This window comes from Engystomops pustulosus, chromosome 4 (assembly GCF_040894005.1).
Source record: "Engystomops pustulosus chromosome 4, aEngPut4.maternal, whole genome shotgun sequence".
Classification (NCBI taxonomy): domain Eukaryota; kingdom Metazoa; phylum Chordata; class Amphibia; order Anura; family Leptodactylidae; genus Engystomops; species Engystomops pustulosus.
In genome coordinates, this window is record NC_092414.1 from 190,553,625 (window position 1) to 190,659,104 (window position 105,480).

Genomic DNA, 105,480 nt, shown 5'->3' on the forward strand with positions numbered 1-105,480 from the left:
GAAAATTCTTGCGCAGTGCAGGAATTTGCAATTATTTCACTGCTTCTACACCAGAAAACTGGGGTAGAAGCAGTGATGAATCTCCCCCTATGGGTCTGTTCACTTTTGGGTCCCGATGGGTCTGTTCTGTTTCGCAGACAATGGGGCACATTTACTTACCCGGTCCAGTCGCGATCCCGTGGTGCGTTGTCCGGCGAGGTTTCGGGTCTGCCGGGATTCACTAAGGTCGTGCGCCCGATATCCTGCATGTGTCGCTGCTGCGCCGAGGTCCGCCAGAGTTCACCTTCTTCTTCCTGGTGGCGTGTAAGTGCTGATGTTGCAACACAAATTGTTTTTTAAACTCCACAGTTTTTCCGAATCAGTCGGGGTGTCTGACAGCCACGCCCCTGATTTCTGTTGCGTGAAAACCGGCGAAGATGCGCCACAATCCGATCGCGTGCGCCAAAATCCATAGGGAAATTTGGCGCAAAACGGAAATATTCGGGCAACCCGACAAAAGTGTGACGTTCGGACCCTTAGTAAATGAGCCCCAATGAGAGTTTAATTAAAGTATACACTAATTTTTTTCTCACATTCATAAATCCATAGAAGGTCCGTTTTTTTTCTCAAATGTGGCTTGGCAACCAACTGGGCAGGGCACAAAATAGAATAGAAACCCATTGCGGACGTGAGAAAAAAACAGATGACATAAAGATATTAAAAGGAAAAAACAATGTGGATACCATATAGACTGCACATGGATATCACACATTCACATTTTTTGCGGACTCGCCGCGGACGCACCTGTCTGTGTGGCGAGTACCAAGTGATAGATTGTAATGTAATTGCAATTACAAACAGCTTTATATTAACCAAAAAAAACACATTTTTTTTTTATTTTTCTTTATCTTCTGACACTATTACAATGTAACTCGTACATGCATTTTGAAATCATCATAGTTGCAAAATTATACAAAAAAAAAAAAAAAAATCAATAATATGTTTATCCAGTAATATCACTTTTTGGGAAAAACAAAAAAAATAATACAATAATGGTATGTAGAAAATGAACCTGTCTCGGCAATATGTATGTGCACACTTATGACTGGCGGCCGTGGTCGCTGCACTTGGTGCCAGGGTGAGGCGGAAGCGGCTTTATAGAATGATACCAGGGCGGGAGCTGTATCTATATTGGAATTGTATATTAGTGCTGGGATATTTGGTGCTCAAAGGAGTTTTTGGGGATTATCTCATTGGAATTTATTATCATCCATCATACACATTATAGGTGGTAGATGGCTGATTCATGGAGGGGGGTGATTCCTAAAATAGGGGTCTTGAGCCCCATTAATCCTTCCTCATAAAAAAGAACCATGTGCTCACCCTGCACTGTTCTGCTCCATTTAACTCTATGTAGCTGACGGAGATCAGTGAGCGCTGCGCTTAGTAATTTTCGTCAGCTGCATAGAGATTAATGGAGCAGAACGGACATGCACCGCTGTCTGCTCCATTAGTCTGACGGAGCAACGAGGGGTCCGACAGAAGTACATTTTCGTAATCTGTGGGGTCTCAGCATCCTCACTGATCAGCAAGTTAGGTCCTATCTCGTGGATAGGGCCTAAATTTTCTTAGAAGAAAACCCCTTTAAATTTGCGTAGTCAACAGTGCAGGCCCATTAGTGGTCGTAATAAAAGAAAATATGTATAAATACCTTTAATTACGGCTCAGTCCCAAGGACTTATTGGGAATATTTTTGTATTTTTTGGGGAGGGGGGCTTATTTATCTGCAAATGGTTTCAGTGCAACAAACAAATCTGCCCGTGTATCCTGCGCTCCTGTAAACGAGACTATTACGGCGTAGAACTGCTTTCTGTAAACTGAATATCCTTCCTGTAACAATTACTACTCCATCTCTTTTATCTAAACACAAAACGTGAGAATTGCCCCGACAGCCACCATGTACCGTGCAGCAAACGCTAAGGCTGCGTTCACACAGTCAGTTTTTCTGATGCAGTTTTTGATGTCCAAACCAGGAGTGGAATGAAAAAAAAGAGGACTAGCAGCTTCTCTCAGTGATATGTTCTCACCCATTATCATCCACACCTGCTTTTGGCTTCAAAAACTGCATCTGAAAAACTGAACGTGTGAACACAACCTAAGTATCTACCTATACATTATACTGATCTAATATAACATGATACTTGGGGGTTTTCTATCCGGTTCAGGCTTTATCGCCGGTGAATCCTGAAGGCTTAGCCTGGCGGTGTTTACCAGCTGCAGCCAGTCGTCCTCAATCTGTGATCAGAAAAGGAAAAGGTGCCACAATTACTTTTAGGACCAGTTCAGACAGACATATTCCGGCCAGGAAACACAGAGAGATAATTGCAGACCGATTGTGACTGAATTTATAGCATCGTAGTGAAGTAAAATCCAGTCATTGCTGCTGAGTACTGTTGCCTGGACACATACGTTAGCGAAACTTTTCATCTGACCCAGGGTTGGCTCCAGGATACAGTAGGCCCCTGGGCGACATAGCCTCAGTAGGCCCCTTTGCAATAAACTCATGTGGCACCATAAAAATTCAGAAACTAAAACTCCTGTTCCCTAAAATATTCCCTAGGTTATCACCCTAAACAGCCCCCCTCACGTTTATTTTATATAATCCCCCTTAACCTCTATGGATTCCTTATGTACAGCCTTGTGTGCCCCTCCTCCAGCAGCTCTAGACCCAGGCACTTGCCCAAGGATGCCCAGCGCTGGCGCCAGCCCTGATCTGACCTTGTGAATACAGCAGGCCCCTAACGTTGAGTCAATTTAACCACAGAGATCAAAGACATCCCATACTCACGTGTTCCCTTTTGAGGTATTTTAGATGCTGTCCAAGAACCTTGCTGGCGTCAGCTCCGTCTACGTTTACATGGTCCAATATGGATTCATGCGGCATCTGAAGGGATTTATACATGAAGAGGTGTCACAGATCATCCTAATATGTGTAATATCTGCATGAGATCTGTAAGATACGTACCAGTACGGGAAGAGCTCGAAACACGTAGCTTAGGGGATAGTACAGAAGGTTCAGGAAGGAGGCGGCGTACAGATCGGCGTAACGCATCAGCTGGCTGGAGAAGAGGGTCTGCCGGGAACCACTGCGGAAGAGGCTGCCCATCTTCCCGTAACACATGTCCATCTCATGGGTAATTTTCTGTTTGCGGAGAAGAAAATAAAGATAACATTGTTTTATGAAACTGAGAATTTCACCACCGAGATATGTGTTCAACACTGTAAAGAGAGGATTATTACAATGCCGATAGATGAAATGACCAAAAACTGGCTTCGCGTAGGGACAACAATGGCACCTGGCTCTGGTGCCTGAGGAGACCCAATAAGGAGACTCCAGAAAGTAATGGCTAAAAAGGGTCCAAAGAAGATTATATCTGAGAAACAGAATTGGGGATAAAGCAAAAGAAGACTGGGGCAATAATGGACATGCTAATAATAATGACATTTTAGGTCCTGTGAGGCCAGTCTTGAATGTCTTCCACCGTGACCCGTTTGAGACTCGCAAAAGTGGATATGAGAATAAAGACGCTACTCCTTGAGAGGAACCAGAACGTCTACCCCAAAGACCATATGGTCTTGAGCTATGACTACTTTAATTGTCAAATAGGTCCATCTCCACACTAATTCTAACAGGACTTGAAAATGGACAACCCTGTGGGTTCATGGTCTTCTGGCCAAGAAAGTTTGTGACCAAGATGTCTGCATCTAATATGTGAGATACCAGGAGAGTCAGGACACAGGAGAGTCTGGAAAGCTGCCAGCTCCCGCTACCCGCTTTGTGATACAGATAGGTGACCACCAATTTGACTGAGTGACCTGAGTTTGTTCTAAAGTAAAATCTGGTTGTTGAAGTATATATCCCCAAGAAGGAGAGATGACTTTTGACTGGTTGATGCTCCTATTGTTAGTATAAATGGTGTCCACCATGATGTGGACCTATAGAGAGGTGGAACCTCCTGAAGAGAAGCAAATGCCGCAAGTAAGAGTGTCACATAGACAACCAAAATGTGTTGGTATTTTACCTGTTCCTTTTCATTGCACTATTTTAGTGTGTGGATATGCTACTGCTATCAATTTCTGCAATAAACTACTGAAAAGAGAAACTAATCAACTTTTGCTGGATCCCGGGCTCATGCACATGGTCTGCGCGTTGGATCTGAGACACTGCTGCAGAATTCCTAAAATATGGAGTGGTGAGCGACAAAAAAACTTCTCTTATACAATGGGGTGGCTATGGTGAGAAAATGTAAGGAGTTCTCAGAGGAAGTTTCTGGGGCTTAGAGACCAGAATGTCTACCCCTAAGACCATAAGTTCTTGAGCTATGACTACGTTGCTATGACTGCTTGAGCTATACAATGGGGTGGGTATGGTGAGAAAATGTAAGGAGTTCTCAGAGGAAGTTTCTGAGGCTTGGAGATCTGCAACAGATGGGTGAACCTTCCAAACAACTTGGAGAGGAAACACAATCCTCCTCATCTATCCACCATCTTTCAGTACTGATGGGGTCATATCATTGGTAAGCTGAGGCAATGAGGTGGTTACCAGAACTTTAAGCGTGACAGTAGTACTTGGAAGACTGGGTGACCAGCAGGGGGGGAAGCAGAAAGGACCCCTAGTAGCTCCATTGGGTACAACCAATGTGACTGACATCTTCACGGGAAGTAAGAAGGTGAGAAATGTTCATCACAAGCTGTCAAAGTACCGAAAACAAGAACGAAAATAAAAAATGGGCAGGACCTGCTAAGTTGTGTCTGCTTCCTATGCACCCGGGGCTAAAACTGGCCTAGCGGTAGAATCTATACAAATGTTGTCAATATGTTGTCAAAAGGACAATATATGACCATCAAGAAGAAGACTTTGGATGGATATTATCAGAGAAACCATCTACAGATCAGTCATTCTGAAGAGTGTTTATCACATAGGTAGGTAGACAAGACATTGGACCATCAATGTTATACAGACAGAAGAGGAATGACTGTACCTGGATCTGCTTCTGAATGGAGCTGATATTTGGTTGCTCGCTTTCACTGTCCATGTGTCTGGATAAAAAGTAATAGTAGTAGGTTAATTACACAATCAATTGTCCATTTGATTGGTTTAGATATATTTTCTCACGTTTTACTAAATGGGGCAAAAAATTTTTTTACTAATTTCTGGAGTGCAGTCTCATTTTTTGATACCATGTTTTAGATATATTTTCTCACAAGACTTCACTTCAAAAATTAGTAAAAAAACCAAAATACGTGTGGGTGTTTTATTTACCCAAGTGCAACGTTTCAGATCCTATTCAGGATCCTTTCTTGAGAATCTGCAAGGTTGAACTTGGGTGAATAAAGCACCCACCAGAGGTTTTTTTTTACTAATTACTAATTTTTGAAGTGAAGTCTCGTATTTTGGAATATATTGCCTGGTGTGTCAAGACCGGTTTGGGATATGCATCCAAAAGAAGTGTGCTATTGCTACGGTGCTGCTGGACTGTGTTTTTTTTTTTTAAATATGGTATTCTTGTTATTTTACTGACCCATAAAATAAAGGTAACGGGGCATATTTATCATACGCATACATAAAGAGGCTTCCGTCTCTTGATGAATGGGGCCAAAATTTATGTTTTTACTACCCACCCCCCCAAAATAGTTACAGGTTTACATCATAGGACAGTGGTGGCGAACCTATGGCACGGGTGCCAGAGGTGGCACTCAGAGCCCTTTCTGTGGGCACCCAGGCCTTCACCCCAACACAGAGTTTGCCAGACAGGACTCAAGGCTTCCTCCTGCTGTCCAGGACTTGCCATGTTAAAGTGACATCCTTGGCTGCCACGGTTACAGGAGGAGCGAGAAGGTGTGGATAGAGACAGATTATTATTCGACCTCCTGCTCTGGGTCCCCTGATTCTTCCTCTTCAGGGGACCCTGGAGGGAAGCTACAATCCAAATTTCTCCATCATCTTTCAATTGTATTGGTGAAATCATGACGCCAATACGATTGAAACCTGATACAGATCAATAAGTTACTGCTTAAATTGTCCTGTTGGCACTTTGCGACATATAAGTGGGTTTAGGTTGTATTTTGGGCACTCTGTCTCCAAAAGGTTCGCCATCACTGTCATAGGACATAGCTACCCCAAAATAGTCACTGAAAAATGCATCTTATCCCACAGAAATTAAGCCCTTACGTGGCCACATTAACAGAAAAACAAATATCTTACAGCTCACAAAAGTGCGCCCATGAACCTACAGGGCAAAACTGTCAGCTGTACAACCCTCCTACTCTTCTGTGTCTCGCCGTGCGTCCATACAACAAGGTAACATCCGCATTTGGGGTGTATCCATACTCAGGAGCAATTACCCAACACATTTTACAATGGGTTTTCTTCTTCTTTTCAAATCTCTTTTTATTGTTTTTTTTTTTTTTTAAACATTTTCTTATCCAGAAACAAATACTATAACAACAGGGAACAAACAAATTTACATCCATTGTATATCTGAAAAGTGACATTGTGCTTCCTGACTAGGTTACAGAGCTGAAATTAAGACGGGTTTTCTCTTTAAATTCTGAAATCTCTTTAAAAATTCAGAAAGACGCAGTTCGATTTGTTATTAAAAAATGACGAAAATATAAAGCTGACACATGGGAAATGTTAGTTAGTAACTAATTGGGTGGTAAAACTATCTGTCTCACAGGAGATAGTTTAGAATTTTGAAATGGTGTTTTTTTCGCCAAATTTTATTTGTTTTTTTTTACAAATAGACGCAAAACTGTCGGATAAAGGCTCATACAGTCTCTACACTGACTTTTCTCAGTAGTTCTTTGAAGGCTCCATCTCATCTTGGACATTCATGTCTACAGGAGTGGTGGCCATACATGTGCTATCTTCTATCATGTCTATGGCAGCTCCAGAAATCGGCGCGGAGGACACTAACTACTTGCAGAACCCCCACAATTATCTCCACCAAAGGAAACTTTTCCTATGACAAAAACGATTCGTCTCACAGGCGGCCACCAGCCAGTGGTCTCCGCATTGGGGGGTTTTCCTCCCTGAGTGCTGAGAGGTGACTCTTTGTGAGTCGGGGCTGTGATACTTTTGGTTCTTTTTGGATTTAATTATATAATTTTCTGTATTAAATATGAATTACCAATAAATCAAATTCTTCCCCCAATGTCTGTGTCTGTTCCTTGTGTTGTATGTCTTCTCTGCCATCACCAACATACTAACGTATACATGTACATCCAGTAGGGACATTCGGGGATCGGGAGGAGACTGACATCATAGAACTATGTACAGTGATGTTACATTGTATAGCCGGAACTCTCCTTTATGGAGCAGTGAATGGGGAAGAGGCTCAAATTGTCCCATTTCCATGACAATGCAACCAACCCTCAAGCAGCAATGTATTATATGCTTCTAACACATCTCACCCCCATCATCTGCATCCCTGCCAGTGCTTGCCTGGCACACCTGCTTCCTGGCACTAGAGCCCCGCTAGATGTCATCAGGCCAACGCTAACTGGGCCTCTCACACTTAATGTCAGCTCCAGCCATTCACTCTGCAGTTACACATAGACTGAAGACTTACTCATGCAGCTGACCCAGAAAGATGTCCAGACCCTTCAACTCATTGAAAAGATCTAAAAAAAATAAAAATTAAATTAAAATTATAAACAATATGACGTGTGGATGGGCTTTGATGGATTGATCGCTCCAGGACCTGATTGAGCAGAGCTGCAGTGTCAACATTAGGGATGTGCACAATATACACAATGGGGGACATGTATTATCGTATTTGCGCCAAAAAAAATGGTGGGATTTTACGGGGTCTTTTTGGCGCAGAATTGTGGCGTAGCTTAACTTTTCCACATTATCCGTCACATTTATGTGTATTTTGTTGACATTTTTAGGCGCAAATTTTGGCGCATAATAGACCAGGAAAAAAATGATCAGAGGGCAAAATTAAGGCGCAGTGCATGTAAGATTTTGGCGCACATCTCATTGTTGTCGGCATTTTTATGGTGCACGACCGATTATTACCGTCTACCCATTATTTACTTACAGCTGTGCGCCACTTTAAAACATCGGGCTGTGCTTTCCGGAGACTGATCTCTGATGCCGACAATCGCGCTTGGGCCAGAATTAGTAAATCCCCCCCAATGTGTTCAGGAAACACTGGACCCTGTTCTTGAGACTGATGGGGTGACAGGTGATAAGACAACCCCTTTCGGCCTGATATAGTAAATAGATTTTGGGTAGAAAGGTACATACCACTCTTCTCAGTCCAGGTGTTGAGCTCTTTGGCCAGCTCAGGCACAACTAGAAATGTTCTCCATCCTTGTCTTTTCTTAGATTTCAAGATGTCTCCAAAGATGTGGTCCCCCACATACAGAATGTCTTTTCCTTTTACTCCAAGTAAGTCACATACAATGTCGGAGGAGCCTGAAAAGAAGAACATTCAACAATTACAATGGGAAGAAGGTCACCAAGATGTGTAACTTCTGAGGGTGACCCCAATGTTACCATAAATCACAAATAATCTCAGATCATATTGGGGTTTAGGTGCCCAGGGGGTGGTCCTACTAAGTGAGTAAGACCACCTACTAAGCTCCTCCTGCTGGTAGGTTGGACTGTATTTACAACATGATTGGTTAAGGCATCACCTACCTCCTGAGTACACCGCACAGTGCTGGTGGCGGCCCGTGTAAGTGCCGATCCGAAGTTTGCCATTATCCTAAAACAACACATAGCCTCAATATAATCAGATATTTTTGTAATATATAACAGGTCTGATCTGAACAATGGAGGAGGATCCCAAACAGAACCCTGCAGTCTTACCCGGTGCTCCCTAAACTCTATACATACATCTATATGTCCTTACCAGTTATACTTTTAACCAAACAAAAATGTGTTTTTATAAAATTTTGGAAATAGAATATTGGAGAAAATGTTTTGGGCTACATAAAGTAGGCCCGTCTTGTGCCAGGGCAAGGGGGTATTTAGACCAATGTGCAAAATTCCCATCATGATATAAAGGAATTGTAGCCAGTTATCAACTACCCACAGAATAGGGGATAACAAGAAGATCAGTGAGGGAACGACTGATGGGAACCCCACTGATCATGTGAAAAGGACCCCTAGCAATGCAGAGAATGGGGCCCATTCTCACTAAAGGTTGAGCATGTGTTCTGCGCTCCATTAGTGTCATAAGTGACTGAGCACAGCGCTTGGGTATCTGCACCACTCACAGTGGATGGGAGTGTCAGTGATACCTGTGCATTGTGCTCGGCAATTTCCAAATCTCCCATAGTACTGAATTAGAGCGGCAGGACACATGTCCTGTTTATCATCCTACTACTCCACCCATTAGTGAGAACATAAACCCACTTCTGGATTTCTGGGGGTCCTGTTAGCATAATCAAGGGGGTCCCAGCTATCAGACTCTCACTGATCAGCTTGTTATCCCCTGTCCTGTAAATGGGGGATAACTTGCTCCCTTGGTACAACCCCTATAAGTATAACATATAGTTCTCCTTATACATGAGATACATTGTACATTTATTACATTCCGCCATCATCTGTATCCCCAGTATGGAAGTGACTGTAGACAGATAAGAATGGCGCTCGTACCGTGTTGACCTGACGAAGAACAGTTCCTTCTGCAAAGAAGAGCGGTTTCCTTGTGTCCACAACTATAAGGTCAAAATAAGACCGCCATGTTTTCTTCTTGGGGTCATACTGAAAAAATGAAGCAGAGATGTTTTATTTTTCCATGCAATGAGGTAATGATAAAGATATATAATAAAGAGTATATGCTCTTCCAATATTCTTATCAATAACTTTACAACAAAGCCTATTTTTCCTGTAGGACTGATACTTATTTTCTGTTTACTTTTACATTGCAATCATTATTTTCTTTTATTAGGACTTGTTTTTTGCAAGATGAGTTGTATTTTTTAATGGCACTATTTTGCTGTGCATATACCAGATTGATTATGGTAACTTTTATTGCCTATTTCTAAAAGGAATCGGCAAAAACTGAAATGAGTGAATCTTTTACATTTATTTTATAGGCCAGTATGATAACTTGGCTACTAAAAATCTATAGTTCGCATTGGTTTCCCATTTTGGTATTGAAAAAATAAAAAATTAGTATCGGTGGTGGTTAACCTGTTGCAATGTTAAAGGACATCTACCATCAAAGTCAAGCATTGATAAATCAGGGACACTTACTTATAGATCTAGGCACCGTTATCAACTTTTACAATTATGCTAATGAGCCTAAAAAGCTACTGGAGCGTTTCCACAAGCCCCTCCGTGTCACAGGCTGGTACAGTGTGCAAGGAGCATTTCCCCCTCCCGCTCTGTGAGGACACACAGCTGGTGTTTTTCTATTATGTGACCTAAATTAAAAATCATCCAAAAACGTTCCAGGGTTTGTCCAAGATAAGTCAGACTTACAGCCTGTAGTTAAAGAGTCCAACAAATCAATTAACTGGAACCTTAGTGGATGTGACCTTCAGCTCTGAAAACCCCAATGAGAAGAGGAATCCTAATACAAACACTATAGTAATTGTTGTGGTATTATATGGGATTGTGGGGGCATCATGATAACCCCCGACAGCTGCCAAATCATCAAACACTTCATCACAGGGCAGACAATAGTAGATTCCTGCTCTTGTTAATCTAATAAACAGAAGCTAAGTTCAGCGCCCAGAACTGGATGTGGCCCAAATCTTCAATGTCCCAACACAAGTGATTAAGTCATTATAGAGTCAAATAGCCAGATGGGATTTACCCACTATAGCAAACTACCTTAAAGGGAACCTTTCTTGTTTATCAAGCAGTGTAGTCTGCCGGCAGCATATTACAGAGCAGGAAGAACTGAGCAGTTTATACATAGGGGCACATTTACTTACCCGGTCCGACGAGGATTCAGGTCTGCTGGACACTATGTACAATCTGCTCAGTTCCTTCTACTCTATAACATGCTGCCTGCAGATAGGACACTATGTACAATCTGCTCAGCACCCTTCTGATCTATAACATGCTGCCTGCAGATAGGACACTAAGTACAATCTGCAGGCAGCATGTTATAGAGCAGGAGGAGCTGAGCAGATTGCACATAGTGTCCTATCTGCAGGCAGCATGTTATAGAGCAGGGGGAGCTGAGCAGATTGTACATAGTGTCCTATCTGCAGGCAGCATATTATAGAGCAGGAGGAGCTGAGCAGATTGTACATAGTGCCCTATCTGCAGGCAGCATGTTATAGAGCAGGAGGAGCTGAGCAGATTGTACACAGTGTCCTATTTGCAGGCAGCATGTTATAGAGCAGGTGAAGTAGAACAAGTTCCCTTAAAAAAATAATTCTTATATTCAACAGTGACAACTATACTATACAGTGTTAGTCAGTATCTTCTGTAAAGGTTTGGTTATTCCAGCTTTCAGCAATCCCTAGATAACACCTAAATCTAAGTTGTTCTGGACTGTGACTATGGCTGATAGAAGACTGATATAGATGGCCATGCAGGGTGTGAGGAAAGCAGGGGCAGATGATACCCTTTTAACATTCAATGACCCCTTTGTATGACAATAAATTCCATCGGCTACAGTGAAGCTTTTCTAGGGAAAGATTAGGGGATTTCCTGCTCTTCTCTGAAGTAAGAATATGGCTGGGGAGTCTCCTAAAAATAACCAGATCTCCTGAATACTTGCACCTGTCGTTTTTTTTGTAGGTCACAAGGAACGATCTATACTTGTCATGTAGATACGATGGAGCTTAGACTTTATCTCATCTTGTATAAACACATTTTCCTGCAGTGAAGCAACAATAGGCCTTATGTATCTGACGAATGGTGCTCTTGGTGTAGTACCCCTTAAAGCCTCTAGGGTAAGCACCCCCATCACATTGCACCAGACATTGAACTGGCCTTAGGAGAAGACCTCTACTGCTACCCCTGACATTCATCCCCCAAATAATGTCCATCGATTATTCATTATATGAGCTTGTATGTATCAAACCAACCTTATCTTCAATCCCGTCATCAAATAGGAAGGACATGATGGCCTGGAGGATGGAGACAGAGTGTTAGGCACTATGAAAATTACATAGGATTGTCCACTGCTTAGAAGGTTGGACTCGAGTATAAACCGACCCAAGTATAAGCCGAGGCCTATAATTTTACCACAAAAACCTGGTAAAACCTATATTTTTTTTACTCGAGTATAAGCCGAGTTTGGGGTGTCAGCACATTTTTTGTGCTGAAAAACTAGGCTTATACTCGAGTATATATGGTACTTACATTGGTGTATTTGTAGTCACTGTTTGTGGCCAGAAAAACCTTCCCAACCTCTCGTAAACGATTCAGCAACAAAGGAATACCCTCCTGGAAAAAAATCACAACAACACAATGAAGCAAACATTTAGATAGAAAGACTTGTATGGAGAGTTAATAGCTGGGGGTCTCTTATTCAGGACCCTCATATGTCAAGATGGTCTTTCACTATGGAGAACTTACAATTACGGTAGGTCTTATATAAACTGATTTACATTGATTTCACCACACACCATGTAATACTTAATTTCCCCTGTGGGGGCACTGTAGGGGAGTTGAACACTTGCTACTAAGTTTAATCACAGATCATCACTGATCACATCTCCAGTGAAATTAATTAAATCAGATAAATTCGGTATTATGACTGATTATATAAACTTACATCTCTGAGAACATATTTATTCAGATCTTGCAGAGTCTTCTCCTTCAGAACACCCTATGGAAATATATAATTAGATAACACTGTCATGGCCATCTATTTATGGACAATACTGGTCATTAGAACACAGCAATAAAAAAGTAATTGTCTCAAGATATCCGGAATTCTGGAAAACTCCATAGAGCCGGAGCTGGAGTAAGAAAAAATAAAGTGTACCTACCTTCCAGTTCCAGCTGGGTCAAAAGAGTTGATTTCACTGGACCTACTGTAGCCAATCAGTGTCCTCACTGTCACGTGATGTTATCCACTGAGGCCACAGAAGTTCCCATGACTATCGACACTTCCCACCCAACTGGGAGAAGAGGAGTCAGGAGCGGTACCGGACCTGGGAGCTGGGCCAGAAGTGTCATGGGAACCACTTGTTCTATATCATCGAGGCCCAATGAGGCCGCTGATTGACCAAAGCAGGTCTGGTGACGCTGACACTTTTGGCCCAGTTGGAACCAGGAGCCCTCTTAGGTTTTTCCAGAATTCCTAGAAAATAGTTGTATTATAGAAGGTGATGGATCCCCTGTTCCTTTAAAAGTGAATGGACTGGTAGATGCTCACTCCTGCTCCATTCCCAAATCAGACTTGGGGGCTCCCTTTTGGTAATTATTGAGTAAGTCAGTGATTGGACCCCCAGCTATGTATATGCAATGAATGCTTCTTGTTAGGAAAACCCCTTTAACGTTCACACTTTCAATACGATATCTAATTATATACAGATCTTATAGCAACCAAAATATCAGAACATCACCTTCATATCCAAAACTCTACAAACAATGAAAATAGAGATAACTTATAGCATCTGGAGAGTACCTAGTCTCTTAATGGGGGACAGGGGCATAACTTGAGGGGGTGCAGAGGTTGCGGTTGCACCTGGGCCCAAGAGGTTTAGGGGGGCCCTTATGGTGTCACTTTCCCATATGAGAAGACTATTACTATGAACCATACATTATAGTCAGGGGCCTGGCATAGACTTTACACTGGGACCCATCAGCTTCTAGTTACACCACTGAGGGGGGATGTACGGGATTGAACTTGTGTTATTACATGAGCACTGATCATATTATTATTGTATAGAACATGTGGTAGGTGGGATGAACTGGCATTCTCCATGACAAACAAAACAATGTTTGTTATCCTGTACCGTCTGGTTAACAGAGACCCTTTATCGAGAACATCTTACAACTTGTGTCTATTTCTGAATAACTATGGTGGGGGGTTGGTTGTTCTCTATCTGCTGATGTCCTCACTTTACACATGGTGAAGATCTGATGACTCTACTACTATACTACATGGGGCTCGGCCAGGAACTTGACTTGTTGAATATTTCACTATTGTACAGATAGGCGTGGAGTGGTGGAAGCTCTTATCTAATCCATGTTGGGTTCCTCTGTCAATGAGATAATACATAAGTCCTCCACACCCCTTCCATGATCTTACCGAGTCATGCGTGTAGTCCATCGCGTCCCTTACATCCTGAAACATGCTTTTAAAGGACATAAACAGATTGCCATGGCGGTATCCCGTGTCGTAGCTACAAGTGAATTTAGATATAGAGGGAGATACATTTTATAAGACATCATGATAACTTGATTAAGGTATTGAAAATTTCCTGACAAGTTCCAAGGGAACCTCCCACATCCCCCACCGCTTGTAAAAGATTCCCTCATACTGAACCCAAACAAAATTGATTTACAAACTTTATGTAAATAAGTTTGTTGAGACACCAGGAACGTGGTCTTCATTCGGCACGGCCTCCCACTAATCCCTATCCAAAGGGGAGCCAACATCCATGTTTCCCTTTCGCCCCTTATCTGTCTTTTTTCCCTAATATCTGTTGTAGGGGTAGGCTGGACATCCCCATAGACATTGGAAAGATAGCCGGTCTTGCTACGTTAGTGAATGAAGAAGGAGCCCCAATATACAGTGTCCTATGGATCACACTTACTTAACATATCTTGGACAGTCAGTGAAAAAATCCACCAGACAGGCGTAGAGGTAGGTCTCTAAGGAGAGAGGCAGCACAGATCATGAGTAAACATCCTCTGCTTAGGGGTGAATTCAGACAGCAGACTTGTTGTGGAAATTTCTAAAAGTGAAATTTCAGTTTGGAATCAACCACCATTGATTTTAGACTGATATCTTATGGACCGATCGCCTATATGAATAAATTGTCCCACAATGGCATTTCCTCCTAAATTTTCCGTAATATGCTTTAAATCTTGATAGGAAGGTTTAAAAGTAACTATAACTTTTTTTTCACCTATACTGGGATGTTTTTCCCCCTCATTGTTCAAATCCTAAGACAAGAGAAAGTGGTAAGCTCCAAAAGATTCACAATCCATGGCAGTTTCCTACAAGCCCTATAATTCCTTGCATGTACTACCTTTCAGAAATTTGCATAACTTCCTATTAGAAGTTAGAAATGATAGTCATGGCCTAGAACTTAATATTACTTTGATGGTTTATACTACAGAGGAAACTTTCTCCTCTTTGTCTAGAACAGGCCATACTGTTAGGACTAAAATTTTAAGGGGTCTCCAGCTAATTCATATTGATCATCAGACAGATCAATGACTAAAGTGACTAAATCAACACAGCTCTGTGCTCTATGTAGTGGTCAAATTGATATGAAACGCAACAGCAGTTACAAGGCCCGTCCACTATGAGAAGAAAGGAGCTGTTCTAGATGTTGATCAGAATCAGCTGATCAGTGGAGGTTCAGATTATGCGAAATTGATGGCTTATCCTGTAACTATGGACAAAATATTAGCTAGTAGTTGTACATTTATCTAGCTAAGAGCGAAGAGGTTGTGGTGAAGTTCAATGCACAACAGTGTGAAGACAATGCTCCAGTACTGCAAGTCCTGTGGCAATCCTGGAATATAAATCTAATTTTCACAGTCCTGCTGCTACTAACAATACACACAAAGTTATGATAATAGAGATCTTGTTTTTTTTTTCTTGAATAGCAGATGTTTCTACACTTGACTCACCTGACAGGTTGAAGAGTGTGTTCAAGACATGATACCTCTTGGTGTCATCTCTCTGGATGAATTTGTTGGGGTATTTACACCAGACCTCTACCCTGAATGATAAAAACAGATGAAAGGTCAGAACAGCAGATAGACAGCTAGATACATGACGTAATGTTATGATCCCGGGACACCATCAGGGACTGCGTCCCCTCTTTCCAAGTGCCCTGTGGCAACTGCCTCTATGATATTTACACTATTGTAAGAATTGTTGTCAGGTTGTCAGGACTATGGATGACATAGGATTTATTCTGGTTTAGGGAGACCCTCATTATTCTCCCTACTAATTAGGAAGTTATTTGGAATGTAATTAAGAAAAATTTGAGATGGCAATGGCCGCCCCCAGGACTACCCCAAGCAAGGCAGCGAGAAGGAGAGACTCAGAGGACAAAGAGGAGACTGGCAGGAATTCTGGCCACTGGACAATGGATTTATCTATAGAAATATTAAACCCACAGGGATCTTGTGTAAGAATTTAGCATCATGACAGAACCGCACAGACATGTCATTCTGGATCCAGACCCTATTTCCGTCCAAGGCAAGCAGCGGGCTCAGCCATGCCAGCCAATCCCCTGATCACTCACCCCTTTAAGACGCGGAAGCCATGGGTGCAGACCAGCACATTCCCATTAGAGTCAACTTTCAGCAAGTTTCCATACAGGGTATCAAATACCAGCCCCCTGCCAAAGACATAAGGCATGTACAGTCCAGTGAGATGTAGCAGAGCCCAGTTTGCCGTATGACAAAACAATTTCTATATTAATATATACATTAAGTCTGCTACATCTAATACCAGGAAATACAAAATGCAAAATAGCGCTTTATCATCACTATGAACGGCAGAATAGTACAGTGTAACGTATACACGAGTGACAATATGACTTTGTTATGTGTACGCAGCACAATCACCTTATCAGTCTGAAGCAGATGACACATAGAAGACGAGGAGGCGCGGGGTTCCTCTTATTGGATTTAGGCTATTTGTAATACTAGTGTTACTCCCTATTACAAAGATTTTTGTTAATGAAACATTTACTACATATAGTAAGTTGTACTGCCCCACCTGCAGGAGTGATCAGGTACTACACCTACAATGGGTAAGATTAGTGGCACACGGGCATAACTTCAGGGGGTGCAGGGAGCCTAGTATTGTATGATGAGGAGACTAGTACTATAAATAATACATTTTAGTTGTGCGCCTGGCACAGACTTTGCCATGGAGACAGTGGTGTAACTACAGGGGTAGCAGCCATAGCAGCACCTATGGGGTCCCCAGGGTCAGGGGGCCCCGGCATCCGAACTAATGCACTACATAATGAAGGATGTACACTATCAGATACATATTATGATGTACATTGTACAGCATAATATGTGTATAACACTCCACATCATCCACAGTACACACCTGATCCAGCAGCTCGGATAAGAAATGTTGGGGCAGGGGACAGCAGGACGGCAGGGATAGGAGTGTGTGTGTAACACATGTGTGTGTAAATGGTGCATGGTGTGTATATAATGTATGTATATGTGTATATATATGCTGTATATGGTACTGCTGTATATATGTATGCATATGTTATATGTGATGTATATATGGTGTGCATATATTGTATGTATATGTGTGTATATATGCTGTATATCTGTATATGGTACTGTATATATGTGTGTATATGTAATATATGTGACGTGTATATGGTGTGCATATGCTGTATAATCTGCATGTGTGTGTATATGGTGCAAGGTGTGTGTATATACTGTACGTATGTGTGTTTATGCTGTATGTGTATATGGTGTGTTAATACTGTATATATGTGTATAAATGATGTATATATACTGTATGTATGTATAAGATGTGTATACAGGCAGTCCCCGGGTTACATACAGGATAGGGTCTGTAGGTTTGTTCTTAAGTTGAATTTGTATGTAAGTCGGAACTGTATATTTTATCATTGTAATCCCAGCCAGAACTTTTTTGGTCTCTGTGACAATTGGATTTTAAAAATGTTGGGTTGTCATAAGAATCATGATTAACACTAAAGCTTCATTACAGACACATGTGAACTCGCATCACACTCGCAACGCATGCTGCCGGGAACTCTGCACCGCGGGAGTGAACTGACATGCTGAGTTCACTCCCGCGGTGCAGCGTTCGGACCGTGCGTTCCCGGGAGCACGCGTTGCGAGTGTGATCCGAGTTCATCGCATCATACTCGCAAGTGTGGAACGGGCCTTAGTTATGCCAACTTTTTTGTTTGCCACTTGACACTTTGCATTTGCACTTTATTTGCCGTGTGGCAAATATGAATTATAGTCTGATTAGTGCCTACGTTACTTTACAATGAATTGTCTCACTCTATTCCTTTTTCATTCATGATCTATAATATACAGGAAGTCTCTGGGTTACACACAAGATGGGGTCTGTAGGTTTGTTCTTAAGTTGAATTTGTATGCAAGTCGGAACTGTATATTTTATCATTGTAATCCCAGCCAGAACTTTTTTGGTCTCTGGGACAATTGGATTTTAAAAATGTTGGGTTGTCATAAGAATCAATATTAAAGGGGTATTCCGGGAATATGAACGTCTGACACAAAAACCCATGATGATATAAATAAATGAATACAACAATACTCAATGTCATTAGTCACAAAACGGAGCTTAAATAATTTGATTTTATGATTTACAAAATTTATGGCCTCTCTAAAGTAGGTGGAGTTATCACTAAGATGGCCGCCACTGGAAACTACAAGTTCCATGATCCTTTAGTTCTCAGTAACTCCTCCTCCCTCTTATGCTCTGCTCCCAGTGATGATGTAACATGTGACTGTCTTGCTCTGTTACCATAGTAATGATGTGTAACTGCTATTATCACAACACTGACCATACTGGATGCACTGCAACCAACCGACAACAGCCAAACATAGTGGTGATCACATGACCTGCCCAGGCAGGTACAGGACATGTGATGTGGACATGTGACCAGCAGCCACCTTCTGTCCTGCAACGGACCTCGCGGAGGAAATTAACAGACTGATTAAAGGGCCAGTAGCATTTTAATTCTTCATTACAGTGTATGTCATCAGCATTTTCTGCTAAGGGGAGCAAAATCTTAAATAACAACTAATTACACATTAGCTTATATTTTGAGTGCACACTTGTATATGAATTATGCTGATTCCTGGAATACCCCTTTAACGCTAAAGCTTCATTACAGACTCCTGTGATAACTGTTACAGCTGATTATTGTAGCCTAGGGCTAAAGTACAATAAATTACCAATATCCACAGGTCCGTTTGTAACTAGGGGTCGTATGCAAGTCAGGTGTTCTTAAGTAGGGGACTGCCTGTATAGTGTTATGCATTTCCCTTACTCTGTCATCTAACACTTGTCAGTGGCATCATTTCTGATCTTTTCCTGAATACTGTTTATGTAAGTTTATAAAATTCAAGTTATTTGTTCTTGACACATTTTTTAATGAATCAATGAAATATTATATTTGATCATAATTGACTTGTTTCCTTGCCCGTTGAGATACTTCAAGAAGCTTAGGCTGCGCCACGTTTTATTCCTACACCAGGTCCTTCCTGGTGTCCAAGTACAGGAACGCCACGTGACGGGCCACTCCCCCATGCTGGCCACGCCCCCTTCACGTTCCTGGTGTGGAGATGGCGGGAAGGGGAAAATAATTGCAACTGCTAGTGATACGCTAGCATTTGCGATTATTTCAGGGTTTCTACTAAAGCTCTGTTGTGTCATATGTCCTATGTTGGTGCACTCTGTCGGGGCACCAGAAATTCAGAATCTGGCGCACCCTGTACACAATGCGGTTTGCCCTGTTCTTAGTAAATGTGCCCCTATGGTACGTTACATGTGATAAAATGCAGTGATTTTTCTGTGATTTCAGTGGTTCTAAAATACTAGGAAAGTGTTATTTTGCATAGTTTCATGGTTACAGTATAAATCCTAAAAGTGTGTCTTGATCGCAACATGTACAGTGCAAAAAATGATCTGGTCATAACTAATAATACATTAGTAAGACTCAAAACAATAGTCACCAACCTCGTAGGGAAGCTCGGGTCATACTTATACTCTAGAATTTCATGAGGGTATCCAATAGAAACCAGTCTGTCCACCAGAAGCTCAAAGCCAAGTTCCTCATAGTCTGGAGATCGATACACTATGGGAAAAATCAATGTATAATAAATGGAAGAATATCATATAGAATATAACACCTACTGATATCAGCTGCAGCATGCGAACCAGGGATTGAACTCTCTCTATAGTTCTGCTTGTATATTCTTAGCTTAGAATAGAGATTACATTACACGCAGTCCCCGGGTTACTTACGAGATCTATAGGTTTGTTCTTAATTTGAATTTGTATGTAAGTCGGATCTGTATATTTTATACTTGTAACCCCAGCCAGAATTGTGACAATTGGATTTTAAAAATGTTGGGTTGTCATAAGAACCAGGATTACCAAAAAAACTTCATTACAGACACCTGTGATAACTATTACAGCTGATTATTGTATCCTGGGGCTAAAGCACAGTAAATTACCAACATCCAGAGGTCCGTTTGTAACTAGGGGTCGTATGTAAGTCGGGTGTTCTTAAAGAGGACGTGTCACCCAAAATTTGGGCACTAGGAGCTGCTTACTAAAGTAACTTTAGTAAGCAGCTCCTAGTGCCGAACTTTTGGGTGACAGGTCCTCTTTAAGTAGGGGACCAGCTGTATATTCATAGTTTCAATTTAAGGAAGAAATAAAATTCCTAAAAAGTATTATCTGCAAATTGTAGAACCCAACAGAACATTTTATATAGCCATGTTATCATTTTACATTAATAACTCACTTACTTGCCAATGTATAATCCATATCAAATCCATAACATTTTATTTTCTCCATGCAGAGACTTCGATTGACAAAAATCCTATAGAAGAAGTTAAAATTTTTGAATCAGTCCGTTGTGTGTACATGAGGAGTAACACTGTTTCTGATTATAATGTCACTTGTAGTCTTCATATTCTAGAAGTTTTCCTCTGAGGGATTTGTAGACCTCTGCTGATGGGAAAAGACCTAACTGCTCTGAGTCACTGCTGCAATCTGTACAAAGCTTCGCGTGTGTCCCTTCATCTTGCTATAATGATGGAATTCAGCAGAGATCAGTAGGACAAATAGATTATGGGGGAAAGAAGGATGAAGAGGATAATGAGAGCTATAGTGTAGCGAGAAGCACTTTCCTTTGAGAAACATTACAAAGCTTCTTATATTTACTTGTACTAGTGGTTTCATTTTGTTATAAAGTTACGGGTGTTTAAAGGAAATCCTTCATGATAAACCAGGGACACTTACTCATAGATCCAGGCGCCGTGACTGTGGTAATCTTATATTTGTTATCCATGGCCTGCTTTCTTCTATCCGTTACCAGAGCCCCTCTGTGCTGCAGCTTCACAGGCTGTTACAATGACCAGAACATATCTCACCCAACCCCCTGCTCTCTCCCTCCTCCCTCTGCCTGTGTAATCTAGCAGCAGCGGGAGATGCAAGGGAATGGAGACCTGCTTTGCTCATTGTAACAGTCTGTGAAGCTACATGCTGAGGGGCTCTGGAGCTCCCCCTCCAGCCCAGAGCCATTCAGACTCATTAGCATCACTTCAAAAGTAGATTTTAGAAGGAAAGAGGCCATGGAAAACATATATAAGAAGATTACCACAAGCTATGAGTAAGTGCCCCTGGTTTATCATAATGGATTTTAATGGTAGATTTCCCTTGAAGGGGTACTCCCGAGGTCACACACATGGCTGCTTTCTTCTAAAAACAGCGCCACACCTGACCATGGTTTGTGCAGCTCAGCTGTATAGAAATGAATGGAGCTTAGTTGCAATACCACACACTACCCATGTGCAGGTGTGGCGCTATTTTTTAAAGAAAACAGCCCTGTTTTTCAACCTTGGAAGAACCCCTTTAAGTTACATGAAATCAATGCCTGGAAAATAGCTGAGTTTAGTAGGACTGGCCAACCATTCACTGTCTATGGATGGATGAATGGTTCATTAACTTGGCCTAATCTGCAAGTGGATGAAAGGAGAAGGATGTATTAGCTGTCAGAGCATTGGTCAGACACCTAATGTGTACAGTCACCCTAAGAAAGGCCCTTTGTATGATACATATCTGGCCAGCATCTACAGGCGGCTATACAGGCCAGACTTAGTCAGCAATATCAGCTGTAGATGAGCCAACTATCTAATGTGTATTGAATGTTTGGCCAATAATGCTTCACCTGTATATTAAAAACACTCGCACACTCAGCAGAACTGAGCGTGCATGTACATGAATGAAACTTGTATTCTGTACAGTATTTTGTCAATGGGGAAGTTGTACCCGCTGCTACTCTCCTCTATAATAATTCCTTTATTTATATAGTGCACACATATTCCGCAGAGTTTGCCAAATCAGTCCCTGTCCCCAATGGGGCTCACAATCTAATCACTCTACCAGTATGTTTTGGAGTGTGGGAGGAAACCGGAAGACCCAGAGGAAACCCACCCAAACACAGAGAGAACATACAAACTCTCTGCAGTTGCTCTCCTCTGACTAAAATAAAAATCACCAAGCAGATCAAACAAAATCTTGACTTCAGGAGCTCCATACACAACCCTATAGGAATTATAGGTCATAAATGTCAATGTTTTTTCTAGGTTCCTCTCAATCAGACTCTTATGATAGGGTATAATTGTATATAGTAGGAAAGCCATTAGACATCTGCTAGAGAACATTGGACCTGTTTAGAACTTACTAATATGATGGACAACTACTTTGTATAACTTTTCATGAGAATAATAGATCTTTGGAAAAAAGTAATGAATGAGACAATGAAATAAATGCAAAAAAAATAGTCAGCTCACCTGGACATAAAGGACTTGATGCGTCCACAGAGAAGTATACTGGTATGCTCCAAAATCAAAATTTCTTATTTCAGTGAGAATGACCATCTTTGTCGTGGAGTTGTCCTGACTTTATCCTGACTACAGAGTTTGGGGTAACACGATTGAGTGGGAATCGATTTTTTTCTACCCTTTATGCTGTTACCACAACTTAGTGATTGGCAGATATTTGCTATTCTATTCCCTTTGTACATACACGCATGCTTTGCCTAGCCAAGTGTGCACCTGTATGGCAGAGTCACAGGTAATCACTTTCAGCCAAACTATCTGGCTGACAGATATTGTAAAGTTTTATGGGCACTTTAACTTAACATGTGTCACCCATAGTGCCACTTACCTGTGGTGATAGTCTTTCCTTGGCAGATCCATGGCACTAGTGTCAGTGGAGTTGGGACAACGGTCATGCAGCTGGCGCCCATCGGTACCCACGTTGTACTCCTTACTGATGCTGCCCATGGCCACACTGCTCTCTGTGCCAGCTGTGTGCTCAGTGCTGCTCTCACTGTGCTCTCTGTGCCATGTCACAAAAGCTTAACAGCCAGGTCCAAGGGTCTATCTTATGCTGCAGATTATGTTATCAGAAGGGGACAGCCGCTGCCTCATCCCTCCCTCCTACTCCTGTTCCAGCAGCCCCCCCGCTCTTCATTCCCTCCTCTTCCCAATTCTCTGTCTCATTCAGTCTTCCTCTGCACAGTCTGTCACATACACAACCTGTTCTCCATTACACATCACTCTCTGGCCGGTTATCTGTAAACTTCATATGGCTGCAAGTCCTATGATGCCCAATAGTGGAAAACTTAAAGTCTACTTTCTTAAAGGGATATTCCATCTTGCATATTGTTAGAATATGGCATCTCTCTATAACTGATGTATGTCCAGCCTCTGGGTTTTTACATCACACCAGGGATTTAATGAAAGAGGCTGCTCCATTCTCAGGAGGATTGTGTCAAAGCCTTTAAAGTCATTTATCCTACAAAATAAGCCAATAGAAAAAAGTTACAAATAACTTTCTGTATAGCTCCCAAAATGTTGCTTGAGTAGTTCATGTGTTTCTGATATTACCTCAAGGTTCTAGGACAGAGGAAGAATTAATGTCTGTACCACTAGTGGTCTAGGACAGTGAAGGACATCATTACTAGTGACTTATGGCAGTGTTAATATTAATATCCCTGGGGCAGGTAAATGGTTAATCTTAGCATCAATTGTTAATGTCATACACCTGATGTTACTTACTGCTTTGTCACCCAGACTGCTTCCCTATCTCACAGACTTCTCCCCAGCCCCACTGTCACACACACACTTTGAGCCTCCTTCTCTCGCAGACTGCTCCCCATACCCCCATTATAACAAAAGGCCCATCTAGTTTCTTCCTCCTACATCCCCAGAGGGGAGGCTTTCAATTTCCTAACTTTTCATGTTGCACCCGTTTATTTCCCAACTCAATTCTATACTATAAGACATCAGAGACATCATTTCACCTGAAGAGGTGATTTGGGAATATGTTAATAAGTTTATACTCAAAACCTATAAACCTTTACCTTGCTAAACAGTTCTATTTTCTACTATCCTCTCTCTATAGTAACCCCAAAAGGCTCTTCACTCCTTACTAACCCCAAAGGTGCAACTTACTGTCACAGACCTTGGGGCTGAAGATCTGGGCACCTACTTTCAAGATAAAATTTATTGCATTCGCCATGAAATAATTTCTCGGTCCACTCACCACACTAATCCCCTTCCCTCTGGTACCTACCCTGTTCACTCTCTTCCTTTGAGCCGGTCACAGAGGAAGAAGTGTCCAGGCTCCTTTCCTCTGCTCACCCCACTACCTGCATCAGTGACCCCATCCCCTCACATCTCGTACAGTCTCTCTCCCCAGCAGTCACTTCTCACCTCACTAAAATCTTCAACCACTCTCTCTTTTCTGGCGTCGTCCCCTCTTCTTTCAAGCATGCTGTTGTTACCCTTTAATAAAGAAACCTTCACTGGACCCATCCAATGCTACTAACTACCGACCAGTCTCTAACCTCCCTTTCATCTCCAAACTCCTGGAACACCTGGTCTATTCCCGACTAGAAAAATATAAGGAAATAAAGGAAATCTTTTTAACAGCGGCTAGTGCAGATTTCCTTTATTTCCTTATATTTTTCTAATATCTTACCTTGGATCCGGACCAAGTGTCATTCCTTATCCAGCACAGCCTACTATCAAGACGTACCTTGGAGGGGTGAGCACACACCATTTTGTTTTTTCTCTTTTTTTCTTTGCTATTCCCGGCTAACCCGCTATCTCTCAGCTAACTCCCTCCTCGACCCTTTAGGACAGCTCCTCCTGAGGAGGCTTCGCTCCATTGGCCTGAAGGACTCTCTTGTTTTTTTCCTATCTCTCTGACCGAACTTTGTGTCTCTTTTTCTGGATCTTTCTCTTCCCATCTTCCTCTCAGTGTCGGGGTTCCTCAGAGCTCAGTCCTAGGTCCTCTTCTCTTCTCCCTCTGCCCCCATTGGACAAACCATCAGTATCATCAGTATCATCTCTATACTGATGACACCCAGCTATATACTTCTGCATGTAACATCACCCCTGCCTTACTCCAGAACACTCGCGACTGTCTCTCTGCTGTCTCTACCATCATGTCCTCTCTCTTCTTGAAACTTAATCTAAGACTGATCTTCATCTTCTCCATCTTGGACTGTTTAGGATCACTATAGCACTGAGGCAGCAGGCCCGCTTTCTTGGGGTTCTGCTGGACTCAGACTTCTCCTGTTCACTGTATATTGAATCTCTTGCTCATTTCTGACAATTGAAACCTCTAAAATGCTAATTGTTGCGCTTATTCACTCTCGTCTAGACTTCTGTAAATCCCTAGTAATCGGTCTTCCACTCACTAGACTCTCTCCTCTACAATCTATTCTTAATGCAGCAGCCAGGCTTGTCTTTCAGACCAAACGCTACACAAATACCTCCAGTTAGTGCCAGTAACTGCACTGTTTACCCGTCTCCTTCAGAATAATAACCCTCATCCACAAAGCTCTGCATAATGCTGGACCTCCCTATCTCTCTTCTCTCATCTCAGTCTATCACCCTTCCCGTGCTCTTCAATCTGCCAATTATATTATATTAATCTGTACCTTAATTCAAACCTCTCATGGATGTCTCCAGGACTTCTCCCGAGCTACACCAATTCTCTGTAATGCCCTTCCCTGGACTACTACCGAACCTCCAAAGTTTTAAACGTGCTCTTGAAACCCATAGACAACCTATCACACTCACTAATTGCATGAAATGTCATTTTACTCTTTACTAATCCATCCTATGCCATCCTCCCGTTGGGCTTCACTGCAGTTACTTTCACCTTGGACTTTGCATATAAGATGGCGGCTGATGTCTGGGTCAAGCAGCAGAATTTTTATTTATTAAATTATTTTATACTGTTCCCTTATAAAGAATGGCTGGACCATTATACAAGTTCTTATACCTATTGTGTCACCCCTTCATCCTCATAGACTGTAAGCTCTTGTGTCACCCCCTCATCCTCATAGACTGTAAGCTCTTGTGTCACCCCCTCATCCTCATAGACTGTAAGCTCTTGTGTCACCCCTTCATCCTCATAGACTGTAAGCTCTTGTGTCACCCCTTCATCCTCATAGACTGTAAGCTCTTGTGTCACCCCCTCATCCTCATAGACTGTAAGCTCTTGTGTCACCCCTCATCCTCATAGACTGTAAGCTCTTGTGTCACCCCCCATCCTCATAGACTGTAAGCTCTTGTGTCACCCCCTCATCCTCATAGACTGTAAGCTCTTGTGTCACCTCCTCATCCTCATAGACTGTAAGCTCTTGTGTCACCTCCTCATCCTCATAGACTGTAAGCTCTTGTGTCACCCCCTCATCCTCGTAGACTATAAGCTCTTGTGTCACCCCCTCATCCTCATAGACTGTAAGCTCTTGTGTCACCCCCTCATCCTCATAGACTATAAGCTCTTGTGTCACCCCATCTTCATAGACTGTAAGCTCTTGTGTCACCCCCTCATCCTCATAGACTATAAGCTCTTGTGTCACCCCCTCATCCTCATAGACTGTAAGCTCTTGTGTCACCCCCTCATCCATATAGACTGTAAGCTCTTGTGTCACTTCCTCCTCCTCATAGACTGTCAGCTCTTGTGTCACCCCCTCATCCTCATAGACTGTAAGCTCTTGTGTCACCCCCTCATCCTCATAGACTGTAAGCTCTTGTGTCACCCCTCATCCATATAGACTGTAAGCTCTTGTGTCACCTCCTCCTCCTCATAGACTGTAAGCTCTTGTGTCACCTCCTCCTCCTCATAGACTGTAAGCTCTTGTGTCACCTCCTCCTCCTCATAGACTGTAAGCTCTTGTGTCACCCCCCTCATCCATATAGACTGTAACTCTTGTGTCACCTCCTCCTCCTCCTCATAGACTGTAAGCTCCTGTGTCACCCCTCATCCTCATAGACTGTAAGCTCTTGTGTCACCTCCTCATCCTCATAGACTGTAAGCTCTTGTGTCACCTCCTCCTCCTCATAGACTGTAAGCTCTTGTGATCAGGGCCCTCACTCCTATTGTTCCATATGACTGTTTGTAATGTAGGATTACGGTAGATTTGTATATGTCCCCTATGATATGTAAAGCACTACAGAATATGATGGTGCTATATAAATAAAGATTATTATTTTATCTCACTATTAGAGATAGCTGAATATATTGGCTTGTTCATAGATTTGGTAGGAATCTGGCACTTTTCAGTTCCGAAAAGGAAAACAAATATTTTCTAAATCACTTTAGATGAATCTTTCCTGGGTGCGGGAAAATGAAAACATTCATAAAAAATTAACTAAACTATATTTTCATGAAAAATCTGTATGAGGAGGACTAGAGGTGATTGTAGAGGTGGTGATTTTCAGGATTATCAGCGCAACATTGTATCAGATCTAATAGATTCAAACCTGAACTGACTTTCTTTAAAAATGACTTAAAGCTTCTAGAAATCTTTGATGATTTGCTCATCTCTACTTATCATCATGAATGTGTTATGATCGATTTTTTTCCGATTTGCCCTGAATTGCACCGGGTTTTTGGCGCACGCATTCGGATTGTGGCGCATAAGCACCGGCTTGCACGCGACACAAATTGGGGGGCGTGGACGTCGGACGACCCGACTGATTCAGACAAACCGAGGAATTTCAAAAACAAATTGGGGGTCATTTACTAAGGGCCCGATTCACGTTTTCCCCACGTGTTACCCGAATATTTCCGATTTGCGCCGATTTCCCCTGAATTGCCCCAGGTTTTTGGCGCACGCGATCCGATTGTGGCGCATCGGCGCTGGCATGCATGCGCCGGAAATTGGGGGGCGTGGCCAAACGAAAACCCGACGGTTTCGAAAAAACCGCCCCATTTAAAACAAAAAATCTGTCGCGGAGCTTGCACTTACCTTCACTCAGCCCGAGCCGGTGAACTCCAGCGCATTCCGATGCTTTTCAGCGCAGCAGCGCCACCTGGTGGACGGCGGAGGAACTACCTTAATAAATCCCGGCCGGACCCGAATCCAGCGCAGAGAACGCGCCGCTGGATCGCAAATGGTTCGGGTAAGTAAATCTGCCCCATTGTGTCGCAAGATCAGCACTTACATGCAACGGTAAGAAGAAGGTGAACTCCGGCGGACCTCAGCGGGGAAGCGACAGGAAATTGGATGCACGATCTTAGTGAATCGCGGGGCAGCTGCGAATCCTCATCTGACATTCCGGATCGGCGGCGTCAACGGGACGGGTAAGTAAATGTGCCCCAATGTATTGATCTATAGGAGCAAAGTCCAAACTAATTCCTAAACCTAAATATGTGGAGATTTGGGGAAAACTTACTAATGTGAGAATGGAAAACTGAAAGAAAAATGTCACATTCATCTTTATATGCTCTTTGGAGTAGAGTGCTCTTACTTCTTGGTATGGTTGCATGTCTAGGTTGGGTGAAGGGTTATATGAGGGATCAGGTCAAGTTCATTCATCACGCTGGTGCTGCATGAAAACATAACACACCGCTAGAGGGCACTACTGATCTACCGAGACACAAGCTGCATAGGTACCGCAAAGAAAAGACCGAAAAAAGTTATTCTTTATACAGAGATTATATTTGGGTCCTCAAGACAAACCCCTCATGATATAACGTCTGAACAGGAGACCTCATTTATGGGAAAACAGAGTCAAATTATTTTTTTTCAATATTGATTTTTATTGAAATTTTTTTTTTTTTTTTAAAGTATGAAAATACAAACATACATCACATCAGGGTTGCGTATACATCAAAGGTGTATAGATTTTACATATGACAATAAAATATCTCCAATATCAATTGCGTTCTGTTATAACAGCTGGAATATGCATATTTTCTTACTGTCCTTTATTCTTCCAATTATTATGCCATTTATTTAAGAGGTATTATTTCCATTTAAAGTGGTAATGTCTCCTGTGTGATGAAACAAAACAAGGAAGAGCAATCTTTTGTTTTTCCTCCGGACCTAAAGCTGGTCGAGTAGCTCTGCTCAACCTTAATTACCATTAACCGCAACAAATTTTAACTAAAACAGTTAACCAGAACTGTGACCCGGTTTGTCTATAAATCTGATTTTATTCAGAATAGTATTTGCTTGATATCCACTTCCCCCAATTTTTTATGAATTTAGGGTGTGTGTGATTCTGGAAGGAGATGATTTTTTCAAATCTGCAGGTTGTGTTAACCAGACTCAGTACTTCTTCTATTTTTGGGCACTGCACCTCTTTCCAATGTCTCGTAATAATAAGTTTGGTTGCCATTGCTAAGTGAATGGCTATATTTCTATTATCTACTGGAAGTTGATCTATATCTATCATTAACAACGCAGTAGCTGGGAGTAGGGAAACTCTGGTATGGGTGACGTTCTTATATATCCTGGACGTCTCTTCCCAGAGTTCGCTTATGACTGGACAGGACCACAGAGTGTGTAAAAGAGAACCAGGTTGGTTGCAGTTCCTCCAGCATAGATGCGTGGAAGAAGGGAAGATTTTGCTGAGCCTAGTTGGGGTAAAATACCAGCGTAGGTGTGTTTTGGTGATAGCTTCCAGGTGAGATGTGCATCTAAGATATGTATTCGTCATACGCAGAGCTCCCTGCCATTGTTTGTCAGAAAATATAGCGTTTAAAGACTGTTCCCAACGTATCATATGTGGTAGTTTAGAGAAAAGTTTTTTCCCTCCGATCATATTGTAGAATAGGGAGATTCCTTTTTTGAAGGTGGTAGGGCTATGTAGTAATTCAAAAAGATATGAGTCTAGTGTAGGTCCAGTGTTTGAGAGGCCCTGCAAGAAATGTCTAGCCCGCAGATAAGAATAAAATTCTTTTTCTGTGATAGAATATTTTTTCATGAGTAGGTTAAAGGGTGCTATTGTGTTGCCCGATCTGATGTCTTCTAAGGAGTGGATGCCCAGATAATGCCAGGAGGAAACGTTTATATTAGATATGTTTAGTTCCAGCAGTTCCAATGGAATTTGCTGGTATGGAATTGATTTCCCTACTTTTTGGTTGGAATTTAATTTGCTCCAAGCATTATCCGTGGCACGCACGGTGAGAAAGTTTGATATCGGGGGAGATATGTTCCATGCTAGAGATAATATTCTACATCTTAGGGGTAAGCCTTTTTGATAGTGTTTCTCAATTGAACACCATAGCTTGTCTGTGGAGTTGTGCCACCAATGTTGTGATTGCTCTAAAATCGCTGCATAATAATAGTCTCGAATATCTGGAATGTTCAGGCCTCCTGACAGCTTGTGTTTAGTTAATGTTTTAAAGGGGACCCTCGGTTTCTTATTTTGCCATATGAATCTCTTTAGCTGAGTTTGAGTTTCTATAAAAAAGGAGTTGGGGACTGGAATTGGAATTGTACGAAATATATAAAGATATTTGGGAAGCACCATCATTTTATATGTGGCAATTCTCCCAAACCAGGAGAGTGTATATTTAGAGTATGAGTCTAATTCTGTATTTATTTTGCTTATTAGAGGGGTATAATTATGCTTAATTAGATTGCGGGCCGGGTATGTAAGCTGAATACCTAGGTAGTCAATCGATTGCTCTTTCCAATCTAGGGTGTATTTCTGTTTGAGTTCTATTAGTTGCTTCTTGTTGAGGTTGATGGGTAAAACCTGTGATTTTGTGTGGTTAATTTTGTAGTAGGAGACCTCACTATAAGATGACATTGTTTCGAAGATATGGAATAGTGATTTGCTTACGTTTGTTGAAATTAGTAGGATGTCATCTGCAAATAGTGCTATTTTGTGGTCATATTCTCCTACTTTTATCCCTGTAATATCTGGGTGATTACGAATGGCTGTAGCTAGCGGTTCTATTGATAGAACGAATATTATGGGTGATAGGGGACATCCCTGCCTGGTACCATTGGACAAATAAAATTCCCTCGAGCGTACCCCATTAATAAAAACTGTTGCAGAGGGGAAGGAGTATAAGGCTTTAATTGCCATAAATATATGGCCTTCTATTCCAAATCTTTTAAGCGTGGCAAATGCGTATTCCCAGTTTACCCTATCGAACGCCTTTTCGGCATCTATTGTAACTAAGGATGCTGGTATTTTGGCGTTCTCACATTGTTGTAGTAAATTTATGACCCGCCTGGTATTGTCCGACGCCTGTCTTGTTGGTGTAAAGCCCGTTTGGTCTTCTGCAATTAATTGTGGGAGGACTGTTTTTAGCCTATTGGCCAATATCTTGGCGTATATTTTTATATCCTCATTGAGGAGGGAGATTGGACGGAAGTTAGCTGCTTTGTCAGGAGTTTTCCCGGGTTTTGGAAGGGCAACTATGATAGCTTCTAGCATAGTCTTAGGGAATCTCCCTTCGGTAGCCGCTAAATTGAATACCTCTAGTAGGTAAGGTGATAGAGTAGTTACAAATTTTTTGTAATACAAGCTGGGAAGTCCATCAGGGCCAGGGGACTTGTTTGATGGGAGGGATTTTATTGTTTTCTGGATCTCAGTGATAGTTAGGGGAGCATTTAGTTGATCCAACTGTTCTTTTGTTACTTTAGGGAGAGGAATTTTGTTCAGGAATCTCTGTATGAGTGCGGGGGAGGGTGGGGATACAGATTTGTTTTCAGCTAAATTATACAATCCGGAGTAATAGTCCATAAAGGCATTGGCTATGTCCCTGGGGGATAATAATTTATTTCCATTGTTGTGGTGATATAAATAAGGGATTCTGGCTTTCTGGTTACGCTGTTTGATTCGCCTAGCTAGCAGAGCTCCTGCTTTATGATCAAAGGAGTAAAACTTGACTTTCATTTTCTGTAATGCGTTGGTATATTTATAGAGCAAAAGGTTTCGTAGGTGACAGCGTAATTCTGCCAGCTCTTTAAAATGAGTGGGGGTTGTTAATTTTTTGTCCTTTCTCTCTAGGAATTGTATATGCATTAAGGTGGATGTAATTTCCCTCTCTCTTTCTCTCCGTAATCTGCTGTTAAGTATAGTAAGCTCCTCTTTAATAAACATTTAAAAATTATTTTTAACCTTGACTGTGCACAGGGCATTCCCCTATACAGGCAGTCCCCTGTTCCATACAAGATGGGGCACATTTACTTACCCGGTCCCTGCGCAATCCCCAATCCGGAATGTCCGATGAGGATGAACTCTGCCACGATTCATGAAGATCGTGCGCCCGAGATCCTGCATCTGTCGCTGTTGTAATGGGACCAATAATTATCAATAAAGCTTCATTACAGACTCCTTACAGCTGATCATTACAGTCTGGGACCAAAGTAACATCCAGAGAGCTTCACCAGAGGTCACAGTGGGAAGAGGGGTCCGTCGTTAACTAGGGGTCGTCTGTAAGTCGGGTGTCCTTAAGTAGGGGACTGCCTGTACTGTAGATCCAACTGTTTCTTGAACTCTAATTTTAAGGACCTGTTCTGTGGAAGGCAAACAATGAACCATAGGATTTACTGCTCTGCTTTCTTCTTAAAGGAAATCTACCACCAGGATGAAGGTTTATAAACCAAGCACACTGACATACTGATGTGTGCCCCCTCTGGCAGGATCCATTCCTTAAGCTTCTTATGCCCTTGTTTTTAAGAATAAAATGCTTTAAAAATCATGCAAGGGGCCCATCAGGCTCATTCGCATAATTTAAAAATCCTTTTTTTTTTAAAAACACAGGGAAAAAAAAGGTGCTCCTTTATGATCCAGTGTGTGACACAATTCTGTGGAGTCACTGTATCAAATGTGTCGCAAACTTCAACTAAGCACTCAGGGCCGGCTCCAGGTTTCAGTGGGCCCTTGGGCGACAGAGCCTCAGTGGGCCCCTTTGCAGTCAACTCGCGTAACGGCATGGATTCATTATATACAGCCCAGCCCCCTCCTCGCCCCCAATACATTATATGCAGCCCCCTCCTCGCCCCCAATACATTATATGCAGCCCCATCCTGACCCCCAATACATTATATGCAGCCCCATCTCACCCCCAATACATTATATGCAGCCCCTTCTCACCCCCAATACATTATATGCAGCCCCCTCCTCGCCCCCAATACATTATATGCAGCCCCCCTCCTCGCCCCCAATACATTATATGCAGCCCCCTCCTGACCCCCAATACATTATATGCAGCCCCATCCTAACCCCCAATATATTATATGCAGCCCCCTCCTAACCCCCAATATATTATATGCATCCCCCAATTCATTTTATGCAGCCCCCTCCTGACCCCCAATACATTATATGCAGCCCCATCCTAACCCCCAATATATTATATGCAGCCCCCTCCTAACCCCCAATATATTATATGCATCCCCCAATTCATTTTATGCAGCCCCCTCCTGACCCCCAATACATTATATGCAGCCCCATCCTAACCCCCAATATATTATATGCAGCCCCCCTCCTCGCCCCCAATACATTATATGCAGCCCCCTCCTGACCCCCAATACATTATATGCAGCCCCCAATTCATTTTATGCAGCCCCCTCCTGACCCCCAATACATTATATGCAGCCCCATCCTAACCCCCAATATATTATATGCAGCCCCCTCCTGACCCCCAATATATTATATGCAGCCCCCTCCTGACCCCCAATACATTATATGCAGCCCCCAATACATTATATGCAGCCCCCTCATCAGATTTCACATTATAATCGAGCCCCCTTCCCCACAAGGATTACATACAGCCCCCTCCTCATGTCCATTCATTACTAACAGCCCCTATTCTAGTAAATATGACCATTCAAAATAAAAGAATAATACTTACCTCAGCCTTCTGCTCAGGTCCAAAGCTTCACCCTCTCTGTCTTCCTTCTCCTTCCGGCAGCCTCACAGCGCTTCAGCCCACGGTCACAGGTTCCGCTAGCGTCGCGTTCATAACGTGACGCTAACGCACAGGGGGCGGCCGAGGGCTAGCGGAGCCTGTGACCGCGGCCATGCAGAGACGCAGCGTCCTGCAGCACACAGAGCGCCGCTTTACGGCGCCAGCACCCGGCACGGCCAGGCTGCTTGGGACCGGGGTTTGGCCACGAGTGGGCCCTCCCAGCAGCTGGGGGCCCCGGCACTTGCCCAGGTTTGCCGGGTGCTGGCGCCGGCCCTGTAAGCACTAACTCGCCCCTTTCGGTGCCCAATTTTTCTGTCTTGTCGACACAAAACTGGTGCAGCCGTGACACAAAACTGGTGCAGACACTTCATGAATAAATGTGCAAGCTCCAAAGACCATCTTTCAATGCAAAGTCCAACAGAAAACTGGCACGGCCCGAATAATAGATCTGGTCCAGTTTACACTAATTTAGCCAGTTAACTATATATGGAACAAAAAACAACAGTAAAAGTTACAATTTTACAATAGAAATATATAATATGTCCAGAGTATATGTCCAGAATTATATTCAGTCCATCCATAATATTCAGTCCATCCATAATATTCAGTCCATCCAATAGCAAACACTTCAGAAGCTGCTTAAGCCCCTTCCACACTGGCGTTTTTCACGCGCGAGTTCTGCGCGTGCATTTGACGCGCAGAACTTGCATTGCACTCTGTCCCATTGTATTCAATGGGTCTTTCTTCATTAGCGTTGGTTTTCACGCGCGTGCTTGCGTTCGTTTGCACGCGCGTCAAAATCGCAGCATGCTCTATTTTTGCGAGTCACGCGCGTTTTTCACGCCCATTCAAGTCTATGGAGATGCATCAAGAACGCATTGCACTCGCAATCATTGCAAGTGCAATGCGAGTGCAATGCGTTTTAAACGTAAGGGTTGCTAGGTGACCAAAATAACAGTATTTCCCCTGCTCGCGAACGATCATTTAATTAAAAAAACACAATGAAGAACAGTGAAGAATAGAATAAAACCAGTGAACACAGTGAAAACAGTGACCACAGGATCATTTAAGAGAAAAACACAGTGCAGAACACAGTGCAGAATAGATTACAGATGTTCGGCACATCTGCTTACTTGTCGGGAGATACGCGCGGAACGGTGCGAACAAAATAGCATGTGAAGAACAATACATATGTGTGAAGAACACATTGCAGATGTATTTAAACATCTGCAATTTGTTCTTCACACACATATATATTGTTCTTCACATACTATTTTGTTCGCACCGTTCCGCGCGTATCTCCCGACAAGTAAGCAGATGTGCCGAACATCTGTAATCTATTCTGCACTGTGTTTTTCACTTAAATGATCCTGTGTTCACTGTGTTCACTGTGTTCACTGGTTTTATTCTATTCTTCACTGTTCTTCACATCTGCTAACTTGTCGGGAGATAATATACACGGGGAACAGTGAAGAATAGATCGCAGATGTTTGCAACTTATCAGAAGACATTATTTTTCAATTAAATAACACATTTTAATCCCAAACCATGGTCCCTTTGAAAAATGCTCGATTCTCCCATTGACTCGCGCGTGAAAAAATGCGCCGAAAAAGCAAAAAAACGCTAACAACACGCGCGTGAAAAACGCAAAAACGCTAATTACTCCAAGGAAAAATGGAACAAAAACGCAGCCAAAAACGTCAGTTTTTCACGCATTGCACCCTGACGTGAAACGCAACGCTAGTGTGGAAGAGGCCTTAATGTATATTTATTAACTGTGTATTTATATGACACCTCAAAAATCTATAACTCAACTTGCAAAAAACAAGACCTAATATGGTCATGGTGAAATAAGAATGTAAGCTTTACTAAAGGATTAAGCCTTGATTTGGCCCCAACAGGGGAAATAGCATATTACTCTAAACTCAATGGGGCACTTTACTTACCCGTCTGGAGGAGTTCACCTAAAGTGCGTTGTCCGCTGATCGTGCGCCCGATATCCTGCATGTGTCGTTTCCCCACTCAGGTCCGCCGGAGTTCACCTTCTTCATCCTGGTGCATGTAAGTGCATTGTCTTGTGACACAATTTGAAAGTTAAATCCAGCGCTCAGTCCGAATCCGTTTGATCGTCCAACAGCACGGCCCCCGATTTCTGTCGCATGAAAGCGGCACAGCTGCACCAAAATCCAATCACGTGCGACACAATCCGCTGTTAAATATATGTCACAGCCGTGCAAAACCTGAAAACGTTGGAGAGTCCGACGAAAGTGCGTCCACGGACCCTTAGTAAATAAGCCCCAATAAATCAATGGCTAGATTGTGTAATGGGTTCTCTCCATTCTGATAAACATATCAGCAATATAAGGAGGCATCGAAATATTAGTTGGCACATGAAAATAGGTTTTCTCAAACACCCTCTTTAATTTCACCTTCTAATATGTCAGAAATTCTTCCCCTTTAAGGACGCATTTTCCATGGCAATCGAAAAAACACTGATGATTTTATATTTGTTTTAGTCTAAACACTACAAATAAAAAACATATAAAAAGGTTAAGTGTTTCATCACATGATTGATAATTTTCCTGTTTGCATAGATCTGGGATAAGGAGACTTATTCGGACTCGGCGTGCACGTATTTCCTTAGTAGTGTTGTACATTGAAACACATGTGACTGTATGTCAATATTTGCACTTACTACACTGAGATAGAGGGGGGGATTACCCGGGACACTAATTCTAAGAAAGAATTAAAGGGCTTGTTCACAATGGACATTTATCACCTATCCACAAGACAGGGGATGAATGAAGTATGCCTAGGCTGGCCTATGGGGTGCAGGGATGGATTAAGACGCCATGGGCCCTAAATCAGAGTACATCCAGCAAGACTTACAATCCATATTATTTAATAAACTACCCAATTTATGACTATAAATACATAATCTGTTACTCAGATAACATTTTATGTGCAGAGGTGGGTTAATCAGTGATGTATTCTGCAGCATCTTCCTCTTGGAATCCCATGTATCCAGAAGAGCTCTAGCCCTAGGTAAGATCTATCCTGCTGGCTACTGACAGGACCCAGGGCCGGCGCTATGGGTAGGCAAAGGTGGCAATTGCCCAGGGCCCCCTGAAAGGGGAGAATCTCTTCTTTCAAATGAATCTTGAATTTTGTTTCTAGGTGCTATGGATCCAGAGATATTCAGGTTTAAAGTGAGAATATCAGGTGCCATTTTTATATATAAAAATCACTCCCAACGGCAGTTTAACAGTTAATATCTCCGTTTTCCTAAAACTTAGAAACACAGATTCATATAAAAGAGGAGACTCTCTTCTTTCATATGAAAAAAGAAGTGAGGTTCTATGTTTCACAGACCCAGAGATACAGCCCCCTGAATGTACCCCCGCCATCCAGATTCTTAGCCATCAGGCTGCAGGGAGCATTTGCTGCACACAGGAGCTGCTGCACCTCACAGATAATGGAAATATTCACTTTATTTTGAGAAGGAATAATATCAACTAATATTCATGTTTTTAACCCTTCTCTATGCAGAACTATCTAAGAACACACTTTGGGCCAAATGTCTCAATCGTTTTTTTCTGTTGTTTTTGTGCCTTTTCATTCAGGCGCACCGTTTTTGCGCCATTTTTGTGACTAAACGTCAAACTAGCTGTGCAGCAAAAATAACCAGCTTTCCCTCATTTATCCTAGCAATCCAGTGCCTAATGATATTCATCACTTGCGACTTTTCATTTAGGTGCAAAAACCGGCGCAAAAACACTCCAACCCGAAGGTGGCGTTAACTGAGAAGTAAGCACTGAGCCCCTTTGCAAAACAGCTAATTTCTAGCAGCAAAGCTCAGCCAGACACTGCAGACACTAGAACAGATCATACAGACATGAGATACTCTGCAGACAGGAGCTGCAGACTCTATTTACAGTTCATCACCTTCTATTTACAAAACATTCTGCAGACTCCTGAGCTCACAGCAAGAGCAAGAGAAGTTTGCAGAATGTTGCAGATATCACAGACAAGTGTCCCCCGTGTAATTCTGCACAGTATCACCAGTGTGTCTGAGGGGGTTAATGTGCAGAAGTACAGGGGTGCAGCAGAAGATCAGCACTGGGTGATCCCCTCCAGGAGAAGCCCCTGCTGAGGAGGTCACTGGGTGCTGGGTGTCACACACCTGGGTGCTGCTGTGAGTGTTATCTTCATTCTGGGCTGTGGGAGAAGCAGAGAGGAGCTTGTAGCAGGATCACATGTAAGTGCCCGAATCTAACATTGCGCCTAAACTGCGCCAAAATTGCGCCTAAACTGTGTTAAAGTAAAGTGATTAATAAGAGGCAGGAAATTAACTTATCACAGATGGTTGTAGCTTGTGTGCCAGAATTTAGGCGCAACTACTACACCTAGGCGCACAAAAGTGATAAATGTGGCCCTTTCTCTCTTATTCCCTTTTATTTTGTGATAGTCTTTTAGTGTTGGGAAAATTGACTGATACGATGAACATTCGATCCTCTTCGCCTAATGTGACTACACCGCGACCAGAACATGTCCATAAAGTTATATGTAACACCAAAAACACACACATGTTCTGGAATAAAGTTTTTATTTCCCATCATCCTCCATTATTTACACCTATGTTATGACGTTCTCACTCAGATTCTTATGAAGCGCGGAGGGTTCTGTTATTGTGCAGATAATACAATGGCGACATCTAAAAGTGACTTTTATTATCTCATTAGAGGGGTTTATGGATATATAGTTATTTATTTGGGTTACCATTGTGTAAGGAACAGACAATGATACATCTGTGTGAATTTTCTGCAGTTCCATTTGCTGCATATTTTGGTGAATACAGTATATTGGTGTGAGGTATGTATGCTCTCCTCATATCTTACTCTTTTAGGAAAGTATATTTTCTTTATATAAGTATCTGGATTTGTACATATTTTAGAGGAAATTTTAAATGTTAATTGCTAAATGCATCGCCTGGTTGTCTGCTTTCAAAATTCTATAGGTTTTATGGCGCCTTTACTTTTTATTCTGTTTTATTGATATATTTTGCAGGTTGTGACTGTCTAGCTGAAAAGCAGATATCTAGTTATTACAGTTTTAGTGATATTATGTGAACATATCAATAGGGCACATTTGTGAACTCTACACATGTATTACATTCAGGAGATGTGAAGGTAAACATTTTCTGTTTGGAGCACATTTTTTGCCATCAAAGTAAAATTTTAAGTATTTTTTATAAAATGTTTCAGTTTGAATCAAAATTGCATGCAGGCGCCTATGTCTATAAACTCTTTGATGCAATTTTGAAAATCGGGCAAGTGTCTGCTTTCAGAAAATATTGGTCCCTCTCCCCAATAGGCCTCACAGTGTAATCAACCTACCAGTAATTTTTTGGAGTGTGGGAGGAAACCAGAGGACCCGGAGGAAACCCACGCAGACACAGAGAGAACATACAAAATCTTTGCAGATGTTGACCAGCGCTGTAAGGCTGTAGTGCTAATCACGGAGCCACCATGCTGCCCATAAATCTCCCTATCATCTATCTCCTATAAAATTCTCCTATATTACAGTTTGTTTTACCATACTAAAGGGAGCCTCTTACTGACTGTGACTGGTCATAAAATAGTTTTATTTTGGGGCCCCACTTTTTGTTTTGCCCAGGGCCCCACTTTGTCTAGAACCGGCCCTGACAGGACCCCCATAACAGAAACAGAGGTATGGACAGTGGGGTACCTGCTAAGAGGCGAGTTGAACCACTTGCCAAAGTCGGTGTCACCTCCAGCACCAGAATAATCTTGTGAGTCACTACTACAGACAGCAGGAGGGGGGCAGTGGTGAAAGCTGAGATGGATAGATGTATGAAAGCTGAAGAAGATGGGTAGAAGCATGTAATAGAGCAAAGTGGACAGATGTAGACGGGGGACAGTCCTTCTAGGCCCTGCTACATCTCTCCACGTCAGCTCTGCTACATCTATCTACTGTGGACAGTTGTAGCAAAGTTTAGACGGGCAGAAGTAGCAGAGCTGAGGTGGAGAGATGTAGGAGAGCTGAGGCTACATTGGTCTACCTCAGCTCTGCTACATCTCCCTATTCAGCACTATCACATCTTTCTACCATAGCTCTGCTACATCTGTCCCCCTGTTACATCTGTCTACCTCAGCTCTGCTACATCTCCCTATTCAGCACTATCACATCTTTCTACCATAGCTCTACTACATCTGTCCACCTGTTACATCTGTCTACCTCAGCTCTGCTACATTTATCCACCATGAACAGTTGTAGCAGAGTTGAGACTTTACACCGCTGATATAAAGCAATAGGTCCCATGTACATGACCGTTGGGGGGACATATGTATAACCGCAATACATCCCCCATAGACGGCTATGTCGAACTGGCTCGGTACGATGAGCGCAACAAGCGCTCACCGTTCCGAGCAGTAGAGACAAAAAGATGGAGCCTGCTCTATCTTTGGCTGTATTTATGGCTGTGCGGCTCCTATTTTCTATGGAGAGTGGAGGGGGTGAGCAACGCTTCTCCTCTCCCGTGCACCGACTTGTGCCGGCCGTCTAACACAGAGAACACCTTTATTCAGAAATTTTTGGATGATACGGCAGTAGTGGGTTGCATTAGAGGTGGCAATGAGAGTGAATACAGAGAGAGGCTACGGCCAGATATCCAATGGTCTTTTTCACACTTGCATATTTTTTCACGCACACACGCACATTTTTCTTTATCGCACGTTTAAATCTCGACATGCTCTACTTTTGCAAGTCACGCGTGTGAAAAACGCACCATACAAGTCTATGGAGAAGCATCAAAACCGCATCGCACTCTGAGACACTTGCGTTAATGCGTTTTTCACGCATCAATTGCCATAGAAAAGATAGAGCTCAGCCCTGAGTCCATTTCATGCGCATTATCTGCATGTGAAAAACGCATTGAAATTGCATTGGAAATGCAAGTGAAAAACTGAGACATTGGGACAGATTTACTTTCCCGGACAATTCGTGATCCAGCGGTGCGTTCTCTGCGGAGGATTCGGGTCTTCTGGCGATTCACTAAGGCAGTTCCTCCGATGTCCACCAGGTGTCGATGCTGCGCTTAAGTTCATCAGAATGAATGAAGTACACCAAGCCGGGCTGAGTGCAGGTAAGCGCGTGTCCAGCGCCACTTTTTTTTTTTAAATGCGGTGGTTTCTGCGAATCTGTCAGGTTTTCGTTCGGCCACGCCCCGATCGCGCGTACCAAAATCTCGGGGCAATTCAGGGAAAATCGGGGGTAACCCGCCGTAAAAACGCGATTCGGGCCCTTAGTAAATGACCCCCACTGAACAAACTGTGACTGAAAACTGATTGAAAAAAATGTCAGTTTTTCACTGACCAAACCCTAACCGCTCCCTGATCCGACTCTGACGTGATCTGCAAGGCAAGTGTGGAAGGGGCCTAAGACAAATGGTTTGTTGTTAAACATCTCCAAAACTAAGTTGCTAATAATAGGCCAGTGATGGCCAACCTATGACACGCGTGTCAGTGCTGACACGCATAGCCATTTGCAGTGACACGCGGCCGCCGGAGAGTTAAGTTTCATCCTCGGCTCCTACACGGCCGGGTGCAGTAGCCGGGAGGCTGAGAGATTGTCCAGCACATTGTAATAAATAGATGTAGTATGGCAGTACATGGTAGGATCAATCACACAACCTAGGATTAAAGTACCCTAGAAGTTAAATAATTATACATATTTGTTATTTAAACTATAAATATCACAAAATTATGGTTTTTTTGTCAAGGTGACACACCACCCGAGTTATGCTTGTTTTTTGGCGAATTTTGACACACCAAGCTCATAATGTTGCCCATCACTGTAATAGGCTTTAGAAGATCACGGGTTAGATCTTGTGACCCCTTGTATATAAATTCAGAGGAGGTCGAGAAAGTCAAAAACTACAAGTATTTAGGGCTATATGTGGACAACAAACTGGACCAGCGACTACATGTAGAACATCAGATTAAGGCTACATTCACACTACAGTATGGGGGACCTATATACGGCCGATATACGTTCCCCATAGACGGAAATGGGCGCACGGCGCCCTACGGGAGCGGTACGGTGCAGCACACATGCAGCACCGTACCGCTCCGTACCCGGGAAAAAGATAGGACCTGTCCTATCTGTACCCGTAATACGGGGCCGTGCGCCATGTATCCCTATGGAGAGGGGCGGGGGTGAGCGGCGCTCACCTCCTCCTCCTCTCCCCGTGCACTGCCGTTGCCCGCTACAGTACGGTACGGGCGGGCAACAGCAGTGTGAATGTAGCCTAAGAAAGCTAATAGTAGACTATATTTTTACGATCGGTATGATCATTGAGTATTTGCAATCGCTGAAATGTTTTTATCAAACTGTAGTCGCCAATGTTTTTTTTTTTTTTTTTGCAGTAACGTCTTGTGGATCTTACATTAATGTAGCGGAGTACAATAAAATGGTAGAAGTGATTAAAAATTATGAAAGAAAAGAATTTGTTAAGCAGCAGGTATATAGAGTTACAATGCTAGCCGGATAGATTCAGGCGATCTTTTTCCCTGCCCCGACTAGATGTATGAATGTGTAACAATTTTAGTTTTTTTAGATAAACAGACTCTGAATATTTTTTGTATTTTAGGTAATATACGGATGCTGTCTGTTGTATGTGTATTTGTTGTGTTATTAGACTGCTCAAATAATAAACACGTACTAACCCGGAGCCGGACTGGCCCCTTTAATACCACATACCCCAAATATAAATAACCACAAGAAACCATTGCTTAACCATTCTCAATAGTGGGTTGACTCGGGGTCGGCCACAGCTTTATTGAAACCATTGATAATTTAACCATTTCTTTGTTTGAATATATAGACACTTTTAACCATTCCACTTTACATAACACCAGATAACACCCTGTATGCCTGCCATATGTAAGGGCATGTAGGGCAGTGTTACCCCTAAAAAACCGCCCGCTGTGACAAAAAATACACAAAAACGATATAAAAAGGGAGGGTGGGAGGGAAAACCAATGAAAAAGAGGCTGAGTCTCTGCTACTCAGAGTATTTGAGCATGTGCTCACCTCCTGTACCGCCCACATTACTAGCCACGCCCCCAGCGCATCCCTCTGATGAATAAAGATGAGAGAGGGTAGAGCAACCTCCAATTAAAGGGGCCACACACTTTTTATTGTATTCGGACTGCTAGCCACCTTTGAGCAGTCATTAGCCCAACGGCTATGCGCCTAGGGGCTATCAAATTGGACTGTGTCTTGACAGACACCTTACAAGGTAGCTAAAAGAGGCGTGATTTTCCTTATCCCATGCCGGAAAACGTATTTGCATATTTTCTTGACAGACACATCAGAGTACTGTGTTTGGCTATTTTTGAGGACACATACACTCACCAGCCACTTTATTAGGTACACCATGCTAGTAATGGGTTGGACCCCCTTTTGCCTTCAGAACTGCCTCAATTCTTCGTGGCATAGATTCAACAAGGTGCTGGAAGCTCCTCAGAGATTTTGGTCCATATTGACATGATGGCATCACACAGTTGCCGCAGATTTGTCGGCTGCACATCCATGATGCGAATCTCCCGTTCCACCACATCCCAAAGATGCTCTATTGGATTGAGATCTGGTGACTGTGGAGGCCATTTGAGTCCAGTGACCTCATTGTCATGTTCAAGAAACCAGTCTGAGATGATTCCAGCTTTATGACATGGCGCATTATCCTGCTGAAAGTAGCCATCAGATGTTACAGGGTACATTGTGCTCATAAAGGGATGGACATGGTCAGCAACAATACTCAGGTAGGCTGTGGCGTTGCAACGATGCTCAATTGGTACCAAGGGGCCCAAAGAGTGCCAAGAAAATATTCCCCACACCATGACACCACCACCACCAGCCTGAATCGTTGATACAAGGCAGGATGGATCCATGCTTTCATGTTGTTGACGCCAAATTCTGACCCTACCATCCGAATGTCGCTGCAGAAATCGAGACTCATCAGACCAGGCAACGTTTTTCCAATCTTCTACTGTCCAATTTCGATGAGCTTGTGCAAATTGTAGCCTCAGTTTCCTGTTCTTAGCTGAAAGGAGTGGCACCCGGTGTGGTCTTCTGCTGCTGTAGCCCATCTGCCTCAAAGTTCGACGTACTGTGCGTTCAGAGATGCTCTTCTGCCTACCTTGGTTGTAACGGGTGGTGATTTGAGTCACTGTTGCCTTTCTATCAGCTCGAACCAGTCTGCCCATTCTCCTCTGACCTCTGGCATTAACAAGGCATTTCCGCCCACAGAACTGCCGCTCACTGGATGTTTTTTCTTTTTCGGACCATTCTCTGTAAACCCTAGAGATGGTTGTGCGTGAAAATCCCAGTAGATCAGCAGTTTCTGAAATACTCAGACCAGCCCTTCTGGCACCAACAACCATGCCACGTTCAAAGGCATCAAATCACCTTTCTTCCCCATACTGATGCTCGGTTTGAACTGCAGGAGATTGTCTTGACCATGTCTACATGCCTAAATGCACTGAGTTGCCGCCATATGATTGGCTGATTAGAAATTAAGTGTTAACGAGCAGTTGGACAGGTGTACCTAATAAAGTGGCCGGTGAGGGTGCTGTCACATGTCGCGTTTACCGCATGCGTTTAAAAACGCATTGCAATAGCTGGAGAGTGATTTGCCTAATTAAACAGCTGCTAACACCTGTGTTTACAAAACGCAACCGTTAACGCATTGTTAACGCATGCGTTAACATCGCGGTTAACGCATGCGGTTGTTAACGCATTGTTAACGCATGCGTTAACATCGCGGTTAACGCATGCGTTTTGTAAACACAAGTGTTAAGAGGTGTTTAATTAGGCAAATCAATCTCCAGCTATTCCAATGCGTTTTTTAACGCATGCGGTAAACGCGACGTGTGACCGCACCCTGAGAGTATACATTGCATGGAGATGCCCCACACATGTTTGACCAGGGCCGCCATCAGGGGGGGTTTAGTGTGATTGAGTTCAGGGGGCCCAAGCAGGAGAAAGGGCCCTAAGACACAGAAAAGGATCCCCTCTTCCCAGCTGCAGGGAATTCACTGTGCACACAGGGCTGGATTATCACTCTGTGGGGGGCACAAAATTTGGGGTTCCAACTATCCGAGTGGTGGGCCTGTGTTTGACCACCATTCCCTTCAAACTCAACAACCTCCTGTCCTAGTGATTGTGGATCAAGCTTTTCTCCCCTTTCTTCGGCAGGTTAGAAATGTCCATTGTGTTATAATAAATGTGTATTCTCAGGTGTCACGTGATCACTGAATGTCAGTGAATAGACTCACCTGATCAGCGTTCATGTGTACAGCGTTTCTGGCTCCAGGGGAGTACAGGTAATTGTATCCACTCACTCCCAAGGTCACAGAAGAATGAAATCTGTGAATACAAAGAAATTCTGCTGTTTAATGACCTGGGAGTAAACACTGCAGAGGACATAGGTCACTTAATACTAGAATTTGGCACATAAGGTGATATTTACTATATGAAAAGATTAACCACGTGCACAGGGCATCACAGGCAACCTGAGTCACATGACACGATTTCTTGTAAGGGCTCTGTTCATAGAGATAATGGGGGAGATTTATCAAGCTGTCTAAGAGTAAGAATGTGCTTAGTAGCCCATTACAGCTCCCCTTTAAAATATTCATGAACACTGGTAAAATGAAAGCTGAGCTGTGATCAGTGTCGGACTGGGTTTCCTTAGGTCCACCAGAGAAAATCAATCTGGGGGCCCACTCTTCATTATCCCCCAGGATATATACTCTAGCAGCCTTCAAATTGTTTTTTTTTCTGATGGAACGCTGGGGTTCAGTTTTGGTTTGAACCATTGCCCACGGGAGGATCCTCTGGTACTCTGGTGGGCCAGTCCGACACTGGCTGTGATTGGTTGCCATGGGCAACTAAGCATATTCTTACTCTAAGCAGCTTGATAAATCTCCCCCAATACCTTAATATTTCTGCCCTTTATGCTATTTCTGTGCTATTCTCATTTGTATCCATATGTTAATGAGGAAGTTGGGGCATCTGTGACGCGTCCTCTACATCCAAAGCAAAGTTATTCCAATTCAGACCACCTCCCTGTCTGATGAGCAGCAGATTTGGCTTTTGCAATACATGTAGGATTAGTTGGGAATCCCAGTGCATTGCTGTATAACATGCTGCTAGAATATTATAACATTTAGACAAGACGGTAGACTCCCTTTAAATTGCAATGTTGAACTATAAGGCCTCATGCATATGACCATATATGGTGGTCCGTGAGCCAGCCGCAAAAAACGCATCTAGATCATGGCCACCATAGAGGTCTAATGTGCATGGTCACCTGCGGTGCTGCTCAGCTTCCTACAGAGATGAGAGGACCATCTGGCCCAAAACAGGCTGCAAACCCGGCCTGATTTTGCACACATTCTTCTACATGAGCAGCACGGTGGCTGAGTGAGTAGCACTTCTGCCTTGCAGCACTGGGGTCCTGGGTTCGAATCCCACCCAGGTCTATATCTGCAAAGAGTTTGTATGTTCTCTCCGTGTTTGTGGGCTTTCCTCCAGGTCCGCCGGTTTCCTCCCACACTCTGAAACATACTGTTAGATTGTGAGCCCCATGGGGACAAGGACCACTTTGCCATGCTCTGTGTGCGCTATATAAATAAAGAATTATTATTATTACATGAGGCCTTAGGCTCCATTCATATATCTCAGCTGTCATCAGTTTTTTTTAACTCAATTAACCATCTTTGCATCAATGTTTATCATCATTTGTTAAGATATGAGGTTAAAAACTGATCCTAACAGATCTTTGAGGGTTAGAAATAACAAGATAATGTAAACTGAAAACCCCAATTGTTTTTAAGCATATTTTTGTGTGTTTTTTAGCATATTTTGTGTCTGCAATCATCACATTTTATACATAGATTCCACTGGAAAGTTATGAAAAAATATAAACCTCTTTTGACCATGTCTTAAAGGGGTTTCCCCACGAATCCACAGGATAGGGCCTAACTTGCTGATCGGTGGGGGTGTCAGTGATGAGACCCCTACAGATTATGAGAACAGGGGGTCCGACGTATCTCTCGTATCCCGCTCCCCGAGATGAGAGAAGCAGCCGGCTGCGCATGTGACCTACCATTTGGATAAACAAACAAATTCAGACCGTAAGCACGACTCTTTCATCTTGGATCTTTTATTCTTTGTGCTCAATCACAATTATTTTGTATTCAATAAAGTCTTCTTTAGACAAACATCAGGCACGGCTATGGGTGCACGATGTGCCCCCTCCTACGCGAATCTCTTTTTAGGGTGGTGGGAGGAGACACACGTGCACCCCACCACAGCATACCACTCTAACATCATTAAGTGGTATAGATATATCGACGATATCGTTTTTCTGTGGCATGGGTCGAAGGAAGATTGTACAGCTTTCATTGATGAACTCAATACAAACTCGATCAATGTAAAACTTTCCCCTTGCATTTCAGACACGTCGGTAGAATTTTTGGACCTCAAATTGTTTATCCATCAAAGAAAAATCAGGACCTCATTATTTAGAAAAAAGACAGCGACAAATAATATCCTGCATTTTGAAAGCTTTCATCCCCACCATCAGAAAAAAGCAATTCCATACAGTCAATTTCTTAGACTGAAAAGAAATTGCAGTAGCCATGAAGACTTCAGGACACATGCCAACGAACTCACTTCCAGATTAAGAGCAAGAGGCTATCCCAAGAAAATCATTTCACAAGCTTACATGCGAGCAAAAGGCAGAGAAAGAAGCACGCTACTAATACCAAGTAAAAAATCGAAAGTGGAAGATACGGTCAGACTTATCACAACGTATAACAATCAATGGCAAGACATCCATAAAATTCTGGGTACCAATTGGAACATTTTACGAAGTGAACCCAAACTCAGTCCGTATATAGGCACAAGACCCACTATGACAGCCAGGAGAGCAAAAAATCTTAAAGACCACCTTACCAGGAGTCACTTTGTACAACCAGCCACCCACACAACTGGTGGACATAAAATTAGGGGAACATTCTCCTGTGGCGAATGCAACATCTGTCAATACATGGCCAATACAGAGTCTTTCATCAATCCCACCAATGAACGTGCATATAGATCAAAACAATACATCAACTGTAAAACGAGAAACGTGATATATCTAATCAAATGCACATGCCCAAAACTCTACGTGGGACAGACGACACAACCATTAAAAAAGAGGATACAGCAACATCTATCCACCGTTAATATGGCCAAAAAGCATTTCAAACAAGACAAGAGCCTTACCTCTGTGGCCATGCATTTCCTAAACTTTCATAATAGTTCCTGCAAAGGCATCAAAATATATGGTCTCGAGAAAGTCGACACTAACATCAGAGGAGGCAACCCCATACCATTACTTTTACAAAAAGAATCAAGGTGGATCTATGAATTAGACACAATGACACCAACAGGACTCAATGAAGAATGGCTATTCACGGGATTCTATAAACAGGTATAAGATAGCTCGACAACATCTCAAGGCACAATTTTAACTTTTAATTTATTGTAGAGACTCTTTTTTGATATGAGGGTAGCAATGCTAAACACATATATATATATAAAAATAATTTCTTTTTCTTTCACACCTATATGGTTCAATTTCACTTTTGTATCTGAACGATGTCCCAAGTTTTATACACTGAGCACTCATATTTTGTTGTCATTTACTTTTTCACTAGTCTCAATCTCACTGACGTGTGCATACTGGAGAAAACAGCGGCTAAGATGGAGAAATAAAGATACCGATATTTGATCGTGGGAGAACACAAGAAGAGGAGCCACATAAAAGTGATCCGTATGACACAAGACCAAGCACTTAAGGAAGAACACATCTAAGGACGCTACTCTCACCACTGGACATTTATAGTATATAGGTTTTCTATTCACTATACACGTTAGGTGTATATTCCACATATTTATATCACTTTTCAAAACTATGTCTCAACTACTTCACACTAAACTATAGTCACGCTTGCATATTCACATCCCCTCGCCCATCATAGGAACCCACTCTACATATCCCACTCATCCTGCCACCACAGGCCACTATCCCATCTGCCTATATAGTAGTGGGAAGTATTTATCTATAACGATATCACATATCCCTTGCCTTCTTCCACATCCGCTAATACATATGCATAGACCTCCATTACACTTACTTACTACATGGGCACATCTGTTTATTTATCGTTCATTTAGCCCATGCTCTATACCACCCACTGACATCTTTATACCATCATACTACATACTTACCTACAGCCCAAGACACTGTACAATTGGCGGGGCGGCGCTGGGGGCGTGCTGTGGGTGTGCCCGCCCGGTGACGCGCGGCCGGCACAAGCAGGAGGCGGAGGATTGTGCCGGTCTCGCGAGCGCTGGGCGGGCGCATGCGCGGTGCGCTCCGGCGCGGCCGCGCCATACACGCGACCACATACAGATCCAACACTCAGGTGAGTCCTCTCACATCATTTACTTTTGCTATTTATACCATGCCCAGCACCCCACACAGATTATACCCCTGAGGAAGCCTGTGGAGGCGGAACGCGTGGGGCACAACTCTTCATCCCCCAACAAACTACACGGTGATATCCATTTTATTTACTGTTTTGGACTGCATATAATTGAATACCTATGGCATAGGTTGCATTTTCATTACCTTATCTGCACACGCCACTTTATTGGCCAGATTTGGTTGCATCGCATACAAAACCAGTCCTCACAGTCTAGGATTCACATATTGACACCGTAGTAGATCCACACCGGACCCAATCGGGGGCGTGCAAGCATATTGCATGAACTGCATGCACTTATGCACTGTATTTTTGGCATTTGTGGCCTTATGTTTTTAAATGTTTTTATGTAGTGCTATGGCATCAGAATAAAGAATTTTTGTATATTGGATTTCTATGGTTTGAGGCCAATTTATATGCACATCCCCGCTACCTTTTCATGTATAATACTCTGTATACAGGGATGTGTGGCTAAATAGTCCACACGTCAGCTATTATCATGTCCGTGCTGCCCCATTCATCTCTATGGAGCTGACGGAAAAATAATAATAGTAATAATAATTCATTTATTTATATAGCGCAGACAGATTACACAGCGCTGCACAGAACTTGTCACATCAGTCCATGTCCCCAATGGGGCTCACAATCTAATCAACCTACCAGTATGTTTTGGAGGAAACCCACACAAACACGGAGAGAACATACAAACTCTTTGCTGATGTTGACCTGGATGGGACTTGAACCCGGGTCCCCAGCCCTGCATGGCTGTAGTGCTAAACTAATGAGCCACCGTGTAGTGATCAGAGGGGTCTCACCACTGAGACCCCCACTGATCAGCAAGTTAGGCCCTATCCTGTGTAGAGAGCGTAACTCGTATAGTGGGAAAACCCCTTTAAAGGGGTATTTTACATTTTTCTCAGGACTGTGTATGAGGTTATGATGAGGATGCAACAGTTTTTGATCTAAATAATTTAGTTTTTGCTAAAAAAAAAAACAAAACTGCAGCAAAGTAATATATACACTAAAAGTTGGAGCAACATCATCCAGTATGTGTTTGTCATAATGGGAACTTGTTACCAGATTTTCCCTCATTAAACTACTAGCTCCTCAGGTAGGGTGTGAAATGTCCTTTGTAAAATTCCCTCTTTTATGTGGAATCTCACCAGTTTACCTATAAAAAAAATCTCCCCAAAGTCATATGAAAATGAGCAGAAAAGTGTCAAGTTTAGAGTCTGTCACTTCAGAAAGCTTTATCATTGGTTCTACAGTACATACAAACATGCTTTGGTGTTATATTACATGTATGGATCTCATTATTCATATAACATCAGGTTTGCGGCTGTGAGCTGTAGAAATAGAGATAAAGGCTGTTAACTGTGTCTTCTTTTCTGTAGACCACAGAACCACAAGCATGATGCCATCTGAAAGATGAGATTCTTATCTTTAAAACAAGAGCCTGTTACTAGATTGTATAGAACTGAAGATAGGGGCTTCTGAAGGGACACTGCCATTGCAGCCTCTAGACTTGATTCATCTCAGGAAAAATATGACTCTTCTTTGCTCATTTTCACATCACTTTGTGCAAGAAACGGGTGAGAATTCACATAAACGAGGAAATTCTAAAAAGGACATTTTATACCAGGGATATCTTATATATAGCAATGAGCGGCATAAAAACAAGAAAAAAGGGTGCACTGCTTGCCATGCCTCCACCCTGGTGCACTGCTTGCCCTGACTCTGCCCCTAGTGCCCACATGCAGTGATTCCACCCCGGGTGCACTGCTTGCCATGACTCCGCCCCTAGTGCACTGCTTGCCATGACTCCACCACTGGTGCACTAAAGAACTTGTTTGCATAATGGAAAAAGATCACGTGACGGGAGGCAATGTAAGTGCCTGGTGAGGAATAGATTTTTTTTTTTGGATGTTGATGTTGCCAGGACAGGGGTGCAATAATTTGGAGCAGTGACCTCACGGAGATATGTGTCAACATTATGAGCTTAGTGATGAAATAATAAGGGAGATGGGGGCTGTAAAGGGGACAGCAGGTAATATTTACAGAGTAATAAAGGCTAATCCCTAGAGGTCAGGCGGTCACCTTTGACTGACTTTTGCAATTCTTGATTTTGTTGAGCAGCTAGAGAGCGGCAGAGGGGAGTAAGGATAAAGAATATTGCATTTGTAGGAAAATAAATCTGATTTATAATGCAGAACAACCTAATATAAAGCAAATAGGTGTCATTGAGGTGAGCTCCCTGTACGAAGAAGCTCTAGTGACTATATGAATCATAGGGTAAGAGCTAGAAATGAGCGGACCCAAAGTTTTGGTTCGCATTTGGATGCGCCCTGCACGACCCGGACATATTGCCAGATCGGCTGCCGAAAACACAACCCAACAAATTGATGCCTCTATCTCCTAGCCATGGCTGTGATTGGTCAAAGGGACACCCCATGCCAGTCATAACCATGGCTAATAGTCAGGGGCGTTAATTAATAATAATAATTCCTTTATTTGCCAAATCGGTCCCTGTCCCCATGAGGCTCACAATCTAATCAACCTACCAGTATGTTTTAGAGTGTGGGAGGAAACCGGAGGACCTGGAGGAAACCCCACAAACACGGAGAGAACATACAAACTCTTTGCAGATGTTGACCCTGGGATTAGAACCCAGGACTGCAGCGCTGTAAGGCTGAAATGCTAACCACTGAGCCACCATGGCTGTTCAGCAGCTGATATGGCAATTTGTCTGGGTCACACTCTAACTAAACAAAAACTACAGGTCCACTCATCTCTAAATTAGGAGCTTTAATCCCCTTCATCCAAGAGAGGTGGGTTCTTATCTCCAGAACACATTGGGTTTCCCAAAAATTACCGGTTTACGCCGTTTTGCCCCGGGTTTTTGGCGCACACAATCGGATTGTGTAGCATCGGCGCAGAGTTTCACGTGACGGAAATCGGGGGCCATGGCCGTCGGAAAACCCATCACTTGACACACACTTACATGCACCAGGAAGAGGATGGTGAACTCCGGCGGACCTCGGTGCAGCAGCGACACCTAGTGGATATCAGGTGCACGACCTTAGTGAATCCCGGCAAGCTCCGAATCAACGTCAGACAAGTGGCTAATGGACCGGGTAAGTAAATGAGCCCCATTGAACTGATATAACATGCATATCCTGCTCTGCAAGCCTTAATAAATACTTGTATTCTCCATGAAATATGAATTCCGGAGCATATTCTGTGATTCTAAATTGAATTGTCCCTCTGTTATTCCTCCTAGAAAGGTAGGAATTCCTTAACCGCCAAGTATATGCATACACAGTCTAACATCAGCACTGATTGGACAGCGTATTCCATGTCTAGAGACTTCCCTCAGCTTGTAACACCCAATTGTTATTTTATATACCGTACTTCCTGGAGTAATAAGAGACTAATTGAACTATCCAGAGCCAATATTTCACAAGGAATACAATAATTTCCTGACAGTATGTGACAGGTCGTCTGTAATAAACGCCATGTAATGACATGATCGCTCATACATCTGTCATACTCCTATATCTTTATGGTATGTATATAGTCAACATCCAATATCATACAACAGAATAGTCAACTTTTAATTCTATTTATACATACAGGGTCACATATTATCCTTGGCGATAAAGTTTAAGAGGGAGAACTTCCAGTTCGATAAATAATGACATTTCAGGTAAATGTATGTTGTACGTGGAAGTTCTCATGCATCACACACTGCGTTCCTAGAAATCTATCATCCTGCACAAGGTCTGTACTACATGTGAGAGCTGCTGGATAATGCTGGTAATCTGCCGCCCCCTAGTGTTAACTAGTGATATTTTAGTCAAAAATACCTTCCTGATAGATAATAAACCCGCGATTACTTTGATGCCTCAGTTCAAGAACGGAAAGCATGTATTTATGAATATAAAGTTTTTTTTGTATTTATTTACATTATATTATTTATGTTTATATTCAATGGTTGTGATTGACTTCAATAATAAACATAAATCTTGATTTATTTATCACCATCATAATCAGTAGCTCTTTACAAATACATATACAGAATAAACAAGACAAAGTAATAACATAGTCAGGTGAAAGCATAGGAATGAGGGTCTTGCTCGCAAGAGCTTACCATCTATGAGGAGGAAGTGGGGGGGGGGGGCTTGTACAATGCTCCAGCCCCATTCTTATCACCAATCAGGCTCTTTTTTCGTACTCCCAACTTTCAAAAAAATCTATACCTTTTTGTTTTTTCATGTAAACATGTAAAGAGCTGTGTGAGGGCTTGTTTTTTGCGTAACAAACTGCATTTCACAGTGACAGTATTTAATGTTCCATGCCATGTACTGAGAAGTGAGAAAAAAATTCCAAATGCAGTAAAATATGTTGAAAAAATGCATTTGCTCCATTTTCCTGTGGGCTTGGTTTTTACAGCTTTCACTGTGCACCCCAAATGGCATGTCTACTTTATTCTTTGGGTCAGTAAGATTGCAGGGATACTAAATTTCTACAGGTCTTATTTTGTTTTAATACATTTCAGAAAATTAAAAAATTCTGTGTTTCTTCTAATAACTTTTTCATACTTCGGTGTACAGAGAGTGTGAGGTGTAAATTTTAGCGGGATGAGTTGACATTTTCTTTGCTACCATTTAGGGGCTGTACAACCTTTTTATTACTTTATATGTTGCTCATACTGTTATATGTTACTCAATATGTTGCAAAATTACATTTTGGACATTAGGGCGCTATTTTCTGCTAGGGAGTTTAACGCTGGGAATGATTGTTCATTTATTTTGATAGATCGGACATTTTGGGGCATGGGCATACCTTACATATTTATGATTTTTGCTGTTCATTTATTTTTATATCAGTTCAAGTGAATTAGAATTTTTAGGGTTTTTTTATTTATTTATTTTACCATTTTTCAGACCCCCTAGTGTACTTTAACCATAGGTAGTCTGATTGATCCTACTCTATATTGCCATTCTACAATATGGCAGTACATGGGGATCTTACAGATGATCTGTTGTAATGTGCCACTGGCACATTGTAACAGAATTTCAGAAACCATACAGCCTTAGGCAGTTATGGCGACGGATTGTTGCTCTCCAATGACATCATGGTGAGAGATGATCTTAGCCAAAATGGCGGTGCCTTTTGCTGTAGCCAGCAGCTTTGGCAAATATAATTAAAGTGGGGGGGGGGGGTGGGGGGGTGCAGAGGCCCAGATAAATATCCCCCATTGTCTAAATCCCTGGGGTTTATTTACCACGCAGCTTATATTTGATAAGCAGACCCGAGTATAAGCCGGGGTACTTAATTTTACCACAAAAAAATGGAAAAATGTATTGACTTGAGTGTAAGCCTAGGGTGAAAAATGCAGCCGCTATTCTCTAATAAAATGCCCTTTAGTCTCCCCTCAAATGGTAGTAAAAGTATAAAACATACAGAGGAGCAAATCTGAGGTAAATTTTCCTCAAAAATTAATTAATTTTAATAAAAATTACTTAATTAGGCCTAGGGTGAAAAATGCAGCAGCTTCACTCTAATAAAATGTCCAGTAGTTCCCCTTGTTAGTGAAATGTTCACAGCAGCCCCTCCAATTTAATATACGGTAATTTCCAGCAGAGTTCCCCCATTAATACAAGGTCTAGCAGAGTGTCCTTTTAATAAAATGTCCAGCAAAGTGCCCCCATAAATGTAATGTCCAGCAGAGAGCCCCTATGAATGTAATATCCAGGAGAGTGCCCCCATTAACGTAGTGTCCAGCAGAGTGCCCCCATTTATATAATGTCCAGCAGGGAGCCTCCATTAATATAATCACAGCAAAGTGCCCCCATAAATGTAATGTCCAGCAGAGAGCCCCTATGAATGTAATATCCAGGAGAGTGCCCCCATTAACGTAGTGTCCAGCAGAGTGCCCCATTTATATAATGTCCAGCAGGGAGCCTCCATTAATATAATCACAGCAAAGTGCCACCATAAATGTAATGTCCAGCAGAGTGCCCTCATTAATAAAATGTCCAGCAGAGTTCCCTCATTAATAAAATGTCCAGCAAAGTGTCCCCATAAATGTAATGTCTAGCAGAGAGTCCCCATGAATGTAATATACAAGAGAGTGCCACCATTAACGTAGTGTCCAGCAGAGTGCCCCATTTATATCATGTCCAGCAGTGTGCTTCCATTAATATAATCACAGCAAAGTGCCACCATAAATGTAATGTCCAGCAGAGTGCCCTCATTAATAAAATGTCCAGCAAAGTGCCCTCATTAATAAAATGTCCAGCAGAGTGCCCCCATTAATACAAGGTCTAGCAGAGTGTCCTTTTAATAAAATGTCCAGCAAAGTGTCCCCATAAATGTAATGTCCAGCAGAGAGTCCCCATGAATGTAATATCCAAGAGAGTGCCACCATTAACGTAGTGTCCAGCAGAGTGCCCCATTTATATCATGTCCAGAAGCGTGCTTCCATTAATATAATCACAGCAAAGTGCCACCATAAATGTAATGTCCAGCAGAGTGCCCTCATTAATAAAATGTCCAGCAGAGTGCCCTCATTAATAAAATGTCCAGCAGAGTGCCCTCATTAATAAAATGTCCAGCAGAGTGCCCTCATTAGGAAAATGCTCAGCAGATAGCCCCCTTAAAAAAAATGAACTCAGTACTCAACACTGCCACCTCATAGTTTCGATGCCGGGATAGGCGTGCATCTGCTGGAACGAAGAAATGCTGTGGGGACAAAAGGACTCTTGAGGTCAGTCACCTGGAGGGTAAGTACTAACTTTATCTTTTTTCAAATACCCAAGTATAAGCCACGTGGGGCTTTTTCAACATTGTGCTGATAATCTCAGCTTACACTCAAGTATATACGGTAATTTCCTCGCAGATCCCATGTGGCCATGTTACTGACATGGCCTGGTCCCCTATGGCTTCCTGGTATAGTAATGACGTCCTGACACTGGGAATTTCCAGCTTTCTGAGGGGACATTCTGTCTATCTGAACACACAGATGACAGAAAACAGACCGCCCTGTTCTACAAGACACAGTCCTCAATCCTCGTTACATACACAGAGCCCTGGAGACAGACACAAGTCCTACATCCTACAACTCAGGGGTCAGGTCAAAGGGCAGTCGGGCCTAAAATTATCTCTGTGAGGTCGGGGTCACCACGTTAGAAGGTGTAAGAAATTGGAGGGAACAGATACTATGTTACACACAGCTCCCAAAATGGTTTGGGCACGTCAGTGATATGTTCCCATAGCGAGCAGCGCTAGATAAAGCCAGACAAGACCAGAATTGTGTCATGGATATGTTACTTTATTATCCTCAGACGGTAAAAATAGAGTGAGAAAATAGTAATATATTCTCACAATTTCCTGAGTCAGTAAATACACAAAAAATAATATGTACGTCTATTATGTACAGTCAGTATCATCAGTTTTTTCCATGCTTGAAATCTAATGCCAACACCTCCCTGCCATACAATGGGGCCAATCCTCTGTGTTTCCATTCGGAATAAGTCACATTCATGGGGCGGATTAATATGGGTACAGATATTTTCCATTTCATAGGTACAGATTTTTGCATGGAATATACATGGAGTATTCACCTTAACCTTTTGAGTACCAGGCCCTTTTCCAATTTTGGGTTTCCATTTTTACTCCCTTCTTCCAAAACCCTTAACTTTTTTTTTTTCCTTTTGCAGAGCCGAATGAGGACTTGTTTTCTACTAAACAATTTGATGTTGGGAAATTGACAAAACGTAGTAACACCAGAGGAGAGGAAAGAGGACTTTTGCTGGGGGGAGGTGAGTATATGCTGTTTATTATTTTAAATATACAGCAACAAGGCAAGGATGCGGCAAGGGGTCACAATATTAGGGATGAGATGAGGGGGCCACAATATGAGGGGGCAACAATATGAGGGAGATGGGGCTACAATATGAGCGGGCGATAAAGGGGCCACAATGAGATAGGGCCCATAAAATGAGAGGGCAAATGAGGGTGGGCTCATAATGTAAGGGGAAGATGAGAGGGGGCCTACAATATAAGGGGTCATGAGAGGAGGCCGATCTATAAATGATCGGCCTCCAGAATCAATTTCACTGGTGCCCCCTAGGCATTCCATTCCAAAACTGCTAATGGACAAAAAGGGGGGGATATAAAATTTAGTTTTTTAGTAATCTTTTTGTCTTTGTTTACTTTTATAAGGCCTATTAGGATATTTGAAACCTAGGGGGTCAGATTGCTCATACAATATACTGCAATAAAATAATGGCAGACTAGACTAGTTATGGCATTGGCATATGACAAACATGGGAGCCTCTTAGGTGCTCACTATCTGTCAAAGCAATCCAATCAGTACCCTTGGTGACATCACGGGGCGATAATTGGGGCAAAGATGGTGGTGCAAATGTTCAGCAGACTTTAAAGTACTGAGGATGGGCTAGTCTGCAGCAGAAAAAGATTAACTCCTGGTACTGACCACAGGTATTAATGGTGAGTATCTGCTGCCTAAAGCAGCACACGCCTGCCCTGTATGAACAAGGCTCAGAATGTCTGGCTTGCTTCATTAAGAGGTTATCCCAGAAAAGACACCTACAACTTATCTACATGCAGATGTTGTCACTACACAGAATCTCATATGTCAGTATATAACATACCTGTAGGTCTGTAGTACAGTGATGCTGTGTGTATGAGCAGTAGTGGATTACAATATAGGCAGCTTGGGAGGCAGCCCAGGGCCCAAGCCTTCCATGGGGCCCAGGGCCACCCAAACCACCCACCAAATTTTATACTGAGAAGGACCTTCATCAATGAAATGCTCATACATCTGTTTCTCCTCTAAATGCACATGCACACAAGCACTGGCGTAACTAGAGTCCACTGGGCCCCGGGACAAAATTCCTAATGCCCCCCCCCCAATTATACCTAAAAAAAACCCTCAAAACCCTGTCTGCTAACCGACATTTCAGTGATTACATATTCTGCCCCCCACAATTAATTATTTAATATTCTCCCCCCCCCCCCACAATGAATTATTTCCTATTCTGTCCACCCCCACAATGAATAATTACTAGAGATGAGCGAACACTAAAATGCTCGGGTACTCGTTATTCGAGACGAACTTTTCCCGATGCTCGAGTGCTCGTCTCGAATAACGAACCCCATTGAAGTCAATGGGAGACTCGAGCATTTTTCAAGGGGACCAAGGCTCTGCACAGGGAAGCTTGGCCAAACACCTGGGAACCTCAGAAAAGGATGGAAACACCACGGAAATGGACAGGAAACAGCAGGGGCAGCATGCATGGATGCCTCTGAGGCTGCATAATCGCAACATTATGCCAAAATTATGGGCAACAGCATGGCCATGACAGAGTGACAGAATGAAGCTAGATAGCATGTAAAACATCCAATAATTGACCCTGACACTATAGGGGACGGCATGCAGAGGCAGCGGCAGCAGGCTAGAGAGTGTCATGGCGACATACCCTAAATGGACTCAGGCTTCAAACCAATGGGTGGCAGAGAGGAACCAAAGGAGGTGAGCAAGAAGCGCTCAAATAATATCGGTACATGATAAAAGTTTGCCAGTATATTTTGTGGATTACACAGCAGGGTGGCGACAAAGTTAACATGGAAGCCATGAAAACAACCCAAAATTCTGCCTGACACAGCTCGTTTGATAAGGGGACGATGTATGGAGGCAGTGAACTAGTAGTAGATTAAAGGTGCTGCAGTTAAAACTATGTTAGTTGGATCTTGGCATGGAGCTGGCGCTCCGCTGCCAGGCGAGCTTTTGCCAATCCAAGCCCCTGTCTCTAGGCTACTCCCCAAACAGCACTTCTAAGAACCTTTTGTATAAGATCAAGTGTAGTAGCGTTCTTATAAGTTTAGGATATGCCGGGTGAGGGGAATGTAAACAGATGCGCAAGAAGCGCTGAAATAATATCCCTAAATGGTAAAAGTTTGCAAGTATATTTTGGGGATTACACAGCAGGGTGGCGACAAAGTTAACAACTTTGATGTGGAATGCCCTGTAATAGCTCTTGGGCGGTGTGCCTTTTATCGCCTAGGCTCAGCAGTTTCAGCACCGCCTGCTGTCGCTTAGCGACGGCACTGCTGCTGTGCCTAGAGCTACCGACTGATGGCGCCATGCCCACGGATGGTAATTCGGAGGAGGAGGAGGTGGAGGAGGGGTGGGAGGAGGTATAGTAGGCCTTTGAGACCTGGACCGAGGTAGGCCCCGCAATTCTCTGCGTCGGCAGTATATGACCAGCCCCAGGGTCAGACTCGGTCCCAGCCTGCACCAAGTTAAGTGTAGTAGCGTTCTTATAAGTTTGGGATATGGCGGGTGAGGGGAATGTAAACAGATGCGCAAGAAGCGCATGATGCGCATGGAGCTGGCGTTCCGCTGCCAGGCGAGCTTTCGCCAATCCAAGCCCCTGTCTCTAGGCTACTCCCCAAACAGCACTTCTAAGAACCTTTTGTATAAGATCAAGTGTAGTAGCGTTCTTATAAGTTTAGGATATGCCGGGTGAGGGGAATGTAAACAGATGCGCAAGAAGCGCTGAAATAATATCCCTAAATGGTAAAAGTTTGCCAGTATATTTTGGGGATTACACAGCAGGGTGGCGACAAAGTTAACAACTTTGATGTGGAATCCATGAAAACAACCCAAATTTCTGCCTGACACACCTCGTTTGATAAAGGGACGATGTATGGAGGCAGCTATATGGACGACTTTTGGAGGTAGCAATGGAGACAACGTGTGGAGGCTGCTATGGAGACAATTTAATTTGGATAGTGCCTGTATGTGGCAGTCCCAAACATTTTTCAAACCAGAGGAGCAGGTAGGTGGCCCTCCAGTAAAATGGGATAGATTGAGTGCCTGTATGTGGCAATCCCAAAAATGTTTCAAACCAGAGGAGCAGGTAGGTGGCCCTCCAGTAAAATGGAATAGATTGAGTGCCTGTATGTGGCAGTCCCAAAAATTGTTCAAACCAGAGGAGCAGGTAGGTGGCCCTGCAGTAAAATGGAATAGATTGAGTGCCTGTATGTGGCAGTCCCAAAAATTGTTCAAACCAGAGGAGCAGGTAGGTGGCCCTGCAGTAAAATGGAATAGATTGAGTGCCTGTATGTGGCAGTCCCAAAAATTGTTCAAACCAGAGGAGCAGGTAGGTGGCCCTCCAGTAAAATGGAATAGATTGAGTGCCTGTATGTGGCAGTCCCAAAAATTGTTCAAACCAGAGGAGCAGGTAGGTGGCCCTGCAGTAAAATGGAATAGATTGAGTGCCTGTATGTGGCAGTCCCAAAAATTGTTCAAACCAGAGGAGCAGGTAGGTGGCCCTGCAGTAAAATGGAATAGATTGAGTGCCTGTATGTGGCAGTCCCAAAAATTGTTCAAACCAGAGGAGCAGGTAGGTGGCCCTGCAGTAAAATGGAATAGATTGAGTGCCTGTATGTGGCAGTCCCAAAAATTGTTCAAACCAGAGGAGCAGGTAGGTGGCCCTGCAGTAAAATGGAATAGATTGAGTGCCTGTATGTGGCAGTCCCAAAAATTGTTCAAACCAGAGGAGCAGGTAGGTGGCCCTGCAGTAAAATGGAATAGATTGAGTGCCTGTATGTGGCAGTCCCAAAAATTGTTCAAACCAGAGGAGCAGGTAGGTGGCCCTGCAGTAAAATGGAATAGATTGAGTGCCTGTATGTGGCAGTCCCAAAAATGTTTCAAACCAGAGGAGCAGGTAGGTGGCCCTCCAGTAAAATGGAATAGATTGAGTGCCTGTATGTGGCAGTCCCAAAAATTGTTCAAACCAGAGGAGCAGGTAGGTGGCCCTGCAGTAAAATGGAATAGATTGAGTGCCTGTATGTGGCAGTCCCAAAAATTTTTTAAAACAGAGGACCGGGTAGGTGGCCCTCCAGAAAAATGGAATAGATTGAGTGCCTGTATGTGGCACTCACAAAAATTGTTTCAAACAGAGGACCGGGTAGGTGGCCCTCCAGAAAAATTAAATGCATAAAGTACTATAGGTAGAGCCAGTGGGCCCTGTCAAAAAATAGCCAGTTTCCTCTGCTTTACTGTACAAAGAGCAGGAGAAGGAGGAAAATGAGGAGGAGGAGGAGGAGTGGATAAATTATTCAGGTTGAGCTTCCTTCACCTGCTGGAGATTGGAAATTAGGAGAAATCCATGCTTTATTCATCTTGATAAGCGTCAGCCTGTCAGCGCTGTCAGTCGACAGGCGTGTACGCTTATCGGTGATGATGCCACCAGCTGCACTGAAAACCCGCTCGGACAAGACGCTAGCGGCAGGGCAGGCAAGAACCTCCAAGGCGTAGAGCGCCAGTTCGTGCCACATGTCCAGCTTTGAAACCCAGTAGTTGTAGGGAGCTGTGTGATCATTTAGGACGATGGTATGGTCAGCTACGTACTCCCTCACCATCTTTCTGTAAAGATCAGCCCTACTCTGCCGAGACTGGGGACAGGTGACAGTGTCTTGCTGGGGTGACATAAAGCTGGCAAAAGCCTTGTAAAGCGTACCCTTGCCAGTGCTGGACAAGCTGCCTGCTCGCCTACTCTCCCTCGCTACTTGTCCCGCAGAACTACGCACTCTGCCGCTAGCGCTGTCAGAAGGGAAATACTGTTTCAGCTTGTGCACCAGGGCCTGCTGGTATTCATGCATTCTCACACTCCTTTCCTCTCCAGGGATGAGAGTGGGAAGATTTTGCTTGTACCGTGGGTCCAGGAGAGTGAACACCCAGTAATCGGTGCTGGAATAAATTCTTTGAACGCGAGGGTCACGGGATAGGCAGCCTAGCATGAAATCTGCCATATGCGCCAGAGTACCAACGCGCAAGAATTCACTCCCCTCACTGGCCTGACTGTCCATTTCCTCCTCCTCCAACTCCTCCAACTCCTCTTCTTCTGCCCATACACGCTGAACAGTGAAGGACTCAACAATGGTCCCCTCTTGTGTCTCGCCAACATTCTCCTCCTCTTCCTCCTCCACCTCCACCTCCTCCGATATGCGCTGAGAAACAGACCTCAGGGTGCTTTGGCTATCAACAAGGGAATATTCTTCCCCCGTCTCTTGTGACGAGCGCAAAGCTTCCGACTTCATGCTGACCAGAGAGTTTTTCAACAGGCCAAGCAGCGGAATGGTGAGGCTGATGATGGCGGCATCGCCACTGACCATCTGTGTTGACTCCTCAAAGTTACTCAGCACCTGACAGATATCAGACATCCACGTCCACTCCTCATTGTAGACTTGAGGAAGCTGACTGACCTGACTACCAGTTCTGGTGGAAGTTGACATCTGGCAGTCTACAATCGCTCTGCGCTGCTGGTAAACTCTGGATAACATGGTCAGTGTTGAATTCCACCTCGTGGGCACGTCGCACAACAGTCGGTGAGCGGGCAGTTGGAGGCGGCGCTGCGCTGCCCTGAGAGTGGCAGCATCTGGGCTGGACTTCCTGAAATGCGCACAGATGCGGCGCACCTTCGTGAGCAAATCAGACAGATTGGGGTATGTCTTGAGGAAACGCTGCACTATCAGATTTAACACATGGGCCAGGCATGGCACATGTGTCAGTCTGCCGAGTTGCAGAGCCGCCACCAGGTTACGGCCGTTGTCACACACAACCATTCCCGGCTTGAGGTTCAGCGGTGCCAGCCACAGATCAGTCTGCGCCGTGATGCCCTGTAATAGCTCTTGGGCGGTGTGCCTTTTGTCGCCTAGGCTCAGCAGTTTGAGCACCGCCTGCTGTCGCTTAGCGACGGCACTGCTGCTGTGCCTAGAGCTACCGACTGATGGCGCCGTGCCCACGGATGGTAGTTCGGAGGAGGAGGTGGAGGAGGGGTGGGAGGAGGAGGAGGCATAGTAGGCCTGAAACACCTGGACCGAGGTAGGCCCCGCAATCCTCGGCGTCGGCAGTATATGAGCAGCCCCAGGGTCAGACTCGGTCCCAGCCTCCACCAAGTTAACCCAATGTGCCGTCAGCGATATATAGTGGCCCTGCCCGGCAGCACTCGTCCACGTGTCCGTGGTCAGGTGGACCTTGTCAGAAACGGCGTTGGTCAGGGCACGGATGATGTTGTCTGACACGTGCTGGTGCAGGGCTGGGACGGCACATCGGGAAAAGTAGTGGCGGCTGGGGACCGAATACCGAGGGGCGGCCGCCGCCATGAGGTTGCGAAAGGCCTCGGTCTCTACTAGCCTATAGGGCAGCATCTCCAGGCTAAGCAATCTGGAGATGTGCACATTAAGGGCTTGGGCGTGCGGGTGGGTTGCACTATATTTGCGTTTCCGCTCCAGCGTCTGGGGTATGGAGAGCTGAACGCTGGTGGATGCTGTGGAGGATCGTGGAGGCGACGATGGGGTTTTTGTGGCAGGGTCCTGGGCAGGGGGCTGACTAGCAGCTGACACAGGGGAAGGAGCAGTGGTGTGCACGGCCGGAGGTGAACGGGCTTGTTGCCACTGAGTGGGGTGCTTAGCATTCATATGCCTGCGCATACTGGTGGTAGTTAAGCTAGTAGTGGTGGAACCCCTGCTGAGCCTGGTTTGGCAAATGTTGCACACCACAGTCCGTCGGTCATCCGGTGTTTCCTTAAAGAACCTCCACACTTCTGAAGATCTAGCCCTCGCCGCAAGAGCCCTCACCACGGGAGCTTCACTAGTTGACAGTGGCGCTGATGCACCAGCTCTGGCCCTGCCTCTCCGTCTGGCCCCACCACTGCCTCTTCCAACCTGTTCAGGTCGAGGACTCTCCTCCGTCTCAGAAGCACTGTGTTCACCCGGCCTCTCAACCCAGCTTGGGTCTGTCACCTCATCATCCTCCGATCCCTCAGTCTGCTCCCCCCTCGGACTTCCTGCCCTGACAACAACTTCCCCACTGTCTGACAACCGTGTCTCCTCATCGTCGGACACCTCTTTACACACTTCCACTACGTCAAGAAGGTCATCATCACCCACAGACTGTGACTGGTGGAAAACCTGGGCATCGGAAAATTGCTCAGCAGCAACCGGACAAGTGGTTTGTGACTGTGGGAAGGGTCCAGAAAACAGTTCCTCAGAGTATGCCGGTTCAAATGCCAAATTTTCCTGGGAGGGGGCAGACTGGGGGGGAGGAGGCTGAGGTGCAGGAGCTGGAGGAGTGGCGATTTCGGTGACATGGGTGGACTGCGTGGAAGACTGACTGGTGGTGGACAAATTGCTCGAAGCATTGTCAGCAATCCACGACATCACCTGTTCGCACTGTTCTGGCCTCAACAGTGCTCTACCACGATTCCCAGTAACTTCAGACATGAACCTAGGGAGTGTAGCTCTGCGGCGTTCCCCTGCTCCCTCATCAGCAGGTGGTGTCTCACCCCGCCCAGGACCACGGCCTCTGACCCCTGCAGTAGTTGGACGCCCACGTCCCCGCCCTCGTCCTCTACCCCTAGCCCTCGGGTTAAACATTTTTAAAATGAGAGTTATAACTTTATTTTTTTTTTTACTTTTTTTTTTTTTTTTTTTTTTTTTTGTGTTTTTTGTTTTTTTTTGAGTTTTTAAAACCAAACAATGCTATCCTATTGCTATGGCTATTTTCTAGCCAAGTATCAAAGGAAGCACAGTACTATGCCGGATGAGATGACACTGAGTTATTGCCTAATAGAAATCCAACCCCTACTGAATTTTGCCACTTCGGCCTTTGCTATGGATATGTGCGCCACTAAGCGCAGAACACAGCGGTCGCAAGTCCCACTACAAATTGCTCAGAATTGGCAAGTACATGCACTGCAGAAACTACAGCCACCAGCAGATCAACCAGAAATCAAATATATAGAACGCTACTGTAGGCTTCAAGAAGCTGTTTGTATTCTCCTATGGCTATTTTCTAGCCAAGTATCAAAGGAAGCACAGTACTATGCCAGATGAGATGACACTGAGTTATTGCCTAATAGAAATCCAACCCCTACTGAATTTTGCCACTTCGGCCTTTGCTATGGATATGTGCGCCACTAAGCGCAGAACACAGCGGTCGCAAGTCTCACTACAAATTGCTCAGAATTGGCAAGTACATGCACTGCAGAAACTACAGCCACCAGCAGATCAACCAGAAATCAAATATATAGAACGCTACTGTAGGCTTCAAGAAGCTGTTTGTATTCTCCTATGGCTATTTTCTAGCCAAGTATCAAAGGAAGCACAGTACTATGCCAGATGAGATGACACTGAGTTATTGCCTAATAGAAATCCAACCCCTACTTATTTTGGCACTTCAGCCTTTGCTATGGATATGTGCGCCACTAAGCGCAGAACACAGCGGTCGCAAGTCTCACTACAAATTGCTCAGAATTGGCAAGTACATGCACTGCAGAAACTACAGCCACCAGCAGATCAACCAGAAATCAAATATATAGAACGCTACTGTAGGCTTCAAGAAGCTGTTTGTATTCTCCTATGGCTATTTTCTAGCCAAGTATCAAAGGAAGCACACTACTATGCCAGATGAGATGACACTGAGTTATTGCCTAATAGAAATCCAACCCCTACTGAATTTTCCCACTTCGGTCTTTGCTATGGATATGTGTGCCACTAAGAGCTAAACACAACGGTAGCAAGTCCCCCTGCTAATTCCTCACAAAATGGTAAAAGATGCAAATTAAAATAAAAAAAGTAGAACGTTATTGTAGCCCTAAGAAGGGCTGTTGGGTTCTTTGAGAATCACTCCTGCCTAACAGTAAGCTAATAGAACACCCTAACGCTTTCCCTGAGCAGCAGCAGCTCTCTCCCTAGCGGCATCCAGAGACAGAATGATCCGAGCAGCGCGGCCAGCGGCTAGTCTATCCCAGGGTCACCTGATCTGGCCAGCCAACCACTGCTATCGACGTGTAAGGGTACCACGTCATGCTGGGTGGAGTGCAGAGTCTCCTGGCTTGTGATTGGCTCTGTTTCTGGCCGCCAAAAAGCAAAACGGCGGGAGCTGCCATTTTCTCGAGCGGGCGAAGTATTCGTCCGAGTAACGAGCAGTTTCGAGTACCCTAATGCTCGACCGAGCATCAAGCTCGGACGAGCATGTTCGCTCATCTCTAATAATTACATATTCTGCCCCCCCACAATGAATTATTACATATTCTGTTCCCGCCCACAATGAATTATTACATATTCTCTCCCCCCACAATGAATTATTTAATATTCTCTCCCCCCACAATGAATTATTTAATATCCCCCCCACAATGAATTATTTAATATCCCCCCCCACAATGAATTATTTCCTATTTTGCCCCCCCCCCACAATGAATTATTAAATATTCCGCCCCCCCCACGATGAATTATTACATATTCTACCCCCACAATGACACAATGAATTATTACATATTCTACTCCCCCCACAATAAATTTTTACATATCCCCCCCCCCCGCACAATTAATTTTTACATCAAATTAATTATTATATACAATAAGCCCCTTTTACAACTGATTGATTTAAAAAAAAACCCTGCACACTCACCTCTGGCAGCAGGACTGCTCAAATAATAAACACGTACTAACCCGGAGCCGGATTGGCCCCTTTAATACCGCATACCCCAAATATAAATAACCACACAGAAACCATTGCTTAACCATTCTCAATTGTGGGTTGACTCGGGGTCGGCCACAGCTTTATTGAAACCATTGATAATTAACCATTTCTTTGTTTGAATATATAGACACTTTTAACCATTCCACTTTACATAACACCAGATAACACCCTGTATGCCTGCCATATGTAAGGGCATGTAGGGCAGTGTTACCCCTAAAAAACCGCCCGCTGTGACAAAAAATACACGAAAACGATATAAAAAGGGAGGGAGGGAGGGAAAACCGATGAAAAAGAGGCTGAGTCACTGCTACTCAGAGTATTTGAGCATGTGCTCACCTCCTGTACCGCCCACATTACTAGCCACGCCCCCAGCACATCCCTCTGATGAATAAAGATGAGAGAGGGTAGAGCAACCTCCAATTAAAGGGGCCACACACTTTTTATTGTATTCGGACTGCTAGCCACCTTTGAGCAGTCATTAGCCCAACGGCTATGCGCCTAGGGGCTATCAAGTCCCGCGTCTTCATTCTTCAGCCCGCGGCCAGACAGTAAGGGGTGCGCGGCAGCGTGATGACGTCATCACGCGGCCGCGCATCCTAGTTCATGGAGCGATGTGCGCCGGGGTGGTTTTCCGGCCACATCGCTCCAGTAATAGTGCTCGACCGGCCGGAAACGGCCACATCGAGCACTATACAGTGACGGGCAGGAGCTTCCTGTCCGGACGGACGGAGGCCCCTGCCCGACTGCCAGTGGCGTACCGACCGCTGTCGCCATTGATACGGTCTCAATGGCGACTGCGGTCGGTACGCCACTGCACACAAGCCATTTCAGGTCCTCCAAAGGTCCTGAAACCACAGAAGTGAATCCTCCATTACCCAAGAAGGTGATTCTAGTACCACATGTAGGAAGTGATTCCAAACTTGTAGGGGCTATAATAGTCATACAGCCCAGGGCCCATGGCAGTCTTAATCCTCCCCTGTGTACGAGCAACAACAAGGAGTTCAAGTCCCCAAAGTGAATGAGGAAGAATTCTAGATATTATCTAACTTCTGGGTTTCTGAAATGTTAGCAGTGTGGTAACATGTCAGCAGTGTTAGGTGAGGACTCAGTAGTCAGGTAATGGTTAATATAACAATTACGGGACACAGTGACTGCCACTAGGAGAGAAAATCACATGCCACTGAGACATTTGCCCTTACAGTACTGCATACCATGCGGCATTCCTGTGCCTGTCACATGACATTTTCTTCTGTAGGAAAATTTTAAGGTTGTATAATCAAAAGCCACTGAGCAACCTATTTCAGGCTTAAAGAAGCATTTCTATAAAATTTTCTGAGTACAGGGGTTTGTTTTTTGTGGATTTGTGCTGTATTTTATAATGCCGTTATTCTTAGAAATATAATTTTGAACACTTGTGGAATACTGATATGTTGCCATTCCTTTTTGCATAATGATTTCATAACTGAGGGTTATTATGACTACTTCTATGACAAATATTAATCAAGGTTTTTTTTTTTAACTAAGGGCCAGTCCATATCTCAGTCATTGCTTCAGCTTCTTGCATCAATTATTGCGAGCCAAAAACTTTAAAAATATTTTATTTCCATGTTGCCATGTTCTAAAAATCTAAAGCTTTTTGATTTTTTTTTCACTACCAGAAAGGTAATATGGTTTGTTTTTTGCAGAATAGGTTAAAGTTTTCACAGAGTGCATTTCAGGATTTGTGCAGCATTTTATTTAAAGGGGTTTTCCCACAAAGAAAAGTTAGGCCCTATCCACAGGATAGGGTCTAACTTGCTGATAAGTGGGGGTCTCAGTGCTGAGACCCCCACAGATCACGAAAACAAGGGGCTCTGGGAGACCTTTTCATCCAGGATATCTCTGTACTTGGCCGCATTCATCTTGCCTTCAATTACACCCAGTGGTCCTGTCCCTGCCCCCATAGCATGATGCTGCCTCCTATGTGTCAATGCTGGGATTGTATGTGGCCAGTGATGAGTAGCACTTGGTTTTCTCCACTGCTTAGAATTAACACCAAAAAGTTCAATATCCGTGTTATCAGACCAGAGAATCTTATTTCTTATAGTCTGGGAGTCCTTTGTGTGTTTTGCACACTGTTTGCAGCTTTCATATGTCTTGTACTGAAAAAAAGCTTCATCAGCAGACTCTGCCATAAAGCCCTGTAGCATTACCCCCCGAAGACGCCAGAACCGGCAAAACATGACGGGGTGGCTGTAATAGTGTCAGCCGCGTTAGGAAGTAGGGTAAGAATAACGATATCTAGTATAGTTTGTGTAGTAGTAAGAAAGAAAATTGGCGATTTCTGCTGTAGGGTGAAAGACTCTTATAGGGATCTAGAAGGTGGGATCGGATGCAATATCCTATGTGGAGATCAGTGGTGACACAACCATTGCAACATATCATTCCCGCTGTTGCCTGAAGCTAGCGCAGCACAGCGTTGCATATATACTGTCAATAATTAAAACTGCATCCAGCCGCATAGTGAATACAATATCTGTCCACTGTGAAGTTTAACAAGTGGCTTATGAAACTATATAAAAATTGTGAATAAAAATAAATAAAACCACACTAAGTCCCTTCAGCCTACAACCAACGCAACTTAACTGTGAAAACACATCAACATGAAAAACAACAATCACCCACTCCATCTGTGTTTTTAAAATATTGTTTATTGTATACACACTGTTGCAATCTTTTGGTGTATCAGTCACACCATTTTAATAATATTGATTAATACAAGTTACATTTTAACCTTTGATGAATGGGTTTTGATATGCCTGCTGGCATTTTGTATTTGTTGCTACAATTCTGTCTCTGAGCTCCCTGGGCAATTCCTTAGACCTCATGATTGTCATGTGCTCTGACATGCACTGGGAGGTGTGAGGTATTTTATAGACAGGTGTGTGTGCCTTTCCTAATGAAGTCCAATCAGTTTAATTAAATACAGCTGGACTCCAATGATGGAGTAGAACCATCTCAAGAAGGATCAGAAGGAAATGGACAGCATGTGAGTTAAATATGAGTGTGGCAGCTTACAGTTTTTTTCTGTCAAGATGGGGGTAGAGTGCACATTAATCAGAATAGAACTTTAGAAAATAGAACTTTTTTGAACTTACCAATTGACTGCAATAAAAAAAAGAGTGAAAAATGTTAAGGGCTCTGAATACTTTCTGTAACCAATGTAGATATAAGACACTGGGGCAGATTTACTTACCAGGTCCAGTTGCGATCCAGCAGTGCGTTGCCGGACGAGGAATCGGGTCCGGCGCAATTCACCAAGATCGTGCGCCCAAATTCCTGCATGTGTCACTTCCCCGAGGCCCACCGGAGTTCACCTTCTTCTTCCCGGTGCATGTGAGTGCTTGATCTTGCGACACAAATCATTTTTTAAATTCCGCGGTTTGTCCGAATACGTCGGGTTGTCCGACGGCCCGCCCCTCCGATTTCTGATGCGTGCAAGCCGGCGATGATGCGATAAAATCCAATCGCGTGCGCCAATATCCTGGGGCAATTCGGCGCAAAACGGGAATATTCGGGAAACCCGACGAAAGTGTGGCGTTCGGACCCTTAGAGCCCCACTGTGCCAAAGGGAAGTCTATTATGTATGTCAAACATTACATTCAATTGGCCTTAATGCTGTATCAGAAACCATCATTTTGCAATAGAAATTATTATATCAAAAAACATTATATAATAACAGAAAGTATTGTATGCAGATCTGTGGGTTTAAAAATCTGGTTCAGAAGTTAAGAACAGTGAGGACAATATCTATTAATATCTTTTAAATTTAACAGGTCAAGTGTGAGCTTACCTGTGTCATCCTACAGAGCTGTAAATGAATGAATCACAATACTTCTTGCCACCCTCTTAACACAAGTCGGAAGTTGTTCTGCTGCTTTCATTAAAATTACTATGTATTCTCCATAGTAGCCAGCTACTTACTGTAGCCTATATAACATATGACAATATAGTCACAGGGTCCCCAAAGTAGCCACTAGTCACAGGGGCCCCTCGATAGCCAGTATAGTCACAGGGGTCCCCAAAGTAGACAATATAGTAACAGTGGCCACTTACTGTAGCCAATATAGCAGTGGTGGCGAACCTATGGCCAGAGGTGGCACTCGGAGCCCTCATTATGGGCACCCTTGCCATCACCCCAGGGTACAGTTTGCCTTACAGGACTCAAGGCCTCTTGCAGTCCCAGGCAGCCCAGGACCCCAGAAGGAAGCTACAATGATAATCCAAACTTCTTCTCCTTCTTTCTACTGTATTGGTGTCCTCAGGTGCCTATACAATTTAAACCTGTGAAAGAGCAGGTAGTAATAAGTTACTGCTTGAATTGTTGCATTGGCACTTTGCGAAAAATATGCGGGTATTGGTTGTAGTTTGGGCACTCGGTGTCTAAAAGGTTTGCCATCACTGCAATATAGTAATGGTGATCGCCTCCTTACATTGTGGCCCCCCTTCTCTTCCATACATTGTGGCCCCTCTCCTACTAACATTGTTGCTCCTCCTACCCACATGTGGCTCTCATCCATATATTTTAGCTCTCTCCTTCCACTGTGGTCCCACATCCTCCCTAAATTGTAGCTTCCCTGCTTCTCCATACATTATGGTCCCTTCCTCACATTTCAGTCCCTCTTCTCTTCAATATATTGTGGTCCCTTCCTCACATTTCAGTCCCTTTGCTCTTCAATATATTGTGGTCCTTTCCTTACACTTTAGCGCCCTTCTCTGTCTCACATTGCGACCCTTTTCTCCTCCTTACGTCCTGGTACTCTTCTCCTCCTACATATATTGTGCCCCCCTATTCTTTCTCTCTTTGTTGTATAATTTAAAAAATAGACATAGTTACTTCCTTCTCCTTGCAGCAGTCCTGCTTCACCCACTACCACGGGTTTGTGCCACTCTGCAGGCAGCAGATGCCATGATGTCCTCACATTGTTCCTGCAGCATAGGCTCAAAGACGATGATGCAGGGATCAGACGCTCCAGCACTCTTGGTTTTCAACCCAGCATTTGGCTGGATGTTTTAGGCACTTCAAACGATGCATGGCCTCCTCTGACCACGAGACATCAATTCCAATGACCACAGGAATTAAATTAATTACTATCCCCAGGTCTAAGGAGGCCGCTCATTGGCCATAGAGGGTCCTCTGGCCCCCCAGAACTTGTGCCTCTTTTTGGTTAAAAGCCACAAATCTTAAATACAAAAAATATATTTCAGTCCCGACATTGGCCACTAGATGTCAGTAAAACAGATGTTTCTTTCTGACTAATAGGATCTCGCTTTACAGCGCACGGTTTATGAGAGCGGGAGATTATCAGGTTTTATGTAATTATGCTAGAGGCCTAAATATGCAGGTTTACACTGCACCTATACAAACAAATGAGCATACAGCCGTACTGGGAAATACGACTATGCAATTCACCAATATGTATCCAAAGAATATTAACAAATGCTATAAAATAACATAATAATAGTAAACAAATACATAACATAAAGACTTGCATCCAGTGATCCTCATAAGAAGCCACAGCATAACACAAGATGTCTCTTATCTAATAAAGCTGCGTGTGTGGGGGACATTTATCAGGACTTCTACATCTGTTTTGGTGTACAAGTCCTGAATAATCACAATTATTTGGAATATGCCAATGTTATTTTTTCCTTTATGCCATCTCAAAAGGGCATGAAAGGGGCATGAATGGGGCAGCGGAGTGGGCTGGAATTCTGCATTCCTGCTCGGCACCTGTGTACTCTCTAAAGCATGCCAACAATTAGCGGGACCTGGCTTAGTTTAGCGCGGTGGCTGGTGGATCATGGCTTTATCTGCTGTATCTGCTAATTTTTGGACAGACGCCTCCTGTGACTCAGGAAACGTCATAGATTATGTTTTGAGTGGAAATTTTCACCCCGTGCTTTCCAAAACACGCTTAGTAACCTAATGGCAAACTATAGGAGCGCAGCTCAACTTCTATTTTGCTGCAGGTCATTAATAGGTGCTCTAATTGGTTGCTATAGGCAATGAAGGACATTCTATGAGGATGTGTGTATTAATATGATTTCAATTGCAGCCCTTAGTCTTAGTCAACATTGTTTTAGAGGCTTAGATAATCTATGATACTTCAGTCACATCCAGGGCTATAGTCTTATCCTTACCATACACTTACCCAACGTTCTTAAGGAGCCATTATATCATCTCTGATACTCCAGTCACATCTAAAGCTGCAGTCTTATGTTTTCCATTATATCATCTCTCGTGTTCCATTCATAACCACAAAAGCAGTTTTATATCTGCCATTAGATCTTTTCTGATACTCCAGTGACATCCAAAGCTGGAGTCTTATTCTTGCCATAATATGATCTCTGATACTCCAGTCACCTCCAGAGCTGCAATCATCTATCACTTGTTATATAATTTCCAAAGCAACAATCATCTGTCTACTGTTATAAAATCTCAGATCTGGATGTGACTGAAGTATTAATCTGACATTATATCCTCTCTGGTACTCCAGTCACAACCAGATTTGCAATCATCTATGTTCTGTTATATAATCTGAGATGACTGCAGCTCTGGATTTGACTTGAGTTTCAATCAGCTGTTATATCATCTGTGATACTCCAGTCACACCCAGAAGACAGTGACTATTTAGTGGGAGAGGGAGAGCTATCAGCACCTATAGGTGTCAGACACAGAGATGACACCCCTCTACAGGTGGATTTGTACAGTAACACCCCCCCCTCGGGTAGTGGACATATTTCTGGAATAACCCTGGAGCGGGCTGACTATGTAGACACATAGTGGAATACACATGACACTACTGCAGGGTTGCCTTCAAATGACCCCAATTGCTATAGTCCCCCCTTCCCCCCCCTCCCCCCCAGGAGAAACAGCATGGCTACAGGACCAAGGAAAGGTAGTCTGGACATGGACGGATACAGAAGCAGAGTAAATTTCTGTCTTTGGTTTGTGAATTTATGTGCAAAATTTTTTTTGTTAACCTGTTGTATCTTGTTATAGCTAAGAGCAGTCATTTGCTATCCTGGGTAGCGCTGGTACTACATTTCGTCTACAGCCACTAACTCTAATAACTCTAATAATGAACTCATAGCTGTTAATTCTGATGGGGTTTTTTATTTTTATTTTCAAATAACTGTTTATTATATATTTGAATCAGTAAGTAGGAAAATGTATACCAAGGTAAAAAGAAAACAAATAGCCACTTGTATAAATGGACACGTCCTATAGTATAAAAGTGTACATGGAAACTACCTGGAAATCAGCTCTAAATTACATTGTCAAGGTTCAAGGTTGTGGATCCTCTGGACCACTGCGGACGATAACACAAGCCACAACCTGGGACCGGAGTCTAAGTGATACCCGGTTTTCACCAGAGCCCGCCGCAAAGCAGGTTGGTCTTGCTGCGGCGTGGTACCACCAGGTCATTCCACAGGCGTGACTTGTCCGCAATGGCAGCCAAGGTCGGGGTACAGAAACGGCAGGCAAACTCGTAGTCGGGGACAGGCAGGAGGTCAGGACGGGCAGCACAGGATCGGAGTCAGAGACGTAGCAATAGGTCAAGGCAGGCGGCAAAGGAGCAAAGTCAAAAACAGAACCAGGGTCACAACGGAAAATCACATAAACAGCGCACGGCATAAACAAAGCTTTCTCCAAGGCACAGGGCACAAAGATCCGGCAGGGATCACAGGAAGAGGCAGGAATAAATAGTTTACCTGAAATCAGCGCCAATTAGCGGCGCGCTGGCCCTTTAAATCTGAAGAAGTTGGTGCGTGCGCGCCCTAGGAGCCGGGGACGCGCGCGCACGGCCGAGGACGGAGGAGCAGCGGCCGCCGGGATTGGAGAGGCCGGGACAGGAGCCGGGACACGTAAGCTGCGCTTGTGGCGCGCAGGCGGGGAGCGAGAGGCACGGGTGACCCTGCGATCCGTGATATGGATCGCGGGACCACCCGTGACAGTACCCCCCCCCCTTCGGCCTCCCCCTCCTCCTGGGCTGGAGAAATCTCTGCAAGAGGTCCTGGTCCAAGATATTGTCCTCGGGCTCCCAAGATCTCTCCTCTGGCCCGAACCCCTTCCAGTCAACCAAGAAGAACCGCTTACCCCTCACTGTCTTCATATCCAGGATTTCCTTAACCTCATAGATGTCAGAGGAGTCGGCCACAGGGGCAGGAGGGGAGAGTTGACGGGAGAAGCGGTTCAAGATAACAGGCTTAAGCAAGGAGACATGGAAGGAGATCGGGATGCGCATGGTGGGAGGAAGACGCAGCTTGTAGGAAACTGGATTGATGCGATTCAGCACCACGAAGGGACCCAGGAAACGAGGACCAAGCTTGTAGCCAGGAATCTTAAGTCGGACATACTTGGAGGACAACCAGACTTTATCACCAGGATTGAAGACAGGAGAAGGCCTGCGTCTTTTATCGGCCTGGGACTTGATTTGAGCCGAAGCCTGTAGTAAGGAAAGACGAGTCTGTTCCCAAATGGTCTTAAAGTCCCGCACCAATTCCTCAACAGCAGGAACTTCCGATGGCACAGGCAGGGGCAGAGGAGGGCGGGGATGCAATCCATAATTAACAAAAAATGGGGCAGAACCCGCGGATGAAGAGTTCAAGGAGTTATAGGAGAACTCTGCCCACGGCAACAGAGTGGACCAATCGTCCTGACGGGCAGAAACAAAATGGCGTAGATAGCAGCCCAAGGTCTGGTTGACTCTTTCCACTTGTCCATTGGACTGGGGGTGATAAGCGGAAGAGAAGTCCAATTTCACCTGAAGTTGGTTGCAGAGAGAACGCCAGAATTTCGAGACAAACTGAACCCCACGGTCAGAGACGATGTGCTGGGGAAGTCCATGGAGTCTGAAGATGTGATGGAAGAACTGGCTGGCAAGATGTGGAGCAGATGGTAAACCTGGAAGAGGGACAAAATGGGACATCTTCGAAAATCGGTCAGTCACCACCCAGATGACGGTATTGCCAGAAGAAGGCGGTAGATCCGTAATAAAGTCCAGGCGATATGAGTCCAAGGACAGCTGGGTATCGGCAACGGCAGAAGAAGACCAGCAGGCTTGAGACGTGATGGCTTATTTCGGGCACAGGAAGCACAGGAACCCACAAAATCCCGAACGTCCTTGGCCAGATCTGGCCACCAGTAAAACCGGGAAATGAGGGCGATAGAACGCTGCACCCCAGGGTGCCCAGCCACACGTGAGCAATGTCCCCAAGACAGAATCTTCCTACGTAGAGCAGGTTGTACGTATGTCTTGCCAGGGGGTAGTTGACGAAGATCCACAGGCGCAGCCAGTACCAGTCGGTCAGGAGGAATGACATGCTGAGGAGCCGGTTCCTCCCCAAGAACATCCGAGGCACGAGAAAGGGCGTCAGCCTTGATGTTCCTCTCGGCAGGGCGGAAATGAATGAGGAAATCGAACCGGGTGAAGAAGAGTGACCAGCGGGCTTGACGTGGATTTAGTCGTTGAGCAGATTGGAGGTAGAGAAGGTTCTTGTGGTCCGTATAAATGCTGACCGGAAACCGAGCTCCCTCCAGGAGGTAACGCCACTCTTCTAAGGCAAGCTTAATCGCCAACAGTTCACGATCTCCTATGGAATAATTCCTCTCAGCGGAGGAGAAACTCTTGGAGAAAAATCCGCAGGTGACAGTTCGGCCTTTGGAACCCTTCTGCGTGAGCACTGCACCGGCCCCCACCGAGGATGCATCTACTTCCAGATGGAAAGGCTTCTCTGTGTCAGGACGTACCAGTACTGGGGCTGAAGCGAACTTGGACTTTAAGTTCGTGAAGGCCTCCTCAGCGGACGAAGGCCAGAGTCGGGGGTTAGCACCCTTCTTGGTGAGCGCCACGATGGGGGATACCAGCGAGGAGAAGTGTGGGATGAACTGCCGGTAGTAATTCGCAAAGCCTGGAAACCGCTGTATAGCGCGTAGTCCTACTGGACGGGGCCACTGAAGAACCGCAGACAACTTTGCAGGATCCATCTGAAGGCCTCTGTCAGAGATTATATAGCCAAGAAACGGGATACTCTGCTGATGGAATAGACACTTTTCTAGTTTGGCATAGAGGCGATTGGCCCTTAAACGACTGAGGACTTGCCGTACATGAACTTGGTGGGTCTCAAGGTCCGGAGAGAAAACCAGGATATCATCCAAATAGACCACAACACAGACATAAAGTAAGTCTCTAAAAATGTCGTTAACAAACTCCTGGAAGACAGCCGGTGCGTTACAAAGTCCAAACGGCATTACCAGGTACTCGAAGTGACCATCACGGGTATTAAAGGCGGTCTTCCACTCATCTCCCTGGCGGATACGAATGAGATTGTAGGCCCCTCGAAGATCCAATTTGGAGAAAATCTTGGCTCCATGAAGACGGTCAAACAATTCCGTGATCAACGGCAATGGATAGCGGTTCTTAACGGTGATCTTGTTAAGTCCGCGGTAGTCAATGCACGGACGGAGTGACCCGTCTTTCTTGGTCACGAAGAAAAAACCTGCACCAGCCGGAGAAGAGGACTTACGAATAAATCCTTTTTGCAGGTTTTCCTTGATATAGTCAGACATGGCCGCTGTTTCAGGTACTGATAGCGGGTACACACGACCCCGCGGAGGAGAGGTACCCGGCAGCAGATCCACTGGACAATCGTAAGGACGGTGAGGCAATGTCTCGGCTTGCTTCTTAGAGAAGACATCAGAAAAGTCCTGATAACAAACAGGAAGACCCTCCAGGGCCTTGGGAGCCACAGCTGAAGCCAGGACTGGTACTGGAAGAGACATCTTCACACAGCGGGACAAACAATTAGGACCCCACTGAAGGATCTCCCCCGACTTCCAGTCAAGAACGGGTGCGTGGAGCTGCAACCAGGGTAGGCCCAACAGGATGGAGGAGGTGGAGCGCGGAAGTACATAAAAAGACAAACTCTCCCTGTGCAGCACACCGACTTGCATGGACAGAGGCTTGGTGCAGTACTGGACCGGGTCGGAGAGGATTTGGCCACTGACAGAGGAGATGACCAAAGGCTTTTCTAGACGAACCACAGGGATGTGATGCCGGGAGACCAGGGCGGCATCCACGAAGTTCCCTGCAGAACCGGAGTCCAAGAAAGCTGAGACTTGGATCTGGGTGCGGGTACCAACACAGAGAAGAACAGGAATCATCAGGCGTGGAGAAGCTTTACTTGCACCTAGGGACGCTTCTCCCAAGAACCCTAGGTGCTGGCGTTTCCCGGACGCTGGGGACGGATGGGACAAGTCCCAAGGAAGTGCTCAGGGCTGGCACAATACAGGCAGAGGTTACCCTGACGTCTTCTATTGCGTTCCTGAGAAGAGAGTCTGGCCCTGTCCACCTCCATAGGCTTCTCGGCAGATGGTGCTACAGGAGGCTGGAGTGGCCTGTGGAAAGTAGGTGCCAGGCGGGGAAGACGTCGTGGGCGGACTTGGGGTTGTTCAAGACGTAACTCCTCGACACGCTCCCTAAAACGCACATCAATACGGGTGGCCAAGGTAATGAGAGCATTCAGGGTAGGCGGCAAATCCCGGGCGGCCAGAGCGTCCTTAACGTGAGAGGAGAGTCCCTTCTTAAAAGCTGCGGACAGAGCCTCATCATTCCAGGAGAGTTCCGAAGCCAGAGTACGGAACTGGATGGCATACTCTCCCACGGAAGAGTTCCCCTGGCGTAGATTCAACAGTGCCGTCTCAGCAGAAGAGGCCCGTGCTGGTTCTTCAAAGACAGACCGGAACTCTGCCAGAAATGCCGTCAGATTTGCCGTGACCGGGTCGTCTCTGTCCCAAAGTGGGGTAGCCCAAGCCAGGGCTTTCCCGGAGAGGAGGCTGATGAAGAATGCCACCTTGGAACGCTCCGTGATGAATTGGGATGGCATGAATCCTATGTGCAGGGAGCACTGGGTTATAAAGCTCCTGCACATCTTAGGATCACCGTCATACTTGCTGGGCATAGACAAGCGTAGCCTGGGTTCAACGGCGGGAAGACTAGCCGGAGTAGCGGGAGCCACGGGAGCAGCCACAGGAGCCTGTTGTTGTTGCTGGTTGGCTAGCAGTTGCTGCAGCATGGCGGTAACCTGTTCCAGTTGTTCACGTTGGGCGGCAATCTCCCGGGATTGCTGGACCACGATGGTAGCCAGAGTCGGCCGAGTGGGAAGCGGAACCTCGGCGGGATCCATGGCCGGATCTTACTGTCAAGGTTCGAGGTTGTGGATCCTCTGGACCACTGCGGACGATAACACAAGCCACAACCTGGGACCGGAGTCTAAGTGATACCTGGTTTTCACCAGAGCCCGCCGCAAAGCAGGTTGGTCTTGCTGCGGCGTGGTACCACCAGGTCGTTCCACAGGCGTGACTTGTCCGCAATGGCAGCCAAGGTCGGGGTACAGAAACGGCAGGCAAACTCGTAGTCGGGGACAGGCAGGAGGTCAGGACGGGCAGCACAGGATCGGAGTCAGAGACGTAGCAATAGGTCAAGGCAGGCGGCAAAGGAGCAAAGTCAAAAACAGAACCAGGGTCACAACGGAAAATCACATAAACAGCGCACGGCATAAACAAAGCTTTCTCCAAGGCACAGGGCACAAAGATCCGGCAGGGATCACAGGAAGAGGCAGGAATAAATAGTTTACCTGAAATGGCCAGCGCCAATTAGCGGCGCGCTGGCCCTTTAAATCTGAAGAAGTTGGTGCGCGCGCGCCCTAGGACCCGGGGACGCGCGCGCACGGCCGAGGACGGAGGAGCAGCGGCAGCCGGGATTGGAGAGGCCGAGACAGGAGCCGGGACACGTAAGCTGCGCTTGCGGCGCACAGGCGGGGAGCGAGAGGCACGGGTGACCCCGCCCGACCACCCGTGACATACATAGAAACTTTTGAGATGAAGAGGAAGTTTAGGAAGTGTAGGGACTTTCTATGTAGGACTCTCTCCATACAACACAGACAGGATTACAATAGAAGAAACACTGTCATTGTAGCAATATGTAATATTACAGTTTATCTCCTCCCTTTCCCTGCACAATGATCTCTATTAAGATATCACTGACCCATCATTACATCACTACTGACAATAGATGATGGCACATCTTATCTCCTCCCCTCCCTGTACAATGACCTCTATATAGATAACACTGACCCATCATTACATCACTACTGACAATAGATGATGTCACAGCTTATCTCCTCCTCCTCCCTGTACAATGACCTCTATATAGATAACACTGACCCATCATTACATCACTACTGACAATAGATGATGTCACAGCTTATCTCCTCCTCCTCCCTGTACAATGTCCTCTATATAGATAACACTGACCCATCATTACATCACTACTGACAATAGATGATGTCACAGCTTATCTCCTCCTCCTCCCTGTACAATGACCTCTATATAGATAACACTGACCCATCATTACATCACTACTGACAATAGATGATGTCACATCTTATCTTCTCCCCCTCCTTGTACAATGACCTCTATATAGATAACACTGACCCATCATTACATCACTACTGAGAATAGATGATGTCACAGCTTATCTCCTCCCCCTCCCTGTACAATGACCTCTAAATAGATAACACTGACCCATCATTACATCACTACAGACAATAGATGATGTCACAGCTTATCTCCTCCCCCTCCCTGTACAATGACCTCTATATAGATAACACCGACCCATCATTACATCACTACTGACAATAGATGATGTCACAGCTTATCTCCACCCCCTCCCTGTACAATGACCTCTATATAGATTATACTGACCCATCATTACATCACTATTGACAATAGATGATGTCACAGCTTATCTCCTCCCCCTCCCTGTACAATGACCTCTATATAGATAACACTGACCCATCATTACATCACTACTGACAATAGATGATGTCACAGCTTATCTCCTCCTCCTCCCTGTACAATGACCTCTATATAGATAACACTGACCCATCATTACATCACTACTGACAATAGATGATGTCACAGCTTATCTCCTCCTCCTCCCTGTACAATGACCTCTATATAGATAACACTGACCCATCATTACATCACTACTGACAATAGATGATGTCACATCTTATCTCCTCCCCCTCCCTGTACAATGTCCTCTATATAGATAACACTGACCCATCATTACATCACTACTGACAATAGATGATGTCACAGCTTATCTCCTCCCCCTCCCTGTACAATGACCTCTATATAGATAACACTGACCCATCATTACATCACTACTGACAATAGATGATGTCACAGCTTATCTCCCACTCCTCCCTGTACAATGACCTCTATATAGATAACACTAGATGACCCATCATTACATCACTACTGACAATAGATGATGTCACAACTTATCTCCTCCCCATCCCTGTACAATGACCTCTATATAGATAACACTGACCAATCATTACATCACTACTGACAATAGATGATGTCACAGCTTATCTCCTACTCCTCTCTGTACAATGTCCTCTATATAGATAACACTGACCCATCATTACATCACTACTGACAATAGATGATGTCACAGCTCATCTCCTCCCCCTCCCTGTACAATGACCTCTATATAGATAACACTGACCCATCATTACATCACTACTGACAATAGATGATGTCACAGCTTATGTCCTCCACTCCCTGTACAATAACCTCTATATAGATAACACTGACCCATCATTATATCACTACTGACAATAGATGATGTCACAGCTTATCTCCTCCTCCTCCCTGTACAATGACCTCTATATAGATAACACTGACCCATCATTACATCACTACTGACAATAGATGATGTCACATCTTATCTCCTCCCCCTCCCTGTACAATGTCCTCTATATAGATAACACTGACCCATCATTACATCACTACTGACAATAGATGATGTCACAGCTTATCTCCTCCCCCTCCCTGTACAATGACCTCTATATAGATAACACTGACCCATCATTACATCACTACTGACAATAGATGATGTCACAGCTTATCTCCTCCCCCACCCTGTACAATGACCTCTATATAGATAACACTGACCCATCATTACATCACTACTGACAATAGATGATGTCACAGCTTATCTCCTCCCCCTCCCTGTACAATGACCTCTATATAGATAACACTGACCCATCATTACATCACTACTGACAATAGATGATGTCACAGCTTATCTCCCACTCCTCCCTGTACAATGACCTCTATATAGATAACACTAGATGACCCATCATTACATCACTACTGACAATAGATGATGTCACAACTTATCTCCTCCCCATCCCTGTACAATGACCTCTATATAGATAACACTGACCCATCATTACATGACTACTGACAATAGATGATGTCACAGCTTATCTCCTCCCCCTCCCTGTACAATGACCTCTATATAGAGAACACTGACCCATCATTACATCACTACTGACAATAGATGATGTCACAGCTCATCTCCTCCCCCTCCCTGTACAATGACCTCTATATAGATAACACTGACCCATCATTACATCACTACTGACAATAGATGATGTCACAGCTTATGTCCTCCACTCCCTGTACAATAACCTCTATATAGATAACACTGACCCATCATTATATCACTACTGACAATAGATGATGTCACAGCTTATCTCCTCCTCCTCCCTGTACAATGACCTCTATATAGATAACACTGACCCATCATTACATCACTACTGACAATAGATGATGTCACAGCTTATCTCCTCCTCCTCACTGTACAATGACCTCTATACTGATATCACTGACCCATCACTACATCCACTAGATTGGTATACTGTTTTCATTCATTATAAGTGTGGTAAGCAGGTTTAAACACACAAAAAGAAAGTGTTTTACAATGAAAATATATAAGTCAGTTAAACTTCAATCATTTATTACATGTTGTAAAAGTTTATTGTCAAAACAGCCACTTGCTCTGTGGGAATGTGAACTATGACCAAATGGCTATAAAAAAACATTTTTACAGATTTAGGGCATAGACAGGACTGCAGTTTTGTACCAACACTTCCTGCTGCCATGAGTTGTCAGATGACACATTCTACATGCATGATCCGTCCCTATCACTATTTTTACTATGGCTAGTTTTCCAATTGTAGTGCCCTGGATCAGAGGTCATTTGTCATTTGTGGATATTTTAATAATTCCCCATATGCAAACTCAGTACTTCTTACTTTCTTTTACATCAAGGGTTAACTTGCATTGTTCTATAGTGTTTTGTTATGTACATTCTGTTTGCTATTGTTGCTGTATCTGTATAGACGAGTAGAAAGGGTTAAAGAACATTCAAATACATTTCTGACTGTGTATCTCTAACTAAAGAGAAGTCACTCATTTCCCAGCTATAGTACAGATTGTTTTGCAGAAGAAAAACAGCCTTGTTTACCAGATAAGCAGATCTTTAGAATGACAGGGGCTGTCTGGAAAGTTGTTTATTCTTTAGAAACTTGCTGCCATGGAATGGGTACTCAATGTAAGTCGATTGGATAACACCTTCTCATTGTTTTTGTGCAAAAATCTAACCATTCCTCCCCTTGTGGAAAGTATATAAGGAGAATAGTCCGAGTCCTTAGTGTCTTGCAGTTAGGGAAAGGAGCTTGGAGCAGAAAACTCGCAGTCTACCTGAGCAACCAGAAGAAGAAGAAGAAACTGAGACGGGCATACTCTGCCATAAACCCTGGGCTCCTAGCCTGGGACCAGCCTACCAGCCTTCAGAGAAAGATAGGGACAAATAGTCCAGACCTTTCCTCAGCATTAACCCTTCTTCTGCCAGGGAGGAGAGTGGAGAAGTCGGCCCTTTGATTTGCTTGTTATGCTTTATACCTGAATTTCTACAGTAAGGAAGGTAACTGTCCACTGCAGACCCTGACTCTCTGGATATATTTCCGATTGGGGTGCACCACGCCTTACCATCCCTTACAGAGAGCAGCAACACATGGTAACACCTAGACGGTCCCTGGCGGACCCAGCATACACGGGCACTGCACAATCATCTGATCTCTGCTAGTAAAGGCTAGAACCTTCAGATGTCTGCAATTTCCTCTAAAGGGGCCCATATAGCAAATGCAAGTTTGGTCAAACCTGTGATTTCTGACATATCCCATTGACTATCTTTTGAGAATGGGGTTGTGCTACTTTCCCTTCACATATAATGTTGCAGGAATGGAGGATTAGGCTTGTAATATGTCATGGAAGATAAGCTGCTGGTCTGGGCATAGTTATTCCTCCTTTGGATATAAAAAAGATGAAAGAGGACCTGTCACCAAGTACTAAATAAACTGAGCTATGTCATCCAGAACTTTGTACATGGTGATAGGTCCTCTTCAAAATATATGTACTGGCGCTCTGCTCCAACAACTAAAAGGTGGGATCTGGTCCAGGGCCTGGCTTCTTCCCAGTCGGATCCCACCAGTGTGCAGATGATCGGAGAGGGGAGATCTTTTGGATCTGGGCATAGTGGCTGGATTTCACTGAATAAATGCTGTTCCAGAGGTAATTAAATAAGATGCTAGGAGGGAAAGCAAAACCTCCAGACAACAGCAACAAAATATAATAATTCCACAAGTTGAAGTACCCTTTACTTCATTTTATACAGTCCCAAGCACACTTAGTTCTGACCTATCCCTCCTATGCTCCTCATTGCCTTGTTCTCACTAGTACTTCTCTCCTTACAAGTACCTCAGATTCGGGATGCTCTCTCCATGAATTTGAGAGGTATATCTGATGCAAGGAGCCAAGTAAAACCTCCAGACAACAATGCCAAACTTATAATCATCACAGTTCGGCTCAGTAAGGAAACATGGACTCCTTGCATCATTTATAACTATGATGCTTTCTCGGGTACAATGTTTGGTTCTGTGAAATCTTGCCACAATTTGCGATTCATGGAACAAGTAAGGTCATGTGTCTTATCCAAAAAGCGAAGGGAATATGGGTCAGTTCTTTTATCAACAAGTGCAGTTTTTACTAAGAACCCAGTTTCTAAAATAAGGTGACACCTACCTCTGGATTTTAAAACCCTCAAAAAACATACCCTGGGTGTATAGTTACTCCTATAACTATCCACCCTAAGGCTACATTCACACTGCCGCATGGGGGATGTATATACGGCCGACGTATATACGGCCGATATATGTCCCCCATAGACGGCAATGGGCGCACAGTGCCCTACGGGAGCAGTACGGTACCGTACCGCTATGTACCCCGGGAAAAGATAGGACATGCAGTGTGCATGTAGCCTAAAACTGTATTGCCCAGCACACCTTTTCACCAACATTCTCGTGACTCTAGTGCCAGGTCAATGTCTGACTATTTAACAGGCCTTGCCAAATAGCTATGCTGTGAGTCAAACCTAACTCATCTGTATACAGTAGGTCATTCCAGTTTGCTTGTACTTTCATGAGAGACAAGAATACAGGTTAATGGTGGGAAGAATAAACTTAGTGCTGGCCATCATTTATAGTTCCTCCAAGCATTGATCTCTGTTGGGCCACTCTTAGGCCAGTTGGGATGTCTGTTTCCATCCATCAATACAGTGTTCCCCTTTGTACACACACTTTAGTTTTGAGGTGTTATGCAAACTGGACATTAACATTCAGACGTTCGGCTAATGACATTTTATCTAGAGAATGTGACACACCTAGAAATCTAAATTACATCTGCTATAGTCACTCTCCGTAGGAAACGATGGACGTCATCCCTTCGGATTAAAGTTCATTTAAGTTGCAATTAAGTCTTGATTAAATGCGACTGAGGAATTAAATTATCATATCATCATCTCATTTTAATAACAGCTGAAATCCTATCTCTACCCAGACACATATACTGGCTTTAAGGGAACACTGACAATCTGTATTCTATGCAGCGTCTTGTTTTAGACTATAAAGGGATACAGTTACCATCTTCCTCGAGTGGAGTAAATTTAGTTCTGCCATTTCAATCATATCCATATTCATTGTGGTGGAGTACAGAACCAAAATTAGAACAATGTTATCTCTGTCCAAATACGTATGGACCTAACTATAACTGGGACAAGGAAACAATGGGGCACATTTACTTACCTGGTCCAGTCGCGATGCAGCGGTGCGTTCTCCGACGGGGATTCAGGTTCTGCCGGGATTTACTAAGGTCATGTGCCCGATGTCCACCAGGTGTCGCTGCTGCGCTGAGGTCCGCCGGAGTTCACCTTCTTCTCTTCGGTGCTTGTAAGCGCGTGTCAAGCGACACAATTTGTTTTTTAAATACCGCTGTTTCTCCGAATCCGTCGGGTTTTCTCCGACGGACACGCGCCCGATTTCCATCACATGCAAGCCGGCACCGATGCGCCAAAAGTGTGCGATTCGCCCCCTTAGTTAATGAGCCCCATTGCCTCTTTTTGCTACCTTAAAAGGCAGCCCCCTTATCAAGCATGAATTCCAGGTAGCCTAATGACATGATTTGGGATTTAAAAAACTGGTATTGTTTTCCTTGTTCCATCCTGGAAAATGTATTTGAATATTTCCCAGAATCCCCTATTGGATAATCAATGGTTATCAGTCTCCACATGCCTATAAGGCGACCTTAATTGGCAAAGTCTTACTTCCTGACCCTAGTCAAAAGCCTTTCCCGCAGTTAAACCAATTCCCTACACTGCACTGAAGAGACGCATTCATGTTGAAACAGTGCTGTCTACAGTTGGGAATCTGTTCCTTCTGGAATTGATATACTGGTTTGGCTTTACTCCCACATCATGTCATTAGGCTTCCATCAGTCATGCTTGACTTTCAAGGTTGCAAAAAGGGGTATTGTTTTGGAAAATGTATTTGCATATTTCCCCGAATCCCCCTAGTAGACCATCAATGTCTCCACAGGCCTATAAGGCGGCCTTAATTGGCAAAGTCTCTGTAAGGAGAACTCTTACTTCCTGACCCTATGTAAGTTATGTACTATGTACTTAGAAGAGAGAATTGATTAAAATATTATACAGCCATCAAATGTATTTCCAATATTATCGTGGTGCGGAATTCAGGAAGAACCAAATACAATGTCAATATTTGGTATAAGTCCTTGTATAACCCCTAGCTGTACCACATTCAGGTTGCTGTGAGCTCCACTTTTGTACAGCATCTAAGTTATCTCTGTTTTACACTGTTAACCTCTGCTAGAAGGGAACTGACCTGCAAGGAAATTCTAAGTATGCAGTTCCTAGAATTATTTAGGATCAGTGGCAGCTGCAGGGACATGGATACACCAACATGGAAATCGTAACTGGAAACAAAGCCAATGTCAAAACCGAATACCAAAGTAGTGTACATAGGGCAACATGAAGTGCTAGTCAGGAGCCAGAGTCACTACCTACAGAGGATGATCAACCACCAGAAATGGATTATAATGTGGCCATTTTGGGCAACCGCCCAGGGCCAATGGGCAGCAAAACCACTCAACTGACATTATACTTATACATAATAGTTTTTTAACCCTACATTCCTCTGTATTGCTAATCATCCTGCATATATGTACACTGCTAATCCATACTAGTATTTCTATATATGGCTACTGTTCTTATCCTGCACATGTGGCCACTGCACAGTACTACTGCTCTTATCCTGCACATATGACCACGGCACAGTACTACTGCTCTTATCCTGCATATATGGCCACTGCACAGTACTACTGCTCTTATCCTGCATATATGGCCACTACACAGTACTACTGCTCTTATCCTGCATATATGGCCACTGCACAGTACTACTGCTCTTATCCTGCACATATGGCCACGGCACAGTACTACTGCTCTTATCCTGCATATATGGCCACTGCACAGTACTACTGCTCTTATCCTGCATATATGGCCACTGCACAGTACTACTGCTCTTTTCCTGCATATATGGCTACTGCGCAGTACTACTGCTCTTATCCTGCATATATGGCCACTGCACAGTACTACTGCTCTTATCCTGCATATATGGCCACTGCACAGTACTACTGCTCTTATCCTGCATATATGGCTACTGCGCAGTACTACTGCTCTTATCCTGCATATATGGCCACTGCACAGTACTACTGCTCTTATCCTGCATATATGGCTACTGCACAGTGCTACTGCTCTTGTCCTGCATATATGGCTATTGCACAGTACTACTGCTCTTGTCCTGCATATATGGCCACTGCACAGTACTACTGCTCTTATCCTGCATATATGGCTACTGCACAGTGCTACTGCTCTTGTCCTGCATATATGGCTATTGCACAGTACTACTGCTCTTATCCTGCATATATGGCCACTGCACAGTACTACTGCTCTTATCCTGCATATATGGCTACTGCACAGTGCTACTGCTCTTGTCCTGCATATATGGCTTTTGCACAGTACTACTGCTCTTATCCTGCATAAATGGCCACTGCAAAGTACTACTGCAGTTATCCTGCAAATTTTGCCACTGCACAGTTCTACTGCTCTTATCCTGCATATATGGTCACTGCACAGGACTACTACTCTTATCCTGCATTCATGGCCACTGCACAAAACCGAGCATCAGTATGGGGAAGAAAGGTGATTTGAGTGCCTTTGAATGTGGCATGGTTGTTGGTGGTTCACTCACAACCATCTCTAGGGTTTACAGAGAATGGTCCGAAAAAGAAAAAACATCTAGTGAGCGGCAGTTCTGTGGGCGGAAATGCCTTGTTGATGCCAGAGGTCAGAGGAGAATGGGCAGACTGGTTCGAGCTGATAGAAAGGCAACAGTGACTCAAATCGCCACCTGTTACATCCAAGGTAGGCAGAAGAGCATCTCTGAACGCACAGTACGTCGAACTTTGAGGCAGATGGGCTACAGCAGCAGAAGACCACACCGGGTGCCACTCCTTTCAGCTAAGAACAGGAAACTGAGGCTACAATTTGCACAAGCTCATCGAAATTGGACAGTAGAAGATTGGAAAAACGTTGCCTGGTCTGATGAGTCTTGATTTCTGCTGCGACATTCGGATGGTAGGGTCAGAATTTGGCGTCAACATGAAAGCATGGATCCATCCTGCCTTGTATCAACGGTTCAGGCTGGTGGTGGTGGTGTCATGGTGTGGGGAATATTTTCTTGGCAATCTTTGGGCCCCTTGGTACCAATTGAGCATCGTTGCAACGTATTGTTGCTGACCATGTCCATCCCTTTATGAGCACAATGTACCCTGTAACATCTGATGGCTACTTTCAGCAGGATAATGCGCCATGTCATAAAGCTGGAATCATCTCAGACTGGTTTCTTGAACATGACAATGAGGTCACTGTACTCAAATGGCCTCCACAGTCACCAGATCTCAATCCAATAGAGCATCTTTGGGATGTGGTGGAACGGGAGATTCGCATCATGGATGTGCAGCCGACAAATCTGCGGCAACTGTGTGATGCCATCATGTCAATATGGACCAAAATCTCTGAGGAGCTTCCAGCACCTTGTTGTATCTATGCCACGAAGAATTGAGGCAGTTCTGAAGGCAAAAGGGGGTCCAACCCGTTACTAGCATGGTGTACCTAATAAAGTGGCCGGTGAGTGTATATCCTCAGTGGAATTGACAGAAGATTTAAAGGGTATATATTGTATAAACTTTCAAGGAATGTCCACATTTTTAAGAAAATTTGTTTGTTCATGGTTTGTTAGAACCTTACCCAAAAGTGGGCATTCTTAGTAGTTTTTTGTGACCTAAGAGCAGGATTTAAAGGAAATCTACCATCATAAACCAGGGGCACTCACTCATAGATCAAGGCCATGTGACTGTATTAATCTTATATTTGTTACCCATGGCCTCCATCCTTTTAAAATCGATGCTATTGAGCCATAAGGGCTCTGGGTAACATTACCATAGCCATTCCAAGCTGTAGTTTCATAGACTGTAACACTGCGCAGGAGCACTCCCCCCCCCCACTCCCACTGTGGGGGCAGAGGTGATGTGCTTCTGTACAGTGTAAGAGCTTGTGAAGCTGCGGCACGGAGAGGCTTCTCTGACTCATTAGCATAATTTGAAAAGTAGATTTTAGAAGGAAGGAGACCATGGATAACAAATAAGTAAGTGTCCCTGGTTTTATATGATGGTAGATTTGCCTTTACAACAATTTTCCACTTATATATATTAAACAGGTCTTAAATTTCTGTAAATTGTTAAAATAATTTTTTCTACAAATTATTTTAACCATTTGCTTCCCAGTGAGTCTCATTTTTATAGACTTAAAAAAAACCTGCTTAAATCCCCCCCAATTTTAAATATTCCATTCTTTCCGTTTTTTCTAGGGCAAAGAGTTTACAATCTTAGCTGATTTGTAAGCTGTGAAGTAAAATAAAACCTACGCTTATTTTTATGGTGTTCCTCTATATAGAAGGCCGTGGTCAGCACACGGAGGAGGAAATGTGCTGAAAATCGTAATTACTGTGTTCTGCATGTGACTGGGGAAAGAGCTGACCTGTAAGAACACAGCCGCTGAGCTGGAGGCTGCCGACTCATAAAACGCCATTTATTTCAAGTATTTCGCTCCTCTAGCACCCACCTACTAATATGCCGCAGGCTACACAGGGAGAAGTGCAGGACTGTATGTACTTATAAAACATGTTATTACACGTGCATGGTACATATGTGTTCAATAAACAAGGTTATAGTGACTATGGTGACAACACATTGACAATGCACAACGTTAACATATTACAATATTTTTACTCCAATAACTTTTAGTAAAGTTTTAACAAACAAGGTGATAAGTTGACAATTTATTTGCATGTGTCTCAGAGTGCAATGCATTTTTGATGCATCTACATAGACTCCATAGTATGGTGCGTTTTTCACGTGCGTGACTTGCAAAAGTAGAACATGATGAGATTTAAACGTGCGTTTAAAAAAAAATTCCTGTACTGTGATATTACTGAATGTACTATCCCTGTTCTGTGACATTGCTGTGTGTATTATCCCTGTTCTGGGACATCACTATCTATTATCCTGGTACTGTGACATTACTGTGTGTATTATCCCTGTACTGTGACATTACTGTGTGTATTATCCCTGTACTGTGACATTACTGTGTGTATTATTTCTGTAATGTGACATTACTGTGTGTATTATCCCTGTACTGTGACATTACTGTGTGTATTATCCCTGTACTGTGACATCACTGTGTGTATTATCCCTGTACTGTGACATTACTGTGTGTATTATTTCTGTAATGTGACATTACTGTGTGTATTATCCCTGTACTGTGACATTACTGTGTGTATTATCCCTGTACTGTGACATTACTGTGTGTATTATCCCTGTACTGTGATATCACTGTGTGTATTATCCCTGTACTGTGACATCACTGTGTGTATTATCCCTACACTGTGACATCACTGTGTGTATTATTCCTGTACTGTGACATCACTGTGTGTATTATCCCTGCACTGTGACATCACTGTGTATATTATCCCTGTACTGTGACATCACTGTGTGTATTATCGCTGTACTCTGACTTCATTGTGTATTATACCTGTACTGTGACATTAATGTGTGTATTATCCCTGCACTGTGACATCACTGTGTGTATTCTCTCTGTACTGTGACATCACAGTGTGTATTCTCCCTGTACTGTGACATCACTGTGTGTATTATCCCTGCATTGTGACATCACTGTGTGTATTATCCCTGTACTGTGACATCACTGTGTGCATTATCCATGTACAGTGACATCACTGTGTGTATTATCCATGTACTGTGACATCACTGTGTGTATTATCCCTGTACTGTGACATCACTGTGTGTATTATCGCTGTACTGTGACATCACTGTGTGTATTATCCCTGCACTGTGACATCACTGTGTGTATATCCCTGTACTGTGACATCACTGTGTGTATTATCCCTGTACTGTGACATCGCTGTGTGTATTATCCCTGTACTGTGACATCACTGTGTGTATTATCTCTGTACTGTGACATCACTGTGTGTATTATCCCTGTACTGTGACATCACTTTGTGTATTATCCCTGTACTGTGACATTGCTGTGTGTATTATCCCTGTACTGTGACATCGCTGTGTGTATTATCCCTTTACTGTGACATCACTGTGTGTATTATCCTGTACTGTGACATCACTTTGTGTATTATCCCTGCACTGTGACATCACTGTGTGTATTATCCCTGCACTGTGACATCACTGTGTGTATTATCCCTGTACTGTGACATCACTGTGTGTATTATCCCTGTACTGTGACATCACTGTGTGCATTATCCATGTACAGTGACATCACTGTGTGTATTATCCATGTACTGTGACATCACTGTGTGTATTATCCCTGTACTGTGACATCACTGTGTGTATTATCGCTGTACTGTGACATCACTGTGTGTATTATCCCTGCACTGTGACATCACTGTGTGTATATCCCTGTACTGTGACATCACTGTGTGTATTATCCCTGTACTGTGACATCACTTTGTGTATTATCCCTGTACTGTGACATTGCTGTGTGCAGAGGTCGCACTAACTTTTTTTTGGCAGAGTAAAAATACTCCTCTTGGCATTTCTGAGGAGTATTTTTAGTCAAGGAAGAGTATGGAATTTGTAGTAATATGGGGAGTGCACTGGACTCCTATTATAACAGCAGCGTTGCTGTTTGGCTGGCAGACAGGGAGTCCTAGCATCATATTTCTCTATGATGCAAAGACTACTGTCCAGTGCACTTTGCTCATTCCATCCACCTTGCTGCCACTGGAAGTCTCTGTAGAGTAGACAATTACTATGTGGCTATGCTGCGGTCAAGCCGCCCCATGTGTCTCCTGACCTAGAGCTGCTTTTACATGGGGTGGTTAGCTTCCATTTGGTAATAGATTGCAAACACATCGTGCCTAAAGGATGACAAAACGCTTGTGAATTCTCATAATATGCATGTGCTTAGTAAAAAAAACTTTAAAGGGGTTGTCTGAGTTTATTAAAAAATCTTCTGGTAGCCTGCGGGGTGCTGTAAAAAAAAAAAAAAACTTCCTGCAGACCAGTTGTCCTGCCGCTGTCCTTCAATGCTGTGCCGTTTGTTTACAGAGGCAGGCACGCTGTGATCGGGCAACTTTCACCTGCCTAGCATGCCCACCTGTCCCAGTAGCTGATGCACTTTGATGTTAATGCTGTATCAGGTGCTTGGACAGGGGATGGGTGGACATTCCAGGCGGGCAGAAGATGCCGGATTGGAGCGTGCCTGCCTCTGTAAACAAACAGGCACGGCACTGATGGACAGAATGACGGCAGTGGCGGAACGGTAGTGCAGGAAAAGGTATGTTTTTAAATAAACTCGGACAACCCCTTTAAGTCAATGATAATCCTTACCATATAAAAACATGGTCACTCTTATAACAATGCACATGTGTTTCGCTTGAAGCATTTACAATTCATTTTCAAGTACAACGCACCATGTAAATACAACGTAAGGCTACTTTCACATGAATTTGTGCTACGCCCATGTCAGAACCAGCATATGTTCTGCTGGAGAAGCGTAGTGAAGTGTGGTGCTCACCCCTCCCCTCTCCATAGGGATGCCGGGCTGTAATTATCTTTTTCCCATGCATTCTGTGGTCAAGTGGCACATATGCGCCATTGGAGTCTGTGGGGACAGATATCCACCCACAAACTGGATATATGTCCCCACAATGTTCGTGTTCAAGGGGCCTAAAATTTAAAAATGGCACAACTCAAGATTCAAGGTCTATGAGCAGCTGAAAAGCTACACATGGGAATAAACACATTTTTCCCCCTGAATCTTGGAGTGCTGCCATTTTTTAACTTTTACCTTGTCAAGGTTCTGGAATTTGCACCAAAGTCCTCCTGCTACAAGTGTTGCTCTTTTCTGTACTTTATATACATGATATAACTCTTCCATATATAACCTGGGCAGCAGGCTGTTACAGATCTTGCACTGAAGTGACTGCTGTACTCACTTCATTTCAGCCCCTGGTCACAAGCCTCCAGATCCCTGGTGACTTGTAGCCACATTTTCCTCTGGGTCAGCTCCAGCCTTTGATATGTGCAACAACTATGGTGCAGTGACATCGGCACGTAGGGTGGGCGTGGCTTCGGGTAGCCCCGCCCACTTTGACCCGGCCAAAGAGAAACAGCATCAGGTTAGGGAGGGGGTGTGTCCAGGTGCTGCACGGCTCAGGCTCACACACATACAACAGCTCATCCATCTCTTCTCAGGCGGCTGTGTAAGTCAGGGGCTGCAGCAGCCCTTCTGCTATGCCCTGCCGTCCTCACTCGTCCCAAATAAGGTGAAAAGTCAGTGCGTGTTTAGACGCATGGGGCAGTTTTCAAGGAGTAATACTGCATTTAGGAGCGTCTATGACGCTTCTAGAGGGGTTAATGCGACCTCTGGCTGTGTGTATTATCCCTGTACTGTGACATCGCTGTGTGTATTATCCCTTTACTGTGACATCACTGTGTGTATTATCCTGTACTGTGACATCACTTTGTGTATTATCCCTGCACTGTGACATCACTGTGTGTATTATCCCTGCACTGTGACATCACTGTGTGTATTATCCCTGTACTGTGACATCACTTTGTGTATTATCCCTGTACTGTGACATTGCTGTGTGTATTATCCCTGTACTGTGACATCGCTGTGTGTATTATCCCTTTACTGTGACATCACTGTGTGTATTATCCTGTACTGTGACATCACTTTGTGTATTATCCCTGCACTGTGACATCACTGTGTGTATTATCCCTGCACTGTGACATCACTGTGTGTATTATCCCTGTACTGTGACATCACTGTGTGTATTATCCCTGTACTGTGACATCACTGTGTGTATGTCATCACCCGGTTCTGGATCACAATTCCATTCAGGAACAGAGATATTCAGGACAAGACAGCAAATTACAAGCAAAATTCAGCCGTAATAATTATAAAATGACTTATCCAAAAGCTCTTGGTTGAGCCCACTCTGCCAATAATCCAAACCCAATAAAAAATGATTCCAAATACATGAATCACTATAATGCTCCTGATTTATAGGCACTTTATAGAGAACAATGGGGCACATTTACGAAGGGTCGCGCTGCGCACTTTTGTCGGATTGTCCACGTTCTTCATGGCTAAAACAGCTTGCACGGGTATTTAAGAAGTGCTTGCGCCACTATTGTGTAACACATGACCCTTTTGTGGCGCAGCTGCACTGGTCTCCATGCACAACAAATTAGAGGGCGCGTTGGCGGACGACCCAACTGATTAGGACTGAGCACGGGATTTAACTTGCAAATAGTGTTGCACGCCATATGTTAAAGGTGCACCACAAAAAAGATGGTGAACTCTGTTGGGGCAGTGCAGGGAAGCGACACATTCGTGATTTCAGGCACGCGATCTTAGAGAATCGCTGCACGCAGCATTATAGACGGGCAGAGCACTTTTAGTAAACCCGGGTGACTTTGTAAGGAAATGTGCCCCTATATGACTGATTTAATAGGATGCTACAATATATTTTATTTATAAACCTATGTATTTGAAGCCTTGAAAGAATTCAGTTTATGATTTTGTCCACTATTTTTGTAGTTTTTAATGTAAATTGTTAATAAAATTAGCGATCTTTTACACATTATGGTGATTATTTGGACCTGTGTGCACCCATTTTCTATTAAGTTTTGAGAGACATTCAGGAGTAGCATTGAGCAAACATATAACTACATGTCACAATGCTAAAACGTGGAAGAAATTATTAAAATACTGTAACTATGCGGTAACTTTTATGGGGTCACTGTTACTCCTAGCTCTAATGTATCTATGGCCGGCACTTTTAGGAACAGAAGGAACACTTAGGTCAGTGATGGGCAACCTTTTGAGCTAGGTGTGTCAAAATTCGCCAAAAAAACGAACATAACTCGGGAGCTGTGTCACCTTTAGGAAAAACCTAATTTTGTAATAACATGTCCAGCAGCGGCCTCCCCTTATTAATAACATGTCCAGCAGCGGCCTCCCTTTACTACTAAAATACTCCTAGCGGCCTCCCTTTACTACTAAAATACCCCTAGCGGCCTCCCTTTACTACTAAAATACCCCTAGCGCCCTCCCTTTACTACTAAAATACCCCTAGCGCCCTCCCTTTACTACTTAAATACCCCTAGCACCCTCCCTTTACTACTAAAATACCCCTAGCGCCCTCCCTTTACTACTAAAATACCCCTAGCGCCCTCCCTTTAAATATAATATAATAATAAACTTACATACTTACCCAGTGATGTCTTCTTCCCTGTAGCTTTACTGCAGGCGGCTCGGCTCCTCCAGGTTGCACCGCGCGCCTCGGGTCACATGACTGACGTGACCTGACGTCAGGTCGCCTCAGTCACGTGACGAACAGGGCGCATTGCAGCCTGGAGGAGCCGGAGGAGTTGCAGAAGGTGGGCGGACCAACGCGGCGCCGGACAGGTAAGCAGGGGGCAGAAACACAGGGACGGGACATTACCACAGGGGCAGCACATTACACAGGGACATTAACACAGGGGGAGCACATTGCACAGGGACAGAAACACAAGGACGGGGGCGGGACATTAACATAGGGGTAGCACATTACACTGGGACAGCACATTACACAGGGAGGGGGGGGACAGCGGGCGCTGGGCGGCCGCGTGTCAGCAAAAATGACTACGCGTGTCAGTGCTGACACGCATGTCATAGGTTCGCCATCACTGACTTAGGTGCTGTGGTTGGCACTAATGGTGAGACCCCCTGAGGAATCCAGACAGCTGGATACACGTGGGGTGGGGATACCGCCATTTTTTGCATAGGCTCTGTGGAGCATATTTATCAGAACCTCTGCATCACATCAGTTATTATTGCCAACACTTTTATTTGCCCCAATCTGCCACTTTCACGCCAGTGGGACGTGAAGTGGGGGCACGACTGGCCAAGCTGAGGGCTGGCGCAGGGCGTTACTGTGCATGCACAACTGCACTCACATGTGATAAGTCGCCGGATGTATTTATTTGTACACCAGGGCCTGGCGTAGAATACACGCTGTGCAGCATCCTGCCCGATACATCAAGAGGCGGAAATGGAGCGGCCGACACGAGTGCCAGCGTCTGATAAATATCCCCCTGTGTATTTATTGTTGTGTTAGTCATTTGTACTTTGCTGTGGATAGCTGCACACTCAGTGGGGCACATTTACCAAAAATGTGGGAAACTGCACTAAAAGTACTGCCCTTGTATAATGGGGCACATTTACTAAGGCTCCGCAGCGGCGAATCCGTCGGGTTTTTCCCGAATATTTCCGCTTTGCGCTGTATTTCACGGGATTGTGCGATCAATTTTTGGCGCAATCGCGCCGACTTTCGCGCGACATAAATCGGGGGGCGTGGCCACCGGACAACCCGAAGGATTCGGAAAAACCGCAGAATTTAAAAAGCCATTTGTGTCGCAAGATCAAGCACTCACATACACCAGAAAAAAGCAGGTGAACTTCGGCGGACCTTGGCGCAGCAGCGACACCTGGTGAATATCAGCGCACGGACCTTAGTGAATCCCGGCAGAACCCAAATCAGCGTCGGAGAACCCGCCGCTGGATCGCGACTGGACCGGGTAAGTAAATGTGCCCCAATGTGCGACAGATTCATTAAGAATGTGCACCAGAAATCATGAATCTGACGCTTCCCTGCAATGGCCCGACAGAGTTCAGCAACTTTTTTGGGGTGCACCTTTAACATAGGGCGAGCGACACACTTTGCATGTTGAATCTGGAGCACGGTCCGACTGAGCGCTGGAAAGCCCCCTAATTCGAGTCGCATAGTGCCTAGCGCAGCTGTGCCACAAAACGGTCGCGTGATACACATATGTTGTGCAGACACTTCTTAAATACCTGTGCAAGCTGTAAAAGAACGCGCAAACTCCGACAGAAAACAGACACAAAGCCCCTAGTACAGTGGTGGCGAACCTATGGCACGGGTGCCAGAGGTGGCACTCAGAGCCCTTTCTGTGGGCACTCAGGCCATTGTCCCAGGACAGAGCTCACCAAACAGGACCAAATTCACCAAATCTTCCTGCAGACCCAGGCAATTTAAGAGATGCTGCAATTTAAGAGATGCTATTTTAAAACGACACTTCATTGGCTGTTTGGAACTACGGTTAAAGTGAGAAAGTGTTGATAGAACTGCATTATCTTTGTAGGTCATCCTACTGGACCCTACATTCTTACTGTACAGAGAGACCCTGGTGAGAAGCTACAATGATATGTGACCTCCTTCTTTAAACTGTATTAGTGGCCTCAAGGGGCCAATACGATTAATAGATGTTGAAGAGTAGGTAGCAATAAGTTACTGCTTAAAATGCAATGTTGGCACTTTGCGGTAAATAAGTGGATTTTGGTTATAGTTTGGGCACTCGGTCTCTAAAAGGTTTGCCATCACTGCCCTAGTAAATGTGCCCCACTGTTTTCTAGGTGTCACTATTTGATGGGGCTGGTATGGGAGTCGTATCATGCATCACTACCTGGTTTTTATACTACATATATATATATTAGATGTGTCTGTTGTTTGTGGGCTTTTTTAAATAATTTTTGAAATACACAGCTATCTGATTCTGGTGCGCATTTTTATCCATTATTTTATCCATTATTTCCATTGGAGTGTTAGCTGGCACTAATGGGGCACTGCATATTAGTGGTACCTACAGATTGCCCATAGCAGCGCTCATTCCTTTGCATATTTTGACTTTTCACCTGTTCTCTCAGCAGCTTCCAGCCTGGCCTATGATTCTGACCTCTGTCCTATTATGCAGGTGCTATACAAATAAATCCCTTATTATTTCAGCCTTGTAGAGTATTGGCCATTTTGGCCTAAATTCGACTCACATAGATCATAACACTTCCCCCCAGGGTTCTACTGGTAACGTAATAGTTATAAATGAATATACTAACACCTACAATACCTGACAATAAATTTTGGTGTATTTTTATCCTATATAAACATTTTATTTATCATCTATCCAACACCGGGTCCCAGACTGATTCTAAAAATTGGGGCTCATTATCCCCAATTCTCTCTCACCAGGAGGAGTATGAATGGAGTGAGAGAGTGCTGCAATGGACGGTGCAGGGGACGGGATGATGACATTTTGTTCTGGATGATATAACTGTGGAAGAATGTGCCTTTTGTTCTATTAACCCCGGGGGCAGTGCGTGGAAGTGAGACGCCACAGGTGGTGAGCTCTTCTTTTATCAGCATTGCAGAACTCCAGGATTTTTTTTTGCAGTGGGAAGTCAATGGGATTCTATTCTTACCGACTGGAAGTTGGGTAAGAATATGATTTCCTATCAGGAAGACAAAAAGAAAATTACATGACGGAAGAAGTACTTCTCGTCAGCATAAATAATACTGAGCATTGCCCATGAAGGATAGGAAACAGAAATTGATTTAACAGTAATATTAATAACTAGCTGTAGCCCCCAGTGTTAGTAATAGGATAGTAAATTGTTTTAGGTATAACAAAAAAGAATGGGTTATAAAAATATTCTATTTCTATCTATGTATCTATATTTATCTATCTATCTATTATCTATCGTTATATATATACTGAATATATATAGTATATATATATAGTATATATATTTTCTATACATCTATCTATATATCTCTATATCTATCTGTCTGTCTGTCTCTGTCAGTCTGTCTCTGTCTGTCTCTCTGTCAGTCTGTCTCTGTCTGTCTCTATTTGTCTCTGTCTTTCTGTCTCTCTCTCTGTCTGCTTCAGTGCAAAATTTGGTGATTGTAAATGTGCAGGTTTCTTTAGCGCACATACACACACTCAGCTTTATATATTAGAAAATAAATCTTGTATTACGGTACTAATTTTATTTTGTTATTACAGAGTAATAACAGGTCATAGGAAACAAAAGGTACTATTGAAACAATAGTACAAAAGTACTATTTTTGTATCCAGTTTGTATCCATGCATCCAGTTTTTCAGATGCAGTTTTTGATCTCCAAACCAGGAATGGAGTAAAAGTAGGAGGAGGAGGAGCACCTTTAAATTATGGGGCTTATTTACTAAGGGTCGCGGATCGTTGGTTGGGGCAGGTGCCTGGTAATGTGAAATATCATAGGGCCCCATGGCAAAACTTAGTACAGGGCCCTACTAGTATTTAAAATAAAAACATCACACACTTCCTCCAGAGAATCCCCCCTCTACAGTGCCAAACACCACCACTAAGCTAGCAGTTGCCACTACTAGTGGGAGCTCAGTACATAAGAATTAAAACAGCTACCACTAAAATTAAAGGAAATCAAAATCCAACATGATAAACTCTTACAATGACTCTTCCTTATAGACCCAGGCACAGTGTCTGTAGTTATCTTCTTATATTTGTTATCAATAACCTTCTTCCTTCTAGAGTCAACTTTTAAAATTATGCAAATTAGCCCTAAGAGCTCTGGGGGGGTTACCAGAACCTCTCTCCTCCTCCTAATCTAACATCACTTCCTCCTTCCCTCTGCCTGCTGTAATCTCATAGCAGTAGGAAGTTGCAGCACACAGTGGGAGGGGGGAAGTGCTCCTGCACAGTGTAACAGCCTGTATAGTTACAGCATCACACTGTTTTTTCCTTCACAGTGATAGTCTTTAACAATCTGTAATAACAATAAAGCAGCAGTCATGTTACTCGTAGTGGAATATTCCTATCATCCTATCAATCATACATTTATTAGCGACAATTAGCGGTAACTAATGACTTTTTAGCGATAACATTTTTTATTTAAAGAGATCAATGACCGGAGCTTGGAGTTTGCTCTGTGATTAAATTGGTTTATCAGCAGTGAATAATCTTCCAGCAAGGACGTCACTATCACCAGGAGACAACACAACCTCAAGGACGACGAGAGAAGTGTGTTTATATTGTTGTCTCGCAAGGATAATCACTCAATGGCAGTGTTATACAACAAGTGTACACATAACAGCCAATTAAAGAGGAATTCTAGGATTTACGGAACTCTATATAAGGAAAAACTCAATTGTCTGTAGTAACCAATCCCTGAAGAGATTTAATTTCGTATTCTGTTCTTGAAAAATGAAACCTGTTCTCTGATTGGTTACTGTGAGCTATAAACATTGTTTTTGCTGCAGACAGTTCTATACATATGACCCGTAATGTAGACTATAAGGCGTGGTACTCCTGGTGTCAGGTGCCTGACAGTGGGTACGGAAATTATTCAGACATTATTAAATTTTTCACTCTTTGTTTCATTGCAGCCAATTAGTAAGAGTTATTTTTTTTGCTCATTAATGTGCACTCTGCCCCCATCCTGAGAGAATAGAAAAAGTAGTGTAGATATTTTTGCTAATTTATTAAACATGAAAAACTGAAATATCACATGTGGGTAAGTATTCAGCCCCTGGTGATAAGTATTCAGCCCCATGTGATAAGTATTCAGCCCCATGTGATAAGTATTCAACCCCCGGTGATAAGTATTCAGCCCCTGGGGATAAGTATTCAGCCCCATGTGATAAGTATTCAACCCCCGGTGATAAGTATTCTGCTCCTGATGATAAGTATTCAGCCCCTGGTGATAAGTATTCAGCCCCTGGTGATAAGTATTCAGCCCCTGGTGATAAGTATTCAGCCCCTGGGGATAAGTATTCAGCTCCTGATGATAAGTATTCAGCCCCTGGTGATAAGTATTCAGCCCCTGGTGATAAGTATTCAGCCCCCGGTGATAAGTATTCAGCCCCCGGTGATAAGTATTCAGCCCCCGGTGATAGGTATTCAGCCCCCAGTGATAAGTATTCAGCCCCTGATGATAAGTATTCAGCCCCTGGCGATAAGTATTCAGCCCCTGGTGATAAGTATTCAGCCCCCGGTGATAAGTATTCAGCCCCCGGTGATAAGTATTCAGCCCCCGGTGATAAGTATTCAGCCCCCTGGTGATGAGTATTCAGCCACTGGTGATAAGTATTCAGCCCCCGGTGATAAGTATTCAGCCCCCTGGTGATGAGTATTCAGCCACTGGTGATAAGTATTCAGCCCCTGGTGATAAGTATTCAGCCCCCGGTGATAAGTATTCAGCCCCTGGGGATAAGTATTCAGCCCCCGGTGATAAGTATTCAGCCACTGGTGATAAGTATTCAGCCCCTGGTGATAAGTATTCAGCCCCCGGTGATAAGTATTCAGCCCCCGGGGATAAGTATTCAGCCCCCGGTGATAAGTATTCAGTCCCTGGTGATAAGTATTCAGTCCCCGGTGATGAGTATTCAGCCCCCGGTGATAAGTATTCAGCCCCTGGCGATAAGTATTCAGCCCCTGGCGATAAGTATTCAGCCCCCGGTGATAAGTATTCAGCCCCCGGTGATGAGTATTCAGCCCCTGGCGATAAGTATTCAGCCCCCGGTGATAAGTATTCAGCCCCCGGTGATGAGTATTCAGCCCCCGGTGATGAGTATTCAGCCCCCGGTGATAAGTATTCAGCCCCTGGCGATAAGTATTCAGCCCCCGGTGATAAGTATTCAGCCCCCGGTGATAAGTATTCAGCCCCTGGCGATAAGTATTAAGCTCCTGGTGATAAGTATTCAGCCCCCGGTGATAAGTATTCAGCCCCCGGTGATAAGTATTCAGCTCCCGGTGATAAGTATTCAGCCCCCGGTGATAAGTATTCAGCCCCCGGTGATAAGTATTCAGCCCCCGGTGATGAGTATTCAGCCCCTGGCGATAAGTATTCAGCCCCCGGTGATAAGTATTCAGCCCCCGGTGATGAGTATTCAGCCCCCGGTGATGAGTATTCAGCCCCTGATGATAAGTTTACAGCCCCTGGGGATAAGTATTCAGCCCCCTGTGATGAGTATTCAGCCCCTGGTGATGAGTATTCGGCCCCCGTGATAAGTATTCAGCCCCCGAGGAAAAGTATTCAGCCCCTGATGATAAGTATTCAGCCCCTGGTGATAGGTATTCAGCCCTCGTGATGAGTATTCAGCCACTGGTTATAAGTATTCGGCCCCTTTGCTCAGTGTTGAGTAGAAGCAACTTTGGAGCTGGTGCAGCCAGGAGTCTTCTTGGGAAGATGCAACAAGTTTTTCACACCTCTGCCTCTTCCTTGCAGATCCTCTCCAGGTCCATCAGGTTGAATGGTGAATGTTGTTGGCGACCATTTTCACATCTCTCCAGAGATGCTCAATTGGGTTTAGGTCCGGGCTCTGGCTGGGCCGGTCAGGAATGGTCACAGAGATGTTCTGAAGCCTCTGCTGTGCTATTTTAGCTGTGAGCTTAGGGTCATTGTCTTGTTGGGGGGTGAACCTTCAGCCCAGTCTGAGGTCCAGAGCCTCTGGAAGAGGTTTTTATCCAGGACATCTCTGCACTTGGCCGCATTGTTCTTTCCTTCAATTGCAAACAATGATCCCCCATATCATGATGCTGCCACCCCCATGTGTCACAGTGCCACTTAACACCAAAAAGTTTAATCATCGTCTTATCAAACCAAAGAATCTTATTACTCATAGTCAGGGAGTCCTTCATGTGTTTTGCACACTGTATGCGGCTTTCATGTCTTGCACTGAGGAGAGCCTTCCAGACTCTGCAATAGAGCCCCAACTGCTGGAGGCTGCAGAGATAGGTGACTTTGTGAAACTTTCTCCAATCTCCCTACAGTATCTCTGGAGCTCAACCACAGTGATCTTGGGGGTTCTTCTTTACATCTCTCATCAAGGCTCTACTCCCACGATTAGTTTGGCTGGATGGCCAAGTCGAGGAAGAGTCATGGTCATCCCAAACTTCTTCCAGTTAAGGATCATGGAGGCCACTTTGCTCTTAGGAACATTGAGTGCTGCAGATGTTCTTTTGTAACTTTGGCTAGATCTGTGTCTTTCCACATTTGTGTCTCTGAGCTCCTTGGGCAGTTCCTTAAACCCTTACGATTCCCATGTGCTCAGACGTGCACTGCGAGCTGTGAGGTCTTATATAGACAGGTGTGTGTTTTCTAAGCAAATCAAATCAGTTTAATTAAACACAGCTGGATTCCAATAAAGGAGTAGAACCATATCAAGGACCACTCAATGTTCGTAAGAGCATAATACATCCATAATCCTTAAAGGGAACCTACCACCACAAATCTACCTATAAAGGTAGATCGGGTGGTAGGTGGCTCAATGGGACGTGAGGATAGCCCTTTTAAGGGCTAATCCTCACGTCCCCACACTTTTTTACAAACTTTTATTAGACTTTTATGCAAATTTTATTATGCGGCTACTGGGGCGTGGAGTAGCCACATCTGAGGTTACATGGCGCAGCTACTCCACGCCCCGGTAGCCTCTTTTCTCCTCCTACTCACCATCTTTGGCGTGCAGCTGCTCGTAGCTGCGTGCCCTCGTCCGACGATCCTGCAGTCTGCGCATGCGCAGAACAGCGGGCCCGCGCCTGTGCAGCCCCACCTTCAGAGCAGTGACAGCGCAGGCGCGCCCCAGTAGCCGCATAATAAAATAATCATAAAAGTCTAATAAAAGTTAGTAAAAAAGTGCGGGGACGTGAGGATTAGCCCTTAAAAGGGCTATCCTCACGTCCCATTGATCCACCTACCACCCGATCTACCTTTATAGGTAGATTTGTGGTGGTAGGTTCCCTTTAAATAGAAGAAGTTTGGGACAACCACAACTCTTCCTCGACCTGGCCGTCCAAACAAAGAAATTGTGGGAGAAGAATCTTTGTGAGAGAAGTAAAGAAGAACCCGAAGATCACTGTGGATGAGCTCCAGAGATACAGTAGGCAGATGGAACAAAGTTCCATAAAGTCACCTATCACTGCAGCCTCCACCAGTCGGTGTTTTATGGCAGAGTGTGCTGACGGAAGCCTCTCCTCCTGGCAAGACATAATTCTAAGTGGTATGTAGGAAGAAAACCAGGCACTGCTCTTCACCTGCCAAATGCAATCCCAACAGTGACACATGGTGGTGGCAGCATCATGCCATGGGGCAGGGATAGGATATGACCAAGTACAGAGATATCCTGGATGAAAACTTCTTCTGGAATCCTCTGGACCTTAGAGTGGTCCGAAGGTTCAATGATCCTAAGCACACAGCTAAAATAAAAAAGCAGAGGCTTCAGAACATCTCTGTGACCATTCCTGACTGGCCCAGCTAGAGCCCGGACCTGAACCCAATTGAG

The 105,480-nt window shown here is 44.1% G+C and overlaps 1 protein-coding gene across 2 annotated transcripts; it reads right to left on the reverse strand.

Annotated features, from left to right (window-relative positions):
• Positions 1–908: 908 nt before the first annotated feature.
• Positions 909–94,384, reverse strand: LOC140127861 (cytosolic purine 5'-nucleotidase-like). 2 transcript variants are annotated; one of them, XM_072149002.1, is made up of 19 exons: positions 94,293–94,384; positions 45,482–45,572; positions 20,678–20,751; positions 19,881–19,998; positions 16,408–16,503; positions 15,785–15,876; positions 14,737–14,794; positions 14,229–14,322; positions 12,744–12,797; positions 12,329–12,412; positions 12,052–12,093; positions 9,656–9,763; positions 8,693–8,759; positions 8,297–8,467; positions 7,614–7,665; positions 5,022–5,079; positions 3,005–3,181; positions 2,828–2,923; positions 909–2,274 (listed from the first exon to the last, which is right to left on the reverse strand). In XM_072149002.1, exons 3-19 carry the CDS (start codon positions 20,724–20,726, stop codon positions 2,164–2,166), a joined length of 1,527 nt encoding a protein of 508 aa, XP_072005103.1. In that variant the 5' UTR covers positions 20,727–20,751; positions 45,482–45,572; positions 94,293–94,384; the 3' UTR covers positions 909–2,163. The 2 variants fall into 2 exon arrangements, with proteins under 2 accessions (XP_072005103.1, XP_072005102.1); XM_072149001.1 differs by lacking the exons at positions 45,482–45,572; positions 94,293–94,384 and adding an exon at positions 23,103–23,341.
• Positions 94,385–105,480: the final 11,096 nt, after the last annotated feature.

What these genes read in the sequence shown, in the direction of transcription:
- LOC140127861 (XM_072149001.1), bottom strand. Translation starts at nt 23,221, where the DNA reads ATGGGCAGCATCAGTAAGGAGTACAACGTGGGTACCGATGGGCGCCAG. An exon ending in CCATTCAGAAGCAGATCCAG is followed by an intron (nt 3,182 to 5,021) that starts GTACAGTCATTC and finishes CTCCGCAAACAG; the next exon opens with AAAATTACCCATGAGATGGA. An exon ending in AATACCTCAAAAGGGAACAC is followed by an intron (nt 2,275 to 2,827) that starts GTGAGTATGGGA and finishes TTCTGATCACAG; the next exon opens with ATTGAGGACGACTGGCTGCA.